Source organism: Marmota flaviventris, chromosome 8 (assembly GCF_047511675.1).
Source record: "Marmota flaviventris isolate mMarFla1 chromosome 8, mMarFla1.hap1, whole genome shotgun sequence".
NCBI classification, from domain to species: Eukaryota; Metazoa; Chordata; class Mammalia; order Rodentia; family Sciuridae; genus Marmota; species Marmota flaviventris.
Window position 1 is genome coordinate 66,436,096 of NC_092505.1, and position 144,179 is coordinate 66,580,274.

General features: G+C 37.6%; 2 protein-coding genes across 3 annotated transcripts; one reads left to right on the forward strand and one right to left on the reverse strand.

Annotated features, from left to right (window-relative positions):
- Window positions 1–10,342: 10,342 nt before the first annotated feature.
- On the reverse strand, window positions 10,343–100,883 carry Cd96 (CD96 molecule). 2 transcript variants are annotated; one of them, XM_027935964.3, is made up of 14 exons: window positions 100,735–100,883; window positions 98,091–98,447; window positions 80,059–80,183; window positions 70,189–70,393; window positions 66,648–66,703; window positions 53,170–53,260; window positions 50,735–50,923; window positions 45,146–45,241; window positions 26,957–27,025; window positions 26,180–26,251; window positions 16,889–16,954; window positions 16,024–16,119; window positions 14,602–14,725; window positions 10,343–12,713 (listed from the first exon to the last, which is right to left on the reverse strand). In XM_027935964.3, the coding sequence occupies exons 1-14, from the start codon at window positions 100,793–100,795 to the stop codon at window positions 12,605–12,607; spliced, it is 1,716 nt and encodes a 571-aa protein (XP_027791765.1). In that variant the 5' UTR covers window positions 100,796–100,883; the 3' UTR covers window positions 10,343–12,604. The 2 variants fall into 2 exon arrangements, with proteins under 2 accessions (XP_027791765.1, XP_027791766.1); XM_027935965.3 differs by lacking the exon at window positions 98,091–98,447.
- Zbed2 (zinc finger BED-type containing 2) lies at window positions 58,750–61,480 on the forward strand. Its single transcript, XM_071615761.1, is given in 4 exon segments — window positions 58,750–58,807; window positions 59,594–60,138; window positions 60,802–60,847; window positions 60,850–61,480. Coding segments are annotated over 4 exon segments (681 nt in total). The 3' UTR covers window positions 60,882–61,480.
- Window positions 100,884–144,179: the final 43,296 nt, after the last annotated feature.

Genomic DNA, 144,179 nt, shown 5'->3' on the forward strand with positions numbered 1-144,179 from the left:
ATATTCTATTTTTTCCTTCTGCTAGCTATAGATATCTTTTTGCCTTTATAAGGTTAATTAAGCCTTTTCTTCCACTCCTGTTTATTACCTTTCCTCACACAAATCTTTACCTCTTTTATTAGAACTGGTGCTATTTAAAAGCTTCTTAGACATAAATATGGAGCTGAGATTCTAAAATCATGCTGCTAGCAGCCAAAGCTAGAGATTGTGGTTTTTAGGGGTATCTTTCCAATAAAGTCTTCATGTTGGTCGCAGATTCTAACCTCTGGTGACAGCTTACAATTTTTTCGATCTTCTCCTGTATTTGGCACCCAGGATGAGATGGTCAGACCTTAGGAAGACCGTGTCAGAAAGCACTTAGTGAAAATCGAGGAGCCTGACTAGGTGCTTCTAGCTTCTTCACAGTGAGAGGACTGGTGTGTGCAGTTCTAGGCAGAGCTGCTCATCTCCTCCACCACAGCTGCCCTAGCCCTGGAGAAGAGTAAATGCAGAGTGATTGGAACGTGAGCACTGATCATGGCATTTATTTCTAGTTGCATAGTTTTTTGTTTTGTTTTGTTTTTGCAAATCCACTCAAATTCTGTTGCATACACACATGTATATCACTTGAATACAATTGATGCTTCACAGGTACTATGTTTGTCCTATAGCTTTTTAGTCCCTTGTGAAACATAACAGACCTGTATTTATTATACCCTTCAATATGAAAATGCCAGTGCTGGGAGAAAGGAACCAAGAAGTCTGTTAGGCATAAGAAAGTATTCTTGGTTCAAGGTAGAAGGTAGATTTGAGACCAAAGCTTGAACTAATGTCCATTTGTACAAACCTTAGACAACGTGGGTCAACAGAAGGTAGAAAATCAGAAATATGGGCCAAGTTTCTCTTGACATCCTAGGCATGACCATGTCTTAGAAGAGAGTAGATGACTAGAGACTATCTGCCCAGGACTTAACTCTCTGCCCTTGGCTTGATCAGGAGGAAAAGTCACCTGTAGGGCTCAGCCTGTCCTTTTAGCACCAGATGTAGAGTAGCAGAGCCAAATCAATTCACTCAACTCAGGTAGAAAAAAAAAAGGTGTCTGACCTAGGTTTATGATTTCATGGTTCCTCTGTGGCCTGATGTAATCTGTTTTTGCTCCTAGAGGTTTAGGTCATGGTTTCTCATTTGACTGGACTAGTCTTTGTCTACTTATTGCAGTCTTGGCTGACTCCTTGGGTTTAATTTTTTTCTCTGCACCTGTGATACCTGCCTGATTCTACCAATCGGAGCTAACTGAAACCTCATCTAGTGACATTTTCAATCTAACACATCTACCAAGCTACCCAGATTTAGGCCCTGATCCTTCCTTGCCTGACTGTCCTGCCATAATAACAACAACTAGAAGAAAAATATAGATTTATAGTGGATTATATCAGTGACATGAATGAGTCAAAAAACAAAACAAACAAACGAACGAAAAATCTCAGCCCACCATATCTGAGTAAGAGATACCACCCACCTTTAGCTAATTCTGTTTCACAAGGCATTTGGTTTCTCCTGTTTGATCATTCTCTATCACCTGTCATTCATTCACACAGTACTTGGTTGAGCACTAACTTCTCCAAGGCTTACCCTCATTCTGGGGATGCAGAGGTATACAAAACAGCTTCCTGCTTTAGAGAACATTTGAGTCCAAGAGAGGAGTTTAGGACTGCATTTCTTCAACTGTCAGTGACTTTGCAACTCTTGATTTAAATGTTATACCAAAGCAATAGCAGCAAACTAAAAACTGTCATCTCAGTAAAATATATCTGCAAATTATTTATTGACCAAAAAAAAAAAAAAGATCTGTATGGAGTGATAGATACAGTTTCTAGAAGTAAAATGGAAAGTTTTCCCTGAGTCTGCTGCCCTGTTTGGGGACTCCCAGTAGGAATGCTGACCTGGAGCCTGTACCCACTGCTGATGTTAGTGGGAATCTTGCTGCAGGGCTGATGTGAACTGTGAACTGTTTCCATAGTTGCTAAGGGGGCAACAGAAAACACTGCCCGGGGATTTGGGGGAGGACTAAAGTCTCTGGTAAAGTCTGGGCAGACACTGCTTAGACTCCTTTGATACGAAATGGTTTAATGGTGAGAGGATATGTTTGCCATGGAGTTCTGCGAAAATCAAAGAACTCTATTCATTTCCTTAAGAAAGAAAAATCGATTGAAGTTTTGGTGGATCCCAGCCAGTACCTAGGGCAGAACAAGATCCAAAAATGAAACAAAAACAGTGAACTTGCATGATGAAACCTCATTTATTTTCTACTGAACTTTCAGATTAAGCAATGCTCAGAAAAAAAAGAGAAGGAAAACTTTCCCCAAAGAAACAGATCTTTGCATTTTGTCATAGTTATTTAAGGGTTGAAAAACTAGGCTGGTTTTGAATCAAATTCAGCATGTTTTGTTAGTTTCTTGCTTGGGTAAATTTTATTTAAACTTTCTACTTGGAAATAATTTCAGACTTAAAAAAAGATTGCAAAAGTAAAAATAGTAAACACACATATACACAAACAAAAATCCCATACATTTTCTTTATTGAGATTTCATTTGGTTCCTTCTCTCTCCACGTATGCATGCATGCATGTATATGTTCATGTAAAGACATATTACACAAGCGCACATACATACACTGGCTGATCACATTGGGTAATTGGCCTTTCACACTAAATATATTTTCCAAGGAATATTTTCTTACCAACTACATCAGAGTTAGCAATACTTTTGTCTAGTCTTCAGCCTGTATTCCAATTTTGTCAGCAGATCTACCAATGTCTTACATTATTTTCCTTCCTTCTAGTACAAGACCCACTTTAAAATAAGGGATTGCAGTTAATTGTCATGAACCTTTAGCATCTTTCAATCTGAAATATTTTTATTCTTTGTCTTTTAGACACTGACATTTTTAAAAAATACAGTCCCCTCCTCATCTTTAGCAGGGTATTTTTATTTCATGTTTATTATGTTAACTCATCATTGGGTTTCATTTTTTAATTCTCTGTCCTAATACTGCATAACTGATGTGTTCTCTCCAGAATATTGAATAGAGAGAAACATGATGTCCTTCTGCCCCTCGTTGGTGTTGTTAGTATTAACCAATTGGTCAAGGTGGTGTCTAATTTCTTTACTATATAATAGTATTTCTCCCCTGCCATAACTAGTAAGCATTTTGTAGAGAGATGATTAGAAACCATGCAAATATCCTGTTCTTCATTGAATTTTTTTCCTTAATGATCCTAGAGTGATATAATATTTATTATGATGATTATAAAGATTTAGAAAGTTATCTTCCTTGTTTCCAGTCTTTTCTCAGTATGCTGGGATGGGTGAGGGTCTTTTTTTCCTCTCTATATACCTACATACATACATGTGGGCATGCATGTGTGTGTATTTACACACATACATACATACTGGCCAGGACTCAATTATTCCTAGTCTTTCATAGTGGTTTCAAATTCACTCTCATAATTAGTTATATTGGTTCTCAAATTATCCTAGAGCTATCCAATGGGAGTTCCTTCAAGTTTTTCCAGCATCTTTCTGACATAACCCTCACATTTTGAGACTATGTTCTTATTTTCTGATATGACAAGATAGTCCAAGCTCATTTGTATCTACTTTGCCCTTAATTACATATTTTTTCCTGAGAAATTCTAGGGCATTTCACCAGGAAATTATAGTAGAGACCAAGATTCAGAATGTGTTCATTGCTTCTGAAACATTCTTGCTTCTTAGTTCTTTAAAACAACACATCTTTGAACAATAGGCATATGTGCACACTTACAATACAACACACATGCACATGCAGGCACACACACAGAATTGTGAGCAAAACATCACCAGTGAGGGACAGGTGGACATCGTGGGCTCCAGAAGTGATACCTGAGAAGAACACTTTCATCCGTGTATACATGAGTATACACACACACACAGAGGAAGTAATGAGTTCACATGGACACCTCTAATTGGAATCTAACCCTGAACCCTGTGTTCTTTCTCATCTTCCAGAATTGTAGGCTCTTTCTCCTACAATGAAAACCACAACACACTTAGTCAACACTGTAATGTATGCAAAATGTTTTCAAGATTGCTTTGCTCATATCACTAAAAAACAAAACAAAACAAAATCCAGATTACACAGCTTTCCATGTCTGTTATAATTCTCCCATTTGCTCCCCACCTCCACCTTACATCAGACTGAGGATATTCAAATTTTGTGTTCACAGCTACCTGGATTAGATTTTTCTCTTTTTCTCTTTCACTGTGATTATGGTATTTATTTGAAATGCAAGTGGACTCATATGTTTCAGTTTTCGAGTTTTTCCCTGTTCTTTATTTGATTTTATTATTTGAATAGGTAGAACATTATACCCTTGTGTCAGACGGAACTATGCAGAGGGGTATATACAGTGAAAGTCACTCCTTCCCCCATCCCTTCGACCCCATCCCTACCTGTTACAGATAACCAATTCCACTGATTCTTGGTTTGTCATTCCTATTTCTTTTTGTAAAAACAGGCACATGTGTACAGATGCTTCTCAACTTATGATGGGGCTACCTCCTGATAAACCCATCATAAGTAGAAAATATTGCAAACAAAAATGCATTCACAGCATCTAACCTACCCAACATTCAGCTTGACAACACAAGACCCAGTAGTATCTGTCATTTAGCCTGGAGAGATCACAGAGCTGACTGAGTGCTTTACCTCAGCATTAGAACCAGTATCAGGAGAGAGTATCATGCTTTATTCTACTAGCTCAGGAAAAGATCAAAACTCAAAATCTAAGGTATGGTTTCTACTGAATACATATTGCTTTATGTCATCATAAAGGTGAAAAATCTAAGTTAAACCACCATAAGTAGAAAGCCATTTGTATGTAATTTTTTTTTCTTATTTTTCTTCTTTCTTACACACACAAAAAATATACAAAATGTTCTTTGCACTTTGCCTTTTTTTCTATGAATATCTTCTGGAAATCACTCATCAGTTGATAGGAATTTTATCCTTGGCTGTTTTTATAGTTACCCATCTGATCTGGTTTGGACCTTGAATAGCCCCCAGAAGCCCATGTATTAAAGGCTTGCCTTTCAGGGTGCTGCTATTGGGAGGTGGTGGAAGCTTTAAGAAGTAGGGCATAGGGAGGGTCTTTAGGTCACTGGAGAGGTGTTCTTGACATGGATTGTGCCACCCGGGCCCCCTTCATCTTTCTGTCTTTTGTTCCCTGTCCATGAGGTGAGCAGTTTTTCTCACCACCAGCTCCTACCATGATGTCCTGTGCCCCCAGAGATCCAAAAGTGACAGTGCTAAGAATCATGGACTGAAACCTCCAAAACTGTGAGTCAAAAGAAAACTTTTCCCTTTGTATGTTGATTATCTTAGTTATTTGCTGTAGGAACAAGAAACTGAGTAACACAACATTATTCAATTTTATGTATTTACCATGGTTTATTCAACCAACCCACTCTGCTTGGACATTTAGATAGTTTACAATAATTGCATTCACAAATCACAATGCCAAGTCACGCTTGTGCATATATAATATAATAGTTTTGGCAGTAGAGCTATAGGATAAAGTCTTAGAGAGAAGTTATTAGGTCAAAGGATAAGTTAATATATTTATTTTTTCTAGATATTGTCAAAAAACTCTCTCTCTAGTAGTCACATTATTTTGCATTATGGTTTGGATGTGAATCATCCCCCAAGACTCATGTGTTAAAGACTTGGTCCCTGATGCAGTAGTGTTCAGAGGTAGGGCCTTCAGAGTCACTAGATCATGTGCCCTAATCTCATCAGTGGATTTATCCATTGAGGATTTCATAGCTGAATGGATTACTGGGAGGTGGTGGAAAATACAGGAGGTGGGATCTAGTTAGAGGGAGCTTGTCCTTGGGGGTGTGCCCTTGGGGACTCTATGTCTTGTCCCAGCCCCTTCCTCTCTCTGCCCTATATAAATGATTATATAAGTGATTTTTCTATCATCAAATTCTTCTTGCATGACTGGTATAATCCTTAGGTAAGGTTTTGAATTCATATCACTATTTCAAATAGGGTTTCTACTATAGTGTCCTTGTCCCATGGGTAGTTTCCTCTCTGAAGTCTTCTAAAACATATTTGTCATACTCTGTCCCTGAAATAATACTCTTTTTAATTTCTCTTCATTGTGTATAATTTTATTTATTTATATCATACTGTAATATACATGTTGTTTAAATACCCTTATTTTCATGCTCTTGATTGTTTTCTTTGCTGTGAAGAAGGCTTTTAGTTTGATGCCATCCCATTTATTGTTTTTTTTAATTTTATTTCTTGTGGTTTAAGAGTCTTGTAAATTGGTAAAACCCCTCTGGAAAGCAGTCTGGTGACTCCTCAAAAAACTAGGAATGGAACCAGTATTTGATTCAATTATCCCACTCCTCCGCATATATCCAAAGGATTTAAAGTCAGCATACTACAGTGGTACAGCCACATCAATGGTTATAGCAGCACAATTCACAATAGCTAAGCTATGGAACCAACATAGGTGCCCTTCAGTAGATAAATGGATAAAGAAATTGTGGTCTATATACACATTGAATATTACTCATCCATAAATAAGAATGACTTAATGACCTTTTCAGGTAAATGGATGGATTTGAAGACTACCATGCTAAGTGAAATAAGCCAATCCCCCCCAAAACCAAAGGTTGAATATTTCCCCTGATATGTCAAAGCTAAACCACAATAAAGGGGGCAAAAAGAAGAAGAGAAGTTCATGGGGGTAGACAAAGGGAAATGAGAGGAAGGGAGAGGGGACAGGAATAGGAAAGACAATAGAATAAATCCAACATAATTTCCCTATGAACACATATAAAAATACCTAAGTGAATTCCACAATTGTGCCCACCATAAGAATGAGGTTCTAATTATATATATATATATATATATATATATATATATATATATATATATATATATATATATATAATATGTTCCACACTTACATAATTTCAGCAAAATTGATTCTATTGTCATTTATAACTAAGAAGAACCAATCAAAGAGAGAGAGAGAGGGAGAGCGAGGAAGAGAACAGAGTAGAGAGGTGAACTCTCATGCATTGTTCTCAGGCTATCAGGTCCACTATCAAATTGCTCTTTAGAATCCACATACCTATTGTTCCATCCTCTTCACCCTACCTTCCCAGCACTTTTACGTATTTTCTGGTAAAATCTGTATGGTATTATGCCGTACTCAGTTTTATTTGGTGGTATGCCTTCTTTGGACAATAAATGAGGAGTAGTCTGACATAACTCAGTACAAATATGCACAGGCTCCCGGCATTAGCAAGGCTGGCTGGTTATGGCTCCATCCCTGTCCTGTTCTTTATGGTTTGATATTGGGTTTATTATCCTCAGTGTTCTTCCCCATAATCATAATCTCTCAGAGCCTTTGAACAAACATGAAGTATCTGAGTGAGAACAGGTAAAGAATGTAATAGAGATTGAAGGGTTCAGAGATGCCCTCTTGTGGGAAAAATTAGATTCTGTTGTTCGTTTTCTTAGGTTAATTTGTAACCAACTAATGTCAAGACTCATCAAAGTTGCACCAGATGGGGTTAAAGATTAATTCCAAAACTGCCCCATGACCCCATTCTTGCCCAAGGTCACATTCTTCTGGATTCTGGTCTTTTCTTCTGGATGCAGCTGGGACCCTTGTTAATGATCATAGAATCTAAGAAGAAAGCTCCTTCTTTGAAGGAGCCAGGCAATAAACCTCACTGCTTCCACCATTTCACCATGTACTTTTGGCTAGAATAATGGCCCTTTTCTGCCAGTTAATGTATTTTTCTCCCATGGTGTTTGCTTTCGTTGTCTGTGCTGGACTTCCATCCTTAGCTAGTTGGCACAGTCAAGATTGCTATTGTTAAGAACTCAGTTACACTGCGTGTTTCAGCTCTCATCTCAGAACACAGTTTCTCTACTGAGCCTCTTTCTTTACTGGGGACTTCTGGGAAACATCTGGTGTTGGAAAGTTTCTCTAAACTTTCTTTTCAACTTCTGATTTTGATTACTTTCTTTTCTCTTTTCATTTCCTAGTTATTTTTTTTTTTTCATATTTTCTAGGCCATCCACCCCCAGGGATCAATTATTTCTACTTTTTTGTTTTGTTTCCTTTCACAATTTTTGGAATTTATTACCTGGATTTTTTTTAAAAAAATCAATATTTACTTTAATGCACACAAAACAGTTCTCGTCTGTAGGTACAAGGAGATAACCAAAGCAATTTCAAATTGATCACACCCCAGATGAGAGGCAGAACCTGGATCATTATTGTAATTTTATGACTTCCAATCATGACCTTGGGTAAGTCAATTACATAGAGGCTTTCACTGCTTATTTGTAAGATCTAGCTTGACCAAATGTTGTATAATTTTAAAGATGTATAAAACAAAATTAATTTAGTGAATCCAACTATATTTTCTTCAGTTAAAATTCTTGCTGTAATAAAGAAAAGCCGTTTTTTTTCCTTTCTTTTTCATTTTTCTTTTTTTAACTACAGCTCACCTTTATCCTTTAACATAGGTGTTTACACATGAGTAAAATATGCCTTCCTCTGGATCTATGTGTACAGGCTAACCATTGCCTCAATAATGCTTTATAGCAATCACAGAATGTCCATAATATAGTATATTTAACATATGTACCTATTGAGGTAGGTAGACTGGGGCTGGCTGATCTAGACTGATTTTGGCTTTTGAGTGGTCTGCCCTACTTTATGAGTCTCTCTCCTTTTGTGGGGGTACTAGTGTGTTCACCTGAAAATCTTCTCATGGCAATGGCAGAGAACTAGAGAGTAAGTCCACTCATAAAGCACCTTTTCAGACTTGGTTTAGTCATGCCCATGGTATTCCATTGCTCAAAATAAGTTTCACAGCCAAACCCAAAGTCAAGGTAGGCTCTTGGAGCAAGGGGGAAAATAAAATTGTTATTTATAAATAACAATGTGGTATAGCACTGTGTTTTGGAAATGAGTGATGGAAAGCTTACATATGGCTTCTCAGGGAAAACAAAGGTGGTAATAAAGACATGCAGACATTTGAGGGATTGGAGTCTAGTGTGATTGCTTCTCCTGTGGCATATTACTAAGTCTATTTCTAAAGAGAGGAGCTGCAGGTTTATGGCAGGCTATATACATTTATTTGCACACGATTTAAGGAGAGCTTGATTTGGTCATTTTGGTCAAATGAAGGATGTCAAGTTTGCAGTACTACCTAAACAGCATCAGAAGCCCCTCTGTTTTGCAGGTTTATGGAAGTTCCTCTGAACTGTGGACTGAGCATCCCTCCATGGAAAAGCAATTTATTACTTTATATGAATGGCAGATGAATTTATAAGTGCTGATCAGAACTTATTTATGAGACCAAATGACACCAAATATGGTACTTTGAAGAAGATCTAGGCCAGGAGTAGGGGCACATTTCTGTAGTGACTCAGGAGGCTGAGGCAGAAGGATCACACAAGTTTCTGGTTAAGGAACTTAGTGAGACTCTATCTCAAAATTAAAAAAAAAAAAATCAAAAGAAAGGACTGGAGATGTAGCTCCATGGTACAATGCCCCTGGATTCAATCCCCAGTGCAAAAAAAAAAAAAAAAAAAAAAAAAAAAAAAAATCTAATATAAAAACACTGTGAAGCCAGGTGCGTTGGCATTTTCCATCAGTGAAAATAAACAATGGAATTTCAGTCTGAAGACTAATCCCAACAGCTTGGGAGGCTGAGACAGGAGGATCATGAGTTCAAATCCAGCCTCAGCAAAAGAGAGGCATTAAGCAACTTAGTGAGATCCTGTCTCTAAACAAAATACAAAATAGGGCTGTGGATATAGCTCAATGGTTGAGTGCACCTGAGTTCAATCCCTGGAACCCCCTCAAAACAAGCAAACAAACAAAAAACCACTCTGAGACACTTGTCATATGACTGAAAAAATTACAGGGACCTATGCTGTAACATAAAACTCTCTCTTTAGTGAAACAATTCATATATCCCCAACTCTGCCACTTTTTATCCTGATACTTCTACTTATATTCATTCTACTTGTTCCCTAATGGAACAATAAAGTAAAATTACATGAACATTTACTCAAATTATTGATGACTAAGTTGTACTAAATAAAAATAACTATGCACATGAAGCAATGGCTATACTTATGAAGCAAATGTTTGTTACTTGAGAACAAATGGGGAATTGAGGATAGTTAATGCAAGCAAACATCAGTTTATTTTTCCATTAATTGAGATATATTAGTTATCCATTGCTAAGTAACAAATTACATCCAGACTTGGTCATGTTGAACAATAAGAATTTATTCTTTAATAGTTTCTATGAGTCAGAAATTTAAGGTGGAAAAATAAAACTTGGATGAATGGGTCTTCCTTTCATGAGTTCACAGACAAGAGATCATGTGAAATTGCAGTTTATCTGAAAATGTGAGAGGAGGATCAGCTTCCAAGGTGGCTCATTTCCATGGCTGGCATGTCCACGCTTGTTGTTGGTACGAGGTCCTAGTTCCTCCACAGATGGACCTCAATAGGGCTGCTTGCATGACATTATAGCATGGAAAGGGCTTCCTCCAGATCCAGTGATCCAAAGCGAGATCGAGGTGGGAACTACTATACACTTTATGACCTAACCTTGGAAGTCACGCTCTGGCCTTTCCTGCAGTACTTTGTTATACCAGAGCCAGGCTGGGCAATCGCTGTACAAGTGATTGTACAAGTGCATGACCTTCAGTGTGAATATCTCTTTCAATTGTGTACCCTTGATGCCCCACTTGCTTTATATGAATCCTGGTCCTGTTTTACACAAGTCAGTTGTATTCAGTGATCAGGGGACTGTACAGGGTATGGATAGCAAAGAGCAATAATCTCTGGAGGTCATCTTGGAGGTTGGCCAAGTATCTAAGATTCTAATCAATGAGCAGGGATGTCCCTGGGCTCAGCAGTCCTCAATTTTGGCTGAACATGTTTATCATCTAAGAGTGCGTGATGCCTGTACCCTGCTCTTCAGAGACACTAATTAATTGATTAGGAGTGGGATAGCCATGGTAGTAAAAAAAATACAAATTCTAAAAAAAAAAAAATAGCCAAATCATAAGTTATTTTCCTGTGCAGTCAGGGATAAGAATACTGCAAATGAACAAGAAAGGTTCCTTTTGGGTTGAAAGTCCACCTAGAATTTGCCTATCACTGTAACTGTCAACAACATCTGTTCTTTCCTCCTGGGGCAAGAAGTGGGGGAGGTTTTAGAGGGACAAGAGGGATCAGTAATTTATTCACTTGCAAACTATTGCTGAACACAGAGCACATCTGACTAATTAGATTTCTTTTCCACCACCTCTACCTTCTGCTTGAATTATTTTGAAAAAGATTGGTAGAAGTGGGCTTAATTGATAAGTGCTGGTCTGACTTGAGGCTGTTATCTATTTCAAGACAGATCAAAATACGAAGGTTGGATGAACAGGAAAGTCCCCAGATGAAAAAGAGAATAATGGGAATTAGATGAGTTAGATTAGGGCTTGTTGCCTGTTTACTTGTGCAACAGTTTGGTGGCAGTTTGATACAAACACACACAAAGGCAAACTGACAATGGAAACCACTTTTTTTTTTTTAAGGCTTTCTCTCAATTTATTTATGAATATCTTTTCTTTTTCCTTTTTCGGTATGGGGATTGAACCCAGGAACACTTTACCACTGAACTACATCCCTAGCTGTTTTCACTTTGGTTTTTTAATTTTTTAATTTATATATGACAGCGGAATGCATTACAATTATTATTACACATATAGAGCACAATTTTTCAAATCTCTGGTTGTATGTAAAGTATATTCACACCAACTTGTGTCTTCATATATGTACTTTGGATAATAATGACCATCACCATCATTTATAATCCCATGCCCCTTCCCTCTCTCTCCAACCTCTCTGCCCTATCCTGATCCATGTGGCAGGAGCCTGGGCAAAACATGATGAGAAGAAGGGTGAGACAGATTCTTGAGCAGGCTATTTTGTTTTCCTTCAGTGAAAATAAACAATGGAATTTCAGCCTGAAGAATAACTGCACCTCTTCATCCTTTGGAGTGCAGGAACTTTCATATTTTCTTCTTGAAATTTTCTTAGGGAATGCAACAAAAGTCAGAGATCATCATGCTCTTGGCAGAGAGTTTGGGATGTTGGAAGATTTCCAGAAGAAGAGAATCTGCTATGGGTATATGCTTGAAATCACTGTTGGCCTCTCAGAGTTAAAATTAAAAATGAAAATACTGTACTTACTTTTTAATGACAGTAGCCTGATGCATATCTCTTACATAAGCAAGAAAATCCCTACAACTTGCACTGGGTGTGAATGTGGCCTTATCCTTTCACTCTTGTCTAAATTTCAGGCATACGCCCAGGGCAAGTTGCTGGGAAAACAGAATATTTGCTTCTAACATCCATTTCAGCTGCAGCAGAGTTTTGGCTGGAGGGTGATTATATTAATGGAGAAGAGTATCTACCTTTTCAATAGGATCCCAGCAGAGTTCTGATGTATGGCAAAGTCTCAAAGGATTAGAGTGTCTCCATCTCATGACAAGGCAGGTCACTTCCAATGGGCTCTTGAATGCATGTGTACTTGATGGGAGGTGGTGGTGGCTTGAAAGGCGGGGGTCTTTCCATGCTAGGAACAAAACATTGTTCTTTCAATGCTAAGAATGTGAGGTGTTTTTTTTGTTTTTTGTTTTTTTTTTTTAATCAGAAGACCAATTGATTAAAAAAGAGATATCATCTTAGTTTTCTCAGAATTTTTGTTGGTTTAACCCTATGCTTGTGAATTCTATCAGGCACTTGAAAACCATGTTCATATCATTAATTAATATTTATATGGCATTTTATAGTTTGCAAGGCATGTTTTTTATCTTAACATCATTTATTTTGCATTAGGAATTAAGCTTTTTTTTTTTTCATTACTTTACTGATAAAACTGAGGCTTAACAGTTTTTAGAAATTTGCTCAACTGAGGTCTTAGAACTAGAACCCATTTTCCTCACAAAACTACCTCTTAATAGGGGAACATTTTCTCTTACATGGGTTAAACATTCCTCCAGAAACAAAATTTTAAAATTCAGGGACTTGAGACTGAAGTTGTCAAATAGCCCTTTTGCTGACCCCACCCCCATCCTGTATACACACTGGTATGAAATGTGCAGATCCTTTAGAGGTGGGAAGTAAAACTCTTCTGAATCCTTGAGTTGTTGTACTGGCTGGATAATGCTCAAGTCCCTTTTGCTTGAATCAGTGAACATTCTTAACATTGTCTTTGTACAAATCACTATTTTGTCCTTCAATTCATCTCTGTCTGAAATGCATCAAGCATCCAGGTTAATGTGGGACTTAGCTGTACAAATGCCCAAATGACAGGATGACAGGAAAAGGAAATACATGTGTGAGCATTTTATGTTCATGACTCAAACAACTTCCCAACCCTGGAAATCTATAGTATCTAAATTTGGGGGAAGACACACACACACACACACACACACACAGAGACAGAAAGAGAATGACATGCTTATCATTTAGATTTTCAAATTCCCATTTGATCATTTTAATATAAAGATCTTCTAATCCTTTTGGATGCTTTAACAGAGACTTAAATATATTAAAAAGTGGATGCAATTCTAAGAAACTTGTACTTTTGCTTTTGTTCAGAGGAATGATGGATTCCTGAAGGTCATGGAGTGGCCAAGATGTAGTCAGTCCTTAGATAAGAACCCAGAAATTCTAACCACTAGTATCATGTTTTATTTGCTGTGAAACACTCCCTACATTGGTTATAGACTTCAAGGTTGCTCTGAGAAAAGCAGAAAAGTGTATTGCACAACCGTGAATGTTCTATCCGATACACATACAAGCATGTGGAAGACCAGCCGTATGTCAGGGGCTCTCCTGTGACGTAGACTAACCCAGACTTATCCAAAATAGCAAAGTCAGAAAAGTAGGCTTAAACTTTCATGCCACTTCTGAGTGTGGTGTGGAGAAGAATTTTGGAAAATGTTTCAATAAGATGAAGAGGGGGAAACCCAAACATCTTTCTTTTCTCCTTAGGGAAAAAGAAAAATAGCAGTAAAAGCCCACTCTGATGAAAAGCAGCTGGAAATCTCTTAAAATTACCTTTCTCACTCAATTTCACACTTGAGCATCTGGGCCCAGCTGGGCCCAGGCGATTCAAAGATGCATGAAAATGAAAAAATAATGGAGATTAATAGAAAAATCAGTTTTAGTTTTGAGGTGAGGTGAGGCTCAGTTTTCATTTCATGCCCACTAACTTGCTTCATCTGATGAGTGTGACAGTCTGACCAGGCCAGCTCAGAGAAGGGTACCCAGTCAGGAGTGTGTGCTTAGTCCCTACTGTGCAGTGCTGGCAAAGCTACCTGGCCTCTCTGAGCTTCTGTGAGCCCATTAGCTCATTATGATATGAGCGGAATGCCACATAGTACAAACATCTTGTATGTGTAAATATTTTGTAATAAAAAATTTCCGATTCCTATATATTTTAGCATTATACTCACATTTCTTTTTGGTATTGACACCATTTTCTCACTCCAAGACCAAACAGTGCCATGCAGAAAAAGAGCAGAGCTGCTATAATCACGGGCCAGGACATTCCACCAGTGGGCTTATTAACTACAATGCCTGAAAAAAAGTGTCAAGAGAGATCTACTGTAATGCCAAACTTCAGCATTCAAGGAAAAAAGGATTACATTAGTTCTTCTATCTGGAAAACGTTTTCCTCTAAGGGCCACGGGGGTATTCACTGACTGTGATTATGCTCTGGCGGCATGCCTGTGCCATGTCACACAAAGATGATGAGTGAATAGTTAACTATGAATCCTGCCAGCAATTTTCTATGACTACCTAAGCATATAGATGTATCATGAACACATATCCTTCTTATTACAGATGGGGGCATACTTACACACTATTCTCTTCCTGATCTATTTCTTAAAAAAAATTCTTGGAATCCTTTTTAGAGCAGTGCAGAGAGATTTACCTGATTCTATTATATGATAGGTTAATTCCCCAATAGCTGTATTCAATTTAATTTTATTATTTACTCACTATTTATACATTTAATCAATTTATTATTCACAAATATAGCACAATTTAATAAAATTAATAAATATAATATGAATTTACTCATAAATGTATACATTATTAATTTATTAATTATTTTATTTAAGTCTCTTAATGTTAGATGGTCAAATTATTTCCATGCTTTTATATTTCTAAAAACAATAACATACAAGAAATGAAATTTCTTATACGTTATAGATAGATCTTTAGATACTTGAATTACATAGATCATTTGGCCAAAAAGTTATCTGAATTAGTTTTTCTTACTGTTTAAACTAGATGGTAAACTTCTTGCAGGTGGAGACAGATTTAAAATTTCTTTTATTTCCTAGCTTTTATAACTGCTTTTCATTTAGAAAATTCTCAAAAAAAAATAGTACAAAGACCTGGATTTAAGAAGTCAGTTACCAAGTCTTGCCTCTGTTTATACAGTTTGAATTGCAGTCATAGGACGCTATCATGTTAGCACATGTTATCAGTGTTGAAGGTTTTTTCCCCTCCATATAACATACATGCAGGGATTCAAGGTCGTCCTGATGCTTACTCTATCTACCGAAGCCCTGTCAAAGGAGGCACTGAGAAACTCGTGTAATCCTATAATGCTTAATGGTGTGGCACATTTCACAGGTGGCTAGAGACATCAGGGTGCAAACTGCTCCAGGAGCATGACTTGTCACAAATAAGTTTACTTATGTGTCTATGTACTATGTATCATCTTTAATAGATTATAAGCTTTAGGAGGACAATGTCATCACTGTATACCCAACACCTGGCATAATGCCTGGCAAGTTACTCAATACATATTTGCTTAGTGAACAAAATATAAAATTAAAAAATATAAATGGCAAATAACTCACTGGTGATATGGATGTGACTATTGTTAGTAGATCCATTGGCTGATGTGGGGGCTTCTGAAAATTCTCCAGTTGTGCTGGTGCTGGTGAAGACATCATCTAGGGATATAAAGAGAATATCTGAATTGATCCTCAGAGTCACCTCAACTTGATCAAATGGTATAAAATCATGATTGGGTTCATGTATTATTGGGAAATATCTCAATTTGGGTGGCCTGAATGTCCCTAAAATATTACATGTAAAGTTTTTAAAGAACCAATTTATAGCCAGGCTGGGATCCTAGGGTTTATCTAACAGATATCAAATGAATAAAATTCCTACTGGTTTAAAAAAAATAAGAAAATTCACACTTCAAATAACAAAACACTATCTGCTAAAGAGTCTCAAAAAAAATTTAAGAGGTATGGCAACAGAGCATTAAGTGGCATCAAGGGAAGATGAAGTCCTATCCCAATTTTCCCAGTGTTACAGATTCAGCTGATCAAAATACTGATTCTTCCCACCCCAATGTATTTAATAAGGTCAATAAAGATTCCTTTGCAACATTATATTAGACAAATCTATGTTATCTAATCATTCCATTGTCCAAGAAATATTAAAAAATTAAAAGCATTTTTTATGAATGTAAGTGGCCAAAAATGGTATTGCATAGATTTCATTTGGAAACAAAACAGATAAAAATCTAAGACTAGGTCTCTTTTGTCTTCTTTGAGTGGGAAAAATTTTGGTTCTATTCATTGTCATTGTCATTACCAACATGCACTTTTAAATACCTGAAATTGGCTTCTTACCAGTTTTTATTTCTCCTCCTGTGCTCAGATAAATCCAACTACCTTCCATGCTCCTAAATTTTTCCCATGTACTCACCATGAAGAGTTGAGCCTGCCCCTGAGGGGGATGAACTGTATGTTTCACTGGGTATCCATGAAACCGCTAAAGGAAGAAGATTTTGGAAGAGTCAATCTATATGAGTAATCAATCCATTCTCTTTTCTTAACCATTAATTGAAAAAAAATTATGAAAAAGTATACTGAAACTACTTAAAGCAATATCATTGGACAGTTCTGCAGCATGTTAGATTCAGCCAAAATAAAGTGAGTTGAGGGATTGATTGTGGTTCAGATGTCTCTAACTGGGAAGGTTTTGATCATGGCCACTGCTATGCTTTGAAGTCTCCAAAATTCAGATGTTGCCAATGTGACAGCATTAAGAGGAGGGGACTTTAAGAGGTGATTAAGCCAGGAGGGTTCCTCCCTTCACACATGGGATTAAGGCCCTTATAAAAGAAGTTTCACGCAGCATTCAGCCTTGCCATTCCACCTTCTGCCACATGAGGACACAACAAGAACATCCTCACCAGATGCTGATGCCTTGATCTTGTACTTCCTGGTCTCCAGAACTATGAGAAAATACATTGCTCTTCTTTACAAATTAGCCTGTGGTACTCTGTTATAGCCACACAAATAGACCAAAGTAGTTACTTAAAACAGGAAGAATGCAAGCAATACTAGCAGAAGTTTCTCCAGCTGCAGAGGATATATTCTCACATTCTCATGCTTACCCCATAGATGAGACAAAAGAATAGGAGATAATAAAAGCCCAGGAATGTTATGGTGGCCTTTACTAAAAAAAAAAAAAAAAAAAATAAGATGCCAATATGACTTCTCAGGCCTTGGTAGAACATGCATGAGGGAAGGAAGTAGCTTGGACTTATGGGCTGGCTAACATGTTTGCTCAACTCTGCAAACTGAATTGTGTCAGCAGTGAATGATCAGACCCCTGTGGTCACAGGCCTTGATTCTTAGCTGTGGGTTAGTACCTTTGAGGCCCCCAGAAGAAAACCTTTCCCTGGAGTGGACAGTAGCAAACTCAGCACACAGGGCTTTTGAAATGGATCTATCAACTCATTTTGTTTATTACTCTATCCTGGGAAAGAAAGATCTACTTCTTGGTACACACCTGGATTTGATAACAGGCCTCCAATATAATGTAAAATAAAATAACTACAGTAGTATACAGTTGCAATCAGTAGTAACATACTCATTTATTTAAAACACTAACATATATTCTGTTCCCAGTTAAGTGTGTTCTTCTATGTCAAGACCAAAATAAATAAACAAAATAAAAATAAAACATTTGAAAAACTTTACCCTACCCCACTTCTTGGTTTCTCTCTTTATGTCAAACAATAGCTGCAGCTAATGACCAAAGTATGTCAATGTTTTCAGGGATTGCTCACAGGACATCTGTCATACACGATTAAATTGAGTCTGAGTAGATCAAGGACATGCTCCTTTCTTCAATATAATTCTCTGAACTTGCTCCAAGTGCCCTTGACTATTTTGTGGTTCTAGCTAGAGCTCCAAGATCTATAGATGATAGTGAAATGAGAATTTTATAATGTTCATTTTAAGTAATGAAGCAATTAGTCAGGAAATTGACAAAGAACAAGAGCTAATTCAAATACAATTGTGCCCAGGCCTGGGTTTAGGCAAAATAATGAAGAAGGCAGTTCATTCTGGATACCCTTACAGATAACCTTTGACTCAACTTGGTGTCTCTTTAATTAACCTTCAAAGCTTGAGGTCTTTATTTAGTACCTCTTCAAAGTATGTTTGAAAGAAAGGATGTGATTAATTTATGCTAAAGTTAAAAAGAGCAAAATAAGTGCTATCCCTTTGAGGGACATAGCCATTTAAAACAAAAAAGATCTTCCCCTTCATGTTTATTATCTTTGGATCAATATAGAACATTTTGAAACAATTACTAACATGTAGATACCACATAGGTTTTTCAACAAATACAGAGTCCATTTTTTTTTTCTGGTCAGTCTTTCCCAGTCAACCTTTATTTTCCCTGAACAAAATAATCTAATGTAGTGCAATTTCAGGAGATGCTGATATCATCAGCATGAAGCAACCCAATTATAAAAATAGCCATACTTAAAACTGTGCAAAGTATTTGACCATTTCATAAAACTTCTTTTTAGACTTCTGCAAACTTTCCCAGCATAAAAGACTCCTCAATATGATATACAATAACATTGAACTACAAAATACCTTTGGAAAAGTAAAGAGCTATTTTTAAAATTTTGGTTTTAAGAGCTATTATTTTATATCTGATTAAAAAATATTTAGTGGAGACTGGGTATGGGGTGAGGGACATGAAGAAAAAAGAGATTCCATTTGATGGATTCAACATGTCTGAAAGTATTTAAGTAATGTAAAAGAGAAACTTCAAGACTAAAAATATATTATAAATAACAGTCTTCCAGCAAGATGAAGTGAGTAGTTCTTGTATTGATTGTTCCCACAGGAGATAGGTCTTCCTAAAGAATGGTTGTTTATAGAATTCTCTGTAAGAGTTGGCTACCTTCAATGATTCATCTCTCACTAAAACAATACTTTTCTGAAAATTCATTCACAACCATCATTTAGATACCTCTCACTATGTATTAAACATTGGTTACTCTATCTGCCATTCATACATCTTTTAGTTAGTGATTGTCTTTTAGTTGATTGAAATATTCCATGTTCCCGAAGGCACCATCATATTTGTTAACTACATGAGTTAATTACCCTTTAAGTCTTTTGAGCATTCATTTTCCTCCAAGTCAATGACTGAATATCACTTTGACACTTTGTATAGTAAACACCAGCTTGATCAATAACCTTGTTTTGTATATCATCAATATGACCCCAAAATGTGAACACAGGATTACTATATTGTTAGAGCTTCTCAAGTAATTCATGTAGCCTTCCTAGAATCTAATGTTAGAATCTTCAATTTCTTTATATTCAGCACTCAGTAAAGTTTGTTCAACAAGGATGGTGCTTCTAATCTATGGTAAGAGTCATATAAACTTCAATAGTATAGTATTTTTCTTTTAATTGAATAACTCTTGAATTCCACTTATGACCAGTTCACAGTTGTTAATAACATTTTGACTCATTAGTAATCCTTCCCCTTTGTAGGAGAATCTACTTGGAGTCCTATCAAAGCCCAATCCTGGCCGAAGCTTGGCAGTTCTTTAACAGATAATTTCTGCTACCCTCATAAGGTTCTTGATGTGAACTGAACATTTGTGGAATTCTGGCATCCTTTTTACATATGCAGTGGACTACTGATGAGACATTTCTTGGCTGTCCAATCTTCCTTAAGTCATTATTTATCTTAAGTCATTAACTTTGTTCCAGAACAATGGAAGAGGGAGCAAACAACATCCAGAGATGGAGGACCTGGGTACAGGGATTTGGTGGATGCTGGTCTTTTGTTCCACCTTCCTCTTCAAGGGGCATATGCACACAGACAACAGTACTCCTGCCACCAGTATACACATGCTGATGCTAGCCACTGTGACTACTCTTGTCATGACCACCCAGTCCACAGACAAGGCCCTCACACTCTTCCCAACCACAAACAGAAGATGACACTCACAGGCTTCAAAGTGTGGAGCTATGCCTCAGAAATGGAGAAATCTATGAACCCCCATGGGATTTTAGCAGAGGATAGAATTTTAAATCAGAAAAATAAATCTTTGAGACTGACATAAGAGGAATTAGATGAAAGAATTGGAGAATAGAGTCTTGGAAGTGAGCAAAATAGAATGTGAGTCAAGGCACATGAAATTTTGGAATTTGAGAACAAAAGTGATGATTGTAAAGAATTAATATCACAGGGAACATAAGAACTGTAAGAATTATCATGCAGCCTAAAAACAGAAGCCAGGCCCAGCTTTGCTCTATGCTCCTCTTACTGGTCTGCTCCTGCCACTGATATCAGTCTTTCAACTTTGGCCTTTCAACATCTTTCTGCCTAAGAAAAATACAAGATGTGCTATGAAATCATGAGGCTTAACTACCAAGAGCTGAAAAAGAACCAGACGGACCAGAGACAGAATAAGAAATACATTTGTAAGATTTAAAATGAAGGGAATATAAATTTTGAGGCATAAGGAATTCATAGTGGAAGAACAGAATAAAATCCCATTTTGAGACCAGTAAGAGGCGATCTCAAGGGTCCAGGGGTGTGTGTGTGTGTGTGTGTGTGTGTGTGTGTGTGTGTGTGTGTTGATGGTGAGCTTGAGCTTGTTGATTTTGGTAATGAGATGAGTTGGAGTGTTGGAGGCTTAAGGGGCCATGGAGGCTCACATCATTTCTTTGTTTGTCTAACTTAGATATTCAGACTGATTTCAAAGTAACTTTGAGCCCCATTGGACCAGGTGAGTGGCAAGGGAAATCCAAAAGAAAAAAAGTAATTAGGATTAAAATTTCTATTCCATTGCTTGATCACCTGAATCTGTCTTAAGATGAGTATGTGTTCTAAGGTATCTTTAACCTTGTACATTTCAGGTATTAAGATGGTAAGATTGAGTATTCCCATTTTATTGGTGGTTAAAGTAAAACATGCATTTTTTTTTTCTGCTTGTAGGAAACTTGGAAGTTGAACTAGGATTAGATTCCAGTATTCTTGAATCCCAATGTAGCCCTCTTCAGGTTGATAAATAGAATGGCAGCAAAAAAATAGATTATAATATATTCTGATAAATGTAGATAAATGTAATGTGCTCAGAACAGTGTAGTGACATTCAAATATGTATGGACACCACAAAATCCATGCAGGATCCAAATATCTCAGAAAGCATGTTCACAAACAGCAAAGTGCCTAGAAGCACTAATAGTGGGTTTATTTCGCCATAAATCTATCCATTATCATTCTTTTTTGCCTCTAAACATTTCATAAATCTATTGAAATAAACATACCAGGAGGGGGAAAATCCCATTGCCAATGCCTGTCATGAATCTTGCCAAATGCATCATCCAATATTGGATGTCACATTACAGTCTAATCTAACGAGTAGAAACATGTTTCAAAATCAAGTTTGGGAGTGAGCAATCAATTTTAACTTGTTGGATCCTAATGTGTTTTTTGAATTATTATAAATAGAGCAAGTTACTATAGGGGATTATTTTTTCTCTAAGTTTATGGATAAAAAAATGGTTACTAGTTAAGAAGCTCATCTTCTTGTCGAAGTGACACTGCGAGTCCACACCTCTGGAGACAAATCCTTTGATGGACTTTAGAGTTCCTTCCTGAATTTCACCATTGCCAGGGTCATTTTAATGATAAGAATGATAAAGAGATGTCTGAGGATAAATGAAGTTTCCAAATGGGAAAGGACAGAAAATGTGAAGGAGCATGGTAATTCATTTCATTATGAAACCTATTAAAAAGACTAAGAATATACTGTAAAAAATTATAAAATAAGACTCTGAAGCAACATTTTTTTTTTCAGTTTCCTAGTTTCTGGGGCAGAAAGTACCTTGGATGACCTTATTCTTCATACTGATGAAGAGAATAGCAAAGTTATCTCATTATTTTTTTTCTAGCACACATATTACAATAACAATTGAAAGAAAACAAAATGTTCAAAACTTCCAATTAAACAGATCATTTATTTTCACTGTGAATATGCCTATGTTTTCTTTCTCTTTGCCCATCTATATTCATCCTTTCAATCATTCAACAAATGTCTACTGAGCACTGATGGAATGCCTGTCATTGTGACAAATATTAGGATATGCAATGAACAGGAGATAAAAAGATTTAAATCTCTGTTCTTATGTACACTACATTCTAGCATAATTGCAATAAAAATCAAATGCATAAAATAAAGGAAAATATTAGACATTGATAAATAACATATTGATAGTTGAAATATGGGATAATTTATGTATGATCATAGCATAAATTTAACCTGGACTTCAGCTTTTTCCTATAACATTGTCTGATAAATTTTTTCCCCTCTCTCCATAATTTCTACCATCTACTGAACGCATTTTGATTCATTTATTTATTGATCATCTATAGTTAGTGTTCCAGGCTTTACTTTAGAAACCGAGTTTGTAGGTAAACAAAAAAAAAAAATATGGGTATTTCTTATACTATAACCTCAAAAATAAAGAATGACAAACAACTAATGTCAGTAAAGTTAGGATTTTCAGTATAGTTCATTACACACAACTCAAGTTAATATTAGCACCATGTAGCACATATGCAAATCTGTCAAGTGTCCCTGATGTTTTCATTGTCAATTTATATCTGATTGGTAAAGACTTTTTAGTTCATACCTTTGTCTATATGACAAGATACATTGTCTAGCTAAGCACATTATGGCTATTGTTTTGTCTGGCTTTATAATATTTCATCAAGCTAAGATTTCATTCTATTGATATTTTCCTATTATTGGTCATATTTTCCCTTACCATTCCCTCACTGCTATTCACATACACAGATTTGGATCTATTATAAATAACACCATGAATGTCTTCTTCCTGTCCCATTCCTTATATCAAAACAAAATGCTGTCCTGAATGTTGTGCTTATCATTCATTTATACAGTTTAAAATTTTTATCATATATTATGCCTAAGCCATACGGTCCCTGGTTATACTTACATTTTACATTTTATTTTTTAAAAACCAAACCATATATTGTTACCTGTTTTTTTACTTTTTTTGCCTCAACACACTATTATTAAGACTCACTCATGCTATAAAAAGAAAAAGAAATGGGGAGGGCCAGGGATCTCATGAAAATCAAAGAGAGCTCAGTAGGGGCCCAAGGGGTAAGAGGAGGGAAGTGGTGGGAAGTGCTGGGGAGTGATATTGGCCAAATTATATTGTTATATTGTGTGCATGTACGAATAGGTAACAATGAATCCCACATTCTGTACAACTATAACACATCAGTATAAAAATGTGGAAAGGGGAAAAAAAGAAAAAAGAAAGATTCACTCATGTTGTTATATATGGCTGTCATTCACTCATTTTTTATTGCTCTATAATATTTTATTATGTGAGTGTGTTATAACTGATTCATTTGTTCTAGTATGGTATTTAGATTATTTACAGCTTTTGCTATATTAACAGTGTTTTTTCCCAACATTTGTGTTCATATTGCCCATTTGCATGCACTAATCAGGGAGTGAGGTGTATGTTTAGAAATAGAATTATTGGATTGTAGGGCGTGCACATACTTAGTTTGAAAACATAATGCCAAAGTGGTGGAAAGTGATGGCACAGATTTTTATTCCCACCAGCAATACATGAAAAAATCATATTTATAAAATAGCAGTTGGCAATCCAGACTCCATTTTTTTTGTCAATGGATTATGTGTAAAATGTTTCGGTTGTTGTTGTTCCAGTTTTTATTTGTTTCTTAATTTCTAGAGAGGTTGAGCATTTAGGTGAATGTTTCTAGTCACTTGTGTTTCATGTTTGGGATAAAACTTTTTGTTCATTTTATATTAACTTTTGTCTTTTTGTTACTGATTTCTAAACATTGACATAAAGATTTGTGGCAAATATTTTCTCTCAGATTAGAGCTTGCTTTTTTTCTTTTTGTACTGGGGATTGAACCAAGGGAGTGCTTAACCACTGAGCCACATTCCCAGCCCTTTTTAATATTTTATTTAGAAAGGGTCTTGCTGAGTTGCTTAGGGCCTTGCTAAGTTGCTGAGGCTGGCTTTGAACTCATGATCCTCCTGCCTCAGCCTTCTGAGCTGCTTGGATTATAGGCATCCACTACCTCGTCCAGCTAGAGCTTAATTTTGCTTTTTAAAGTTTAAGATAACTTTTGATAAAGCTGGGCATAGTGGTGCACACTTATAATCTTAGCTACTTGGGAGACAGGGGCAGGAAGATTGCCAAATTAGAGGCCAGTTTGAGGCTAGCCTGGGCAACTAATAAGATTCTGTCTCAAAACAAAATTTTTAAAAAATGGTCTGTGTATGGAGCTCAGTGGCAAAGCACTTGCTACACCAGAAAGGCGCTGGTTTCAATCCTTAGTGCTAAAAAAAAGATACATTTTGATAAACCTGGGTTTCCTAACGCTATTCTAACTTTTCAGGCTTTTATGTGGTTAGTCCTTTGTGTCTCTTCATTAAGCCCTTCTGTACAGAAGAAGTTGGTCTTTATTTTATTACATATTTTAATGTTTTTCTTTGGACATAAATATATTTAACTCCACGCAGTTAATTTTTGTGTAGTGTGCATTTTAATGCCTTTTAGCGTCCTTTGGCTGGACAATGCCTTCTTTTCCACAGTTAATTTGCTTTGCCATCTTTGACACAACATCTAAATTCTGTTTATTTGTGAATCTCTTTCTGTGTTCTCCCTTCTGAATGCTGCCTTCTCGTTTCTTGTAGTTGGGCACTTAGTTCATAGATATCTATTATCTTATTAACATATTTTAAAAAAGAAATATGTTAAATTATAAAGGGTCCTTCACTGACTAATGATAAAAGTGTTTCATGAATTAAAGATTGTGATTAACCCAAATCTATGAGCCCAGGGTCCATCCAAGAGATAAACAAACAAAGCTACAAAGAGCAGTATTATACATGTTCCTTTGCTCTTCTTATTTCCTAAGAGCAAATTCCCAACAGTGAAATGACTGAGCCAGTGAATCTGAAAGACTTCTGAAGGTTTCAGATGTACAGCTTAAGTGCTCTCCAAGAGGACACACCCACCTACGTTCCATGTAAGTAAAATTCTGCACCTGAGGCATCTGTTGTCTTATCTTCTCTGCTCCAGTCACCTTTCTTTCCACTTCCCCACTATATGAACTTTGTCTTACACCACCAAGAAGCAGTCTATTTCCTTTGCAGGCAATACCCGCTAAAGTAGCTCCTGCAGACCTCCTGCTAGTTGGCTTGGTTAATGGTACCAAGGACTGGGCTCCCTCCTTTCATTTTAATTGGTGATGTGCATATTTTGAAGAGTTTGCTCTTTCTTCACGAACACACAGAGCTTGCTCTGTTGGCCTCACTGGTCATGTCTTTGCTCAGATGTCAACTTCCTCTGTAAGATCTCCCCTTTCATAAGGGACGCCTCCCCTCACCCAGTATCACTGCACAGCTTGGTCTTCTCCATATCATTTATTACTGTTTGCCTCTCCCCAACAGAACTTGGAGCTTAGCTCTGTTTTGTTCATTGGTATATTCCCAGCAGCTACAACAATGCTTTAAATATGGTAGATGCTTTGTAAATATTTACAAATATGATCATGAATAAAGCCTATAGTAGTTTTTAATATATGTGTCCGGTGAATGGAAGAGGTCTAGAGGATTCCCAGGGACTCATGGTTATACTCAACATTTTTTGGCGTCTATCCCGCTGGAGGTTGAGGAGGAGTTGAAGCCTTGGGTAGTCACACTGGAATTTCTGGCTGAAAGACAAAGTTATTTTCAGAAATCAACTTTTTAATAAAGCTGTAATCTAACTTTTCTTTGATGTGCTGAATTTTTAATCTATGGGACTTTGGGGAAATATAAAATTGAGAATGTGCCTCTCTATGCAGAAATACTAGCTGTTATTAAGTAGAAGCACTGTAGTTTATGTTTAATGCCAACTTGTTACTGATTTGCTTTCTTTTTCTGTTCCTGTCACCAACTGTGATCACTGGGGGTGTTGTGAAGGTTACTTTAATATTGCCTTAAAATCCTCATGGAATAAAAGCACAACACAATAACAAATTGTTAACTCTTATTTTTTTAACATTTACAGGAATTGTCGTATCAATTGACAGTCACTGCTGAGTAACTCAAAATCAGCCAAAATATCAACATCAAATGAAAAAGCCTTTTGCCAGGTGCAGTGGTACACACCTGTAATCCCAGCAGTTTGGGAGGCTGAGGCAGGAAGATTGTGAGTACAAAGCCAGTTTCAGCAATGGCAAGGCGCTAAGCAACTCAGTGGGACTCTGTCTCTAAATAAAATACAAAATAGGACTGGGGATGTGGTTCAGTGGTTGATCATCCCTGGGTTCAATCCCTGGTACAAAATATAAAGTATACAAACTCAGCACTATAGAAGTTTTAATGAATCGTGTGTATTGTCTGGGAGGGGTAGAAGACAACCTTGCTGTACTCACTTTGAGGGGTGGCACGTGGTGTCAATGTACTCCCATCCACGAGGATCACTGAAAATGTAGCTGGATATCCTATTTTGAAAACAAAATCCCCAAATTGTTACAGGTATTTGCATCCACATGTTTAACCATGCCAGTAGATTTAACAGGAGTATGTATGAAGTATTGAAATGGGAAAGAATCTTATTAGATACATAGTCTAATTGCCTCATTTTATAAATGATGAAACAGAATCCAAAAGAGTGGGTGCTTGTGGTTATATATACAATATTTAACATCATTTCTTTGCTATTGACCCAGTTATCCTAAGCACAAATATATTATGTTCAGACTTCAAAAATATATTGCTTCAGCCTGGGGATCTGGCAATAAAAATGAAGCTAAGGGGCTGGGGGTGTGGATCAGAGGAGAGTGCTTGCCTAGCCTGCATGAGGCACTAGGTTCAATCCTCAGCACCACATAAAGTAAAATAAAGACATTGTGTCCACCTATAACTAAAAAATAAATATTAAAAAAATGAAGCTAAGGTTCCTGTCCTCATGAAACTTCCTGTATAGTGAACTTTCATAATAAATATGAAACCATATTTAGTATGGGAAAATATCCCATACTAAATATGGTTTCATATTTATTTCAATTTTTGATTTGAAAATTCACCTCCATCTTTAAAATCTATCATTTTCATTCTATTCCTTCTTATTTCCCCTGAGAAATGAGAATGGTTCATATTTACTTTAAAATATCTCTGGAAATGAAGAAGCAAGGTAGATTAAAGAGAAAGAAAAGTACCCCACCACACCACATGCTGTTGAACTCATGTTTATGTCTGCTTAGAAGACAAGTTTTTAAATATGTTTTATATGTATTTCTCTTTTGTTCCAAAACATTAAGGTGGTTTACATAAATATGCATTATAAATAGATAAAACAGTAAATAAAAAGGAAAGACAACAGAAACATCGCTAGAAAAATATGTTGATCCCTGTTGAAACCTGACTGTGGAAAGTACATAAAATGTGATTCATTTCTTTGGATCGAGCAGGGGAGGATTACTGGGGATTGAATCCCAGGGCATTCCACCACTGAGCTACATTCCAGCCTTGTTCATTTTTTAAAAAAATTTGAGACAGGATCTTGCTAATTTGCTGAGGGTCTAAGTTTCAGAGATGGGCCTCAAACTTTCAATCCTCTCACTTCAGCCTCCCAAGTTGCTGGGTATAAAGGTGTGCACAACCACACCCAGCCAAATTGCAATTCTTTTTAAAAAATATTTAATTGATTTTATTTTTTAAATACATGACAGCAAAATGCATTACAATTCTTATTAAATATATAGAACAATTTTTCATATCTCTGTTTGTATATAAAGTATGTTCACACCAATTCATGTCTTCATACATGTACTTTGGATAATGATGTCTATCACATTCCACCATCATTGCTAATCCCCTGTCCCCTCCCTTTCCCTCACACCTCTCTGCCCTATCTAGAGTTCATCTATTCCTCCCATGCTCCCCTTCCCTACCCCATTATTGGTCAGTCACCTTATATCAGAGAAAACGTTCGGCATTTGTTTTTTTTGGGGATTGGCTAACTTCCTTTAGCAATTCTTTTTTTAAAAAATATATTTATTTATTTTAATTAGGTATATATGACAGCAGAATGTTGATTCATACAATTTCAGCACAACTTTTCGTTTCTCTGATTGTACACAATGTAGCATCATACCATATATGCAGTCATACATATACCTAGGGTAATAATGTCCACATTGCAATTCTTGATGTCTTTACTTTTGGTTGATGTACTCTCATATTTGGTCTGAATTTTCTAGTAGAAAATGCTAAGAAATAAAAGTGTGTGTTATATAATTGATGGACATCATAGAGTAGGTAAATTGTTCAGGAAAATAATTATTCTTTCTATTGTAATTAATAATTTCCCCTGTGTACTTATAAAAACGCTGCATAACATGTATAATATCTGTAATAATACCTTTACAGTGCCATTAGCATTCTAGCTTCTCAAGTTCCTCAATTTTGGGTAAGCATATGTTTTATAAGAACATAGGCAATGAAACCTCTGGAAACAATATGTGATAAATAAACTTACATTGCAGTCTTTGCATCTAAAAGTAATTCATAGCCAGAGATGATCACAATAATCACTTCTGCAATGCAGCCTGCCAGTGGACTTCAAAGAGAGATGTCCTGCACCATGGCTTCAGGAAGACAGTCAAACATGGGGAGATGTGTTAGGGATTGCCTCAGAAGATGCCACATGGGCAATTGAAATGGGCCAGTCAACATAAGGATGGGACAAAAAAATTTAGGCAAGATATGCATAGTGATTTGCATAACTTCATTTATCCATCAAATACTTACTGAATGACAATTTTGTACCAGCAGCACTGGGGAAAAAGTGAAGAGCAAGAGAAACTTTACCTGACTTCATGGAGTTTATATTTTAGTGAGAATAAAGGTGAATGCAGTAGACCACTGTCTGAACATCAAGCCTATTCCTCCTCCTGTTGACACAAACTATTTCCTACCCTACCATGCAGTTACAGGTTGCCATGCGCCAAGTCCTAATCAATGGAATGGGATGGAGTGATGGCTGTCATTTCAAGACCTGGCCTATGAAATCTGCAAACGATCCTTCTTGATCTTTCCTTGTGTATTATGCAGATATTATAAAGGTGACTGAGAAGTTACAAGTTAAGGGTGACAGAGCCATCAGCAGCCTGGGTTTCTGAATGACTGTGGAACTGAGCATGACCAAGCTGCTGGCTTGACCCCTCATTGGCTATTGCCTCAAGGATAAATGAACTCATATTAAGAATAAATGAACAAAGTGAAATGGCACTGCAGTCTGTTTCCCTTTTCGTACTAATAGTAAAAACAATTGCAGTACAAGGTGATAAGTACTATGATAGAGAAATTCAGTGCATTGTGGGAATACAGAGAAGCGGAACAACCATAATGTGGAGCTTTCTGGTGATGTAACACCCAGGCATGATGGATGACAGGAATTAGATAAGCTGGGATGGGGAAGGGAGAAGGACAGAATGCAAGAAGCAAGAAACAGTGGGAACAAGAGAGGTAACAGAACACTGAGGTTGTAAAAAATGTTGGAGGTACTCTGTATGAAGTAAAAGGATAAGTGAGGATGAGAGGGAAGAAGCAGCTCTATTCCTCACTCCGATAGAAGAAATTATATTCAGCTGGTCCTCACCAGATGCTCTAACCAGAGGGTAAGTCAAAGGTGGCCTCATTGAAGGCCAGATGGATGAAGAAAGTGGGTAGGTTTAAGGGGCATTTAAAATGTAGACTCTCTAGTGTGGTGGCACATGCCTGTAATCCCAGTGGCTCTGGAGACTGAGGCAGGAAGATCACAAGTTCAAAGTTATTGTCAGCAACTTAGCGAGGCCTAAACAACCTAGCAATAATAATAATAAAAAAAAAAGGTCTCAGATGTGGTTCAGTGGTTAAGCACCCCTGAGTTCAATCCCTGATACCAAAAATATAAATAAATAAATAAAAATGTAGACTCAATGGGACTTTGTGAATGATTGGGTAAAGGAAATAAGGGTGAGATACGTCAAAATGAATCTCAGTTCCCTAGCTTGGATAGCATTTCAGATCATGGTATCACTAGCTGGGAAAATAAGCAGAGGTGATGAAGTAGTACCCCTTCCTCCACAGAGAATCTTCACTAAGCTTCTCCAGAAATCTTCACCATAATTGATTTTAAGACTATCAGCAAAACAGCCTCTACAAAAGAGTTCAATGTGGGTAAGCTCCCTATTTTCCTGTTGCTTTATTTTACTTGGACACTAGCCTAGAAGAAATCAGCACTCTAGATGCTAAATGCCCCTTTACTAGTTTTTCACAAACATTTATCCAGTACAGTAGCTTGTAGAAGTGTGTTTGCAAACGCAAAATGTGATTTAAAAAAAAAAAAAAAGACAAATCCTTTAACCAGGCATCTGGCCTTGAGCTGGGGATTCACAGAGATGTCTACATAAGTGTAAGATAAGAAAAGTTACCAACTGGGCTCCATGCTAACATCTGGCAAGGGGAGGAAAGAAAGGGAAGAAGAAGCTTTCCCCTTCTCAGGCGCTGTCCTTGAAGGGTTAACTTACCCAGAACAGTGAAAGAAAAAGCTGCTTTTGGGTGAACTTCTGTACACTGTGTACTTCTCAGCACCTCCCATTACATGCTGGGTATAAAGTTCTGAAACTACCTGAACTCGGGGTTCAGGGGATTTGATGGATTACAGCGAAAGCTTTGTCCTCTGAGCCTGGCAAAAGCCAAATAAAAATCTGCTTCCTGTTCCTACTTGGTATCTTGCCTCATCTGTCCCCTGCAACAGAGAGACAGTTTTGGAAGTGGCCAGAGGGCACAAAGATGAATTCAATTTTGGATTGGTTGGTTTTGAGTGCATATGAAACATTCAATTCTAGCAGAAGTTTGACCTCGTGAGTTGGAATCTTAGGAGTGAAATATGCAAATCCACATTTGTGAAACATCAGCATGTAGGTGATCACTGACGTAGCTGAACACTATGGAGGGGGTTCTAGAAAGACATTCCATATAAGTGACTGGCAGAGGAAAGGATGTTCAAGAGAAGCCAGAGATGCAGGAAGAAAGCTAAAAATACATAATGTTATAGAAGCCAAAGTGACTGGGGGTTTCCAGATGCAGGATAAGCCAGTCTAATTTAACAAATATTTGTCAGTGAACTCTGATGCTCGAAATTGGGTCTGTGGAGTCAAAGAGAGATTTTCTCCTGCCACGAAGAGATTTTTCAGACAGTTCTTGGCTGCTAGGAATCATTGCATTAGACCCATCAATCTGCACAGAGCCTAAGAGACAGATATGCAAACCACTTGAAGGTTTACGTAAGCAATGTAGCTTTGCTATTCAAAGCGTGGATTCTAACCAGGCTCCCTGGTTTGAATCCTGGCCTGGTGGGTTGAATTTTAGTTAGAAATATGATTCTGGTAAAGTTATTAACCTTTTTCTCTTTCTCAAGATCCTCCCTTGTGAAATAGTAGCACTTTTCTAGTAGGGTGATGGTGATGATTTAAAGAGTCATGCTTTAAAAGTACTTAGAAGAGCACCTGGAATGAGACAAATGAGAAAAGGTGCATCTTGGAAGCAGATCATCTTCAGTTTAGTTCAGATGTGAAACCAGCATTAGGATAGCAGTGTATCTTAACAGTTGAAATCTCTTGAGCCTGTCCCTCAATTGTTCCATTTCCCCGGTGTTTCTGCAAGGAGGTTGGTTTAAGGTACTGAATGCCTCCTTGCTTAGGCTGTGCCAAGTCAACAGCCTCATTTCAAAAGTCTGTGCCAGAAAAGGGCTAATAGACAGGAGTGAAAAGAGTGACACTTTGCTGAGGCATTAGCTTTATGATGGGGTAGTAGCCTCTCACTGACAGAGTCACTTACAGTTCTTCTCTTTCACTTCACTGAGCCACCAGTACCAGATTCTTGTTCAGTAATTGCAACTTTAGGTCACATCCTCCCACCACTCACCAAAGGCTTGATTGATAGAATATGTGAACAAGACTACCTGCCGAAAAGCTATGTGATGTATTTGCAGATTAAACCCACTCTGCCTTAAACTGAGCACTGGAAACACCTTCCTGTTCACTACATAATTGTTTTTACAGCATAGGCAATGGTATTTTTTTCATCGCCCACACAGAATAACAGTCAATGGGCCAGATGCTGCAAGGGGTGGGCATTGCTCACCTGCTGTGAGAATGTTGCTGGGGCTGTGCTCAGCCTCACCCTCTAGAGGAAGATCTAGGTAGTCTCAGACTTAAAAGCAGCTATGCTTATGGAAGAAGGCTGATTTGCTATAAATTTAAGAAATATGGAGTGATTTTGAATTTCATTTCTCTCATCGAGATGGTTTCAGTTTTGTTCCTCTCTGCAGCAATTTCTTTAGTTACCTCTTTTTAAAATTTTGTATTGATATTGTATTTTTAAAGACACCCCCTATCCCTTTTAGGATAAGACAAGGTTTAAAAATACATGGAAGACAAAGAAGGACTAGCCATAAGTAATCTTTGGATACTGTGATGTGTGCTTTCTTTTTTCTTTTTCTTTTGGTACTAGGGATTGAACTCAGAGGCATTTAACCACTGAGCCACATTCCCAGCCCTATTTTATATTTTATTTAGAGGCAGAGTCTTCCTGAGTTGCTAAGCACCTTGCCATTGCTGAGACTGGCTTTGAACTTGCAATCCTTCTATCTCAGCCTCCCAAGCCGCTGGGATTATGGGAATGCACCACCATGCCCGGCCCATGATGTGCTCTTTCTAACCAGTGGACAAATATAATTCTTTCTTCCTCCCTCCTTTTCTCTCTCCCTCCTGTGCCCCATCCAGCACGGATCTCCAAAAGTATTTATTGAGAGACTTAGTGAATGAAAAAGGAATATTTTTATCAGTGGTGATGTGATCACAATGGTCATAGGAGGAAGAAGAAATAGAATGAGGAAACAAACATTAGAGAGCTTTGCATTTATTTGTGAACTACATTTCCATTCCTAGAAATTGCAGTCTAATATGTAACTAAAATATGAAACTATATCTCTTATCTGCCAGCAGTGACAGTTTCCAGCACCAGTCTCATTGGCCACACTGAGTGCTGGAATAGACTAGTGCCATGTGATTTGCCTCTGGCAAGAATCACTGGAATCCTGAGGAATTTCAACTGGGAATTTCATTTGTGTTAAAATGATTCAATGTTCTCTTCTGGAGGTCAGAAAACAATGTGACCTAAATCCTCTGAGAGGTTTATAGTGCAGCGTGGGGTGGGCTCATTGATTATTTCATGTAATGGGTTATTTAGGCACCACACTGGGAAGGAGCATGGGGACCACCACAGCTCAGGCATGTACACTACCTGTGTCTGTTTCCTGTGTCTGAACAGACTCTGATATCTGTGCCCTGACCTTTCCTCTAGCAGGTAAGGCTATGGAGTTGGTTGAGGGCTGAGAACATGTCAGCTGCTGAGAAGAAAAGAATCAATAATACCTAATCTCTATTCCCAGGGAGCACATGGTTATTTCAGTCTTATTGGTCTTCTGGTGAATGTTTTCTAGCCTTGGCCTGAGGATCTGTATTAATTTGCATAGGTTATTGGAAGAATGATCTTTTCCCTACTAGTCCCCATTCATCATGTAGAAATCAGAGCTGAAACCATTTAGGAAAAACTATCTGGTTTCCAGATAGATTAAGTCCATTCCCCTTCCTGCCATTTTTCCTACCATGGTTCAAGGTTAAGGTCCCTGCACAATCTGTGACCAGACCTCTATCAATCCACACATGGTCATTCATCCATTTGTTCAACCAACACTTGGAGCCAGTATTTTCCAGGCATTGGGCTTGGCACTGTGAATAATGGTCCCCTGCACTTTAAGTTCATGGAGGAGATAGACATCAATTAGAGAAGCAAATAAACACATTCGAATATGAGAACATGGGAATCCCTAAGGAATGTGGTGGCAGAATGGGGCCAGGGAGGGGCAGTGGAAGCACCTGGGCAGAGGGTACAGCAAGTGTGAGGCCCTGCAATTCTCACACACTGTGGGTTACTATCAGTACTGTCTGGCACATGCCCCTTCTAGGACTGGACATCTGCAAGCTCCCAGGAGTGGGTTTTTCTGTGTATTGAGCTGAACTGGGTGTGACTATAGGGTGATACCTGTCATTCTGCCCATCTACAACATCTGCAGAAACAGGAGAGCAGGGGTCACTCTGGCACACTGGTGACAACAACACTACTTATTTCTTAGGGTTTTCTGTTTGGTTTATTTTGTAAAAAAAGGAAAAAAAAACACATCATAAAACTGAACCTCTAAGAGATTATCTAACCATGTCTTGCTATTAAGTGGAACATTTTAAAAGAATTTTATTTGTATTCCTCTGAGCTAAATTTTTGCAAGTTTCATATTGGTCCTATTTCTCAGCATGCAAATGAGACAGCTTGCTTTGTGTCTGTTCAATTCAAGGCTAAGTTTATACTTCACAATAAAGGGAAGCCTCTTCAATATTCAGTAGATTCTACATTATGATGTACTATGTGGGCAAAAAATACACCAAACCCAGTGATCAAAAGTTGCTTGCTTTGTTTTTTGGTTGTTTATGTCTTCTTCAATGTGAATGTTTATTGCCATTAAATCTTGTAAGTAACAAGGCATATACCATAATGACCCTTGTTTCCAAGAAAGAAGGGGTTTAGAAATAAACACTACTTCACATAAAATGTCTTGTTTATACGAGTTCAGAAACTTCCATGAGGTTATGTGAGGTTTGAGACCTTTCTAGTCTGTCTCTATTTTAACCCTTTAAAACATTTCTCACTAAAATTAACAACCATTTCTCCATATGTCACCAGAAATTCAATTAAGTCAGAAGACAGCTCCACTCATTCTGAGTTAAATAGAGAAGACAGGAGTATGTTCTCCAAGAGCTAATTCTGGGTTGTGCCCTGCTATATCTCAAGCAGAGTCAAGCTTCCTGATCCATATCCTCCCCACATGCACATCTTCCCAGTAACCAGCCACCTAATACTGGACTAAGTAGAAGTAAGGAAATGCTGAAAAATCTCATGGTTGACTAACTCTTTAGAAATTCTGAAGTGTTCTCTAAGCAACTTGGATTTTAAGAATAATTTTTTATGAAACTATTTTGTGCCAAATAAGTGATAGGTGAGCAGTTATTATAAGGGATAAGTGGAGGATAGGGATAAATTTTTGAAAAAAAACATTTTCTTTGGTTATTGTCCCCTCCAAGTTATTAAGACATACAAACAAAGATCTCCATTTACTTTGAGATTAGTTATATTTGCCAGACTCTTCTTTAGATTGTGACATTCCTTCTCAGACTAGACCCAGTGGGTCTGAGCTTCCTAGTTGCTCACTCTGCATTTTCACATTTAACACAACAATTATGTGGACTAGATAATATTGCTTCCATTCTCTAAAATTAAGAAGCCATATTAGAGGGGGTAATGGCCCCAGGTAACAGAGGTTGTAGGAGGCAGAGACAATACTGATGCTAAATATTACACTCATTCCACTGTGGTAGTCTTGGAAAGCAGAGTCGGCCTCGCCTCAGCAGGCATCATCAGAACCCCAGCTTAGCCAGAGAAGGCTCACTCATGGTTCCTGGGTACGACACCCAGAACAGAGGGTTTCTGATGCCTCGGTTCCTGCCTTTTCCTCCTCATCATCACTGGCTTCTGTCATAAGACCACCAGCCTTCAAGCCTGGACTACATGCAGTTTTCTTAGGGGGCCTTCCTCCACTCTTGCCATATCCTTCCTTTGTTAATATCTTCCTCTTTCTTACTTAATGAGATCCTTCATTCAAACACATTTATTGAGTTATCAGTACTTATGGATAACCAAGTGTTATCAGTAGAGAGTGACTCCTGCTCTCCTGTTGCTGCAGATGTTGCAGAATGACAGGTGTCACCCTATAGTCACACCCTGTTCACCTCAATACAAAGAAAACACCACTCCTAGGAGCTTGTAGAGGTCCAGTCCTAGAAGGGGCAGGTCCCAGACAATACTGTTCCAGGTCATTGAGGTACATTCATAGACAAATCAGAAAAAAAAAAAAAATCTTGCTCTCATTGGATTTACCTTCTCATGGGAGGGACAAAATAAGAAAGTTATTCAGCAAGTAAATTATAAAGAATGTTAAAAGGTGCTTTGAAGAAAAATACAAACAGGGATAGGGAAAGTGAGAATAGGGAATGGATGCAATTTTAAATAGAGTGGCCATGGAAGGCCTCCCTCAGAAGGTGACATTTGAACAAAACTTTGGGGGAAGAATTTTCTAGGTTTAGGGAGCAAATGAAAAGACCCTAAGGTGGGAGCAACTTGGCATGTTGGAAGAATAGTAGCAAGGAGACTGATTTGGCTGCAGCGAAGTGAGTCCAGGGGAAACTTCCACTATATCATGTTTGCTTCATTTTCACTTAAATTTCTTTTCATTCTGCATTTTAATGGATAATACTGAACAGAATTTTCAAATGGAATTCCCTGCATCTTCATTTCAGATGTGGTCTCAAAGGTTAAAAACCACAGAACAGGGCAAGTTCAGCTCCACGTTGAAAGCAGAGCTCTAGCCACCACCAAGGCCATGGTGAGACAGGTTGCAGTGCATTCTCTCTGGTCCACCATCAACCTCAAAGCTGTATAAGGGGTGGAAGCAGGTTGGGTGAGGATGTTATCAGAGTCCTGTGCATCTGGCTTCCACCATCAGAGAGGGAAGAGGAATCTGCTCCCTTACTCAAGACCACGTAGAATGCAATTTCAAAAGAAACACTCAGAGCTCTTGGCCTGTGTGTCCTGGGTTTTTTTGGACAGAGGGCATTGGTCTCTGACTCAGATAGCAGAGGTTATGTTAGGAGTACATGGCTAGCAGCTCTGATGGACAAAGAGAAGAGACAGGGCCACCCTAGGGAAGAGCACTTCTCCCAAACATGAGGAAAAGACACATATTTTTGCAGACAATATAGAAGGCCACGAAAAGACTCTCCTGCAGGAAGAACAGCTATAGGAACAAAGAAGTTCCCAAGAGGAACAGCAGGGGGCAGTAGAGAGTTCCAAGGCTGCAGAAAAGAAGCAGAAGACTAGAAGAGATGTGTGGCCTGTACCAAAAACACAACAGCCATTACCACAGTGACAGTCAAGAATTTTTGAGAAATCTGCCAAAGTGTTTGTTACTGTGAAGATGATCGCTTTCCTTCAGAGTCACCTACATCTGATTATAGCCAGCCTGTCAAGGGAGGTCTTTTCTCACTTACCTCACTGCTCTTCTCCCTGTCCCATCTGGTCCTCACCCCCCAAAGTGGCCCAAGCCAATAACCAAGAGTGGAGAGGAGATTGGAGGCAGGCCAGGGCATCATTAAGATGTCCCCACCTTGCCTAGACAGAAAACACACAACCTGGCACATGCCAGCCTTCTGAAGCTGAGGCACACCCACACTTGGGAGTGGGGAGAGGAGGGAAGTTCTGGTCTGAATTAACTTTTGCAAGTTTTGACACTGCATTTGACGAGACTTTTTAATTATTGACATAAGTCTGTTCTTGTAGCTGAAATGGGCCAGACGACATTTATTATATAAAAATCACCCAAAAAGCCAAGTAATCTGTCTGAAATTTCCTTCAGAGGCCAAAAAGAAATTATTCAAGAGAGCTCATTTGGACAGGGAGTGATGGAGAAAAATAAAATTAGTTTTGCTCTCTAGTCCAGCTTATGTAATCAACCAAGTACAAAGATAAAAGTGATTTATAAGTTCAGTTTGAGTGACCTGATGAATTAGTCTCAATTATCTATGGCTCTGTCAGATTCCTATGTAAAACTGAAACTCGAAATCTAATTATTTTCAAATAGCTTCTTTGCTTGGCCTTCTACTTTATCACTGCAGCACTGATCAGCATCACATAGCCTGAGACCTCCTACCTAGTCTCCATGATACACATGAATTACTATCCAGTGGTTCCCCTGTTGCACAAAGGGCCTTTACATGCAGTGGTGGCATTAACTAAGGAATTGCACTTAGAGATGCAGGCCAGTAACTACACTGAAGCAAATGCATATCAGCCTCATCAATTGTGGTGGTCAGGATGAGGTGGGTGCTGACCACAGCCCAGGGTGAAGGAGACCCGTGATATGAAGTTCTAATCTCAGCACAAAACCGTTTATATGTGGGAAGCTGATTAGGTGGGACACATACTGACCAAATAGGTAAGAGGAACACATATTGGCGGATTATTGGTCTATGAGGGGTTTCAAGACTCCCCTCATGGAGATGACAGTAAGCAGGAAGTGGTGCATTTGCAGATACTCAGTAATTATTGAATAAACTGAAAAAGTGATCACCCGATAGCTTCTCCCAGAGGTACCTCACTCCCAATGGGGAAAACAGTCTAAGTAAACCAGTCATTAAGAAGTTTCCCCTTGATTTAAGAGTGACTGGTATAAAAAAAAATGAGAAGCTTTGTAACAAACAGTGATGTGCACTCAGGTGAAGCGTGGTGAGAGACATAAAGAGCAAAATCTCCTAGGATTGAATAGAGAGCTGGAAATTTTTTGTACACAAAATTTCCCTGGTTGTGTACAAATTCTGTAGATCTGCATCTACATTAAAAATCACACAAGCATTAATAGGGGAATGGTGAGTGAGGGGAGGAGGGTTTCTTTCCTCTGATTTATTTCCAGCTGAAGAAATGTTAGCTCCACACTCAGAGGCTGCATTTCTTGGGAAACATTGTCCTAGAGAAGGCCAAGATCAATATAGGCATAGCTGTCAAGTTTGACCAATTTAGAGGAGCTAGGACAGCTTCAAACAAGAGGGGCTACACTCACTGTCTAAAGACATTTATTGAGTGCCCTCTGTGTACTCCCAGAGGCAGAGACCTGAAGCTGAGTGTCTAGGTTCCATGCTGAACTCGTCCACTATTTATATGACTTTGGGTAATTTATTTGACCTCATTTGTAAGGTAGGGATAATAGTTATGTTGTTGAGAGGGTTAAAAGAGACAATATATTTATTAGTTTAGAACAATTCCAGGCACATTGGAGGACTTCAGCAAATATTCATATTATTGCTTAACACTTTAACATAGTCATGGCCGTGGGTAAGATTTTTAAGATAATTTCTAAGAAATAAATGGAAGACACTTTTCTGATAGTATTCTAAAACCCTTTTTATTTGTTGCCATATTTAGGCAGACAATCCTGGTGAGTCTTCTGTGGAAGTATTCTCTGTTTCTATACATACCTGTTCTAGCTGAAACTATCATTAATTTAAGTTGATTTTGATCAAGATCATTCGGCCTTCTTGCTCCCTGCTCTTACACTCTTACTTCTCATATACACACCTTCTGTTTTCCTTTTTCCCCTCATACTGAAAAAACGTCATGTGATGTTCTGATCACAGCCCAAATCCACAGTCCATTAAGCTCACCTTCACCTGGCTCCACCTCACCTAGTCCACCTTACAGCCCTCTCCCCAAGCACCATCAGCACTACTGCTGCTTGTCTTCTCATGTCCTACATTCATTTAATTTTATGTCTTTGCTTAAAATGATAATTTGAAGAGATGCTTGTTATCTGTATTCCATCGGAGTCCATATCGCCTTCCAGACCCCCCAATGCAGACTTCCCTGATTGCACTTCCCTGCCCAGCACGCTGCTACCCCTACAACCCCAACACTGATGCTGGGGATAGAGGGGACTGTGAGGACCAGATAAGTTATTGAATAAAAGCTTTAGTGTCCAAATCTGTCTCATCAGGTCTGAGGGTCATGTAAAGACACAAAAATAGAATACAGAGCGAAAGGATCTGTGACTTGATGGGCAGAGAAATGGAAAGCAAGGTGAGAGTCCTCTGGGACTGTAAGCTCTGTGCAGTAAGGGACCTGCCTGTTTTTTTTTTTATTATTTTTAAAATTTTTTTTAAAGAGAGAGAGAGAGAGAGAGAGAGAGAGAGAGAATTTTAATATATATTTTTTAGTTATCAGCGGACACAGTATCTTTGTTTGTATGTGGCGCTGAGGATCGAACCTGGGCCGCACGCATGACAGGCGAGCGCGCTTCGGCTTGAGCCACATCCCCAGCCCCTGCCTGTCTTGTTTACCGCTGTAACCCAGCACCTTAAAAATCCCTGGTTGTAGGCACTCCATATTTATTTATTGGATGAATAAAGGTCTTGAATGATTACCACATCAGGGTTGGCATTCGTGTGTCCTATGGTCTTAGGTAAGTTGACTAGTAGACAATTAATAGCCGTATATTGAAAGGGACAAGGATATCTCCTCAGGCCAAGGAAAGTGATTTTGTCCCACTCTGAATTTACCTGGTATCTCAGATTGCTCCATGTGGGCTTCTCTCACTCACCACTGAGCTTGTCAGCCTCTCATCTTTTCCTAGAACAGAACTGAGAATGCGTCTGGGACTCAACAAACACTAATTAGCTCTGGTTGAATTGAGCTAAGTTTCCCTGGGTGATTCTTACAGTTTGTAATGAGTTATAAAGTTCTCCTCCTGTAGTTAAAAAATATTGCTTCCATGACCTTCTATATTTGTTCAAAAAAAAATCCATTCACTGAGTAAAAAAGAATAAGAATTCTATGCTTGCAGCCAGATTCATAAGCTTGGTAATTATGACTGAATTATATTATAGTTCATCGCATCTTAGAATTTGGAGTGAATCTGTCGCCTCTTGAAGTTGATTTTCCACGACATGCTCCATCTTGCTTCCTTTCCTAAAAGAACATGCAAAGATGACTCCTAACAGCTTCGCAGGCAGCGAGTCATCAAGCTGTCGTGTGATTTCACGTTACCCTCCAGGTTGCCAAGATTAAATACAGATTTTTTCAAAAGTAATTCAGTGATTATTCCAAGAAGATAAGTTTTATCTAGATATAATCAGCTACTAATGTAACTTGTTTTTTTTTTCTTTGACATATAAAAATCAGGCAGAATCATTCCAAACATAATTTGTTGCCACCTCCTTGACAGAGGTTTAGATTTGATCTTGTAAAGTGAAAGATAGCTGACCTAATTACACTTGAGCCTGGATGTAAGGGTTTCTCAACCTTGGCATTACTGACATTTTGGCCCCGATAACTTTGTTACGAGGGCTGTCCTATCCTGTATGATGTTTAACAAATCCTTGGCCTCTACCCACTAGATGCTAGTAATACCTTCCATGCTCATCGTGGGAACCAAAAATGTCTCTTGACACTGCCAAAATTCTTCTGAGGACGGGCAAAATTGCCCTGGTTGAAAACTCCTGATCCTAAACATTATCAGGTCCATGGGGGTAGTAACTTACTTTCAAAAGGTTTAACTCTCCAGAAACTTTCCAGTTGCATCATATTAGTAGATTGGGTAGCATTTTCCCCTGTTTTTTTTCTTTTAACCACTATATTTATATTTTGTGCTTTATTCCCTTTCTAATACTGGACCTGTATTAAATTGTGAGCTCCTTAAGCACAACTGTGCTTTTCCTTGTCTTCACAGAAGTAAGCATGGTGTTTTGTCTGCTGTAAGTACTTAACATGTGCTGACCAACCCCATAGAAAATTCAACTGGAAGAAATTCATGCCTGCATTCAACTAGCAGAATGTAAATACTATTAGGGGATATTTTTGTGTGCCTGCATATTTTATTCACTGCTGTATCCTCAGCACCTACCTAGAAAACTACCTGATATATAGGAGGTGCTCAATGAGTATTTGGTAAATGAATTAGATCATGTTATGAATCTGGAGTGTCCAACAAAGGCTCTTGTGTTGAAGGTTTGGCATGGACAACTAAGGTCTATTTCTTTAAGTAATCCAATAAGAGATAGCAAAACCTAGATGATATTTGGGAAGATTGTGCATCCCATACTCAGCCAACGAAGAACCAGTGAAAGGACCTTGTGTTCTAGGGGATGAAATGTTGATTATAACTGCTCTGGATTGTGCCTGCTCCCCCAGACACTCAATCTTGCAAGATTGTCATTCAAAAGTCTTTTTATTATAACTTGTGTTTCTGAGCTTATCTTTGGCTTTGGGCAGGTGAGTGTGTTTCTCAGGCTGGCTATCATGATCTGAGCTGCTTCCTTTGCTATGCCCTTCAGCCATGATGCTTTGCTTCACTTCACACCCAAAGCAATGAAGGTAGATAATCATGGACTGGAACCTCTGAAACTAGAGCCAAGATAAACTTTTCCTTCTTTCAGTTGTTTATGGCAAGTATTTTGGTCACAGTAATGAAAAAACATATTGCTTTCTAAAAATAATGTTTAATGAGTTTCCATTCCATTTCCTAAAGGATAATATTTAGAATCCTTGGCTGGGGTTCAAAGTTCTCTTTATTCTGCATTTTCCAATCTTCATCCTTGCTTCCTTGATACACAGTCCCACTTCTTTGACCCAAGCTTATCTACTGCTATTTACTCAAATGACCATGAATGTTTTTGTCAATGCACAAGAGCTAACTTCATTTTCACTGTTTAAATGTTCTTTCAAGCTCTTCATCAAGTCAAGTAAATACAATACACACTGCAAAGGTCAATTTACTTAATTTCTTTTAGGGAACATTTTCTGACACAAACCCACAAGGATCTTTCCTAATGTAAAATCTGACACTTTCTGATCTGCACCTCTCCATGTTTTAATTTTATAAGGTATGCCACCTTTCACTGTACTACAAACAAATATGCAAAATAAACAGAGTCCCTGTCTTTATGATGGCAGAGGAAAAAAAGTGGTATATAATGTGATAAGGACTACCTTGAGTCAGAAGACTTTGGTGAATCTTAACTCTGTTGAATAGGTATTGAACATATATGTTCCCAAAGTCTTAATGTTCGTATCTGAAAATTGGGAAAGAATGATTGCTCTTTCCATTGTTCATAAGAGTGAAAAATCAAACAACACTGCATTTAATGTGCAAACATTTCAAATGACACCAAATCACCATTTAATTTGTCCTCAAACCCTTTAATACTCCTTCAAGACAGGAAACCCAAATCTCCTCTCCTGATTAGAGGCTGGACTTGGTGACTTTCTTATAATGAACAAAATAAGACAAAAGTGATGGGAGACTAAGTCAAAGAAAGGCATCATAGCTTTTGTCTTAGTCACTCGGTTTCTTGAATTACTTGATCTTGGGGAAGTCAGCTGCCTTACAGGATATAGTCCTAGGGAGAGGCCCCTGTGGTGAAGACAACATGCTAAAGCAAAGCTTTAGCTCCATCAATTTCCTAAGATGACGGATGCCCCAGCAAACAGCTTGATGATACCTCAGAAAGGATCCCAATGTAGTTTTATCCAGCTAAACTACTCTTGGGTTCTTTTGGTACTGGGGATTGAATGCAGAGGCACTTAACCACTGAGCAACACCCTCAGCCCATTTTTTAATATTTTATTTAGAGACAGGGACTTTCTGAGTTGCTTAGGGCTTGGGTAAGTTGCTGAGGCTGGCTTCAAACACACAATCCTCCTGCCTCAGCCTCCCAAGCTGTGGGGATTACAGCGAGTGCCACAGCACCCAGCTACTTCTGGGTTCTTGAACTCCAGAAACCATGTGAGACATGTTTTATAATTTAGTAAGTGTTCAGGCAATTTTTCATGAAGCAATGGATAGTTATACAGGATACTGTAGAGATTTAAGGTATTATTAAATATGCTAATATGTGCTGAATGAAGAATGCCAAAATCTATCACAATTTATCACTAAATGATGAGCTGGAAAAGAGAAGATTCAAAAATTAAAAGGAAGGAGGAGAAGGGGGAAGAAAAAAATTAAAATTATAAAACAGTAAGAACAAGAAATAATCCTCTAGACCTAAAGCAGGCATCCCTCGCCTGCTATCTACTTCATTTTCTGAGTGGTTTCTTCCTCTCACAGTGACTGCTGGCTAGATGCAACAGGCTACTGGCTAAAGGAATTGTTCATTCCTACAGTCTGCTTTTATTTTGTCCATTTTCAGTTCTCATTTTCAGCTAAAATTGATAGTTTTAATTAAATAAGAAATGAAAGCCATATATCCTCTCTCTATAGAATACAACTTCTTCTTTTTTTGTGTGGGAGAAAGTCACCATGGTTCTTTGTTAAGCACAAGGGCCTTGGACATGGGAATTTATGATTTGTTTGCATCAATGCCAACCTTTGGGAGTCACTGTCATTCTTTTGCCATAGCAACACAGACCCAGTGGCCTATATCATTAATGACACCACAGATGGGACAGCTGAATCCATGGTCTTCACCAGTCAGCTTGGGAAATCAATTTGAACCCAAACAAATTTAAATTTAAAATGGGGCCACCATTTGTGACCGTTTTTTTTAAACTCCCCAATGAGAACACAGTTGTGGAGAAGGACTGTCAATTTATTAACCTGTTTAGCAATAAACACTGAATTTAAATTCTTCACTGAATATTTATTGGTCCGGGTTTTTTCAAAGACTCCAAGTGAAGGACTTTGCAAACTGTTAACTCTTCAAAACCTTGAGAACAGTACTTAACATGTTTGTCTAAAACGTCATAGCAGAAAAGGGCATAAATCATGCATTTTTACTGAATTCTTTTTTCTTTAACCATCTTCTTGATTAACTGTTTAATAGCTCATGGAAAGTAAAGCAGCATGAACACATTCTTACTGGTAGGAGATACACTGTTGGCTGGAGATGGCGGGGTGCTCAGAGGAGAGTCTGTGACACTGGGTGGAGGCTCCGTGGTTGGGGCATTCACAGAACCTGTAAGGATCAGACATTCAAAATGAACAAAATATTGTAACAGTTGCTAAGAATATTTTCCTTTATTTGTTAATTACCTAACAAGTCAATCTGAAGAGCGGGTTATGGGCAAGGCAGAGAGATGTGACAGGGAATAAGAAAGGCACAGGACTCTCCTTAAAGAGAGTACAGCCTAGAGAAGAGGTGGCCAACTCTGTGTTGAATGCCGTGACAGTGGTGACAGTGCAGGGACAACGTGCCATGGGAATGCAGTTCGGGGCACTGATCAAGAAAGAGAGGTCTGGGAAAGCTTCCTAGAGAAAGGGGACGTTCAACCAAGACATGAGAAAACAATTAATATTTTGAAATATTTTAATATTTCGTAAACCCAGAGTTTATAAAATCCATAGACTCACATTTTTTTAACCAGTAGTACAAATAATGATACTTAATTGGATGTAACATCAGTGAATTTAAGATGTATGGTATTATTTTTCTAAAATTATAGCTTTTGTCATAACATTTTTGGCTACAACTCTTTTTTCTCTCTCTCTGTGTGTGTGTGTATGTGTGTGTATGTGTGTGTATAAATACAGGCTAGTATATGTTGTTTCACTTATATTTTACCTTCATTTAAATTCTTTCACCTTCCATTGTTCTTTAATATAATCCTACTTGAGGTATGAAACAATTTGAAAATGCTGGGAGGATCTGTTGACTTCAGGAACATATAGCTTAAAAGCAGCTAGATAAGTTTTGAGGCTGGAGTATTTTTGTTATTTTTCTAGGAACAATATCATTGGATATACTGTCACACCTGATGAGTTATGCCAATTTTCTGGATATTTAGTTACATATTATACAATTGGTTCTATCCTGCAATTTGCTCTAAGGGTCAGTGTGTGTGTGTGTGTGTGTGTGTATTTATTTATTTATTTATATATATATATTTACATGTATCTATGTTTTGTTCTTATGATTCTTAGTGTTTTTATTACTGTAGGCTATGGGCAAGGTTCACAGTTGGCTCTGGCTGTTACAAGTAAGTTTATGCTATTAATCTGAGGAGGCAGGGTTACATGTAGAATGTATTAGGTTAACAAAATGAGCATACTGTTTCTCTATGCTATCCAAAATAAGTTGGAACTTTGAGCACGCCATCTTGGGTAAATTGCTGAGGCTGGTTTCAAACTTTTATCATAATTTGGCCCCTCGTTACACTACCAACATTATTTCCTGACATCAGCTTTTACCTATTCTCTCTTAAATCACACATGGTTTCCAACAGGCAAATATTTCAACCTAGTTTCTCCAACACAAGACCCTCTTTCTGGTCTTTGTTCATGCTGTTTCCTGACATTTTTCTTTTACTTCCAAACTTCCCTGAATGTACCTCCTCAAATTCTGGGAAGCCCTCATCACTCTGTTTCATTGGTATGCCCCTCAAGAGAAATAATTGTTTTGTTCCTCACTGTGTTTATGGATCCTGGCAAATGCAAATGATAATACATATGAATACATTCTTAACACTGGAAGACAAAAGACCAGTTTTAAGTTGTATCTGACTGCTGATAGACCGTAAGCATCATCTTCCAAAAATAATATCTTAATAAGATGGAACATGGGTCTGGAAAATAAATACCTCAATGATTTTCACTGTAGATTGGTTGGAGCAGAGGTTGGTAAACGATGCCCACAGTCAATTCCGCCACTGACTTTGTTTGTAAACAAAGTTTTATGGGAACACAGTGGTGTCCTTTGGTTTACATGTTGTCTACATCTGCTTCTGTGCTATGGTGACAGAGTTCAGTAGTCATGATGGAGACCACAAACCTAATGTATTTACTATATGACAGAATGTTGGCTCCCTGAATGGAAAGTGTTGATAGGTTATGCCCAATCCCAGACTTCCACAATGGGAAACATTTATGTTTCATTGCTGGAAGATTTCTGTTTTAGGACACTATTCTGCTATATTTGATTACTAAGTCTTTGGAAATTGAAGGGTTCAGGCTCTCTCTACATTAGGAAGACATTAGTACAAGATTTGCATTTTGAGAAGAACTCTTTGCCCTGGGACAAAGATGGTGCATAGCTTTCAAGATGAAACCTGAGGCCAAAAAACTTCTCTCTGGTTTCAGATTGGACTGTGAAGTAGAATCTCTGCTATGGTCAAAACAAAAATTCAGGGGGTGAAAAGGGAATAATTACAATCTACCAGGGGAAGTGACTTTCCAAAACTCAAGTGCAGAATTTAGCAGAAACACCTCACCCAGCTTTCAGATCATCCCATTTATCACAGTACTGGTACTGAGCCGCTGGCCTAAAGCAACCTGATCTTTTCCTGAGTGGTCTACCCTGGAAAAGGCTGGGCATGGCTCTCAGAATCATTTTGTGGATGTCCCACAAGGGCAGATGGACTGATTCTGGGGCACTACTAGGTGGCTTATCTGGTCCAACTAGAAATTAATCAAACTCCAGGGCTTGCTAGATCCTTTTGCTCAAAATGTAGTCCATTTGACCAGTTGAATGGGCTTCTCTTAGGCTCTTGTTGGAAAAGTAGAATTTCACCTGCTACCCAGACCTACTGAATCAGAACCTGAATTTTAACAAGATCCCTGGTGATTTATACACATACTGAAATACTCTGTTGATACTCTCAGGACCCCAGGTTCAGTGTTGGGTATAAGGCTGGCTGCAAAATAGGGAGTCAGAAAACAAGAATATCTGGCAACTTCCATCTCGATAATCAGTGTTCCTCTCATCCCACTATGGAGCTATTCCTTTTAACTCCAAATACATCAATATTCCACATTCCAAAATACACATACACAGTTTTACACACACACACACACACACACACACACACACACACACATAGTTGTCCACCCTCAACTCTCTATTTCAAAGGTCTTGATTTCAATAGTCACAGTTGGAAATCATTTAATAGACAAATCTCTATCAAAGTTTATGACAGCCAGGATATTAACAACCCCAGGAGGAATTTGTGCTTCACTTTTGAATTAAAACATTAAAACAAAACAAAATCTCTCCCCTTCACCTTGCCACCCCCCAAAAAAAAACCTCTTTGTGTGTGTGTGTGTGTGTGTGGTACTAGGTATTAAAACCAGTATCTTCTGCATGCTAGGCAAACGCTCTACCATTAAGCCATAATCCTAGCCTTTTATAATTTTATTTTGAGACAGGGTCTCTCTAATTGCTGAAGCTGGCCTCAAACTTGTGATTCTCTTGTTTCAGCCTCCTAAGTACCTGGAATTATAGGTGTGTGCCACTGTACCTGGACCAATTGTATTAATATGAAAAAAAATAAAATAGACTACAGTGCTACAATTTTAGATATTCTGATAGGTGTCACGGCAGGATATCTTTGGAAAAGTTACTGTTAAATCATGGGAATTCTGCAGGTCTTGTGCACAAATAGTTACCTGAAGAGCCACTGATCGCTTCACCTGGACCCCTTCTCCTTTATGACTTCTCTAGAGTAAGCACCATTGAGCACTTGAACTTCCTGGGATACTGGGTGTGTGTGGGGAAGGGAGCACCTCCGCTTCCAACATTATGACCCTCTCTGAAATCAAAAGGGAGAAAAATTCCTTCCCTTCTCTCCCTAAATCCCTTTCTTCCTCTAATAGTCTCAGAATTTCTTTCCAGCACTGAGATGATAGATTTTTCTTCTGTGTTTTCATCTCGGTATCTTGTCAACAAAAATAGCTTGGTAAAGCAATGACTCTTGCAGAAGTCAATTGCAGAGTTCATAAAGCTTCCAGAGAGTATGTTTGGAAGTAAGTGATGGCACTGCTCTGCAGAGCCTCAAGTGCACCTTCTAACACTTTCAAAATGATTGTGTTACCATGGGACCAGAATGGGAGCTAGAATTTTGGGAAACTGAATTCTTCAAGGTTTATTGTCTTTAATATTTGATCATGGAGGCTGAAGATCCATTTGACAATTTAAAATTAACCTCCTGTTTAGAGTCTAGAATTACACTAGATTGATGGTTCCCTTATAAAATTAGAATTATGGCGTGTTTGGGGTTATCAGAATTAGTGTTCCTTCTTATTACCTTAAAAGTGTTCATAATTTTTGATCTTGAAATCAAGCACAGTTTTCACATTACAAAATATTGATTTTTGTTTTTCAAGCATAGGAATAGGTTTCTCTTTAGGAATTTGAGGTTTTACACTCTTTTAGTTCAAGTCCTTAGATGCTGCCAAAGCTACTGGCAAATGTAAGTGACAAACAACTAACTTCATACTGTTCCAAAGCTGAAGCCATGTCCAGCCTTCTGGAAAAGAGGCATCCTTATTCCCAAGGGAGTTAGGAAGAGCCAAGAAAGGCTATGTTCATGTAAATCCATCAAAACTTCTGAATGATTGACGAAAAGATCATTGACCACTTTGTTCATACTTATACCTATACACAGGGAGGGCTCTGGGGACTATGTTACCTTCCCAGCATCAGAGGATGCCTGCTTCTAGGTAGTGAGGATGGATTTGGTGGAGATGTACGTTATTCTTCATCCCAAGATCCCAGTAATAACCATTATATTCACAAAGGAACTTAGCAGGACCCGAGATACAAAACGTGTCCTTGAGACAAAGAAAAACCCTTTCCCTCATAAGTTATACTGTGTTTTTATGATTATGTCAGAGACTACATTATTTCTGAAAATAGGATAATGATTAAAAAGGTTCATTTTCCTACATAGTGGAAATAATGATTTGCAAATCTGTTTAGTTTTATAAGATTATTATTAAATACACATATCTTTCAGATGCCATTAGAAATGTTTTATAGGCATATCTATTGTCACTGCATTTGTTGAGACATTTGTTCTCATCTTTTATGTAGTAAAATATTCATTATTTGATCTGGCTCAGAGTAGTAAATACTCTGGTTAGTTAAATTTTGTAATAACTAGAATGATGGTATATATCAATATTCAGGTCATAAAATCTTCTACATCCCAGATACTGTGCTTCAAACTAGGGCACTAAAATCATTAGGCTATAGTCCTTTTCCTAATGGTATTTATATTGCAAATATGGTTTACCCCTTTCTAAGTATTCAAATTATATATGCTGTAAACAATTGGATATTTTTTATGAATTAGAAGAAATTTTAGGATCATTTTAATCTCTATTAATCCTCAGTATTTATATTAATCTTTGTTATGTGGCAAATAAACAAAAATGCTAATTAAGAGTTATGATTGATAGAATTTGAACAAAAATTACTGTATTCAACAGAAATTCTTTATGGAAACAGGAATCATCTACTTTCCTTTCATTTGAAGAAATTCTTGTAATATTATTTTCAAATTTTATTTGTGAAAATGTTTGATAATTTGAAAGTAAAGCATTAGGGAGAGGGTTTTCTGAGATCAAAGTATTATGGAAATGGTGAGTACTTTTTTTTGTTCTGATTAGACATGTTCTGAATTTTTGGCAGTCTTGTCCAGCCCTTACTGACTTTATTAAATAAACAACTCACCTAAGGAAAAAGTGATCTTTTCTGATGAAGTATTCCACATTTTATTTCCAGGGACTGGAGACAGAGCCATACACCAAATGGTCAGGTTACTTGATTGGGTTGGTTCACTACCATGCATCCTTGTTAAAATAGACTTGAGTTCCAGAAATCCATTTTTGCCTTTTCTCTCTTCATTGGTAATGTTTATTCCTACAAAATAGATTCAAACATGGTTATCACTAACATTTTTTTTTCATCAGCCATATAATGATACCAAGACATGGCCTTATCATTTGATGTTGTTTTTTGTTTGCTTTATTTTTTGAGATGGCATCTCACTATGTTGCCCAGGCTGACATCTAACTCCTTGGCTTAAGCAGTTCTCCCAGTTAGGCCTCCCAAGTAGCTAGGATTATATGCTTGAGCCACCACACCCACCTAATTTATGGTGATGCAGGGGCTTAATGTAGTCAAACTGTAGCTTCTATGAAGTGATGCTCAATTTCAGCAGCCCTGGAATTAACCTGAAGTGTTTGCTTGCGCTTCTACAAAGTGTTGATCTGATCTGCGGTCAAGGTATGAAATGCATTGATTAGTAGTGTTGCTTTGTTTGTGACTATGGGTCCAGGGTTTAGGGGCAGATTTTCCTAGCTCAGCAGCACTGTTTACTATAATGATGACATTGATGATTTTCACTTGGACTGGGTTAGACTCTGGGAGGGTTCTTTTGTAGAGTCTGGTTATGTAGCAAGAATATACCTACATGATGTGTAAAATTAAAAAATAACTTCATCCACGACTCTACTTTGAGCTTCTTACTTCAGTGCTGTTCTACACCATTCTTTGGTGGTTCCTGCTCTGAGAAAGTGCTTCCAGCTGTGGCCCTTTCAGAGAAAGTACAGAGTAGGTCACATCTGAGTTCCAGGGACTCTTTGTAACTGTAGCAGATAACACATATTCTAATTGAGTTTCTATGTGTATCCTTTCCCTGAAATAAGCTGTAGATTTATAAGTATTTGCATTTTGCATCTTGCAAAGTCTTTAAAAATTGGATGCTGTTTGCCTCTATCAGTACAACTTCCAAACAGCACATATGGCCACAGGGAATTAATGTAAAATTGTCTATCACCATAGGTCAGATCTTTCTGGACTCTCACAGTATTTTTGAAAATTTTTTTTTATTTTAGGGGATACCAGGGATTGAACTCAGGGGCACTTAACCACTGAGCCACATCCACAACCCTTTTTTGTATTTTATTTAGAGACAGGGTCTCACTGAGTTGCTTAGTACCTGGATTTTGCTGAGGCTGGCTTTGAACTCACCATCCTCCTCCCTCAGCCTCCAGAGCTTCTGGGATTACAGGCCTGCACCACTGCACCCAGTTTTCACAGTTTCTTTACATTAAAACTTCTTAATGCTAGTTTTGCAGTTATTTCTTAACAAAGCAATAGTTAAATGCCATTGTGTACTGATAGAATTCTGACCACACCATTGAGCCTCCTGGTTCAGAGTAATGGGCACATCAAATCTGGGTGCTTTACCTATGCAGGGTTTATTTGATAGAACATATTTACAATAATCTTTAACAGATATTTTTAAGATTGCATCATATTATTGTTGTGGATGAATTGCCTAAAGCAAACTAATTAACACAACCAATAAACTATGCTAAGGGATCAATCTAATCATCCACATAAGCTTTTAATTTTAAAAGTTAAAAATAATCATGCAGCAAGAGTTTTGTGATTGAGTTATTGTTAAAAATATGTTAAGCTTAAAGGGAAAACGACCCAGAGGAAGGCCTGTTGTCCAGGCAGGGGATGTCTGAGATTGTTTTGACAGTGGCTGTCATGGTTACCACTTATGAAAAATACAGTTTTGTGCTGAGCTTGTCTCAGTGTGTGTTTCTGCCCCAGGAACTTTTAACCCTCCTGGTGAACATGTTCTTTGTTAAGGATCCAGTTCCTTTATATATACTTCCTCCAGAGTCCACAGCCCCAAACTTTGCCCCAGATCCTCACAAAATAAGTAGAAATTATTTAATTGATTTAAAGCAGTAGTGCTAAGTAAATTGAACATCTTGTATTGAAATAAGAAAGAAATGGAAGAACAGGTAGCAATGTTACAAAAGCCGAGAACTTATTAGTAATAACTACATGTTGAAGTAAGTGTTTTTGCCCTCATGTAAGACATTTGCTTTCACTAACACTTAAATAAAACAGTGCTTGTATGTGGTTTGATGGAGCCAATTGTGTTTCCTTCATTCTGGGAAATGTTACCTTCCACCCCATGGGAGAGTCAGATGCAGCATCAGAAAATGGCATCTGATGGGTAAGACAATGATTTTCCTTTAGTGAAAATTATTTTTAAATGCCAAGATAACTTGGGCAATGAAAATTTCTGATGTTTTATTTCTTTCTTTTTAAAACCCATTTCCATTGATTTCCTTCTTTACCTTCTTCTTCACCTTGAAGAAACCTTCCATCTATAAACCATGTGAGGCTTGCTTTGGGAAACACATTCTTTAGTGAGCAGGTAAATGTTTTCTAGGACAGACATAAAGAAGATTATTTGCAAATTCAGAAGAAATTGGTACTCCTTACACATTCACCAATGTTCACACAAGACAATTTGGCAAAACACGATTTTCTCTCTTTTTAACTGGGCAACCTATTTCTGAGATAGATTGTATTAAAATGTTTACTATACATATTGCTGTACTTTATTGCCTACAGAGATGTTATACATTTAGGGCTAGGACACTAGGTCAATTTAAGAATCTAGGACTACACTAATGTTACCTGTCTAGTTTATGGGTTTTGGAAAAGGGAAATCATAACTTTGTGTAGGCAGAGTAATCTAGTACTAAATAAAAACTACAGAATAGAAGAAATAAAGGTATATCAGGCAAAGGCCAGAAAAGAAAATTGTTAGATTAAAATGGAGGAGAGATGCACACATTCTGTTTTCCAAACAATGTAAAAGATTATTTGTAGCAACAACTACAGAAACCATTAATATAATTATACCACTTTTGACTTGTAAAGAATTTTTCTAATTATTGTTATTTTTTACTTTTTGTCTTGATTCTTTGCCTTATTATTGCCATTTGAAAGATGGGAAAAATCAAGTCATCAAGAGGCTAAAGGAAGTGGAAAACAGTTAATGGGCACTATTGAAGAACTATGTCACCTCAATATCAGTCCAAGGTGTTTCCTGGTAAAACATGTCATATCCAAATAAGAAAAAAAGGGGAAGAACAGATAGTTATGTTACAAAAACATGGAGCTTAGATGCTAGGTTAGTTGACTTTATTTTTGACACTGTTCTTTGTGGATAATACTTTTTCTATATCTCGGTGAAAATATTCAGTGATGTTTATTGAATCCCTATTGTTTTATCTGATTCCATAAAAAATTATAATTCCACTTATAATTAAACTTGAAGGATATGGAAACAACAACCCCAGGGAGAAAAGGTGGACAGTGGGTCCCAGGGAGAGAAGGAAAATAATGAACTCTGAACTTTTACAATTTCCTGTTCTACAACTATTTTCCTGACTGCCCAACTGACACATTCTGCTATGATTAAGTCTCTAATGATTAAGTCACACTGCACATTCTACTATGATTAACTCTCACTAAACTCTATAAAAATGAGACCTCTACTATAACCAGTTGCCATTTTCTCCCCTGAAAATGTGCCATTCTGCTGCTTAATAAAGAAAGACTTGCTGATCCATAAAGGTCTGTCCCCATTTCGGTTATTTTTGCTTTCAAACCTGTTTGCTAAACAAGAGATGTGTATATTTTATATATGCCTGGCCCAGGTTCTTAGTGCCCAAATATTCACAATTGAAAAATATAATAGTTAACCAGTAAAGAACAATTAACTGCTGGGTGATGTTTGCTGTGCCACTCTATAAACTGGTGACTCCCAAAGAATTGGAAACTACAGAGCTGAGAAACTCTAATGAAGGGTGTTAGGGAACATTTTCCTGATGGGATTCCATTGAGGTGCAGCTTACCATCCCTCAGTACATCACTATCGAATCCCCAGGAAACAAGCAAACTTTCAAAGGGGGTTACGTATCACCTAGACGACAGTGTCTGGCAACTCATTCAACACGTGTTTTTTCAAGGCAATGGGGACAGTTATGTATGTGGCAGTTATGTAGAAAATATGAAATTTTATCTTCTAAAAAGTAAAACCAGATCTCTGAAAATACACTCATTATTAACTAAAGAGAATTCAGTTCATTTCATCCAATAAAATGCCAAAAATGGATTTTTATTTCCAGTTAGTCCGTAAAGGAGTAGAGAAACATAGGGAATGAAATTCTAAAAAAAAAAATGTTGTAAAGGTTTATATTAGGTTCAATGTGTTAACCATTCTCATGATTCATTTCTTCCATCTTCAGTTAACCCACAAAAAGATGATGATACAGTAATATCAGGAACAAGTGGGGGTTTCATTATTTTACAAAGGCAGTGGGCTCACTGAACAGATCTCTTATCAACTTCCAAAAACAGATGAAAAGATCTGACTCTTACAGGGGCTTGGGTTGTGGCTCAGTGGTAGAGCACTTGCCTTTCACATGTGAGGCACTGGATTTGATCCTCAGCACCACATACAAATAAATAAATGAAATAAAGATATTGTGTCCATCTACAACTAAAAATTTTTTTTTGCTTTGATTCATGTTTCTGAAACTACTGAGATTTCAAATATTCTATATGACCTCCAGACTCTGTGTTCCAAGATTTGGTTTAGGTTCTTGTTCTAAAACTCTTCCTGATCTCTGAAACTGAAAAGTCAGAGACCAAAGTGGTTCAACAGAGGCCAAATGCCCTAGGAAATTTCAAATATATGTGTTTGTAGAGCAAGCAGAACTGTCTTTAGTAGGGAACTTCCATTTGTCTTCAACGAGTAAGAACATGCTAAATCTGAAAATATATGAAGTAAATATGCATAAGAATGTACATGCACACACATACTCATACACACATGTGTTCTGTGGCTGAGAAGTAAAAATCCCTTCACTAACTTATTATGTACCTATTGCATTGAGAGATGAGTCATATAATTTTTCAATGCATGATTCTAACTATATATGGAATAAGTGAGCACTAGTACAAAGAATTATGTAGCAAATTCCCACCAAGTATTTGGACAGTTATACAGGAGTACAGAAAAGAGTGAAATCTGTGAATTACTTAGAAAACAAAGTCACATTTTTGTGGACAGGGAAAGTATGGGCCTGGATTCTATTGGTGGTCTTTGTTGTAAAGTAGTGGGGAGTTCCCCCACATAGACAGGTAGAGTGGGTTCCCTAGTAGAACATCTTGAGGACCATATGTGAGTCAGGGATGTTGCCCCAGAAGCCAGGAGGAGCTGGTATATGATTAGAGGATGATGAGATTGAGATGCAAAAAAAAAAAAAAAAACTGAGTTCACATCTGACTGTAAGATTGATCATTTCCATAGCCATGCTTGTAGTTCAAAGGGAAATTAGCTCCACCTCCTCCATGTTGTATTTAACCCCGGCTCTGTGGTCTTTCACTAGAAAACACCTCCACTTCCTTGAGTGTGCACCCCTCATTAATTATTTAAGGAATGTTTATTTAAAACTAATAATATAAAGTTGATTTAACTGAAACGTCCCTAAATTCTCTACCATCCTCCTCAAGACTGACCAGGCCAAGAAAGGAATAACTCAGATGTCTTCATGATTTGTAGGGTCATCATGAGCTTGTGACTACTTGTAAAATCAACAGATTGCCAACCACCAGATTTTACAACTTCCCCTTCGAGGCTACCATCAATCACTTCCTACCTTAAATTACCCTTCTGAAGATGAAAGGAACCTGAAATGCAAGCTGAGTTAGGATGTCCTTTAGGACACCAGTTCACCATCTTCATGAATTGGCTGGTTTATGGAATCAACCTTCTTCCTTGCTCTGTTATGGTCTGATTTAAAAATGCTGATCTGAGTTAATCAATAATTAATGTTATAGATTATAGATTAAAAAACATAGATCAATAAAATAGGAAGTATAGCCATAGTGATTCCATCTTTATGGTTCCCATGTGAAACTATCATATTAACTGTTTCTGAGAAATGAAAATGAAAGCTGTCTTCTGCTGCAAGTTATTTTTCTGAACCGTGTACCCCACAAAATGTGCTCAACCCAGGATACGGTGGTCTTGTGGTATTCATGGCTTTGAAGTAGACTTTCACCCCTGCTAAACACCTGCTTGAACCCAGGATGTGGTTGTTTGAGTTGTTTTGCTAACTGATTTTTCAGCTTCTGGAGTCTGCTTGCTTGCTACCTGGAAAATTCTATAAGATGTGGTTTTCTTCCTTAAATATTGGAACTACAGATAGCTTGGCACGCTTCTGTCAGAAGGCCATTTGGGCATGGCAGAAGTGTCCCTGGTAATATAATAGAGCTCCCTAATTTGTTTTAAATTTGTACTTCGAGTGTTTTCTGAGTGTCTTCATGCAACACAACAACTGGTTCTTGATTCACTAAGCATCTTTCAAGCAGTGAGTAAAAGGACTTGGATTTGTAACATTTCCTCATTTCCACAGATTAAATACTGTGACTATTTAAATTAACCCCATTTACCTTGCCAACGTTTGGACAGCACCTTTCCCAAAGATCTTTTCATCAGATCATTTTGAAAACATTTAGCTTTTTATTATACAAAGAGATTATTTTTGTCTCTTAAAGTTTTCCTATTTGTTTACCAATTCTTCATTTCAATTTGGAATCTTTCTTCCACCCCTTTTTCCCCACTGGAAATTTAACTTGTAGTCCTTACATGTTTTGGGCTATGCTTTTTCTATCTTTTTTTCTACAATGCAAATTTTATTTTATTTTTTTATGGACATCCTAAACATATTCTTATCTCCTCTTGGTAGATCTTCCTTCCCAAATTTAAAATAAATGTGTGTGTGTGTGTGTGTGTATGTATACACACACACACACACACACACACATATATATATATATATATATATATATATATATATATATATATATATACTTAAATGTGTATTTTTGCCTAAGTGGTGGTGACTATTCCTTTATTTCTGAGAGTAGAAGCCAGAAGCATTGTAGTTTTTCCAAGTCTAGTTACATAATACAATAAAAAACATTCCAAACTCTATTTCCCAACTTGCCATACTTCTTTGAATTTTAGGGTTTTTTTTTTTTTTTTCACTTAATCTTCCCTGTTCAGCAGGTTCTTTAACTTTTCTACTGACTGCATTTATAACAGCCATAGGTGTCAAACCCAAAGTCAAAACTCATGATCTGAAAATTGGACAAAATATTTGGAATCACAGGTTCTTGAGATATGTGGGTTTTGGCCCAAATTTCACCCTCACTCTTTTGCCTTAAATCTATTTCTTTGCTTGAGAGGTCACATAATCTCCTCATGGGGAAATTGAACTAAAAGTTGTAGGTGCTTGACAATCTGTTTTGCTGCATGGCATTTGCTGGATACAGCTTTTGTGGTGGTAGAGGGGAGGAGAAAGGTTTGCCTTTGTGTCTAATTGCTGCAGAGAAACCTTATGAACAGAGACACACCCACTTGAAAACAGAACTCTCCTGGAAGTGGGAGGAAACCAGAATTGGAGGTGTCTTCCTCCTGGGGTTAAGAGCCAGCTAACAACCACCCAGGTGTTCTGGAACACATTCACTGGGCACCAGAGAGATCAGGAGCAAGTTCAGAGCCTTCCTGGTTTGTAAGTACCCACTGTGTCTTGGGGTGGGGGGGGGATTTCCTAACTCTTCAGGGTTGTAAAGCTTGATGAAAAAAACAAAAAATAAAAAACCCCTCTAATTTAAGAAATAACACATGAGAGAGAAATCAAACTGTTTTTTTCAAAATGCAATATTATTGTGTTTAAAATGCAAGGTAATTTCCATGTATTTATTTATCTCTAAAATGTGGTAGATAAGCCAAGCATCTGGAGGAAGGTGCTTCAGGAAGGTTTTATTAGCTGTTGACTTGGAAGGTGATCATGGTAGGGAAAGGGGAGTATGGTGAGCTGCCTGCTGAGGAAAACCAGGCAACACCAGGTTTGTGAGGATGTGCCCCACCCTTTCTCTGTGTGCCAGCCCCTCTTGCTAAAAGCAGGGAGGCCTGCTGGTAAGATTTCTTAGAATCTCAGCCTCAGAGGAACCTCTCTAGGGACAACTGACCTCACATTGGGAACTTGTTTATGCAGATCCTGGCAGGCCTTGCAGCATCTGGACTGCTTACTGAAACAGCTTAGAAAGGGAGTCTCTCTCTTTCATGATCATCTGTGTTTGCTTTTCCCTACCAAAGAAGAGCCAGTGAGGCCCCAGCCCTCGAAGTCCTGAACAGCCTGAATCCTGAGGCTATTCCTCTTCCAAAACACATTCTGTAACTAACAAGGAACACAGAAACAGCATGGAGAAGAATAAAGAGAAAAACTTAAAAATTTCAATATGCAAAAACGCCTGTTTTGATGGGTGATGTGGTGAACACTGAGTTCACTTAAAAGCATTATATTGGTTGGGCAGTGAATATCTTTGTTACAGGAAATAATATGTTTTGTCTTCCTGGCCTATTCAAGGAGGGATCAGCAAGTATTTGGGGCGTGGAAGAAATGTACTCATAGACCCTTTTGCCTGAATCTGACTCAAATTTTCCAGTGAAGCAGAAAGGAGGAAATATCACATCCCCAGGTGTGCCTAGCCTTTGACCATTATTGTGAGTCCCCAAGAGTTACCCTAGTCCCTTCCCCAATACGCATTCCAGCTTATAGCTTGACTAAAGACGTTTTGTACATGTCTAGGCACATCTGAAGACAGTGGAAGGAGACACGATGAGTTGAGAAGCGGTGGAAGAGGAGGCAACCAGGATTCAGGTAAAAGGAGACTTGGAGATGAAGAAGGAGGAGGAGATCTGTGAGGCCGGAGAGCTTGGTCCGTTTGTGAGTACTGTGCCCACCCTGATACCCCACAACAAGGGGATCCGGATTTCTGAAGCATGGGAGTATTTCCACCTGGCCCCTGCTTGTGCTGCTCACCATCCCAACCAGTATGCCACCTGCTGCCTGTGTGGCAGGCAGGTGAGCTGTGGTTCTGGGGTTAATGTGGGCACCACCGCTCTTTGGAAGCATCTGAAAAGCATGCACAGGGAGGAGCTGGAGAAGAGTGGCCACTGCCAGGCGGGGCAGCGCCAGGACCCACGGCCCCCAGGGCCCCAGCTCCCCGTGTGCATCGAGGGAGACTGGGGCAGGTTCCTGGAGCAGGCCAGCACCCTGGCTTTGTGGGGCAGCCAGAGGGAAAAGGAGGTGCTTAGGAGGGAGAGGGCTGTGGAGAGACGTGAGCACGCCTTGGAGGAGGTGGAAAGGGCGATCCTGGAGATGAAGCTGTTGTGGTATGACCTAATCAATATAAAATATAGACAAACAATTTAAAGATGTCTGTAGCATGATAATAAGTATGTGTAAAAACCTATAGGTTAACTATAGTCATAAAGAAGCATTAATATAGGTTAAGTTACAGGACAGAGATAGCTGCATAAGACAAGTATAAGGTTAAGAACTGTTATAGGATTGCGTAAGTAAAGCATAACCGAAGTGACTCTATTTTACTGCTTCTGTAAAAAAAAAAAAAAGTAAAATACCGTTACAAGGACTGTTTCTGAGAAATAGAAACAAAAAAGCTGTCTTCTTGAAAAAGTTATTTTTCTGTACTTTGTACCCCACAAAATGTGCTCCCTGCAAGATATGGTGGTCTCAGTGATCTTTATGGCTTTGAAGTAGATTCTCGCCCCCTGCTCAAACCCAAGATGTGGTTGTCCGACTCTGCTCTGCTAACTGCTTTTTATCCAGCTCTGTAGTCTGCTTGCTTGCTACCAGGAAAATTCCATGAGATATAATCTTCCCCCTTAAATATTCAAGCCACAGGCCAGTCGGGTGCTATTCTCCCACAGAGGTTGAGTCTCTCAGGGGAATCAGTCCCTGGCTAGGTAATAAAGCTCTCTTTTGTTTGAATTCAGACTTTGAGTGGTTTCTGAGCATCTCCCTATAACACAGTGCAAGGTGAAGGCTGAGAAGGAGGCAGGCCAACGTGGAGAGAAGGACCTGCGATGGCTGCACATCCTTTCCATTTTCTTTAAATCGTGTTTAGGGGAATCTCTTTTGAAAATTCTGACTTCTCCATTTTAGTTCCAGCTCAAACATGAAGCGTGGTTTAGTGGCATTTCTGTTTTTAAGAAAAACAGTACATAGTGTGATTCATCTCAACAGGTCTGAGTGGACCAAATGCCTATCTATAGGGTTCCTAGTGTTTGCTGACCCTTGGCAAAAACCTCAAAATGTATTAACTAAAGATAAAAGTAGTTTTGCGACCATGTACTTGTGAGTTGTTTCAGGGCAGGATGTAGTAGACTGTCAGTATTGTTTAGTAAAAATAACTGGATTTATGCCCTGCACTTGTTTTCAGTGGAGCAAAGTTGGGACAGTTGAGGCTGGGCAGGGAGCTGGAAAGTCCACCTGAGCAGCTCACCTCAGAGACGGTAGGAGAGCAAAACCAGACTCCCTGGAAGGGGGCTGTTTGCACACATCCTGTTGGTGACTTTACAGCTGATTCTGTGTGATCCCCAGTGGAAGGACAAAGGCTCCAGCCCAAGCCCTCTGGACACTTGCAGTGCATCTCTTTCTCCAGTGGTTATGTGTTTTGTCATCTGCTTAGATTAAAGCTGCTTCATTAGTATTACCTGTCAGCTTCCTGTGAGTTTTTTCCCAACAATTTGACACTTCAACTAATTAATCTGTAATTAGCACAGAGAAAAGCAAACACTTTTCAATTCAATTGGTTGAAGCATAATAAAGAATATAAAAGTTTACTCCCAAATATTTTTAAAAAATAATCTAAAGTCATATTAAGACCTATTAATGGAGGAGGGGTTACTGAAGAAGAGACAAAAGAACCTCAGAATGAAGATGGAGTAAGAAAGGAGACATAAAGAACAGCCATAAGAAAAGAAAAGGGACCCAGAAGAAATGTGAAGATGGGAAAGACAGACCTTACTGCATAAAGAGAAAAGAAATCACAATTGTCTCGTCCAGGGAAGGACAGAGAATATTTTCTTAAATCCTAAGGTCAATTTTAGTAAGTTGCTTTTGTTCTGTGCCCACAGATCAGTCATTCATTCAATAAGTAGGTTTTAGATTTTATTTGTATCTCTGAAATACTAACTACAGGGCAATCTATTGTTCTCTGATTTTTAAAATGACTATCCATCTTTGAATGTTCAGAGATACTTTTAAAAAAGGGAGCCTGACAGTCCATTGGGAGAGAAAAATCTCCTGCATTCTTAAGGATATTAAATGTTAACTGAATAAAATCAAACTGGAGACCACTCTGGGCTTTGTGCTGGAGTTGACTTTTGTTTTGGAAAATTCCTCTAGCACTTTTTCTTCTTTTTCTTTTAAATATGTGAGAGTGGAGACTGAGAGAACCAGGGAAGACAAGACAAGATGAAAACAGGGTCCCACTATCTCACTGATACACCAACCTCCTTGAAAGCTAATGAGATGCTGGTATAAAACTGGACTCTTCTTCCTCCAGTCCTCACCTACAAGGCTCACTCTTCCTGCTTTCTAGACTTGTTGGGAGGCTAGCAGTGAGACCTGTCTCCCCTGTGAGCTCTTTGTGGAACAAACAGAAGTCCAAACACCAGCCTTGAGAAAAACCCAGGCTATACTGCAGTCCTACAATTCTCTTTCTAGAAAACTGCTGTGATTAAGGATTTCACTGCCCATGTGCTTTCCCCATGAGGGCACAGTGCCCCTTTTAAGGCCCTCCTCTTCTGTGCTCAAAGTTTAGGTGCTCACCAAGGCAAATGGTGATGGCTTCTGGGAGTCATGACCCTGACATTTGAAGTCAGAGCATTTTTAGTGCCACAAAATATGCCCAACAAAAAGAGGCTGTCATACTTAATCTCTTAAAAACAAAATCCAAAATCATACATTTGGAATGAGATTTAAGAAAATCAAGGAATCTACAGGGGTTCAAGCTTTGCAAAACCAAATAAATACAAAATGCTACCATAGCTGGTCTGTTAATGTCTTCATCTAACCACAGCACAGTTTTTAAATTTGTGGTGTTGATAAGCAAGTGGCATGAGGTTAAGGGGATACCATATACTGGGTGCATTGTGTTGACCCCTACAAAAGCAATTTACCTGAAGCCCTACCCAGCTTAGGTCAATGGGCTCTGTTATATTCCTCAGCAAACAACCTGTTATCTGTAGGAGGAATGCAGCCCTAAAATGCTGATAAGAAGAACACAAGTTACCCTGTATGTGTGTGTAGGGAGGGGTGGTGGTGGCGCTTTTATGACCCTTACACAGAATAGATCCCAAAACTCAGGGAGATATGATAATTAGAACTGGTCAGCATGGTCCAAAGTGACCCTGAGTTGCCTTGGACCTTAATTGTGCACAGTGGAGACTTAAAAGTGTGCTGTAATCCTGCTATCAGTCAAAAGGACAAGGGGTGAATCTAGGAAAATTCCTGAGGACCCAAAAAGACTGGAGGGCAAGAGGAGTGTGTCTTTCTTCTCTCTGAGAAGAGTCACTCTCTTCTTTGAGAGAGTCCTCTTTTCCCTTTTCTTATCCCTTCTGAAAAACTCATGTCTGCTACTCTGAATGACATGTCTGAAATCTTCCTGGCATGATCACAAGAACTAGTGAGAAAGGATCCCTGTGGCTGCCTCAGAATCTATTGTAGATTCTTTTCCTCTTTAGGCAACGTAACTTCAGACTGTTTTTGTTTCCTATGTTTCATTTTAGATAGCTTTCTTTTAGATGTTTTCCCCTAAATTTTGTCAAGCAAAATAAATGTAGGGAGTGACAAGGACAGGACCTAGGGAGATGACTGGATTAGAGCATAAAGCAAGAGATGCATTGTGGTTTTGGAAAGCCTGAACTGTTAAATAAAGTGGGGTTTTATGTGTCTCTCTTGTGTCTTCTTATGCTCCATCAGCAGCTGTGTGCTGTGGGGCTCTTTGGCCCAGCATCTTTTGCTCTAATGCAAAAATCTGCTACATGGGGTTTGCGGGGGCTGAGGTTTGGGTAAGAGATTCCCTTCTCATTGCAGCTGCAGGAGCATAGCTGTGTGTTGTGTGGGAGTCCTGGTGAAAGAGTGGCCTCAGGAATGCACCAGGACAACCTGTCCTCAGGTGTGACACTTTCCTGGGATGTTGCTGGCATGTCCCTGTCTGAGAAAGTGTCTTTGTTAGGCTAATTTTGTGTCTTATTTATTTTAAAAGAAAAATTAAATTATTCATAAACTTTATAAGGTTAACTAAAACCATTGGAACTCAGCTCATAACTGATCAAATCCCCAGCCTAGTCCGAAACTGGTCAGCATGGTTCAAAATGACCTTGAAGTTTCCTAGATTCACCCCTTGTCCTTTTGACTGATAGCAGGATGACAGCATACTTTTAAGTCTCCACTGTGCACAAATGTTGCTTGAGCAATGAAGATGTAGGACAGACTACACATCTTCATGCGTGTGGATGTGATTAATTTCCAGAGAATGTAAAAGTTAGGAGATTACCAATACTGAATACTTTTGCTCTCCAGATGTAGATGCTTTGCATACGTTCTTTGGTTTGATCCTTCTATCACCCTTGTGAGGTTGGACTCATTGCCCCATTCACTGATGAGGAAGCTAAGGAACCCAGGTCTCAGGGACCCAAGTTAATAAGTAATAAAAGAGAATTCAGGCTTAGTTCTACCAGATCCCACGATCTATGTTCTGTTTTATTATTATTATTATCATCCCACACCATATCCTACATTCAGTCACATAATGGATTTATGAATCAATATTTACAAATGCAGAGGAAGGAATTGGTGAAAGTGTGGGTGAATGATAATAGGCAAAGACATATCCCTGAGACATCTATGTGCCATGTACTCCAGAACTGTGCATGAGTTTAATTATACTAAGAACCCTATGAAGTATTTCTTATTATTTCAATTTAGAGATTAGTAAGCTGAGGCTCATGGAGGTTATCTAGTAGGTGATTGAATTAGGACTTGACCTTAGTGCTATTTGACCCCAGAACATGATCTCCTCTTATCAGCCTCCCTAGAGGTGGACAGCTCTGCCCCTAGCTAGATGTTAGGCTTTCCAGGCCCTAATTTCTCAACTGTGAAATGATAGATGCTCTACCTATATCAGAGCACATGGAAAGCATCACGAGATAAAAGTATGTGAAAGGGCTTTGAAGAGTTAATAAGTTATTAAGGACACAGCAGTGATTATAAGAATATTAGCGTGAGGAATTACTAATGTTTGGCAAGACCTTAAAAGAGCCACAGACAAGCCATGTCCTGCAGCTGGTTATACGGAGTTGGAGAGAGATTATTCACTAATTCCCCAGGAAAGAAATTTCTCTAGTTTTCCCAGATTTAAGTGAAGCAATGGTATAGAAGAGGAAATTTTATAACTTGTGGCCTGTAAGCCACAGTCATTTTTTTATAATGGATTCTTGGACCCAATTTATGGTTTTATATCTTGAGCTTATATTACCTGTAAACATTGACACCAAGAATCTATAACAGATCCTTATAAGAAAGATACCTACCAAAATCTGTAATCATTAGATTATTTGCTGTATTTAAACTATTGAAATGAAGTCCACTAATAAATTTGGGAATTAATTAAAGCAGAAAATGATTAAACCCTTTTCAATATACTCAGGATTACAGAAGAAGTTATTTCAGAGGTTAATACATGAAATTGGCGAGAGACTTAGATGCTTAGGTAATACATTATGTATGGTCATCCGAAAACATCCTACAGAGTCAGTTATGATTTGTATGTAGCTGTCAAATTAAATGACTGATATTCAGCAGGACCACAAATCATGTTATTTAATGTTCTCAGGATGAGAAAAAATTAGAATATCAGTAGAATTTTCTCTCACACCATGTAACAGCAGATGTTTGAGAATTAATAAGAGCACTTATTTTACCTGGGGATTTGAAAAGCATGGTTGAAATCATAAGGTCACAAGACAGCTACTTAAAGCAGATATTACTAATAACAGTGAAAACAACAATTTTTACTGAACGTTTATTATATGACACAAATTATACTAAGAATTTTTCACATTAATTTTATATTTTAATTTTATAATGTTCTTAAAAAATAATAGTGAGCAGATACCATTATGAGTTACTTCATATGAATGGTGAAACTGACTAAAAGATGTGAATTAATCTGATCAAGGATACAACCAATAGCTGGGAAGTGGGTCCAGATCCCAGTGACTGGAGACTGGGAGCTACCCAGTCTTTCCTTTTTCTCCTGCCCTTCTTATTTCTAAAGAAGTAGCTATGATTTGGAGGAGGTACAGGAGACACATTTCTTCTTGTGACTGAAATAAAAGCAGTGGGAAAGCTGGTACAGAAAAATGGATTGCAACAAATTAAATGTCAGCTGAGTGAAATTCTCACTCTTAAACCAGGGTCACACTGCTCCCTCCTCTCTCTTTTTTTCCTTTTTTGGTGGTGCTGGGGATTGAACCCAGGGCTTGTGCATGCGAGGTAAGTACTCTACCAACTGAGCAATATCTCCATCCCTCCCTCAGTTTTTATTAAGGAGAAGTTTAAACAATTGGGACAATTTTCCAGGAAATTTAAGGACTAAAGAAAAGAGGTCACACCTTCTGAGAGCCCCAACTCAAAGTAAGGATCCCCATTCAGTTTGCAGAATCAGCTCAGCTTCCCTTTGTGCCCATCAGCAGTTACTTGGTTAAGGGCCCAGGAGTAAGGTCCTCTGAGGGAACGTTCCTGGCAGCTGTGCAACCCAAACACCTTGGCATGTAATACTATAGATTTTCAAAGGCTTTAATGTGACTCACCTCTCCCAGGACATTCATGGTGCTGTTTTCCACAATCATGGGGATTTCTGGTTTAGCTTAAAAGCAAATAAAACACAGTTAGCGGCACTGAATGAAATCCTACCTGGCCACCAGTGTGTGTATGTGTGTGTTGTGAGAAAGATTTGTCATCCATGAAACAATTATTAAACACCTACTGTGTGGCTGGCAAGATACTAGTGTCTAGGAAATAGACACATTATTTACATTTTTATGAAAAATATAGAAATTAGAATACACTGAGATAAGTGCAATGATTGAGAACATGTAGAACTTGAAGAAAACTTTTAAGAAAATCTTTTTTTTTTTTTTTTTTTTGGTGCTGGGAATTGAACCCAGGGCTTCGTGAATGTGAGGCAAGCATTCTTATCAACTGAGTTATATCCCCAGCTCCTAAGAAAAGCTTCTAACCCAGCCTTGGTGGTTAAGAGTTTTTTGGAAGATGCACCTTGTAACTGATACTTGAGTGATGATCAGTGTTGGATCACGTGAGACTGGGAATGTGCAGGAGTGGAAGCATAGCCAGTGGGGGAGAGAGAAGAATTCTACAAGTCCAAAGGCCAAGGGGTAAAGGGTAGAGTATCATTTTCAGGACCAAGAAGGGAGCCAGAAAAGCACTTGATACTTGTTTTGTTGCTTGGCACTAGGACATATCTGACATTAGTTAGTGATTCTTCTGTCCTGCTAGGTTGTAAGTGGCTCAAAGCCAGAGCATTTTATCTGTCTCTTCATCTCCAGTACTTTGCACCCAGCACAGAGTAAACACTTTTTTAACATCAGGTTTAACTGAAGTGACTTCAAGTAAGTTCTTCAGTCTAGCAGACAGAGCTTTCTGTGAACCTAAGATCCTAAGACCTGCTACCTCAGATGCTGTGGGCTTGGCTTTTACCTGCACACACTTGGCTCTTGCTGGTCACACCTATGACTCTCTGCCTAAGGATTCATTGGGATTGTGAGAGCACACTCAGTACAACAAAAGGGAAAATTGGAAGGAAGGAGTGAGTGGTGATAGCAGATGGGAAGTTGGTGGATAAATACCTCAATTTTCTTGCTCTCATGTGAGATAATCATTGTGTTCATGCTATTGCCCAGAGTTCCCAGTGAGACCTGGCCTACTAAATCCACAATGGTAACTGGCTGAATCATGCATCATGCACATTTTATTATTTTACTTTTCTTCCTAGACTCACTTCCCTATGCCTCCTATTTCCCAACATGACCTCTCAAATAAATTAATTTATTTCAAATCCTGTCTCCATGTTTTCTTTCATGGGAACCCACACCAAGACACACCCTTAAACTCTCTTGGAAGGGAAGATATTTCTGACCTCTTGCCAGCAGAGAAAAAACATGTAGAATGAATGGCCTGAAAAAGAACAATTACTAAAAGATGCAGGGGATTCTCTCTGAGGTGCAGGAAATGAAGTTTTCAGCTAAGAAGTGGGCAAGAGCCAACTTGTGATGATGGAAAGTGACTCCCGGCCAAGGGACTTCAAGCAAAGGGGGAAGGAAAGGAGTTGGCCAGCTTCTGGCCTTTGGTCTATTGAGAATGCAAAGTTGGAAGATGAGGCACCATTTGGGAAGAAGAAATGAGTAATTTAGGGCATGATGAATGGGTGGCGATACATTAAGTATTTATTTCAAGGTTTTCATGTTTTGTGTTTAGCTTATTCAATACGGGGAATCACCAAAGGATGGAGAGTAGGTTTTCAATAAGATTTATGATATAACTCTGGGCTTGGATTACTATAATACATATGCAAGGGATACCCACAAATAGATCAAAGGCTGGATAAGACTGTCCATACACAGCCTAGCCAGCCCACTTACTAAATGGAAATCCATTAAGCAGGAAAGATGCTCATATTTCTAAGCATCTCCTGACAGCAGTTCAAAGAAGAAGCAAGAGAAAAGTAGAGACAGAAAAAGTGGAACCAGATAGGGTGATAGAGTAAGATGTTAAGGAATGAAACTATTCAAGACCAACATGAAAGTATTTTAACGCAACAAAGAGATATAGTACATGGTTTAAATGTTGACAAGGTAATTCGAATATGTTATGGTACAAAAAAAAAAAATATTTGTTAAATGGGGACACAGCTTGCCTAACTTAAAATTGGTGTTCTTCTCACATCCTGGATGGCTGCCTTCATTGTCTTGCCAACAGTCAGGCCAGATGAGGCTGTTTTGTGTTTGTGCTAAAGCAGTCACACCCTGGTATGTGAACAAATAGTGAGAATGATAGATAAGAGAGATGAGCAGTTTGTTTCCAACTCTTCCCTGGGCACTGCTTAGGCTTCTTAAGGAGGCTGATCATGAGGTGGTAGCTGCCTAGCCCACCCAGGTGGAAACCTGGGGAGAGAGGGAAGGGAGCGGCAGGAGGAAAGAGAGGGAACTTCTTTAAGCCAGGAATTTAATCAAACTAAATAAGTCTTGGCTGCTGCTGCTCCCGTCTTTGCAGACTGTTTTGTGCTTTCTTCAAAAATGCTCTTTTATTTTTGATATCCCATAATAATATGGTAAGATTCTAAATAAAAACAAGTGTATGCAGAGAACTGAGCAATAGTCTAACAGTCAATGCCCTTCGGTTTTATAAACTCATTTTCTCTTTGTTTACTTCATGTTTGAAAACAACTAATTGTCCATCCACATCACTGCTTTTCTTGCTGTCTTTCTTTAAGAATGACTTTTTAAACAAACACAGGATTGGGGCTGGGGTTGTAGCTCAGTGGTAGAGTGCTTGCCTAGCCTGAGTGAGGCACTGGGTTGGATTGTCAGCACCACATATAAATAAATAAATAAATAAATAAATAAATAAACAAACAAACAAAGGTTATCAATGGATAACTAAAAAATATTTTTTAAAAAACCACAGGTCTTGATTACAAAACTGAAAAAAATATACAGAGCCAAGTGCCTCTGTTTTTTTTTTAATATTTCCTTGCAGCACAGGACAAATTAGAATGTTCACATTTTTCTGTTAAAACTGCACCCTGCAGAGTCTCTGCATTTTGAGTGAGGCCACAGTAGATTTCATAGCTCAACTGTCTTCTCCTGAGAACTCAGGGTCAGAGAGCTAAGCCTGAAGGATCATTTACTGGAAGCACTGACCCTGGCAGGATGGGGTGGGGAATGCTCCTGCTGAGTTTGTCCAGAGCTTTGTTTAGTACCTTCTTTTTCTCATGGTGGCCTTATATGCAGCAAGCAACTGGGATAATTAGACAACTAAGCAATTGGAGATGTCCAGTATCCTTAGGAAACATTAAGATGTTAAATCAGGTATTAATCAGCAGAAAACTGACCCATATATGGTTTTCTGTATTTTATTCTATTCACTGAATACTTATTTTTTAGCCTTCTTACCCTTGTTCCCACCCCCAGCAAGAATGGTAAAGATCAAGGCAAACAGAGCTTCAGAGGTCACCCCTGGAATGGCTGCAATCCAACATAAGAGGGAACTTCCTATTTAGGGGAAGAGTGATGCAGGGTGGCAGCAAGTAGTCCAGACAGCACAAACCCTTACCAAAAACCTTGACTGTGGTGGAACTCCTCAAGATTTTGCCAGGCCTGAGTCGAACTTGGCAAGAGAACTTCTGACCATCGTCATGGATTTGGACCGGGGAGAGGCAGAGTCTGTGGTCAGCACAGAGCTTCACTCTGTCTTTAAAAGACGTGGAACTGCTGATGTGGTGATCTTGGATGAGAGTTTCCTGAGCTCCATTACCTTCCTGGTGAGAAAAAAGATTACCAGTTATTGTGTTGGCTCCAAATTAGGGGTTTCACAAGAATTAATTAATTTATTTGCTGTAAAATAGATAGGAAAAAATGAAGAATTAAAAATGTCAGGTATTTAATAGGTTATAAGAGAAAATACTATTACACTTAACTTTCAATTGAAACTACTGTCGCCCTCTCCTAACGTGAATTGAGACTGCTTTTCTAGTGAGAACTTCCCCTTCACAACCTTCCATAAACTGCACAGATTTGAGGAGGTAAAAAGAGGGAGCTCATAACAGATTCTAATTCTTATATATGAAGCTTGGAAATATTAATGCAAAAATGTGCTGTGATGACTCTTATCAATTTTGCTTATTAAGTCAAACATGAATTGGGTGATTACAATCACCCTCTCTTTCCAAAGTTCCTTTAGGAAAGGCATCATTTAACTTAGATCCAGGACTAGAACCAGGAAAAGAGAAAAAACAGGGCACAGAATTAAGGAGGAACTCACTTGCAAGACCCTGAGACCAGGACCAGTGAGGGGTACCTCCTTAAATTCATTCTTTAGCCACTCTTCACTTATTTTCCTCATCCCAGTCATGGTCCTAGTCCAGTTGCCCTTATTTCTCTACTTGTGCTAGCTTTGAAGAGGATACAGGAAGAGCGGTTATATAGATAGGAGAGGTCAGAGTCTTTTTGGAGTACTTGATTCCTCTATTCCATATCCTGTCTTGGATCTGTGAAGAAAAACTCCCATTACGGTTTCCCTACACAGAATTTCTTTGAACAAGCTTCCAGAGGGTATCACAGGTTTGGCCAATGTCAGTAAATGGGCCTACTAATTGTCCTGTCTCTTGAGGGGAACAAGGAGAGAGGAAGGATTAAGTGCTCAGACCTCATTAGTGTAATTCAGCCTCCTCAAGCAGCTTTGAAATCTCTGAAGCACAAGCTCCTTCTCTAGAGATTCTAATTCAATTTGCATGGTCTCAGGCTGGGGCATATTTTTAGGATGCTCAGGGGAGTTGGGGCTGAGAACCACTGGCCTAACTCTAAACAACACATGAATCCTAGTTAACAGGGGAAATGGAAGGAGGAAAAATGGAGAGAGGTCAATAGGAATGCATTTGATGGGGAAATGCTGCAAAGATCTCTGACTTGGAACCTCTAGTTTAAAAATGATATAGAAACTGGGTGTGGTGGTCTGTGCCTGTAGTTCCAGCTACTTGTAAGTCTGAGGCAGGAGGGTCACCTGAGCAAAAGAGGCCCTGTTTCAGATTTTTAAAAAAGGAGGGAGGGAGGGAGGGAGGAGAGAGAGAGAGAGAGAGAGAGAGAGAGAGAGAGAGAGAGAGAGAGAGAGAGAAGAAATAATGTAAGCCAAATGAGCGAGTAAATTAAAGAATGGGCAGACATCTTAGTTTTTATGTGGGTCCAGAATATATCTAGTAGAACCTCTTATATAAGACAGTTCTTTAGCTGAATTTGGCTAGGGTCTTTATCAACCTTGCATTGCCTGCAAAGACTCACACCCTGCTAAAGCCCACCCCTAAAGCAAATGCTCATACCTTTGGATCTACATAAAGAAGGTCCTACAAGACTGTGCTGCTGTCTTTCTAATGAAGAAAGCCACCAGAAGATCAAAGGGAGCAAGAGTGTAGCCCTGCCAACAAAGGAGAACAAAGGTATTTCCTTCCGCATGACTGATCTGGAGCCAATAGTTAAGGAAGCCGGCTCCCTCTGCAGGCCTTCAGTTTGAGACATGTTTTTACAACCTGTCTATGCATAGGACCAGTTTTGTAAGGATTTTAGTTTAAAATGTTCTTGGTTATTTAATATATGACTTGTCATTTGAAACATTTCTGTCTGTCACTCTGTTGGAGGAAGAAGGGTTGTGACAGGCTGAGGTTGAAGACCGGTGAGAGAAACTACTTTTGCCTTTATTATGTAGCAGGGTGTTTATTATGTTCCAGTGATTTAATTTATAGAGAAGATATGAAAAGTAAATAAAACCCAACATATCCAAAGGTTTTGTTTCCTATTGTTCCCCCCCCCCCGCCCCCACCCGGGAAGCTGACTGTTGCAGAGAAAGAATTTGTTCCTTCACTGGAAAAGATGGAGTTCAGTTGCAAAGAGCATTCTGTAACCTACAACATAAGGAAATCCTGAGAGATTCTAAAATTTTTAGATATAAAGGGACCATGGCAAGAACCTGCATGTGAGTGGCCACCTTCACATAGTGAATAGGAAGAGGAGTGGAAAAAAATACTGAGGCAAATAATGAAATGCATAAAGCTGGGAAACAAAGAAATAATACTACTATGCTATGACCACTGCTAAAATTTTATATTCTCATTAGTTAGAGCTTGAATTTATTTAGTACTTACTGTGTCTAGGCACCATGCAAAGCTTTTCCCTAATTTTATTTGTACTTTTTAAATAACCTGGAATAAATTGAGGTTATGTAACTTAATTAAATAACACATAGGTTACTTAAGCCATAGCATTTCAAAGCAGGGATGCTTAGAACCAGGGACAAATAAGCTGCAAAGAAACATGTATTAGTAAAATCTAAATCATAAAAATAATTAAAAAAACAACCTTTTCTATCTAGAAAGAGAAATTTTTAAAAAAAATTCCAGAAAACCAGACTCCTTTATATAAGTTGTAGATTATAGGAGTGGGGTGGTTTGCTGATTGAAAGAGGCCTTCTTTAATCACCTTTGGTGTTAGGCATTACATAGCATCCCTCAACCTCTTCCTGATAATGTTCTCAGGTCACCTGGTCTGTAGGAAACAGGCTGGTAGGGCTTCTAGTAGGGAGTCTTTACATCTACCTGTTTTTTTCTTTTCTTTTTCCATTCTTCAAGGAAAATTTTGCCCACTTTAAAAAATATTAATAAATATTTCTAAAAATTTATGGGTTTATCCCTTGGCAGATCTTTACATTTTAGGTGGCAATACAGATTTCACTCCTTAATGCACAGAATACACCTATTCTAGTCCTGCCACTTAATAGATTATAAATAATACAAGCTCACTGCTCTCTAGTTTCACCTGTGATCAATTATGATTTCATGAACATGCAGCCCAGGTCTGGCTATATGGAGGAATTTTGGAGAGTCAGTGCTATAGTTTGAATGCTCATGCCAAAAGTTAATCCCCAATGCACTAGTGTTAAGAGGTGACTCCTAATGAAAGGTAAGGAGGTCTCTGTCCTCACAAATGAGTTATTGTTGCTACATCAAGGGCTTGCAGTGGGCTGTGGGTGTAGTTCAGTAGTAGAAAGCTTACCTATCAGGCAAAAGCATTTCGGTTTGACCACCAAAACTGCAGGATGGGGAGGAGGAAAAAGAAAAGGGCTTGAGGGAGCAGGTTCTCTGTCTTCTACTCTTCTGCCATGTGAGGATGCAATTTTCTTCTTTCCAGGAGAATGCAGCCATTCAAGGTGCCATCTTGGAAACAGAGACCAGTTCCTAACCAATGGCACTTTTAGACATCCTAGTCTTCAGAACTCTGAGAGGATAAATTCTGGTTCTTTATAAATTAACCTATCTCGGGTTTTCTGTTATAGTTGAAGAAAAAAATTAAGACAATCGTAAAGTCCTGCATTGCTCAATCTGTTATCCTACCACTGTCAACTCTTATACACCTGTCATTGGGGGACATGATGGCCATGAAGACCCAGATACCACAGGCAGATGGGAAAATACTATTCCTTGATCAATCTACATACAGCAAGATCTCAAAATAAATAAGCGTGACTTTAAAAATTTTTGATATTTATTCAGCATGAATTTTCCCTGATTTTTCATTTAGAAACATTATATTAAAATATTTATCTTGATTAACTAGGTTAAAATTTTAATTATTTATTTTAAAAATATACTTTTAGTGATCCCTTAAATTTTGGCATCAAAGTTGAACGCCTTACTCATCTTACCCTAAATCTAGTCCTTAGGTTATACAACGAGTAAGTGGTGAGCCAGGGCTTAAAGACAACTATTCCCCTCCAAAAGTCATGCTTTTAATGACTTTGATATATAAGGCCTCACAAAAGTGTAGAGCGAATTCTTTGCCTTTTCTGCTTGTAGTGAGAAGATGAATAAATTCACAAGAAACAGACAACAAAAATCATGACCCAAAGAAGGAGAATGAATACATGTTATGGTTTAGACATTAAGCATCCCCCAAAAGCTCATGTGTGAGACAACAGATAGGTTTAGAGGTGAAATGATTAAGTTATAACAGCCTTAACCCAATCTGTTCATTAATCTCCTAATGGGGATTAACCAGGTGGTGACTATAGGCAGGTAGGGTGTGGCTGGAGGAGATGGATCATTGAGGGGCATTACTTGGGAGTATATATTTATGAGCTGAGCTTAGTCTCTCTCTTGGCTTCCTGGCACCATATCCCCAGCTACTTTTCTCCTCCCCATCATTCTGCCATGATGTTCTGCCTCACCTAAAGCCCCAAAGAATGGAGCTGGCTATCTATGGATTGAGACCTCTGAAACGGTGAGACCCCAAATAAACTTTATTTCCTCTAATTGTTCTTGTCACAGTATTTTAGTCACAGCACCAAAAAAGCTGACTAAAACAACACATAACTAAATTATGTACAGGAATTTGAAAAAATAATTAGCACAACGAGGACGGGTAAGTGTCATATTGAGTCATGGAAAGCTTATGTTTCTTAAAGATCTGACAAATCCCAAAATCATTCACTGAGGCTTTTCAAATTTTGTTCTAGGATCAGAATTTTTAGTCCAGAAGTGGATGTTGGTACTATTTAATTTGGTGATGCTATCTGGTCTTGGGGCTGGCCTGAGCTGCCTGGAGCCAGCTTCCTGTTGGAGCCAGCTGTGTTGACCACAGCATATGGCAGGCGCTGGGTGCTCAGAGCTCACTCCATAACTGCTGTTAAGACTCCATTGATTGCTGCTTCTTTATCTCCAATCTCTTTCCTGTCTTCACATTTCCTCCATTTATTGCCCATCCTGTCAGTGCTGACAAAAGGCTGCCTGCAAAATTCTCCACGTCTATTTTCCAGAGCACCAGAAAGATATTTTTTAATCATCTTATTGGTTGTTAACACTTTGTAGTTTGGCTGACACACTGTATTTTGGTTGTGGCAAAGACAAACAGGGTCAGCTGCCATCAGCTAATGAGTTTTGTTTTGTTTCTAAATAGCGAGGCTTCCCATAGCATGAGAAACCATTGTCTATAATTTCATTTTGCTTTTTGTTTAATTAAAAATTAAAGAGGAACATGATGAAAAGATGCATTTGCAGTTAAAATTATAAATATATGTAAGCATCTAGGATTTAGTTATGTGCCTTTATTGCTAATATTGAACTCATTGGATTTCAAACAACCTGTCTTTATTTTCATGATTTCAAAGAAATTTCAAGATTTCAAAGAAATACACTGACTTTGGGTACACATATGCCCTCAACACCTTCCCCATGTGTACCACCAACCTGTTGGTAACAGGTCCCAGGATTTTGGGTCAGTATATGCCTATCTTTTGCCACTCAACTGTTCTTTAATTATCCAGCTCAAACATGACCTTTTCTAACAAGATTTCACAGGTTCTTCTAGGCAGAATCAAACTCTCTTCCCCCGATACAGATATGTTTTACATTTTATTAAAAGTATGTGTCATGGTAGAGAATATGTCCAATATAATTTTGTTATCCCTGAAGGATCTAACATTCAAAATAGGTTCACATATGTTTACTGGATTAAATTAAAATTTATACTGTGGGAAATCAGGATGACAGTTTGGAATGAAAATGGAATATTATAGTGTATTGAGAAACTCTGAGAATCAGCCTGAAGAATTTCCCTTGTGCCCAGTACAGAAAGTGGGAAAGATATCTACCAACTGCAACCCATCTAAACATGCATATTCTATATTTTCTTATAGATCACCCCACCATTCACATAGGTCCCCAGTTTCCACTGAAGCCTCACCCTTTTGGGTTTAATCAAGTAACTAAAGCATCCCATGATAGTTTAGTGTTAGATACACTATGATGCCTGTTTATTTCAGTGTAGTCACCATCCTGAAATTTTAGCTTTCCAAAATGCAAAGAAGTTGCTCCATTTAGCACAGACCTAGCAGGGGATCAGGTACATATAGCAAATAGGTTTTCTTAATGATGTTGAGAATTCGAATAATAACTTGTCCCATGAGGGTCATAATTGAGTTAATTAGATTTTATAAAATTCAATGTGCAAGAAGACACAACTCTTTTCTTCTAGTGACCTACATAATTTGAATTTGTAGAATTGTTCCAGGATTTAACAAAGCATGTGCGGACAGCTTCCCAGAGCAATACTGTGTTCAGAGCAGCAGATTTCTGCCCTCCTGACCTCATCTTCATCATTTCTACTTTTGACCCTTAATTCAAAGCCATATTCTTTTGTTTATAAGAACCATTAGCTTATCAATATGATCATTATTTCTAGTTTAGGAAGAGATCAAAGATCTAAAGTATGGATTAGAGGGACTATTTGTGCTCTCGGAAGACATACAACAGTTATGACACAAGAGCTGCAGGTTTTCCCTAATATAAGGACACTGGGTGTTTTCATATCAGACTTGCTAAATCCCACAATCATCCACAGTTGGGACACTGATGTCAATCAGAGGAGCAAATAGATTCTGACATTTAAAAAGGGAATGCACAGTAGGAATTTAATCAGCACATTAGCCGGCCCAATGTTTTCTTTGAAAAAAAAAAAAAAAGGTTTCTTTCAAAAAGCCTCTTCTAGTTGTCTATGCAGTCTTTAAAGTGACAGCGTGTTTAGGATTCACCTACTCACTATGTGACCTTCTGTGCACTTTCTCTGGCCCTCATTTATTCTAAATGTCCTGACAGGATTCAAAGATAATGTCTATATAGTCTTGTCAATGATCTAGTTTTTGATTCTGAATGACTTGCCACTGATTAACGAACCAAATAGCATGAATTCTATCCATTTAATATGAGGACAATGAATACAGCTGTAGGGAAAGAGGACTGATAGTTATGTCTTGTATATTTGTTAGGCACCTTTGCTCTGGGCACTAGATGTCAAGGATTTTTGAAGTGAGCCATGCAGCTTTCACCCTGGAGAAACTGAGTCACAGGAAAGTGACAGGCTGATAGAAACCATTGTGTTTGCTTTAGGAAAACAGGCTACACATCCATGAGATATGTCCAGAACCCTACAGTTCAACTTACTGGCCAGCAAAAATCTCTATGGTACAATTTAAACAGACCCCATTGAGAGCAAATTTGTGATAATTAGGTGAGGAATGTTTTGCTGTACTGGTGGAAAATATTAATAATGTAAGCAAGGTACAAACAATGAATTTCCATTACTATCATGTTCGGTGTAGCAGGTGTCTATCCTCATGAGATCATCTCCACCTTTAATCTTTTCCTAACAACTGCATGGTGACATGTTTATAAAGAACAATTCACTGCTACTGATAATAAGGCATAAAGTCTGGGTAGCCTCACCTTTAGGAAATCAAATCCTGTAAAGTAGAAAACTTGGTTTTTGACAGATGACAAAGGTATTATAAATTTTAGGATTTTATGGGAAAATTATTTTAGAATATATTTTTATTGTCAGATTACTGACTATCCAAGCTATTTGGATAGGGCAAACTATTGGTAGTTAGTACTTTGAGATCTTTGTGCTGAACAAGTTCATTAATTTGGATTTAGTAGGTCTTTAGAGAAATCTTTTTATACAGAGGGCCTTGTTTCCAAGGAAGTTCACAAAAATGTAGGTAACTTGTACTGTGAATAATCAATCATGTGAATCATAGTATTTTTCAAAAACTGTGCCAGCTTCTACTGTCATGGAAACCTATGTGTTTTATAGAATTTTTAAATTATGTTTTCATTTTGATGATGATCTAAAAAATTAATGTTAAGTCAGTAAACTTTAATAAAGCTTAACATTCTGTATCATCTAAATGAATATCTCATTATATGACTCTTTTCTTTTTTTTTTTGGTATCAGAGATTGGATCCAAGGGTGCTTAACCACTAAGCCACATCGCCAACCCTTTTTTATTTTTTGAGACAGGATCTCACTAGATTGCTTACAGCCTCACTAAGTTGCTGAGGCTGGCTTTTAACTCACCTTCCTGTTGCCTCAGCCTTCTGAGCTTCAGGGATCATAGATAGGTGTGTGCCACCTTATCCAGCATTATATGAGTCTTGATATCATGGTTTATGTCATCTTTATAAGTGTGTTATTTCCTTGTTATTTGATTAGCAGTTGCATATTGGTTAATAACTGGCTACTAACCAAGTATTGGTTGTATTAATTTGGTTAGCTTAAAGTTAGAATGGCTGATTCTTTCATATTTATTACTATCATCATGCTGATTTTGTTTACTTATTTTAAGATAAAACTATGATAATTTCCATTTGAAACTAGAATTTTAGTTTCAAAATTGCATTGTAATTTTTAAAACAAAATGTCATGGTGTTGCAGAATAATATTGCAAACTAGTGATAAAATAACAAAAGCAGACAAAATGTATAAACAGCACATTCATGGGAAGGGTCAGGACCAATTGAATTATGGATCTTTAAGGATAAATATCTGTATACAGGAATTTTTAATATTTCAAGTAGAGAAAAATAGTGGGAGAATTTAGACATCACACAGGATATAATAAGCACCCTAACAAATAACTAACCATGACTACCAATATGATAACTTGGTAAATTTTTAATTGATGATTTCAAAATAATTTTTTAAAATATCAGTTTATGTTTTAGGATATTCTAGTAAATGGCTTCATCAAAATCACAGACTGGTACTTATTTTTACTCTACACACTTTTTTTTAGTGTGAAGCAATTTATTAAATAATTTTTATTTGATACATACAATATTATTAAATTATTCAGGGAGTGGAATGAGAGAGTACAAGGTCACTAAATCATTGAGTATCTTTTCCCCAAAAAAATTATAGAAAAAAGGGGTGAAAGAGTAAAAATGAGTTAACTGTTCACTCATCTTCCAGTTTTGCCAGTCTACACACTATTTTTTTTAATTGGAAAAGTACTCATAAAAATAAAGATTTTTTGTTTTAAATTAGAAGACTTGGTAATTAGAAGACTTGTAGGACCCTGTGACATTTATAGAGCTGACCACTAACAATTTTGGACACGTGGCCTGTTTCTCTCAGGTACACATTCTACTTACATTTTATAAGCGTTAGATTTTGTGTTCCCTGATCTGAAGCAATGCTGTATGTTTTCCAGGACATGGTACTACAGGTTCTGGGGAAAGGGAATCTATATCTCTACATATGTTATTTGTAAAATAAATATTTGTGAGTAGCAGCTCCTGCTGGTTGTGGCTCCTCTTCAGGGCACCGTAACACTCTGTTCTCTCTGTAACCATGGTCTGGTATACGGTTTGAAATAGAAATTAACATTTAGAAGTAAATTTCTAAATCCGCTGCATTCATAGACCAGGCGCTCGCCTAGTTAGAGGAAGTCTTAGCGTCCTTCCCTCCCTTTGCCAGCCCTCCCCAACCGCTGGCATAATGAATGTCTTTCATCCAGTATTTCTCTATTATTACTTGCTATTCATTTTACTTCATTAATATTTAAACATCACTGTAGTTATTCACTGAAAAGGGCAACACTTACCACCAACCAGGTAAAGGTGAACTCAGGCGAAATTTCCGAGGAGTTATTTTGAAAGCATGGTATTTCCAGAGTCTGATTTATCTCTATTTCTATTGTGTGATTGCTGCTCCATTCATTCTGTGTAACTGCAACAAAACACAAGGTGGAAAACACGTGGATCTTTGGCATATAAAGTGCTTTTTACTGACGACACAAAAACAGTCTTAGCATTGAGATTCATCTACCTCTGGGTACACCTGTGCAGTGAAGAGGCAGCCACCGTGGTCTTCACTGCATAAAGTGGTAAGACTGAGGAATGAGAAGCACAGAGTTGCTTATCTGCCCCAAATTACTATGGATTCTGTTAGGGTAGTTTCACTGAGAAACTCCTAATTTGATGTGCTCTTCTGCCTTAGCCCCAAATTGGTGCATTAGTCTTCAGGTTACATTTCCTTAATTAGATAGAATATAAAAACTTTATAACCTAGCTTCAAATTCATATTGTAATTTCTTTTTGAAAATGTTAATAGACATTATTTTTAGAGCAGTTTCAGGTTCAGAGCAAACTTGAGCAGAAAGTACAGAGAGTTCCCATGTACCTTTACCTTGCTGCCACACACCTGCAGCCTCCTCCTGATCAGCAGGGTTCCACAGTGGTACATGTGTTATTAATGAATGTACAAGGATACATCGTTATCACTCAAAGTCCAGAGTTTACATTAGGGCTCACTCTTGGTGTTGTATATTCTATGGATTTTAACAAGTATATAATGACATGTATCTTCCATTTTAGTATCATACAGGGTGGTTTCACTATCTTAAGAATCCTTTGTGCTCTGCCTATTCATCCTTCTCTGTTCCCTAATCCCTGGAAACTACTGATATTTGTACTATCTTTATATCCAACTATCTTTTTAGAGTCTATAAATATTCCTTCAACAATCGGATGATACAGAAAAGTATATAAGAAAACTCTGAGAGGGTTTGTCATGAATTATTTTCATTTTAGAAGGTATTATGAGACACATATTTATTCTATAGTCTCTCCTTTCAGGAAAGTTTTATACACAAGCATGTACCCTTATGATTAAGACAGAATAACATCAAAGAATAATTTACAAATGAGAATAAATTATTATCCTAATAACCTAAAAGTCTTACACTTTTATATCTATATAAGCCTTATTTGATGATTTAGCTGCCTAATATAAATTTTTAGAAGTATAATTGATAGGTAAATGAGTATGAGCATACTCAAGTTCACCAAGTGTATATTGAAAAAGTGAATATTTCTCAATTTAAGAACATTATATTATAACATTATATTATTCCATATAAAACTTCCAAGAATTATTCCATAATTCTTGGAAGTTTATCTCATTCTAGTCAGAATGGCAATTATCAAGAATACAAGTAACAACAAATGTTGGCAAGGATGTGGGAAAAATGTACATTCATACATTGCTGGTAGAACTGCTAATTGGTGCAACCATTATGAAAAGCAGTATGGAGAGTCCTCAGAAAACTTGAAATGGAATCTGCATTTGACTCAGATATCCCACTCCTTGATTTATACCCTAAGGACTTAAAATCAGCATACTATAGTGAAGCAGCCACATCAATGTTTATAGCAGCTCAATTCATAATAGCCAAGCTATGGAACCAACCTAGGTGTCCCTCAACGGATGAAATAGATAAAGAAAATGTGGTATATGTACACAATGAAATATTACTCATCCTTAAAGAAGAATGAAATCATGAAATCTGCTTGTAAATGGATGGTGCTGGAGAATATCATGCTAAGCAAAATAAGCCAATCCCCAAAACCCAAAGGCTGAATGTTCTGTCTGATATGCAGATACAAATTCAGAATAAGGTGGGGGGCTAGGGAAAATAGTGGTATTTTGTATTAGGCAGAGGGGAGTGAAGAGAAGGGAGGGGATGTGGGGGTAGGAAGGATAGTAGAATGAATCAGACATTGATACCTTTTGTGCATACATGATTATATGACTAGCGTGACTCTACATCATGTACAACAAGAAGAATGAGAAGTTACTCCGTTTATGTATGATGTGTCAAAAAGGAATTCTAATTAGTATAACTACTTAGAACAAATAAAAAAATCTATGTCCTAAAAAAGAATATTATATCTAGCCTTTAGATCTTTGCTATATTTCAATCTTTCACCAAGCCAGCTATTCTCTTTACCAATATTTCTTTACTCTGTTTGTTAATTGAAACTAGGTCTTTGTGATAATTATGCATATCTTCCCTACAGTATTCTAAAACAGTTTTTTTTAATTCCTGAAGTTTAAGAGATAGAATCAGTACTCTATTCTCCATAGCTAATTCTAAATGTAATAATTCCTTGACATCTAATGGGGATTGGATTCAGTTTTAGAGTTCCCAGGGGACACCAAAACTTATGGATGCTCAAGTCCCTTATATAAAATGTGTGGGTTTTTTTTGCAAATAATCTATGTGCATCCTACCATACACTTTAAATCATCTCTAGATTACTTACAGTACCTAATACAACATAAATAATGTGTAAATAGTTGGTATAGGATACTTTTAGAGAATAATGACAAGAGGAAAGATATCTATACATAATATGGATGCAATTTTTTTTTCTGAATACTTTTTGACCAGTGGTTGGTTTAAAATAAAGATGCAAAACCCATGGACTCTAATTCCATAATTTTTAAAAAAGACCCCTCTCCCTTATTGTTCAAAGAATTTATATATATTAGTATTTCCAGATGAAATTATTTGTATATGACATCACTATTTTTGACATATTTCATACCACCATTATTACTGTTAAATTTTATCCTTGAAATTATTGTAATTGTTTTGCCTAAACTTATTTTAAACAGGTACCAATATAGACACTGTGAAGTCCATGAGACATACTCAATATGTTAATTATTTTTAATTTAAATTTTTCAAATAACTAAGTATTAAATTTTTGAACTTTGGATTCTGAAAATTGGACAATACACACAGCATAACCTTTTATATATAATTGAAAACCCCCCTAAAAACAGAAAAAGTAAACTTAAGTCACACAGAAAATATCTACAAGAAACTAAATAACAACATATCCCCCTTTAATGGGTGGGGACAAAGCACTAGACCAGAATGGTACTAGCAACTTTGCAGAAAGAAACAGGAAAATCAACTATGCCTCTGAAGGACTTTGGAACTAGATAACCATGCCCCCAATCTCCAAGTAACAGATAATCCCTGGAAAGAGAATCAGACTAATGTGAAAATCATAGTAGAAAAGGAGAAGGGAATTTGGAGGCTCCCCATCATCAGTGTCTTCAAGGGAAACAGGAAAAGGGTTCCCAGTGCTGGAGCAAATGAGGCTTCTCAGGATGCAACTTGTGCTGACAAGACATCCTTAGGAGTTGAATCAAACTTAAATCCATCAGGGCTGGGGTTGTGGGCTTAGAGGAAGAGCACTTGCCTAGCATGTGTGAGGCACTGAGTTCAATCCTCAGCACCACATAAAAGTAAAATAAAGATATTGTGTTCACCTACAACTAAAAAATAAAGTTTAACAAAAATTAAATGGATCAGATCCAATAGAAGAGATCAAAGGGGCCATTTAGATTAAAGTGTGAGGGGTATAAGCAAAGGAAGTACAGTCAGAAAGTCCAGTGGCATAGTATTTGTCTTGAAAATATCAGAAAAGGAGGCTCTAAACACACAGAAGATCCTAGAAAAGCTAGCTTGGCCTACATTTCCATGATAATAGTGAAAATGCACTTAACTTAAACATGAACAATAGAAAGGAATGAAGTAGAATCATCTATAAAGCTACTGTAAGATACCAGAAGCAGTGATAATCCTAACTGTAATCCCAGTTACTTGGGAGGCTGAGCCAGGAGGATTGCAAATTTGTAGATGGCCTGGTAATTTAGGTAGACCTTATCCCAAAATAAAAAGGGCAGGTAAAGTAGCTCAGTGGTAGAGTGCCACAATCAATCCATCAATAGATCTCCTATAAGAAATAAAAAAAAAAAGGTAGAGAACAAAATAACATTCAGAAAACAATGAGAACATATTAGCAGACAAGATCACAAAATAAAGTTATAGCCTTGTCATTCAAAATGAACTAAAATTTAAAAACTGATATGTGCTATGCAAAATCTTTGGAAAGGTCAATCAGTGAGTCCACTGGAAAAAGAATATTTGCAACAGATGGCCGTGTTAGTCAGCTTTCCATTGCTGTGACAAAATAACTGAGAAAAACAACATAGAGGAGGGAAGAGTTATTTTGGATCACTGTTTCAGTTCATAGTCCCTTCACCCCATCTTTGTCGACTTGTGGGGAGGCAGAACTTCATGGCAGGGAAGGTGTGGTGGAGCAAAGTCACTCATCTCATAGAAGCCAGGACCAGAGAAAATAAGCAAGGAAGAGGCCAGGGACTAGATATATCCTTCCATGGTACACCTTCAGTGATCTACTTCTTCCAACTAGGCCCACCTCCTCTAGATTCCACTACCTCCTAATAGTCCATTGAGTTATGAAACTATCAACGGATTAACCCTTTGATGAGATCTGAGCTCTCATTACCCATTACTTTCCTAAAGTCCCATCTCGGAGCATTGCACTGGGGAACCAATCCTTCAAAACAAGTGTCTTTGTCGGACATTCCAGACCTAAACCACAATAATAGATGAAACAACTCAGAAAATGATTGGAAATAGTAATTTTTAAAAATCACTCCAGAAAGGAAGATAAAAGTAGAGAAAAATAAAAACCATAAACACAAAAGTTAATGCACTAGTATAAATGAAAAGATAGAATAAGGGAAATGTCTAAATTAATTAATGATAACTAATTTTTAAAGAAATGAAAAAGATTTGAAGAAAATTTTATGCAAAGATAAATCATATGTATATAGAAGGCACTGAAGGAAAAAATTAAAGCACAGAACAACAAATGATTTCAAAAAATTTTAAATAAGAAATGCCTAAAAAATACATATTAAAAGATTTTATCTCAAAAGTAAGAAACAGAATAAAAAACATTAACCATATTCTTTTGAAAGAATTGAATGACGTCAACTACGGGGAAAAAATTGGATAGTTGTTAGTTTTTGACTAACAATTCTATGTCAGAAAATAATAAAGTAACATTTAATACACTTAAGGAAAGAAAATGTGAGTCAAAGATTTTAAATTTGGCAAAATTAACCTCTTAATGTATTGACTACAGAAAAATGTGAGGATCATACAAGACTCAGGGAAATATTGCTTCTTTGGGTACTTCCTAAGGATTCTTTAATAGAATACACTTTCCATTGAAGAGGCTTTACATAAAGGCTGGTGATAAGTGTTGATCATGCATTTATGTTTAACACTAAGAAAAAATGTTATAAGAAGGGTTGCTTTGGCTATTCTAGATCTCTTATTTTTCCAAATGAATTTAATGACTGCTTTTTCTATTTCTATGAAGAACATTATTGGAATTTTAAATAGGAACTGCATTAAATCTGTATAGCACCTTTCATAGTAAGGCCATTTTGACAATATTAATTCTGCCTATCCAAGAACATGGGTGATATTTCCATTTTCTTCTTCAATTTCTTTCTTTAGTGTTCTGTGGTTCTCATTGTAGAGGTCTTTCACCTATTTTGTTAGGTTGATTTCCAAGTATTTTATTTTATTTATTTTTTTGAGGCTATTATGAATGGGGTAGTTTTCCTTATTTCTCTTTCAGATGATATGTCATTTATATAGTGGTGCCAGGAAAATGGAAATCTATATGCAGCAGAATGAATTGAACCCCTATCTCTCATCCCGCACAAAACTCAATTCAAAGTGGATCAAGGACCTAGGTATTAGAACAGAGACCCTGTGCTTACTAGAAGAAAATGTAGGCCCAACTCTCTATTATGTTGGTGTAAGAACTGACTTCCTCAATAAGACTCCTAAAGTGCAAGAAGTAAAATCAAGAATCAGTAAATGGGATGGTATAAAACTAAAATGCTTCTTCACAGCAAAGGAAACAATCAAGAACATGAACAGAGCATATGGAATGAGAGAAAATCTTTACTACCTGCACCTCAAATAAAGCATTAATCTCCAGAATATACAAAGAACTGAAAAAACTTAACACCAAAAAATAAAATAACCCAATCAATAAATGGGCAAAGGAACTGAACAGGCACTTCACAGAAGAAGACATATGAATGGCTAACAAATATGTGAAAAAATGTTCAACCTCTCTAGCAATTAGACAAACACAAATTAAAACTTTACTGCGATTCTGTCTCACTTCAGTCAGAATGGCAATTATCAAGAATACAAGCAACAAATGTTGGTGAGGATGTGGGGAAAAAGGTACACTCAGACATTACTGTGGGACTGCAAATTGGTGCAACCACTGTGGAAAGCAGTATGAAGATTCTTCTTTTTGTTGTTATTAGTTACACGTGACAGTACAATGATCTTGACATATCATACATTTGAATCAAATGGGGTATAATTTCTCATTATTCTGAGTGCACAGGTTGCAGAATCACATTGGTTATACAGACATGTATATACATACAGCAATACTAGTGTCTATTTTATTCTGCTGTCCTTCCTATCCCCCTCCCCCTCCCCTCCCCTCCCATTACTTCTCTCTGCCCAATCTAATGTGACACACTTCTTTTTTTTCTTTCCTCACATCGTCATACATGCATTCTGTATAACAATGAGGGTCTCCTTCCATCTTCCGTGCAATTCCCCTTCTCCCTCCCTTTCCCTCCCACCTCTCTTCCATATTTAGTGGTAATCTTCTTCTCATGCTCTTCCTCCCTATCCCATTTTGAGTCACTCCCTTATATCAGAGAAGACATTCAGCATATGTTTTTTAGGGATTGGCTAACTTCACTTAGCATAATCTGCTGTAATGCCATCCATTTCCCTGCAAATGCCATGATCTTGTTATTTTTTAGTGCTGAATAATATTCCATTGTGTATCAATGTCATATTTTTTTTTTATCCATTCATCTATTGAAGGACATCTAGGTTGTTTCCATAGTCTAGCTATTGTGAATTGTGCTGCTATAAACATTGATGTGTCTGTGTCCCTGTAGTATGCTGTTTTTAAGTCCTTTGGGTATAGTCCGAGAAGGGGAATAGCTGTTCCATTCCCAGCTTTCCAAGGAAACTGCAGTATGAAGATTCTTCAGAAAACTTGGAATGGAACCATCACTTGACACAGCTATCCCACTCCTAGGTCTATAGCCAAAGGACTAAAAATCATCATACTCCAGTGACATGGCCACATCAATATTTACAGCGGTTCAATTCACAATAGCCAAGCTATGGAACCAACTTAGTTTTTCTTCAACAGATGAATGGATAAAGAAAATGTGGGATATATACACATTTATACTTTTTATATACACATTTATACTTGGCCATAAAGAAGAATGAAATTATGGCATTTGATGGTAAATGGATAGAAGTAGAGAACATCATGATAAGTGAAAAAAGCCAATATCAAAAAACCAAAGGCCAAATGTTCTCTCTGATATGTGAATACTAACCCATAACAAGGAAGGGCAGGGAAGGGAAGAATAGAAGCCCATTGGATTGGACAAAGGAGAATGAAGGGAAAGGAGGGGGAGGGCAATAGGGAGGAAAGAAGAATTAATCAGACATAACTTTCATATCCTTATATTTGGATTCATGACTGGGGTAACTCTGCATCATGTACAACCACCAGAACAGGATCTCAATTAGAATAAATTATACTTTATGTATGTATAAATGTCAAAATACATTCTACTGTCAAGTACATCTAAAAAGAATAAAAATATTATATGGAGGGGAATAGTAATTAACACGTTTTAAAATAAAGATATGATGTAAGTATCAAAATGAAGAGGGCATTTTTGGTAATGGGGGAATAAAGAGGTTAGTGAGAATAAGTACAAAACTGGGCAAAGGTGTTGAAGCAACCTTTTCACAGTTCTGAAATTGACCAAAGACAACATCAAATTCAGATGAATTTCTTCTTGAAAAAATTGTAGGGATTTGATAAAAACAGTAGGACTCTTCAGTCTTCTAGTCAATGGCTCCTTTATTTACTTCCACAGATTGGTCATTGAGAAATACAGTTTGACCAGCGTGGGACTGTGTGGAAATCCAGGTTTTCTTCCAAAAGGGGCAGACTCCTCTCCAGAGGTACAACCAAAGAGCCCTGGCCAGATGCCAGTGACTCTTTCTGGACTTCACAGCCTCCAGAACTGTGAGATGATCAATTTCTGTTCTTTATAAACCACTCAGTCCCTGCACAAAATGAACTATGCAGTAGCAAACCAGGTAGCTATTTAGCAGGGAGATCCTGTAAATTAGATAGTGATAGGTTGGCTGAAATAAGTTCTTCACACATTCTGAAAGACTGGAAAAACACCTACCTGAGTAGGGAAGACCTGAGAGAGCCTAGCAAAATGGAGAAGTCAGAGGAGAAGGGATAAATGAGTGCAAATTTAAAGTACCCTGCAACGCCCCCCCACCCCCCACCGCCCCAATCTATGTGCAGAGGATAGAAGCCTAATGGGCTTAAAATGTTGGAGAACAAATTTTGCCAAAATCATTAGTGGATAACAAAGGTGCTTTGGCAATGAAGGGAGAACTCCTCAGAGCCCAAAGTAAAAAAATTAGAATTAGTATAAAAAGCTAAGCAGAGATGTCAGTGGCCACACACTGAAAAGGAGACTGATACACAGTTCAATGCACGTAAGTTACTAAAATTGAAAAAACAAAACAAAAACTAGTATCTCTCTCTCTCTCTCTAATATTGTAAATATATTGTATGCATACTCAACATGTATTATATAATACATATATTGTATGTATTGTGTATATATAGTATATATAAATATGTTATTATATATAATTCTATATTATATGTATTATATATTACATATAATTTTATTTATATATGTGTGTTATTATATAGCTCTGTCTGTGTGTATATGTATGTATATATATACCCACAATTTCCAGTTTTCAACCAAAAATTTATTAGACATGAAATAAATAGGAAATTGTGACCCATACTCAGGAAAAAAGCAGCAAATTACAACTGAATCAGTGTTCCCAGACATTGGATTTAACAGACTTCAAAACACTTATTCTAAGTATGTTCAAAGAATTAAAGAAGGACTAAAGAAAAATATAATGACTATGACTCAATAAATAGGTCATCTTAGGGAAGAAACAGAAAGCTATAAAATGAACCAAATATTCTAGAGTTGGAAAAGTCAATAACAAAAATGAAAAATTCCCTAGAGGTGCTCAATAGCAAATCTGAAGAAGAATCAGTGTATGTGAAAACTGACTGATATAAATGATCTAGTATGAAGAATAGGGAGGAAAACGAAGGAAAACGAATAGTTTCAAAGTAATATAGGACATTACCAATTAGACTAACATATATATAACAGAGGGAGGGGAGGGGAGGGGGGATAGTAGAGGATAGGAAAGGCAGCAGAACACAACAGACACTAGTATGGCAATATGTAAATCAATGGATGTGTAACTGATGTGATTCTGCAATCTGTATATGGGGTAAAAATGGGAGCTCATAACCCACTTGAATCAAAGTGTGAAATATGATATATCAAGAACTATGTAATGTTTTGAACAGCCAACAATAAAAAATTTAAAAAAAAAAAAAAGAAAAAAGAGGTGAAAGAGTGAGGGAAAAGAACAAATTCTTGAGGAAAAAAAACCCAAAAGTTTCACACATTTTATTACTTTAAAAAAGCTTCCCCACTGTTAATCTTCACAATCAAAATCTCATCAAACCTGAATAGGATATACACAAAGAGACACCTACCTAGACACATCACAATCATACTGTGGAAAGCCAAAGACAAAAAAAAAAAAAAATTATTAAAGCAGCAATTAAGCAAGTAAAACAAAGTGAAATAAAAATAAACAGAAAATAGCAACTCATCCCATGTAGGAGACCAATAATATAATTAATGTCCTACACCTAATCAGAAACAATAGAGATCAGAAGACATTCAAAATACTAAAAGAAGGTCTGGGGATATAGCTCAGTTGGTAGAGTGCTTGCCTCTCATGCACAAAGCCCCAACACCACAAACACCCGCCCCCCAATACTAAAAGAAAACACAGCCCACCAAGAATTCTACACTCAGTGAAATTATTCATCAAATTAAAAAAACCTGAGATAATCCATTTTAAGCAGATATGCTCTACATGAATACCATGGTTTGAATATCCCTTCTGAAACTCATGTTGAAACTTAATTCCCCAATTCATATGTTGATGGTACATGGATGTGTGGTCTTTTAGAGGCAACTGAAATTAGATTTGATCATCAGAGTGTGATCCTAATGATAGGTTTTGGTGGCTTTGTAAAAAGAGGAAGAGAAACCTGAGCTGACATGTGTTTGCTCTGTCTCACCATGTGTTACCCTCTGCCATGTTATGATGCAACAAGAAGGCCTTCACCAGATCCCAGAGACTGGTGCAATGATCTTGAACTTCTCAGCCTCTAGAACCATGAGCCAAATAACCCCCTTTAAAAAAAAATAAATTGTCTAGTCTGAGGTATCCAGTTATAGCAACAGAACACAGACTAAGACAACAAATACTCAACTAAGTTGTTCAGGCTGAAAGGAAATGATACCGAATAGTGACTCCAGTTTATGAGATGAAATGGAGAGAATAGGAAGTGGGAAATATGTGAGTAAATATAAAAGACTATTCACAAATACATTTCTTTTTTCTTAATTTGTTTAAAGTTCATGAAATTCTATTTGTAGCACTCTACTATTTGGATTATTATACATAATATAATATGTAAGTGCAGTTTACTGTTACATGTTATATGTAATATGCTTTGAAAAAATTACGTAATTCCTTTATCCCCAATTTATCCTCCAATCCCAAAGTTCTAAAACTATGGCCTGTGGGATAAATCTGACTTTTTGCCTGGTTTTGTAAATAAAGGTTTATTGTAACCATCAGGCCCACTCATTTCCATATTGTCTAGAGATGCTTTCATAAGACAATGGTAGACCTGAGTAGTTGTGGAAGAGACTGTATGGACCCAAAGCCTAAGACACTTAACATGGGGTTTTTCAGAGAAAAAGATTATTGACTCTAACTCTAATCTCCCAATCATCCTCCATTATTCTTTGAAAATGTTGTCATCACAACTGCAATATTTTTTTTAGCTCAAACCCTGATACAATCCTGGATGATTTCAGTTGTATCTTGATGACTTACCCATACCTGACTTCTTAGTTGTCCCATCATAATCTCCATAATGGTCTCCATCCCATTTCAGCCACCTATTCTTATAATCACATCTTGGATTATGTCACCACACATAACTGCTCTCTCTTTCTACAAAATCACGCATTCAAACCTACAAACATTTTCCCCCACCCTACCTCCAATTTGTGCAACTAGAGTTATCTCCACTGTTCTCTGACCTCCTGGGATCTTTTAATAAGTTGATCTCCCTATTGTCTCCCAATCATCAACTATATTTTTTCTTTGCTCTCCTCACTATCCAGCTAAGATTCATAGTTCATCACTTCAGTGATATTCTTGTTAATATCCCAGATCTCATGCCTCTTTTTGTTAGTAATCTAAAAAGGCTGACCGAAATATGCATTTTGTGTGTGTGTGTGTGTGTGTGTGTGTGTGTGTGCTGGGGATTGAACTCAGGACCTCACACACACACTGGGTAAGTACTGTGTCCAATGTACAATTAGCTACACCCCAGCCCCCATCTATGCACCTTTTTGTTGTTGTTGTTGTTACTGGGGATTAATCCCCAGGATGCTGAACCATTGAACCACATCCCTGGCCCTTTTTGTATTTCATTTTAAGACAGGGTCTCACTAAGTTGCTGAGACTGGCTTTGAACTCTTGATCCTTGGCCTTCCAAGTTGCTGGGATTATAGACCAGAGCCCCTATGCCTGGCCAACTATGTACTTTTAAATGCCCAGTTCCAAGAAGCCAGGTACTGCTGGAGAAAGTCACAGTGCAAATTGTTCCACTACAGTTTCAATACCATACTCCAATTGTTTTTCCACTGTTTTGACTAAAAGATCCAACCAGAACAATTGCAGAGGAGGAAAAGATTATTTGAGGGCTCACAGTTTCAGAGGTCTTAGTCCATAGAAGGCTGGGTCCATTCCTTGGGGCTTGAGGTGAGGCAGAACATCATGGCAGAGGAGTGTGGCAGAGGGAAGCAGCTCACACAATAATCAGAAATCAGTGTGGTGGGGGAGGACTCCCCTTGCCAGATACAAAATATATACCCCATAGCCACACCCTCAGTGAACCACTTCCTCCAGCCATACCCCACGTGCCTCCAGTCACCTCTCAATTAATTAATCAGGGATTAATTCACTGATTAGGCTAAGGCTATAACCCAATCATTTCTCCTCCAAACCTTCATGCATTGTCTCACACATGAACTTTTGGGGGACACCTCACAACCACACCACAACACCAATGAATTGTTCAATATTGATTGAAAAATGCAAATGTAGTTACCAAGTGAACTCATTTTCCCTCTATTCATATTAACTATCTCAAACTCTCTCCAATTTCTTTTTGTGAAATCCCTTCCTCTCTCTAACTGAAGATTCTTTTGTTTCCTATAATTAGAGAAAATAAGACAACACCTCCCTCGTCATTTGCACAATTCTTATTTTCCTTTCCTTCTGTTATAATTTTTAAAGACTAGTTTTTTTTTTTTCTGTTTCAGAATAGTCCTACTACCTATGCTGTAGGTCTCATTGCCTCCCTCTTCTCAGACACCTCAGGTTTTTTACTTTATCTTCTCTATGGTGTAAACTTCTTTTCAATTGGATCCTGCCCACTGGCTTTGACATAGAATCAAGTGTCTTGCATTAATTCAAACCATCACCATCACAGCACCAACAAGGTCCCTCATTTGAACATGCATACTCCTTCTATCACTGCTGACCAGTTTCTTAAAAGTCATGTCAATATTTGCTTTCCATATTTTCTTGTCTCTTACTCACTTCTCTTCTCCCTCCAGTCTGAATTCTTTCTGTTCCATAATGCCACCCATCACAGTTCCTATTAGGTGATTAATACCTTTCATGATCCTAAATACAGTCTAATGTCCATTTATCTTCTCAGAAACACTAGAGACGATAGTTACTGCTTTTGTGCAATTACCTTCCTAGGTTTCTGAGACCCGATTCTCTGATTTTATTCCTTCTTCCTAGTTATTCTTCTCCAGCATTTGAAGACTCACCTTTTTCCACTTATTACCATGGACTGTTGAAATCCCACATTGCTTTTTTTACTTGAGTTTTCTCTTCCCAGATGATTTCTTTCTCTGTCAGAACATTAGTTAACATTCATACTCAGATGACTCACCACTTGTGCCTTCAACCTAAGCCTCTCTGCCAGATCACAAGATGTATATCCAGCTGCTTACCTGCCATCACCTGTACCTCAACTTCACACCTAGTTCAACATGTACAAATTTAAACTCAAAATTAATCTTGACACAATCTGAGTATATATATATATCAGCATTCCCTAATGCAATGACCAATTCGCTCATTGTGAATCCTTGCCTCTTCTTTTTATTTCTCATTCCATATATGCAATTCACCACCAAATCCTGTAGGGTGAATCTTCTAAACATATTCTTAATAAGGACATTCCTCTCCATCTGTCTCATTGCCACTGTACTCAATGTTAGCAGCATTCTTCCTGGAGATTTCTGCTATTGTCTTTTCATTTGGTCATAAATACACTCTTTTGTGTATTTGACTACAAATACACATTATCAAATTTCAAGGAAAAAAAGAAATTAAATAAAACAATAGCCTTTCAATTAGTTCCCACTTTTCTTGGAATAAAGACAAATATCCTCACCTGGACCAATCAGGCTCTCCAGTTTCATGTTCAGTTGCCTCCCCCACCATTCCCTTTGCTCCAGCCATAATTTTTTTTAAAAATCCCCCACAGCTGACATAACCCCTTACTACCACAGTCTTTGCACAGACTATTCTGTTTACTACCATAAAGTTCTGTGTTCTCCACCTTCACCTGGTTAGCCAATTTCTCCAGGAAATCTTCCTGATCTTCTGTTATACCCTCTCATACACCGCCTGCATCCTCACTATGAGAATACTCCTCACTGTTGCAATTTGACATTTGTTCACTTATTTGATTGATGTCTTTCTTTTCCTATTGGACTTTGTGATTCTTAAAGACAGGGTCATCCTAGTTCTTTTGCTAATGCTACTGCTTCCAATAACAGCATTAACAATCCCTAAAATATTTCATCATAATTATGTAAATTAGAGTCGCTTTTTATTCTTATAATTCACCTAATTACTACACATTTTCAAATATTTCTGTGTTAGATTTTTGCAACTGTGACCAAAATACTGACAGGAACATCTTTGAGGGGGAAAGATTTATGTGGGCTCATAGTTTCAGGGGATTTAACCAAGGTCGGCCAGTTCTGAGGCAGAAATATTATGGTGGAAGAAGGCGGCTCAACTCATGGCATCCTGGAAGGGGAGAGAGAAGTAGAAAGAGAGAGGGAGAGAGAGAGAAGAAGAAGAAGGAGAAGGAGGAGGAGGAGGAGGAGGAGGAGGAGGAGGAGGAGGAGGAGGAGACAATGACGAAGATGACTATGACCAGAGGACTACGCAGCAGAGAGGAGGAGGGAGGAAGGGGGGAGGGGAAAGGGGAAGGTGCTGGGTGAAGAAAAATCCTTTAAGAGTTCACCCCCAGTAACCTATTTCCTCTAACTAGATCCAACCACCTAGTAGTCCATCCAGCTATCAATTGCTTAATCCATCAACTGGATTAATCCACTGGTGAGGTCAGAGTCCTGGTGATCCATCATTGCCTAAAAGCCCCATGTCTGGATTTTGCTGCATTGGGAAGCATGATTTCAACACATAAACTTCTGTGGACATTCCACATCCAAACCACAAAAGCATCAAAATCTTACATTCTGTAGTACTCTAGGATCCAATAGCATTCAAATTCAGGAAATGGCGATTACAACTATCCAAGACTTAACTCAGAGTACTGTGTCTCTTGGAATAACTCAAAACTTCTAACCTAGGAAGAAACCCTGTCAAATGAAAATGAAAAAAAAAAAAAAAAAAGGCCACACTGTTTATTTCCATACCCATTTGTAGTCTCAGCCAACTGAGGCACACTTAGGGAAAAAATATTGTGAAAAGAGAAGGGAAGCCCTTCCCAGCTAACCCTTCAGGGGACATGAGAACTGGATGTAGGTGCACACAGCTTTGTGAGCAGACAAGGAAGGATGACTCAGATGAGGGGAGGAAGGAAATAGGAAGAGGTAATTAATCCAATCACCTCTGGTGCCTCAACATTTTCATATCTAGATTCTTCTACACCACTTCAATTTGCATTTGTTTATGCACTTCAAAAGAGTTTGCACTTCATGAGCACCCTGCTTTCCCAACTAGCTTATAGACATGCATATCTCAGAGGAGATTAGGAAGAAAATGGTACAAGTGAGAGGAGGAGAGGAAGGAGAACATAAAAGAATAAAGGGGGAGGATGATGGCAAATGGGTGGCGACTGCCGCCTGTGTTAGGTGCCTTTTTAAGGATAGCTCCATATGAAGCTTGTCGCTCTATGGTGAAAGTTTTTTTTTTTTCCCCTTATAGTTTGATTTTTTTTCTATTTTTAATTTTTGGTACCCAAATACACCATATCAGAATCATTTCTGCAACACTGAGGCCACTGCTTTTCATTTAATCCAGTGGATCAACAGCAAAGTTACAGTAAGATTGGAAATTTTCCAATCACAGAGTGTGTAGATACAGCTCTGACTCTCCAATGACTTGCAATCTTTGGTAGCTCTAAGTTTAACTCTCTGGGTTGCCCTTTATATTTAAAAATATGCTTTCCTTAAAGGCAATACCTCCTTCCTTTCTGGATACTACCTTTTCCTCATTGCTGTCTTCACTTAGGTTATCCCATATCCTATTTTATATAGAGTACACCTATCCTTGTTACTATTTCTCAAAGGAGTACAGATCAGGAACTCAAATATGCAATAGTATAGTCTACTGGGATAGGCAAAAGATGCACAGTCCAAGTCCGAAGCCAAGGTCAATGTGTACTCTTGCTAATGTGTGATGAATGTCCTATTGGAATCCAAGTAGACCAGTATAAAATGAGAAGAAGGCTCCATTCTAATTAGAATTAAGAAAAAAAATTCACTCAGAATTATTATTTCTCTTAATAAAATCTACCATTTACCAAACTCTCACTTCTAGGCAGCAACTGTGATAAAATCTTTTCATAGATTATTTTACTTAATCTTAAAACAATGGTATCCATGAATGAGGAACTATAATTGCCTGTACTTGTGATGTAAGAAAACAAAAAACTGAGAGACATGAAATAACTTGGCAATGATGATCTGAATAGTAAGTGACACAGCCAATGTTCAAATATAGTCTCCTGACTTCAATGTGTGTGTAGATAAATGTTGATCTGTACAGGACTTCTGTTTTTCTCTATTTCAACCCCACTCAACCACCCACCTGGGTCCTAATTAAACTGAGGTTTTGCTTTGTTTTTTTTTCTCTCAGAAAACAGCAAGAGAACAGGGCATTGTAAGGCAGTAGTTAGTGGAAGCCTGGCCTACAGGTGATCTCTTTCAATATCATGGTCTTGGAGCAGCTAAGAGACAAGGGACAGAGAGGAGATGATAGAGCCTTAACAGTTACTTGTCCTGGCTGGAAAGCCCCATGCCTCCTTCAGCATGGTCTGCATGAGTTAATTTTATAGATATTTTTTCTTATATTACCAGGTTATTTTATTCCCGAGTTTAAAGCCTTACATTTCCAGGACATTTTCCATTTGTTGGCTTTTATTTTCATTCTTTTCCATTAGTAGAAATGGAAATCATTTATTTTAGGACTAGGTAATTTAGGGCCAGGTGTTATCATAATTTTCCAAATAGGCTCAGAAAATCTACATGACAGACCCTCAGTCAAATTCATTTCTAGCCAGAAAGGAGGTAGAACTTAAACCTAGGATTTCCATTTCCAAATGCAGACCCCTGAAGCATGTATGATGTGAATGAATGCTTTAGGTCCAGTAGCATCCTTAGGCCCTATGCCTGTCCGATAGTAAATATATCAAAAGTCATTTTTACAAATTCTCTTCTAAACTGAGTCTACTTTCTTTGTCTTCCATCCCAGTGACTGGCCCCACCGTGTGGGTATGCATGCTACTCATGTTGCCTTTGTCTTTTATCCACTCTATGACCTAGTCATATCTGTTCTATGCCCAATACATAAAATGTGTAATTTTATTTATATCTACCAACAACCACTATCTGAGACTAGGATGGTCTCCTAACTTGTTCCCATTTTTTCACTTTTGTCCCCTTTTATATCATTCTCATACCGAAGCTAGCATCATCTTTTGATAATACAAATACAATCAAGCCATAAATTCATACCACCCTTTCATTAATACTTCAAAGTACTTCCATGAACAAAACCTTGAACATGGCTAACAAAGTCCAACATGATCTGGTATTTACATTATCTTCAGCCTCATCCATTAATCTCTGCACTGTAGTCTCTCCGGCATTGTACCATGTCCTCCAACAATACTAAGCCCTTCACACAGTTGTTTCCTTTCTCAGGATCACTCATAACTCTTGCCCTTCTTAAACTGTTAATGCCTACTCCTTCTTCAGACTTCAGCTCAGGGGCAAATTCCCTGGCCTCTATCACAGACTCTTCCAAAGAACTGTTGCAGCTCTTATTATTAACACATCGCTGTTGCAATTTTACCTTCATTTATGGAATTATTTGATCCATTTCTGTCTTCCTTGCCAGCCAGTACCTCTTTCTGCTCAACGTTTGCACACTCAGCACTATGCCTAGCATGTGGTTGGGTACACAATGCCTGTTTGTTGAATGAACGCGAGCTGAATATAAGCATAAGCTTCCTTCCCTCTACCAGTTACACTTACCAGGTGCCTGAATGAGAAGGTTATAGGTTTTAGTCCAAATGCCTTCTGGAAAGAGAGTAAAGCTACACTCATACTTTCCACTGAGTGAGGAAGATACATTTCTTAAGAGCAGAGTCCATATCGTTATGTTCTCCGGAATTTGTCTGAAATCCACTACTGACTTGCAGGAATGCTTGTGGGGATAGTGGATGCCATATTGGGGATGATGAAGGGCAATGAGGTCCATCTGATCGCTGACCTTTGACCACTGTGTCTGTACCAACAAGCCTTTCAGCTGTATTTGGCAAGTCATGTTGACATCAGAGCCAGGAACAGCATAAACATCTTCTCCTGCATTAAGTCCCTTTTCCCATACTCCTGAAAAGAAGACATGAGCCATCAGTTTGCATGATTCACATGGAGTGACTCTTAATTAAAACCCCAGCAACTTCAGTAAGGTTGGGCAATAGTTCAGGAATTTTCTCCCTGGCTAACTGTGTGTGTTAGTTTTTCATCAATGTGATCAAAATTCTGGACAAGAGTAACCTAGAGGAGTTAAAGTTTATTTTGGCTCATGGTTTCAGAGCATCTGTCCATGGTCAACTGACTCCATTGCTTTGGGCTCTAGGCGAAGCTAAAGTCGTGGCAGAAGCACATGAAGGAAAGCTCATGGCAGCCAGAAAGCAGAGAGGGAGAGAGAAGCTAGGGTCAAAATATAATTCCCAAGGGCACTCCCCCAGAGACCCACCCCCTCAAGCCATGCCATGTCAATACTCAGTAACAACATTCAAATTATTAATTCATCAAATGGGTGAATCCACTGATTATCTTACAGCTCTCATAATCTAATCATTTCACCTCTGAACATTTCTGCATCGCCAGCTTTTTAGGGGACATCTCATATCTAAACCATAATACTGTCTTAGAGACAGAAAACAGCTAGAGAGAGAGAAGCATAGAACTCAATGCGAATTAAGAGTCATTTACTTAAGAAACCATTGATTTATGACTATTTCTTTGTTAGTTTGTCCCAAAACGAATTTAAGTTCTCTGATGACTTGTCGATAAAATTAAGCCTATCTAAAAACTAAAGTGCATCAGCAAATTTAGTGTACAAGTATTCTTACATTTATTAAAATTGACCTTTTGTGGTTATAGCCACATATAACACAGAGGTGAAGCTCTACAAAACTGCAAAAATAACTAATATATGTATAGCATTTAAAAATATGCATCTACAACAGACATTTACGGACTAAATCTGTTTAATGCTTTCACATTATAAGGGTGATATGATTAACCCCTTTTTTAAGGAGGAAATGGAAGCACTGAGAGATTAAGTGGTTTTCTCAAAGCCACACACACTAGAAAAAGAACATGAATTCGGTTGGTCTTCTTATAACCTTCATAACCCCCAAACTGCTTCCCAAATTCAATCTGACTGGGTAGGCTAAGAAATTTGATTTTCCATATATGAGGATGGAAAAGACCTTCATCTTCATGTAGTTAGGTCTCCTGAAGAGAGATGGGGAGGAGACACCTCAGACTCCACACAGCATAATGTCTAATCAATTCCCTGAAATGCTAGTCATGAAAGAAGATTTTCTCTCCCATCAGTAAACTGACCAAATGGTACAGGGTACTTAAAGTTGATTAATATTGGGTCTTTGATTTGACTTGTCTTCAGAAACATTTGCCTCAGTTTTAAAATTAGCTTGGTATATTGTCACAGAAATAATATATTATTATGACAAGTCCCACTGAAGCTCACAAAGGAAATGATAAAACGATGACAAGCAGCTGAGAAGAAACAAGACTCTCAAAGAAAATTGACAAACAGGAATTATTACACTTTTGTGGATACAAAAATTTGGGTAGACAGAGATTAGTACTGTTCAATGTAACTCCTTATGAATAGCATTTAATAGGAGTATGCATCCATCCAATCTGCAGCATTATATTCCAAAGCATCCTTTGATTTAGAAACTCTTAAAATATTCATAGCTATACCTAAAAAGCACAGTTAATTTGTAAGACACTCAGAGTAACTATAATACCCTCACATTGTGGAATGCAAAACCAATCTTCCTTTCCTCCACTTTTGAATTGGCTTGTTAGTTTCTGGCTGTCACTGTCCTAAGGACTCTGCTTTGTTTCCCAGGGCCATATCTATATGACTCAGTAAAATTCAACATGTGTCCATGTCCAACTCCAAAGATCTTAGTCTTATACCTAAAAGAAAAGAGGTACTTGAGAGATTAAAAAGTAATTGAGCAAAGGTCTCTGAGCATGGATCAGTTCGTGACTTGTCTCTTTTCTTCTTTTTTAGCTTTCTGGCATTGTTCTATCACTTAGAGAGCATTTCGTTTCCAAGAAGTACAATTTCCCAATTACTCCAGCAATCCTCTTAAGAGGGAAATGGGAGAAATTGAGCCACAGCAGTGGCACCACAAACCACCCGTTCCCTTCATGTTTTCAGTGTTCATGAGGAATCCTTTCTAGACTCTGCATCTCCCTGATAACTGCCACTTAAATACATAACTGAAAACTTCAGTAACGATTTGCCCTTTGATGATCAATTTCAGCAACAGTCACAAGGCATTTTAAATGAACAGAAGCCCCTAAAGCAGCCGATCTGACAAGAAAGGACAAGCAGAAGTCTTACCCCTGACAAACTGTATCTGGATGATGGAGTAGACAGCACAGTATGTCCATTTCTTCTCCATTGTCTCCTGAAGAGCTTACACCAGCATTTCCTTAACGATCACAGAATCAATTGATGTCTTTAGCTAAGCACACTCCAGCCACCCTGTTCGTGCTCATAAACCCCAAATCTACCACAGGCCTGAGTCTGTTTATCACTTGGCAAAACTCCAGGAAATGAAACGTAGACAGGAAAGTAGTGTGGTTCAGGGCCAGGTTTAACCTTCAACAGAACAATGCTGAAATTGTTCTCTGAAATCACCTTCTTCAGACTTTTCATATCCAAAGATTGTCTCCTTTAGGATCCCTGTCAGTCAAGCTGCTTCTAAAATCCAAACAAAGGAAACCATGCAGAGCAGTTCCCAATGCTCTTTTTATACATTTCTTTTCAAGAACACAAAGCCATTTAAAAAAAATGTGAGCTTGGTGTCTTTCATGATAGGTTTTCTGCTTTATCTTAAGGTATATTTTCTTTCTAGAATTGCTCCAGGGTGAAAGTGCAAAGAATTAACATGTTTAATTTTAATAAAATCTGAAAAGTAACAGGGTTTTGTGTCAGCTATAAAAATTTTACTTTTCCTCTTTTTGCAGGGGAATCCACATTTCCTGGGAGGAGAGAAGTGAGGCCTCCTTTTCCACCCCTTTTCTGGAATATGCTTCAGGTGCCATAGGGAAGCTAACCACTATGGTTGGAAGCCTTTATTGTTGATGGCAGAAGAGCTTATTTGTGCCTAAACTAGAATCCACACAGAGCAAGACTGTTACAATCAGAATCCACAGGCAGAGACTCTATCACTTCAACCAGCTACCAGGCCTGTTCCATCCCCCCAATTACTTCCATTTACAAAGGATCCCAGTGGGGTTGCAGGGAAGTGACCCCTTGGTAAAATTCTTTGCTTATTCACGAAAGAACATGAAGGCTAGTCCTTGCCAGTTACTGTTGTATTTGTTTAATATCTTGGGATCAAATTGGCTGTCTTCACTTTCCAACATTAAGCCCAAGGAGTGGGCTGACATGGACAGTGTAAGTTTAATGAACAGAGAAAAACAGTACAAATTATGCATCTCTGTCTAGCCATATGATTGGTGCAATGTTTGGTGACCCCAATCTCATTACTGGAATATAGGCACCACCTAGCAAGACTTAAAACAGATTAGATGGCTTATTATGTTTCTCAAATAGAGGTCAAATGGAGATAGTTTTGGCCAGACTGTCACCGTGTATATATAATCTTTGACAAAGGCTTGTGGGGAATATGGATGATGCTGACATGAAGAATCACCCTGATCATTCAGATGTTAGACTTTAGGTAGGAGAAGAGAATTTGCATGTCAAAAATCAATGGCGGCAATCTTCTTGGATGTCCCAGCTGTCAATGTTGCCACTGCCAATACTTGCCCCGACAAATGTCCTACTCATTATTACTCAGCTAATATTACCCACAAAAACCAGGAGACAGAATTATTTATTTTTAGGGATACCCTAACTTGTGTTCTCAATACCTCCCATCTTCCTACAAGATTCTGATCAATGGGGATATTGGGTTAGGCTGTGCTCACAGTGATTTTTTCCAAGGAGGGTTAGAGAGTTCAGAGTCTTTGAATGAAGAGCAAGAAAAAAACATAACTCCTCTGGGTGCCATTATCTCTTCCTTTTTTTCCTCTGGAAAAAAACAAGAACTCAAAGTGAACATAGCAGCAAAAACAGGCCAGGAGGTGCACTAGAAGATCCTAATCTTTAAATTGGTATTTCTATTAGATTAGAACATGTGAAGACCTGGAGAAGGGATTCTGTTACCTCACTCAATTTGCAACAGTAAGCGGGAGTTTACCTAACTAGAAACCCAATAAAAATCCAAATTTAATGAATTCTCTCAGGACACCTTCTTTGCAGTATTTAAAAATTTTCTCTTATTGCATTACAGTGAAGCACCTCTTCAAAAGAAAAAAGACCAAAAAATTTTTTTAAATACTCATAAAAGGGAAATTGTCATTTATTTTCCATAGCTACAGACTCCCTTTTAATAGAATCCTGGCCTCTCATTAATGTAGGGTTACTGGACATACTCTTTCAGAAGCTACTGAGCAAATCTGCTCTCTCTAACTGTTTTCAATCTCCTGATTCTGGTTGTTATGTCTAGAAATTTTTCTAGCCTGAATACATCAGATTTGGCTAATTTTCCTTTGGGATCCACCTAGCCTCTGAAAGAAGAACTATTTCAGATGCCCACAGAATCTTAATTGACTGGTATTTTACAGCTGCAAGACCCATGTGGCGGCCCCTCCATAGCTGTTCACATGCAGCAGGTGGCAGCAACGCCCTGCAGACTAGCCCCACTACCCCAGGTGAAGGAAAGCGCCCCCACTGCTTTTTAATCCTGGCAAAACTTCCTAAGGGCCCTTTCAGCATGGGACAGGCATTCTCTATACTTAAAAATAACTCTTTTATGGAAGTCATGTCAATCTTTTCTATTATCCTCCCTACTCACCAAATCCCAATTGTACAGCATTTCTTCTGCCTTATATTATAGTCTACTGCATATAAAAAGAAAAAAGAGCAGCCAGTTTCATACACAAAAAGAAATCTTGAACTTCTTGAACTTCAGAGGCAAATTCAATTATTTACAAAGGAAAGCGAGAACACACATCATTTCTGCTAGAGGCAAGACATGATTGTGTGTTTTGGACAAACTTTTTAAATGTTCTATCTAAACACACTCAATGAGAAAAGGACATTTTCAGAAATAAGAAGTTGAATGATAGTTAAACTTATTTTTGCGGTTTCCATAGTGGTTAACTTAGATATTACTGACGTGGCTTGGATTTTATTCTTTAACTACTTACATAAAAAAATGAAAATATGGAATGTTATACATGTTTTCCAGAATGCTTAGAAAGCACAATACTTGAGGTTTCAGATGTTTTAAAAATATTTTTGAGTGTCAGCTTTTAAGGGATTATTGAAAAGGCAGAGCTCTAGGTGATTCCAACATACAAATGATAAAAGATGGCCGGCCCTTGCTCCTAAGGCACTTGTCATTGAGCTGGGGGGAGAGTATCTATGTGCTGAAGTCAAGTAGCAAAAAGCACCACCCAAGTGAATAGATGGCACAAGACTTTAGAAGAGGAGATATCATAAGGATGGAGTGGGCCAAGAACATCTGAAGTTTCAAATCTGAATTTGACCTTATTATATAAGTCAGCCTGGTAGAAACCACAAGCTAAGTCATTACAGGCAGAGGAAACTGGAAGAGCCAACACTCGGGAGGGTTAAAGTTCAAGGCTGATTCAGTGTGTAGGTTATTCTGGTGGAGTGGAAGCTGTATATAAAAAGTCCAAGAGGCAAACTTAGATTATGGAGGTTTTTTGTTTCTTGTTGGAGAGTTACTATAGAGTTTTCAGCATCAGAGTAACTAACGTAACATTGCTTTAGCACAAAGAAACATTTTAAAAGGATGAACTGGGTAAACATGTGTAAGTTGAATGAAAGAAAAGAATAGAGGAAGGCAGAAGATCTGTTAGGAGTTTTATGTTTCCCTAGGCAGTTGAGAAAGAAAGCCCATTGATTGGCAGTCATTATGGTAAAGTGTCATGGCAGGATGGGAACAAGGATGTAGGGCATTGTTTTAGTTAGCTTCTTCACTGTGACCAAGAGACCTAACAAGAACAATTTTAGAGGAGGAAAAGTTTATTTGGTGCTTAAAAGTTTCAGGCCGTAGACAGGTAGCTAGCTCCTTTGCTCTGTGACCAAGATGAAGCAGAACCCTCCTGGCAGAAGGGTGTGGAGGAGGAAAGCAGCTCATAACAAGGAACCAGAGGAGAGAGAGAGAGAGAGAGAGAGAGAGAGAGAGAGAGAGAGAGAGAGATGCAGACAAAATATGTATCCCAAAGGTTCACCCCCTAATAACCCATCTGTTCCAGCCACACTCTACCTGCCTACCCAATTAATCCTTATCAGGGGATCAATGCAACGATTAGGCTAAGGTTATCATAACCCAGTCATTCCTTTTGAACACTTTCTTGCATTGTTTCCCACATGAGCTTTTGTGGGACACTTCATATGTAAATCATCACAGGTATGGTGTACACCTTGATATGGAATGGAAATCTGCTTTCCAGTTCACACCTCAGAATTAGACGAAGAAAAACCAACAAGTTGGACTCCTGCTGGAAGAATCGTCCTTCTTGGGTAGCAATTGTCAATTGACTTTGGATGGAAGTGAAAGATAATCTATTATAATCAACCTAGAGTTTTGATTTTCCTTTTGATGTTCACTCAATTTTTATAAGTTCTGTGAATTGCTATGTAATGAAAAAATAATAATTTTGTGAGACTTAGCAGAGTAATCTGTTTTATTACTACTATTTCTGCCAGGCTTAATTCCATCCACAAAAGACTAATTTTAGTTTAATGCATGTTTTCAGTTACTTCAATATCTGCTCATTACAAGAAAACATTTTAAAGGGATAACAAAGAAAATAAAAATCAGTCAGAATTCTAACTACTTAAAGACTATCACAAATTATATGAGGTATATTTTTCTAGACTTTTATGTCATCATGTATATATGTAGAAAACTGATTTTTACCGCATGTACATTAACCTGAACTTTGTTCCTTTATAGCATATTATAGACACTTTACATGTTATAAAATAAAGATTTACTTCTTCCTTTAAAATAATCACATGATATTTTATTATATGGATATATAGAAACTATTTATAAGTAAGATAAATATAAAATTTCATCCTGTTCTACTTTGAGAAATAGAATTGTAAAATCCAGTTGAACAATTATAGTGAGTAATCTCTGAATGTTTCTTGAGGGAAAAGAGCTATAGATAGTGCTAGAGAGTGCCCAAGAGAGCAAAGGGGAGGAGAGAAAGAGATTTTGATTTAGTCAAAGTCCTGGTAATCTAATGCTTACTTAACACTAACTTAATAATGTTGAATTTTTCAGAAATATACTTAAGAAAACATTAATATTTCCAGATTAAGATAATACAGCCAGGATTAAAAGAAACATTAAAAATTGTATATTCTACCTGGTTTCCAAGCACTGATATTTATTTAGAATGTCTCTTCATATCCAATGGAGAAAGAACACTTTGGAAAACTGAGACATGTTTCAGTTTATTTTATGGGTTACATAGTATGAAGCAAAATCACACACTGTGGTCCTTTCGTAGACTGCTACAACAATATTCTTAACTACATTACATATTCACAACTTTAATCCACATAGACTATGATTCTATACCATATATATATATGAAATGTAAGCTTTTTGAGATTTGCCTCTTTTGTGAGAGAGTCAAAAACAGGCATGAACGTGTTTGCAGAGAGATTGTCTATTTCCTGCCATGACCTATAGCATACTGAAGTGAGAAGTGTATCATTGAGAATAGACAGAACCTGTCATTTTACAGATGAAGAAACTAAGACCCTGAAAGGTAAGAGCGTCTTGCTCATGATGGCAGAGTTCCTTATGAAGAATTCTGTACTACTGCTCAGTCTCCTCTTACAGGATGAGGCAATTTATTGAGCTACATAACATTCAACAATCACAACCAACCATTCTCCAAATTAAATGCAAATGGCCTCTAGTATCTTTTTTTACACCTTTATTTTATTTACTTATTTTTATGTGGTGCTGAGGATCGAACCCAGTGTCTCACATGTGCTAAGTAAGCACTACACCACTAAGCCAAAACCCCAGCGCCCCCTCTGCCCCCCACCGACCTCCAGTATCTTGATAAGTAAGAAACAATCTAGAAAGCATATGTGCTTTGTATTTCTATGACATTTGTCTCAACTAGTCTGAACCTCTGTTTCACTAAGGAAACAATAGTAACTTATACATACATTTATATATGTTAACATATATAATATATATTTATTATATGTATAAACATATATACAATAAATATGCTATATATTTTGGGAAATCCCTGTTTGTCTATTTGTCTGATCTCTTGCTTCCTTTTAAATTTTGTTGCCTGGAGGAATTATGACCAACTTTTAGTGGAACCAGGCATGCTATTTTTTTTTAATTAAAAGTATTGAATTAGCCCTATCTCATGTTATATAACTTGGCACCAATTTTATTTTTATTTTCCCTGTTATTTGTTATGTATTATTTCCTTCAGTTTTTCTCAGAAAAGACAAGGTAGGAATCCAACTTATTCTTACGAATGGTTCTCTTCTCTTCTTGACTCTTCTCTATTCCCATTTACCACCACTGCTGGCTTAATGGAAAGTTGCTGTATTTACCCGGCACCTTGTTGGAATTCTAGAGGAGCTAGGCAATGATGGAAATCCGGGTACAGAGGCCTCTTAAGCAAGCCGAAGATTCTCAAAGTTGTGTTTTACTTTTTTTAAAAAAACAAAATCATGCCTGTTGCTTCTGAGAGAGTAGAATCTACATGGCATTAGGAATACCTGTATCAGTTTCATGCTTTAACCAAATTATAGAACCAGGGAACTTTAGGAGAATCAATTCCCTTATTTTATCAATGAGAAATCTATTGCTCAGTGAAGGGAAATGATCCTGAGGGCAGAGTTATTTATACCAAAAAAAAATAAGAAGAAGAAGAAGAAAAAAGAAAAAGAACCTGAGGTGTTTGGCCATTAACCAATCTCCCTCCCCAGTGGAGCCATTCACTGGTATTCACAATTCAAATGTGTAACTTGGTGAAATAAAATGTCAAAGAACATGTATCAGGACCCTGAAAGTTACATGTTGGATGTGCAAACCTCAAATGTCAACTCTACAAAATTTCAAGATGTGCCTCCTTTGTCACATTTTTAAAGCATATCCAGTTAAGGAGGACCTGGCTGCCTAATGGACCCTGGCCACCTCTCCTTGCTCTCCGTGGACCTGCACCCTCTTTGCTCTCTGTCAGTTGTCCCTGTTCATCCAATCCCAGGACCTTTGCACTTTCTCTACTTGGAATGCTCATTTACAGACTTACGTGTTCTGGGGTCTTTCAAATGTCATCATTTCCTGATTGCTGACTGTCTAAAGGAGCCCTGTCATGAGTCTTGGTGACACCAACAACTCCATTTTCTTCCCGGTGCTTATCATTAAAAGAAGGTAAGTTTCTTGTGTTCTTATTGCTACAGTGTCACTTTCCTTTAGGATGTAAGCTTGTAAAGAATAGAAGCTTTGTGTAAAATTCACCTCTTTTGCCTTTTTATTCTTACTCTCAACCCACAAAGACAGGGAAAAAAAAAAACCACGTTTTACTCTTGCACATTCAACATTTCACACATTTCCCCACACACCAAGCAATTCTTCAGTTCCTCAGTGGACAATCACTGGGTGTCTTGTAATTTAATGCAGTTCTACACTGTTCTCCTGGAGACAGCATCAGATCCCACAATACTGCACCTCCCCTTCAGAAGCCATTCATAAGCCCCAGGTTGTGACCTGTGTTTCTAAGCAACTGGCTTTAAATTGGAGTTCCCGTGAACATCTTTTCATGCAAGAGTGGCTCATAGAATTCAGGTAATTAGTTTACTTGTATTTACTCATTTATTATAAAGGATAATAACATGGATACAGATGAAGAGCCAGATGGAGGAGATGCATAGGGCAACATAACTGGGAAGGAGCTCAGAGCTTTCATACCCTCTCTAGGAATGTTACCCTCTAGGAACCTGGAGGTTAGCAATCCAGAATTTCCATGAACCCGGCCCTTTGGGGTTTTAATGGAGACTTTTATTAAATATACACAATTGATTGAATCATTGGCTTCATTTCACTCCTTCAGTTCTACACATGCACTCAAGAGCTAATACCCTGTTGTGCAATCTTTGACCCATGGGGAGCAGGATTTTCCGTTTCTGTGACCCAGATGGAGATTCTAGGGTGCATTCTACATGGCTCCTTAAGGAAGTGCCCAGAGGATCAAGACACAGTTGGCCCTAGTGTAAGCTGCTTGATGTGCCCTAGCATAAGCTGCTTTGCTCCCCCTCCTTCCCTGTTTTGCTCTTTTCAGTCCCTTACACCTGTTTCTAGGGACTATATCTCAAAGTAACCATAGGAAAGCCCTGATCTCGGCTGTGCTGTTACAGGGAATGCATGCTAGGGCTGTTTTCTTACTGCTTTATCTCCAATTCCCAGAATGGTATTAGGCACATAATAGGTATTATCTGAATAATTGGTGGTGAAACTCTAACATTGTTTCCCATTAATTGAATCATACTGATTGTACAAGGTTTGTAAAATTGAAATAAAACAGAAAGAGTTCTAAAAATAAGACAAGTCCTTCATTCCACTGCTCATATGAATGAATACAGGTACCCTTCTACATGTCAGTCTTTAGGATTGCATAGAGGAGAGACAAAGATAAAGAACCTCTCTTCTCCTGATATTATTTTAGCATTATCAAGAAGAAAACTGCCCATGGTAAATATGAGCAGTTTAAGGACCCTCATTGGATCTTCCACTAACTATGACCTTCAGTTCTCCTGTAGATATATAAGACTAAGGGAATTAACAGCTCATGGAAGAGCAGATAATATGTACCTGTACACAGTGAATATAAATTTTAAGGTATTTTATAACTGGTTTTCCAAATACTAAAATCAACTGCAGAAAATAAGAACCCCTGTTGCATGAGCCATGGAATTCAATACCAATTAAAATAGAAATAAGGACAACAAACCTATCTCTACCAATAACAAGATACTTTTCTCAGAAAACAGAGTTTGAGGGCCTAATGATATACTATCGGAAAATGCCCATTGTAAAATCTAGATCTCTTACATCTAGGTACATGATATTAACATAAGACTAAACAGAATATGAATTTTGTGATCATTAGTGGCTTAGAATTTACTGAAGTTATCACTTCTTGGAAGCCAAATTATCCCAGGATTGACATGCCAATCTAGTCCTAGAAGGAAACAGAAGGCATACTCAAAAGGGATAGTTGTGCTGAGTTTAATGTGAGCTTATTGATAAAGATGTTGGGTTTAGGAGAAACAACCAGGGATGGCATAGTTCTTAAGGGGTATCCACCCTGAGAAGCTGTCTCCTCCCTAGGACTTAGGGACCTGGGAGAGGGCCACCAGAGACAATAGCTGCAAGGAGAAAGCCCCCTGTCAGGAGATATAGAAGTAACTGACAAGCCCTGAAAACCCCTCAGAGAGGCAGTCGGCGTCATAAATATCTTGATGTCACTCTCCTTTTTACTAAGGTTTTAAAATTCCTTATGTAAAGATTAAATGGTTGTATGAGCTTTCTAGGGTTCCATTATAACTACCACCAAATTTGGTGACTTTACATGGAGATTTACTTTCCCACAATTATGGACATAAGAAGTCCCAAATCAATGTGTTGGCAGGACAATTCTGTCTTGCACTCTCTCTCTCTCTCTCTCTCTCTCTGAACACTCCAGAAGTCAATCTGTTCCCAGGCTCTAAGGGTTTCTGGGTACAATCAGTATGACTCCAGTCTCTACTTCAGCCTTCAATGGCCTCCTCCTCTCCCTGTGTCCTCTCTTCTGTCTCTAATCAGGATATTAGTTATTGGATTTGGGGCCCTCCTTGTTTTTCTAGGGTGATCCCATCTGAATATTCTTTACTTATTTATACTTTCAAACATCCTTTTTCCAAATTAGATTCGATTTCCAGGTATTGGGACTTGCGTATATCTTTGAAAGACCACCATTCAACCCACTAAAAATATGAAGAAAGGTCATTTTAATAAACAAGGCATGCTTTCAGCCTGAGAAAACCGAAGCCTTGTAGTGGATTCTGTGGGGTGTTGCCCAGCCCCCTGCATCAGGCCCAGCTCCCTGCCTCAGGCCGGAAGTGTTCATTTCTGTGGCTCTTCTGCAGCTGCAGCAGCCTTGAGTTGCCCTTTGATGTCCCATAGCTGAGTCATTCTTCAAGAATTTCCTTCATCTGAAGAGAACTGCCTTCCAAAATTTGATTCCTCCCTGCAAGCAGCCTGCAAGTAGTAGGTGCATGAGGACAGGAGAACAAGGGCCTGATTCTTTGCCTCAATTTTGGATAATTTTGCAGGACTTTCCTAGCTCCTAAGTTACTTTGTGGGGATGGGACTAGTTCTTTGTTACAACCTCATGACAATTAAATTTTTCCTTCTGTGCCATCCTACACTCCCTTGAAAGAATGCTTCCCAAGAACAGCCTCTAGGATGCCCCCCTTGTCTCACCCCAAGACCTGCCTTGGCCTGAGACAAATGGAGATATTCTGAGTAACTCAAGGGGAGGCTTTAGGAGAACTGCTCTCTCAGTGGACTGGGAGAAAAGTAAAAGAAGTCCTTAACCTTTATTGTAGGGGTCCTCTGCCCTATTATTGCCCTTGTCATTAGGAACATGAGATGAAAAACAGAAATATGAGAAGGATGAAAAACTTTTCAAAATAGAGTTAATATTTTTCAAAAGTTGGACAGAAGTTAAGTAGATGATGAGAAGATACTATTAGTCAGAGTTTTAAACCCAAATCTTATCTTATAAAATATTAATATGTTTTTAAATATAGTTTTAATTGACATATAGTACCCGTTTGTATTTATGGTGTTCAGTGGGACATTTACGTATATGTATACAATGTATAGGGATCAAGTTAGGTAATTGGCATAGCTATCACCTTAGGCATATATCATTTCTTTGTGTTGGGAACATTCAAAATCTCCTCTGCAAGCTCTTTTGAAATATTTAACTAGTTACTCTCATCCATAGTTGTCCTAATGTGCTTTAGAACACGAGCAGTTATTTTCCTTAATCCAAATTCACCCCTGTTCCAGTTAACCATCCTCTCTCCACCCACATCAGGAATATATTTTTAAATAGAAAATGAAAGTAAAAGTCCCTGGATATTGAAGGCAGAACATAAGAAAAACAAAACCATGCCAGCAACAGCAACAAAAGTAAATGCGGATAAAGAAAAAGGAGAAAGGGCTAAAAGCAAAGAAGTAATGAGTTCGTAACGACCTTGAGATGAACCTCGTTTCCCAGTCCTGTGTTGTGACAGTGAAGACCTGCAGGGTGGGGTCCTGCTCCTCTCTGTTGACACCATCCACAGTCAGCCTTTCACAATGGCTGGTTTCCCAGTGCTGACCACTGAGGAGGGGAGGCCAAGCTACGTCCTGCTCTCAAGAGAAGTATTTGGCAGAATTGCATCAGAAAATTTTCAACCAGAGATCATTTTAAATGTTAAACTCTTAAGCTATTTATGAAAACTACACATACCCCTGTGTATAGATATCAAGAAAAAGACTTGTACTGTATTCATTTGGCTGTTAATGTAGAGTGGAACAATGTGGTGTAGAACACAGGCTCTAAGCTGAATCAGAGCTGCTTCAGTCAATTCTTGGCTCTGCTGTTTTATGATCTAACCTTAAACAAGATGCTTAACCTCTCTGAGCCACTGTGCTCTTCCTTCTGTACATTGAGGCACATGAAATTATTGAAGACACAGAAAGTACCAGAAACTAACCTAAGTCAGTTGCAAAACCCACTACTACCAACATGAAATACATGGGACTTTTTATTGTTTTCCTAATGTGTGTGTGTGTGTGTGTGTGTGTGTGTGTGTGTGTGTTTGCAGAAGATGTTAGTTCATAATTATTGCTTGATTCTTTCTTCAATGAAAGCAAATAAGCATCTGCTGTTGTCGCCTATGTCAACTGTATATATATATATATATATATATATATAGAGAGAGAGAGAGAGAGAGAGAGAGAGAGATGGTTGGTGCCATCCATTATTTACTAAAGTTCTCAGCTCTGTTTTGGATCCCTAAACACAGACAGTGATATATGGAGCAAAAAGTAGTCAAAGAGACTGATTTTCAGAAAAGGGTTTGAGTTTGGGACATGAACAATTTAGGAAATCACTATCTGCCCTAAGAAAGACATTGAGGAAATGGGAAAAGTGAGAGACAACATTTCAAAGGCATCTTTCTAAGCAATGTTTTGCCTAAGGCACGGTGTGGAGCCTAGAGTTTGAAGTGAAACAAGCTAGTTCAAAATCCGGGCCACACCGAGCTATTAGTTGAATGACCTTGGTCCAGTAACTTGTTTGAGATTTAATTTTCTTACATATGTTGCTGACAACATTCAATGAGATCACGTGTGGAGAGCAATAAGTGCAGAGCCTGGCCTGTGGTGTAGCTAATGATACCACAAGGATGCTCATAAAAGTAAGAAGCAAAGAGCAGGAGCAAAGAGAAGGAAGAGGGCTTCTCGACATACCTCTTTCCCAGATCAGTGCTATCAGACAGAGAGCTCATTTAACTTTTCTGGGCTTGCACTTCCTCATTAATAAAATAGTAAACTGCTAAAGATGACATAAATGAAAATAGCTTTCTAGTTCATTGATTCAAGACAGGTTTCATGGTCATCACTAAATAACTTGGCCTGCCATGAAGATCTAAAATACAAGATTTCCATGAAATATACAGAAGATGATAGGCTATGTAAATCATAGGAAATTACAATAAATTATATGGGTGAGTATCTTAGTTCTGGCAGATGCAGCCTGTAATCCCTGACTGTGTTTTTTCCTCCTGAATGAAGACCTTTTCTCTGATCCTTAAAAATCAATGCTACAGTACATTAATCATAGCCTGCTGTAGTGATTGGATTAAAGAAAAGATCTTGCTAGGGCTTACATAAAAACCTGAAGTAAACAGTCACCCAATGTACAGACCTACTGGTTTGGACACGGGGACACTATAAAGACATTTAAAATTGAATTAATAAATCCATCTGCTTTAAAAGAACCTGTAGAAACTTGAAATGCCAGATTCTCTCTCTCTCTCTCTCTCTCTCTCTCTTTCTCTCTAATTTTTTTTTGTCCTCTTAGCCATTTTGCTCAATCAAATTTGTCTTATCAAAACTGTAGATTCCTTGGGAGTTATAGGCAAGTTAGCCAATATACCTGTCCTAATGGCTGCCTGGAATGGGATTGGTTTGGGACTCTAATGTGGATCATAAGAATGTGTACGTTTCCATCAACTTCACTTCCTTCACTTGTGAATCTAAATTAGCCCCAGATCTTTCTTCAACAATCAAATCATTTTGGCTAAACTCAAGAAAGTCTTTGAAGCTTCCACTGTGATAGAAAGCAGGTATAACTAAGAACTGAGTTTTTCTAATTTAGAATGTTTGGCATAAACGTTCATGGAGTGATGAGTCAATATGTACTCAGAGGTTGCCAGAATGTTCTGATTGATCATGTTTCACTTTCCTCACAAAGCAGGTGACAAAATGGGAATAAACCAAAATGAATCTATTCTTATTAGATTGGGCCCACAGTCTCATATTGGGTTTAGATATTGGATTTCCTGCCAGCTTCCTGTATTGTCTGCTTATTGCTTTCAAGGGGAGCCAGCAGTGGCCTGGGATAACTGTGTCTGTGGCATGAGACATCGTAAATGGATGACACAATTTCCCTGGGCTTTGCTGCCAGTGGAGTTCCCTAAGCAAGTTAGTGTTTATGTGGCAGTGATGCTTGAGGGCTTGAGGGAGACCAGACAGGAATGGTCCTTACCTAGAATGATGATAACATAAAAGAAAGTGGGAACACCAAGATGAATATTCTTATGGGTGATATTTACTCAGGGACAGTATTGTCTTTCTGAGTGAAGAACTGTTTCCTTTTGGCTGAGAGAAAAACTCAAGGATTCATTTTGCAGTGATTTCATCTCTCATTTCCTCTTAGATTGTTACTGAGTACACTTGCCTTTTACATTTCCCTTATTCTCAATTGTGGGATATTCCTCTTTCCCACATCAAATTTGATATATAACCCCCCCTACCACCACCACCACTACACACACACACAAGTCTAAATGTTGTAGAGTGGTCTTTTAATATTTTCTGACATAAACTTGCACTGTTTGCAGTGTGAAACAATAAAGCAACTTTCTCTCATTTGAATTATCCTTGAGGCTTAGTCTGGCTTTTCTTCTTATAACTGTAAGTTTAATGAGAGGTCTTGAAATTTGCTGATGGAGTGAAGATTAAGAATATTCTCTGTTACTTGAAACAAAGAATGCAATGTCTGACACAGGTACTGAGAGAAGTTCAGAGAGTCTCAAAAAAAAAAAAAAAAAAAAAAAAAAAAAAAAGAACAAAAGCTTGAAATCAGGCAAGATTTGTTAAAACCAAAGTTCCCGGGACTAGAAGATTGGGTGGGGAAAAGGTAACAGGGCAACCCGCCACTTAACCATTCAGTGAAGAGGAAGAGGCACATCATTCCAGAAAGAAAGCAAAGTTCACAGGAAAGTAACTGGAAGATTCAGAGTGTTGAGAGCCAGAGCACAGATGGAATGATCAGACTAGACACAAGACAAGTGTTTCCTCGATGACAGGGAGGTTATAAGACAAATTATAGTAAAATTGGAATGTGGAGAGTGAGAAATTTTAAAAAAGAGTTCTGACATGAGCCCCCAATCTGGTCTGTGAGTAGAAAAGAAGATGGATTATTTAGGGACATGGGTGAAGGAGGAGACCTGAGGAAAGTGTTAAGAGGGAGCTTTGGGTTAGTAACTGACAGGATGCTGATAAGAGGTCCAAATATATAAAAGACAGACAAGGTGCCCGAGCATCAGTGAGAATGTGGGCATAGTGGTGGGAAGGCTCCAGAGAGGAATCAACCGTTCTTGGTGTCAGGATGCAGGAGAAGAGAACGCTTTCTGGAGGTGGCGAGCGAACCTGTAGGCTGAGGGATGGAGGGAAACAGATTTCCTGACTGTGGAGTATACAGGGAGAAGGAAAACTGAAAAATTGGCTAAAGACTGGGAAGAATAGGAGGACCAGAGCAGGCAAGAGAGTTAAGCAAAGGGTGGGTAGCAGTTCTTCCTTGATGCTTGGGTATTGTTTCCCATACCCTTAATTAAAAATTTCAGCTTCAACTTCACTAGTAGGTTAAATATATGTGAGTAGCATTCAATTTAAAATTCAGCTACTTCTCATCCCAACAGGACATCATTGTCCTAACTAACCCCAACATATATGAGAAATGAACTTATAAAAGGGGAAATGTATATGCTACAGTCTTCCTAAGTGGAGTGAACAGGAGGAAAAAGAGCAGTCCTGAAAGCCTAAAACAGTAAACTAGAAACCACAGGTCTTATATTCAGGGTCCAGAGAACAAGGGAGCAGAATACCAAAGAATAACTTGGTCTGAGCTATTTCTTTGCCATGTTGTGTTTTACAAAGTTATCTGACATTTCAGGTAAAGAAATGATCAGGAAATTCTGTCTCACCCCTGACCCAGGATCATGCCAGAGTTCAATTAGGAACTAAGAACCTGTGGGAGGGAAATCAACTACTTAGAGTAAGGCAATCCTCCTCACCCAAGTAAAAATGGTGCCAGCTCTCAATTGCCTCTTTGTCTTTGGACAGCTGCCAAGTTTCATCTCAGGAGGTCTTTATTTTCTTTCAAGAGACCGAAAATCAATCACTTAATTCTTGGTGAGGTTAAGGTAGAAGATTAGAATGGATTAGAGTTGATTATAAACACAATCTCTCTTGTCATGCTTCCTGGGGACCCACAGAGCCTGTCAGACCCCTCATTAAAACAATTACTCTCACAACCAGTGATATGATACCTGCTTTATTGACCAGACCTGAGTCCACACCGAAACCAAACCAGAGAAATTAAGAGAACAAATCTAGGTATTAATATTAGATCCATACATTCCAAACTAGAAGAAATGAAAACAATGATGGTGGTGGATGGTGAAAGGGAACTGAAAGTTAAGGAAATGGCCAAGGACAGACCCAAAGCTAGAAAACACTGCTGATGCCTCTGCACACCACAAGAAAAGGCTTGGCCTTGGCCTTGACCTTGACCTTTGCACACTGCCTGACTGCCTCCTCTGCCACAGATTTCACTAGGCATTTCTATTACCCAAAAGGATGGCTTAAGTGGTTCACAGATTTGCTGTTGAAGTATTGGCCAGATGCCAAGTGTGAGTTACACAAACAAAACTTGACAAACTAAAGTTTGATCCCTAACTCTACCAGTTAGTTCTGTGAACTTCAGGCAAGTTATTTTACTCTTCAAGTCTTCTGTCTTATCAAATTTCCAGGGTCTTTTTAATTGGAACAAGAACTTTCTTGTTTTTTTTTTTTTAATATATAATTTTATTTTTGGTACGTAGGGGCACTTAACTACTAAGACACATTCCCAGTCATTTTATTTTTTTATTTTGAGACAAGGTCTTGATAAGTTGTTTTGGGCCTCACTAAGTTGTTGAGGCTGGCTTTGAATTTGCAACCCTCCTGCCTCAGCCTCCTAGACTGCTGGGATTACAGGCATGTGCCACCATTCCCAGGTTGCCTAGCTTTTTTACGAATTAAATTGACTCACAAAAGTAGACACACTCAACACAATGCTTGGTACTGTGGGCACCAAATAAATATTTGACTATTTTCTCCTTCCCCATTTTAATTCATGAAGAATGACTTGTAAAAGCTGTCTGGAAGTCACATTTCTAACACTCCAGACATAGGCAGAGACACCTGTGTAAATCATTTTATAACAATTGTATGATCAGTCATACAGTATTCTAGTGAAAAGAGATCTGACTTTGAAAATCTCCTTGCTCACTTCCTTCATTTTGTAGATAAGGAAATTGAATTACAGAGGTTAAATGAAACACCCAAAGTCACACAGATGCATTGTGGCCCTGTCAGGACTTGAAAGTAGCTCTCTTGCCTTGAGTCCAGAGATCCCCTCCCTTATCATGAGGGTGCCATTGCTGCTGTACCTATTAAGGGCATCTGGAAAGTCTGAAAGCCTGGGGACTTTTGTGAGTTTACAGTGAGCCTATTGGTTTGAGAAAGTGGCTGAACCTGGCATGTACTCAAAATCACAACAAAGAAAAGAACACTCAATGCGATTGACAGATAAATGCTTCCAGGAATGTATGGAGGAGCAGAAAGCTTAGCTAACCCAGTTCCGGCCTCACACGCTTACCCACGTGGCCCATAGTGGTCTGACTGACTGTCCTAAATAGCTCTCCCGGATGGTGGCAAATGAGAGTCTAGACATAACGGATGGGATCAAAATAGACTTGGGGAACTTCCAAGTATCACATACGCCACCTTTGTTGCAGGCATTTCTTCTTCAGATTGGGCTCACAGCCCAAATCTTTAAAATAGATAATGTCATGTGGTGCACTCAGGGAATACTTGCCCAGACCCATTGATGGGGTTTTGTTTGAGGTCATGTGGAACAATGGTTCCCAGAGGCCAGTCTGAAAGATCTTGCTATGCTGGCTTACTGTACATCTAGGAAGTTCTCTGTGTTTTAAGAGAGTGCTTTAGAGACTCCCTGATAGGCTCTGAAGATCCTCTTTCAATCAGCCTGTGGTGAGGCTTAAACATCTCTATATTTCCAAAATATCTCAAATGCTTTGATTCCCAACCAACACACTATCTCAAGGAGGGAAGGGTCAGGGGAGGATAGAAGGGACTGGTACAAATGGTGTCAACCCTCCATATGGCATGGATGTTGGGATGTGGAAGAAAGTGGTTAAGTGTCCTCACCTGTTTTTCTCTTCCACAATCTATTCCTCCCTCCACAGTCAAACTGAATTGCCCTTCCATCAGAATCCAAGCATATACCTTGAGTACATCTCTCTTTAGTTTTTTTATTCTGCCTGGTATGGGTACCTGTCTATCCTCTTTACTAGGAGTGGGCATCTTGAGTCAAGAACAGGAGACTGCACATATTGTTCAGTGACCCTTATGTCTAGTACTGTGCCTGCTGTGGTAGGAATACAACGAACACTAGAAACACAAACATAGGTTCCTTATTGTCAAACTGGCAGCATCTCTGCTTTGGCGTTAAGAGGATGTTGACGTGCCTGGGGAGAAAGAAGCTCATGTCACAGAGAACTCAGATTTTGTTTTGTTTTTTGAAAGAACTGCTAGACTCAATTCTTGAGCTCAATTTCCATGAGATAAAAATCCTAACCTGAAGAGCAATATAAACACTCACAGTGTCACTTCAGGAGATGAGCCATGTGGCCCCTGGGCCTTCTAAATGGCTTTGGTGAATCTCAGAGTGATTCAGCCAGTGGCTGTTAAACAAACACAGATGCTAATCTGGGAAGCAAAAATGAGGGTAAAAGCTGTGAGCCCATAAGTCTTCAATAAATCAGCCCCTAAATCAATTGGGATACTTTGGGAAGCATGTAATCTTTTGAAGCAGATTCATCTTCAACTGCTTTAAATTAATTTTGGGACTTATAACACTGGGGTGTGGGAATGAGGGAGCAATGAAAGTGTCAACTTATCCTGGCACCCAAAGAACTCAATGCATGAGTAGGAGTTACAGACCATGATACATGAGATGATCCCAATTTTTGTTGAAAATGAGGAAAGAGGGGGTCTCAGTCAAGGATAAATTCTGTTCCCTCTTAGTTGTTGCTCAACAAGACTGCACAACTCTAGCATACCTAGGAGTGGGTCTACTAGAAGATTATGGGGCTAAGAAGTAGTCTTGGGGAAAATTCATACTGGGGAAGGAGAGAGAAAAATTAGGCTTGAATTTGTAGTGAAGCCTCAGCTGTAGGAGGCCGTGGAGATTCTCTACATCTTGTTGTCTCTCCATCATATTTTTCTCCTGACCTAGTCCTTACAAATTCCCGTCTTGGCCTGTGGGAGTGGGGGAGATGAATATGGTAGGGATAGGATGCTGTTCAGAATATAACTCGTGAAATATGTAAGTAGCGCATATGAAGTTGTACCTAGTCCAGACCAAAATATAAGATTTGACTTCTTTTATCTCTAAAGCATTATGCAAGTAGAGAGACTTGTAGTTCATAGCTACTCTAATGAAAACCTTCTGTTCTCTCCAAATTTTTAACATTCTCATAAGTCCTTCAGTCTTTCATAATAACAGAATTATCCCATCTGTTTCAGTCTGCTTTTTCACTGCTGGGACAGAAAGACCCAACCAGAACAAATGTAGAGAAGGAAAGGTTTATTAAGGGGCTCAGGTTTCAGAGCCGTCCATAAGAGGATAGCTCCACTCCTCGGGGATCAAGGAAAGACAGGACATCATGGCAGAAGAGTGTGGCAGAGGGAAGTGGCTTACATGACAATTAGTCAACACAGAGATACTCCACTTGCCAGACGCAAATATATACCCCAAAGCCATGCCCTCAATGAACTACTTCCTCCAGCCACACCAAGCCTTCAGTTACCACTCAGTTAATCCCTATCAGGTGATTAATTCACTGATTGGGGTAAGGCTCTCGTAACCCAATCATTTCTTCTCTGAACCTTCTTGCATTTTCTCACACATGAGCTTTTGGGGAATACCTCACATCCAAACCATAACACCATCTATGTAGTTTTGTCTTCACCATTCTGTTCTTTCAGGTCCCCTCTGCTCCACTCAGAATAGACATAACATACATTATGCATGCATAGTCTGCGTTATCCTGGAAGACCCCATGCCTCCTTCTCCTTCATTCAGAAAAGTGAGTCTTTTTCCTTAATTGCTTTACTCAAATGAATCCATCCACTTAAACTTTGTCCACTAGCTCTTTTGATGAGAGGGTAACAAAGAAGCTAAATGGTGGTGGTGGGGAGGAACAAAGGAACAAAGCTATGAACACTATATGTTAATAATTTTATCACAGCCGTTTCAATAAGAACTCTATACAGCATGGGACCCAAACATCCTTTTCAGATATCTCAGTAAAGAGAAGAACACAAGACCGAGAAAAGGGATATTTACAGTTTTCACAGAGCCTCATACAACTTTGGAAAAGGTTTCTTTACTAAAACAGCCCCGATGCAAGTGACAATAGTGAACGTATGTGGCAGGGGAACATTGAGATGAGAGTGGTATATTTTTGCAGAGGCACCTGACAGCGGTCTCTGAGAGAAGCAATGCCAGAGAGAAGCAGAGGTCATGCTGAGGGGCAGCATCAGTGCCTTGTGGAGGTCATGGTGATATACATGAAAACGTGACAGAGAGAATCTCTGTGGGCTCTGCCAGCTGAAGCAGGACTCCTTCATATGGTCCACACGTGCTGGAGGCCTGGGAAAGTGACATACAGGAATGGATGTGGAACAGAAATACAAGAAAATGGCTTGCTCTCTGTGACCAATAAAAGAGTTACTTGAAATATATGAGGTTGAGATTCCCTAAAGAGCTAGGTGATCAGTGTGGGAGCTGGTGATACTCTAAAGTGAACTGCAGGAAGAGCCCATATATAGCATTTTATTAAAAGTCAGTATGTGTAACCCAGTCAATAAATGGACTAAGGAAATGAACAGACACTTTTCAGAAGAAGATATACAATCGATCAATAAATCTATGAAAAAATGTTCAACTTCACTAGTAATTAGAGGAATGCTAATCAAAACTACTCAAAGATTCCATCTCACTCCAATCAGAATGGCAATTATCAAGAATACAAGCACCAATTGTTGGTGAGGATGTGGAAAAAAGTTACACTCATACATTGCTGGTGGTACTGCAAATCGGTACAGCCAATATAGAAAGAAGTATGGAGATTCCTTAGAAAACTTGAAATGGAACCACCATTTGACCGAGCTATCCCACTCCTCAGTCTATACCCAAAGGACTTAAAATCGGCATACTATAGTGATGATGCCACATGAATGTTTATAGTAGTTCAATTCACAATAGCTAAGTTGTGGAAACACCCTAGATGCCCTTTAATAAAAGAATGGAAACAGTGATACACACAGTGGAATATTATTTAGTCTTAAAGAAGAATGAAATTATAGCTTTTAAGGGTAAATGGACAGAGTTGGAGAATATCATGCTAAAGCAGAGTAAGCCAATATCCAAAAAACCAAAGGCCAAATGTTTTTTTCTGGTAAGTGGATGCTGATTCATAATTGGGGGATGGAGGGCAAGGGAAGAATGGAGGACCTTTGGATTGAGCAGTGGGGAGGGAGAGGAGAAGAGGGTGTGTATGTGGGGGGAAGGAAGGTGGACATTATTACCTATGTATGGGTATGATTGTATGAATAGTGTGACTCTACATCATGTACAACAGAGAAATGAAAAGTTGTGCTCCATTTGTGTAAAAAATTAAATTAAATTAATTAAATAAAAACTATATAATCACAAATAGGCATCTAGCATTAGCCAATAGTTCTTTGGCTAAAGATGGATGAACATACGGAGTAATGAATGTATACTTGTATATTCTAATACTCTATAACATCTATAAATTACCTAATAACCTAGACTTAGCCTTTGGAAAGATAGTTTCTCAGTCTTCATTCTTTGAGTATTGTTGACATCGTAGAACAAAAAGGAAGCATATTGTAACATAAATCACTAAGTCTTTATTTGCAATTCATCATGTGCCCTCAGATGTGTCTCTTCATTTCTCCCCAGCTCAATTTTCTTCTTCATATAACCAGAGAATTGGATTATATTGTTCCTTAAATCTATTTTAGCTCTAAATTTTAGTGTTTCTGCTTTTGTTCTGTTACTCTAAACAGGGTAGAGCAATGGGTTTCCAATTTCTCCAGGCTGTGGTGTTATTAATTCTTAACCTATGGACTAACCCTAACATATAAACAAAACAAAGGCAGAAATTCTGTTGATGAAATTTTGGTGTCAGTTGGATTTTACAATTCCTCCGTACTCTCCTGAACATTTCTGGCCCTGTGAATCTTCCACGCCAAATCTTGAATGCAGCCTGAGACCGGGGTGCCAGTGAGTCTGGTTAGGGTAGGAGTCGACTCAGAAGAACATCAGAGTTTCAGAGAAGTACCTGATAGGAGAGAGGAGAGGACCAAATCCACACACACACACACACACACACACACACACACACACACACACAAACCCAATTTTATTTTCTCTATGATTTCAGGAACAAATTGTGTAAAACATTTATGTCAACTTCACACTCCTTAAAAGATGAGGACTCCAGGCAGAGCATCCCTGGAGGAGTTTTGGACAGACAACCTTAAATCAGACTCAGGGAAACAAAACAGCATTTTAAATCATATCATGTAGCTTGGTGCAATGTCACATCAATAACAAGTGCCTGTGGCCACGTTTTTAAGTGGTGGCTTGGAGTTTATCCCTTGTGCCCTCTTCCGTCCCTTTCAAAATAATTGGCAAATAAGGTTGAGTGAGAAGTGTCTTCTATGTTTTTTTCCCACACTTCTTCCATTCAATTCAGACATTGAAATGATGATATTTTGTTTTGGTCACCTTTTGTTAGGATCCTAAATGCAATCTGTCATGTCCTCTAAAAATATTAACAATTCCTTTTGACCTAGTAGAAGACAGTGAGTTTTCCATTGACTCCCTGATGGGGGTAAGTGATAGTCCATATCACTTTTCAGCTATTTTAGGTAAAACCTGTTCTTGACATAACTCTGATGGATGGTAGCAAAAGACACAATGGACACAAGGAAAGAGGAGTCAATGAGAAAAAGTAGTCATGATAGTTCTCCCACCTCCCTCTCCACATACCTCCCCACAAGAGAGGTATGTCAGAGAGAACTTCACCATGAAATTTATAATTATTCTTTTATTTAGCACAGCTCAAGGCTGTTTTATCAAGGGCTGTTCAGGGAAACTTGTTGAAACAGACATTGAAAGCAAAAGACAAAGAACATTTAAAAAGCTCCACATATCTAGGGTGATTTCATTTCCTGCAAATGAATTACCATCCATTTATTCCTTAATTATCTTTAGTTTATCCCATCTTCTCTCTAATACACTATAAGGCTGTATTAATTATATTTCAAATAAAATTTGAAATAAAATACGAATTTCTCCTTATTGAAAAATAAAAACTCAAAAGATTTCTGTGAATAACATTTTTGTTTGTTCATCCCAAATCAATTCTTCTGATTTATTAAGAATTTATGAGGTTCCTCTTTCCTAAGTACTGTTAAATGCTAGACAGAAAACATGAGTAAGACATTAAAATCACAGCATGAGTATAGATAGAGAAGTTTCTAAATCAACTTGTTCTTAACAGGAAACTAAAAGTCAAATTGAGATTTTTAGTTAGGGACTTATAAGCAGGAAATACAGGGAGAAAAAAAATCAGCTAATTCTTAGTTTCCTATTTTAGCTCAGATACTTATCTTCATGCTCCCCCATTCACTCCTAGCTCATCTGAATTGGAGATGAAATGCTATTGTAGCAGAACAGAGTTTCTCTTGTCATAATAATAGCAGACACAAATAGCAATTTGAATACAAACAGCTCACCAGTCTTTTTTCTCTTGACCTAAAGTTGTATAAGATCTCAACCTGCAATTTGAAATAAAACAAATTATGTAATATGGGAATTAGGAGGAAAGATGGCAGAAGAGAGGCCTTTTCCAGCCACCCTATGGCATAGGATTTGGGAGGTAAGAGTACAGCCTTCCAGTCACAGGGGGGAACACAGGAAATTCAAGAAGTTCATTATTGGACAATAAAACAATCGTAGAGCAAAGAAAGTGAGGTATTTGAACACTGGACAAGAAAGAGGACTTTAGAGCCAGGCTGGTGGCATAGGCAGCTTCATTTTACCAGAGAGGGGTGGGTGACACAGACAGAAAGAGAAACACAGCAAATGCATATGGTACAGGAAAACCTGTGGAACAGAGAGGTAGTCTGATCCTAACTGAGCCAGAGGTTATGCTGTGAGCTGGTGTTTGAATCCTGCATGTTTCCCGACTGGTGAATAGACAGCTGAGGCAGGAAGTCATTTTGAAGTGGCCACATTGCAGCTTTCTGCTGTAGGAGACTGGGGTGTCTTGAAAGTAGTGCCAGACTGCCTGAAAACACTTGCCCTGGGGCCTAGAGAGTCCCTGGTGGGGCATGATGGTAATCGTGCAGAAGATAGTGCCCAGGAGAATTCACCTTAGGGATTCACAGGGGAACATGGGGTGCCAGTGAAGGAGTGAAGCTCATGGGACCTGTGTGTGTGTGTGTGTGTGTATGTGTGGTGGTTGTGTTCTTGTTGAGCTGATTCATTCATGAATGTCTATGTAACTATCCACATAGAGAGAAAGACACATTTTAATTTTCACCTGTTTGTTATTTTGCCTTGTTTTGTCTTTAGAGAGTTAGGGTTATTTGTTTGGGTTGGATATTTTGTCTGTTTTTCCTTTTAATTCTGTTTATCTTTTTTCCCCTTCCCCCCCTCTATAATAGCCAAATTCTCTTGTTCTCTCTTTATTAAATTTGCCTCTTTCAGTTATTTTTTTCCTCCTCACTTGCTGCTTTCTTCTGCTTTCTGCCTGTCCACATTTTGAATACCTTTTATTTTCTTTTATCATCCTGCCCTGTTTTCTTTTTCCTTAATGAACTGTAAGTGTATTATCTTTTGGGATTATATTGTTATAAATTTCTTCCTACTCCATTCATGTTATTAGTGATGGTTATTAGTACTGTGGATGGCATTGTTGACCCCTGCTCTTGACTTTGATGCCAGATCTAGTCTGAAGCAGTTTATTGTTGCTGTTGGTAATTTCTGACCCTGAAACTTCTCTTTTTGTGGCCATTAGTGTTGTAGATGTCATAGTAGGCAGTGGCATTTTTTTTACTTGGGAGTCAACAAAAGATATGAAAGATCTATACAATGAAAACTACAGAACCCTAAAGAAAGAAATCAAAGAAGACCTTGGAATATGGAAAGATCTACCTTGCTCTGGGATAGGCAAAATTAATATTATAAAAATGACCATACTACCAAAAGCACTATACAGATTTAATACAATTCAGATAAAACCCCCAATGGCATTCCTCATAAAAATAAAAAAAGCAATCATGAAATTCATCTGGAAAAAGAAAAGACACAGAATAGCTAAAGCAATCCTTAGCAGGAAGAGTGAAGCAGGTGGCATCACTATACCAGACCTTGAACTATACTACAGAGCAATAGTAACAAAAATAGCATGATATTGGCACCAAAACAGACTGGTAGACCAATGGTACAGAATAGAGGACACAGAGACTAACCCACAAAATTACAATTATATTAGACAAAGGTGCCAAAAACATGCACTGTAGAAAGATAGCCTCAACAAATGGTTCTGGGAAAACTGGAAATCCATATGCAACAAAATGAAATTAAACCCCTATCTCTCACCATTCACAAAACTCAACTCAAAGTGGATCAAGGACCCAGGAATTAAACCAGAGACCCTGTGTCTAATAGAAGAAAAAATAAGCCCTAATCTTCATCATGTAGGATTAGGCCCCAACTTTCTTAATATGACTCCTATAGCACAAGAATTAAAAGTAAGAATCAATAAATGGGATGGACTCAAACTAAAAACTTTCTTCTCAGCAAAAGAAACAATCTGTGAGGTGAATAGAGAACTTACATCTTGGGAGCAAATTTTTACTCCTCACATATCAGATAGAACACTAATCTCTAGGGTATATAAAGAACTCAAAAAGCTAAACACCAAAAAAAAAAAAAAAAAAAAACCCAATCAATAAATGGGCCAAGGACATGAATAGAAACTTCTCAACAAATGAAAAAAAATTCATCATCTCTAGCAATTAGAGAAATGCAAATAAAAACTTCTCTAAGATGCCATCTCACTCCAGTCAGAATGGCAGCTATTATAAAGACAAACAATAATAAGTGTTGACGAGGATGTGGGGGAAAATGTACACTCATACATTGCTGGTGGGACTGCAAATTGCTGCAGCCAGTATGGAAAGCAGTATGGAGATTCCTTGGAAAACTTAGAATGGAACCACCATTTGACCCAGCTATTCCTCTCCTTGGACTATATTCAAAGGACTTAAAAACAGCATACTACAGGGACACAGCCACATCTATGTTTATAGCTGCACAATTCACAATAGCTAAACTGTGGGGCCAACCTAGATGCCCTTCAATAGATAAATGGATTAAAACAATGTGGCATATATACATAATGGAATATTACTCAGCAATAAAAGAGAATAAAATCATGACATTTGAAGGTAAATGGATGCAGGTGGAGAAGATAATGCTAAGTGAAGTTAGCCAAATCCACAAAACAAATGGCGAATGTTTTCTCTGATATAAGGAGGCTGACTCATAGCTGGGTAGGGAGAGGAAGCATGGGAGGAATTGACGAACTCTAGATAGGGCAAAGGGGTGGGAGAAGAAGGGAGAAGGCAGGGCGTTAGCAATGATCTTGGAATTTGATGGTCATCATTATCCAAAGTACATATATGAAGACACAAATTGGTGTGAACATACTTTATATACAGATATGAAAAATTGTGCTCTATATGTGTAGTAAGAATTGTGATACATTCCACTGTCATGTATTTAAAAAATAAAGACAATTAAAAAAAAGAAACCAGTATCAGTCTAATGCTAAACCTTTTGAAAAAGACACATCAATAAAATTACAGACCAATATCCCTGATGAACACAGACACAAAACATATTTTATAAAATAGTAGAAAGCCACATTCAAAAAAAACATTAAGAAGATAGTGTATCATGTTTAAATATGTTTCATCACAGGGACCCAAGATTGTTTCAACATATGCAAATCAATAAATTCACCATATAGAATTCAGAACATAAAACATATGATCATTTAAATAGATGAACAAAAATGCTTTTGACAAAATACAACACCTTTTCATATTAAAAATGCTGGAAACTAGAGATTAAAGAAATTTACCTTGACATTGTAAAGGCTATTGATGACAAACTCAAAGCCAACATCATATTGAATGGAGAAAGCATTTCCTCAATCATCAGAAAGAAGACCAGAATGTCCACTCTTATTACTCTATTGTTTTTAGAGCCATACACTGTTATTATTATTTTAATTATATATATATGACAGCAGAATGGACTCCTAAAGAGAATGCAATAAAATAAAGAATTAATAAATGGGATGGACTCAAAAAGCTTCTTCTCGGCAAACAAAATGATCAATGAGGTGAATAGAGTACATTTTGGGAGCAAATTTTTGCTACATACATTATCAGAGAGAGAACTAATCTCCAGTATATAGGAAGAACTCAAAAAACGTTACACTCTTATTACTCTTATTCAAAATAGTTCTTGAGACTCTAGCCAGAACCATTAGATAAGAGAAAGGAATTAAAGGGATACGAATAGGGAAAGAAGCCAACTATATCTGTTTTTTGATGAATTGATCCTTTACTTAAAGGCCCAAATATTACACTTGGGAATTTATAAATTTGAAAAAAAATTAGCAAAGTTGCAAGATACAAGATCAACATATAAAAGTTAATACCTTTCCTTATATCCAATAACAAATTTTATGAGAAATAAATCAAGAAAACAGTTTCATACTTTGCATGAGCATTATCTGTCCTGATGCCTAGTTTTTCATTGTTGTTTTGTTTTCCTGTAGAGAATGAATTGTTTCATAAAACATCATCAACAACAGCAGTTTTATTGAGGTACAATTTGCATGCTATAAAACTCCTGCATTTTAAGTGTATAATTAAATTATGTTTGAGTAATTAATTGAGTTGTATAATCTCCAGCACAATTGTTTCAGAACATCTTCAATTCCTCATAAGGACCCTCCATGCTCATTTGAAGTTGAACCCATTCACATTCATACCTTCAGGCAAATCACTAGTATAATTTTTGTCTCTATATTGCCTATTCTTGATATTTATATAAATGAATCAAATAATATTTGGTCTCTTGTGACTGACTTTTTTCATTTAGCATAATATTTTCAATGTTCATCCATGTTGTAGAGTGTATCTATTTTTCATTGATTTTTTAACTGCCCAATAATATTCTAATATATGCATATACACATTTGCTTATTCATTAATCAGTTGGTGGACATGTAGGGTGTTTCCTCTTTGAGGCTATTATGAATATTCACAAGGTAGATGTGTTTCTATTTCCATTTGGTTGATATTTAGCAGTGAAACTCCTGAGATATATGGTAAATTTATGTTTAAATTTTTAAGAAACTACCAAATTATTTCCCAAAGATTCTTTAACACTTTAGATTATCAGCAGTGTATGGGGGTTTCCATTATCCCACATAAATGCCAACATTTGTTTATTTCTGCCTTTTTAATTAGAGTCATGCTCTGTTTGTGAAGTATTACCTCATTGTGATCCAGTACTTGATTCTGTAAACAAAGTTTTATTGGAACACAACAAGACGAATTTGTTTAAGTTTTGCCTGTGGTTGCTTTCATTCTACAATGGCATACTTGAGTAGCTGTAATAAAGAACACATTGTCTACAGAGCTTAACATTTAACATTTGGCCTTCTCCAGAAAGTTTGCTGATTCCTGGAAATAGGACAAGAAAATTGACAAACTTCTAACTAGACCAATGAAGAACAAAAAAAGAGAAAATACATGAATAATCATTGTAAGGAGTAAAAAGGAGGTTATCAAATCAGCACCGAAAAGATCATAACATGAAATTGATAAATATCCTTAAATATGAACTTCCCAAAGTTGGTACAATAAGAAAGTTTGAAAAGCCCTATATATAATTTTAAAAATTAAATGTATTTAAAGAACATTTACATATTGAAAATTTCAGACCCAAGCCGTTTTATTAATGAGTCTTTTCAAATCTTCAAGAAAGAAACAACATGAATCTCATAAAGTTTTGCAGAACTTCTAAATTTATGTGTAACAATAAATGAGAGATAATAGGAGAACACTAAACAAAGCAATAAGGCATGACTAGCCCTATCAGAAATTAAAGCATATCCCCAAATCCTCTGTAATTAAAACAGATGGTACTCACATATGGCTAGCCAACCAGAACTATTGGAATAGAACACAGAATCCAGAAATAGATTCAAACACATCTGAAAACAGTATAGGAATAGGTGGCATCTGAATTCACTTAAAGATGAACTATTTAATAAACTGTGAGAACAACTGAACAACCCTTTTGAAAACAGATGAAAAATGACTCCATACCTCAAATCACACAGCAAGATAAGCCTCAAATGGTTCACATCTCTGAAATAAACCATTTACACTTCTAATATAGTAGATTTATGAGTTACTTTTTAATTTGGGTGTGATTAAAACTTTCTCAATATGATTGGAAAACTAAATATGAGATACAATAAGATTCAAGTTTATGAATTTAATTACATAAAATTATTATTAAAGCCTCAAAATAAAGCTAAAATGCAAACGATAAACATTTAAGAATACCTCAGATAAAAACTGATAGATTAATTAAAAAAATGAAAATTTAGGGAACTTCTGGTTTCTGATCTAAAGTGTTAAGAATTTGGAAGCTACTACTTAATTCTCAGAATAAGGAAGAAACAAACAAACTAAAAATCAATAATTTTTCATAGATTCCTTGTAGATATAAAGTCACAAAATGAACCATGTCCCTAAAAAGTGGAAGGACAAATGGAAGAATAGATAGATAATCACAATTTACTGGAATCTAAGGTCATTGCTTGACCCTGTTAGAATCAATTAAATGTACTTGATTAACTTCTGGACACTGCATGGAAGTAGCATGAAAGACAAAAATTTCAGAGGGTACAAAATATCAGGTCCTCAACATAAAGTTTAGAGAAAAGTTTCCTCATGCTACTGGCAAAGGAAGAAGATAAGTTACCATTATCAAATAATTTCAATTCTGTAAATGTTTTTTTTTAAATACATTTAATTTTTAAAATTACATATAGGGATTTTCAAACTTTCTTATTGTACCAGCTTTGGGAAGTTCATATTTAAGGATATTCATCAATTTCATGTTATGATCTTTTCAATGCTTATTTGATAACCTCCTTTTCACTCCTTACAGTGATCTCTTTTGAACAATGGTCTGCCCTCAAGGAAAACTATTTTATCAGAGCCTAAAGTAATTGCGTTTCCCAAGAAGCTCAAATGACCTGGGGACAAGAAATACACAATTCCTGCCTTGTGTTAGTCAGCTTCTCAGTTGCTGTGACAATAATATCTGCTAAGAACAACTTAGAGGAAGAAAACCTTATTTTAGGCTCATGGTTTTAATAAAGATCGTACACCATAATCAACTGACTCCTTTGCTCTGGGCCTGAGGTGAGGCAAGACATCATGGTTGAGAGGTATTGCAGCTGGAAATCAAAGTAAGAGAAAAAGGAGCCAGGGACAAGATATAGTCCAAGACCAAACCCACAGTGATCTTCTTTCTCCAGCCATGCTCCATCTGCTTACAGTTACCATCCAGTAGTTCATTGAAATTATTAATCTATAATATGGGTTAATCCATTGATGAGGTTAGGACTTTAATAATTATATATTTTCATCTCTAAACATTGTTACATTGTTTTATACATGAATTCCTAGAGGTCATTTTTAGATGTAAAGCATAACAAGTTTCCTATCACTTTCTGGTCTCATCTTAGAGGGAGAAAGTGGAGTTCTGAGAAGCCGTTGTGAAGGCCTAGACCATGGGCAAAACTTACCAAAGTTTAGACCTAATTATGAGATTACAGAATGCTTCATCTTCCTCATATAATACATTGTATCACTAGGTCTCCTACATAATAATGAAATTACAGCTCAAAGAGCTGCAAACCTCACATCTTGTCTGATAAAGAGTCTAGAAAAGTTCAGGAAAAGAAAAGACAAAAATGAAGACAGTAGAGAAAATTTTAGTTACTGGCACCTATGATTACAACAGAGAGTAAACACAGTCTAAACTTCTGAAACAAACATAGATCTTCATACTATTTCTAGCAGTTACTCTCTCCTATGCATCATATCCAGCTTTCAAAAAAGCTTTACAAGGAATGCTAAAAGACAAAATAGAGTCTAGAGAGACAAAATGAATTTCAGAATAAGGCTCAAATATGGCAGAGATTTTAGAATTATCAGACTAGAAAACTAAAATAACTATGATATTCTTAGAGCTTAATGGAAAAAGTACAAAACATGCAAGAACACATAGGTAATGGAAGTAGATATGTGGAAAGTATAAGAAAGAAGCAAAAGGAAATGCTAAAAATTAAAACACAGCAAAAAGACTTGATCTGCTCATTAGAGGATGAACAAAGTGGAGAAAAAATATGAAATTTAAAATATATCAAATGGAAAAGTACAAAGAAAAAAGAATGAGAAGAAATGAAATAGAATTTCCAATAATTATTTGGCAATTACAAAAATGTAGACAGAATAAACTACAAAGTAAATATATAAAAATTACTATAAAAATTTAAAAAAATGCAATGGAGAAAGGAATTTTTATTTATAGTATTAAATTATAAATATTTTCATGTTTAAGTTGTTGCTATGAAATAAGTTTATCTCTTGTTATGTTTGTGTTTTCTAATTACTTCTATATCTGAAGGATCTTTATTTGCACATTAACTTTGTATTTTCCTTATTATTTTATTTATTTTAATTTTTATCACTGGTTCCTTTGAGCTATATAGTTATTTAATAACTGAAAAGATGTTGTTTTGCTTCTTTTTCAAATTTTCATGTCTCATAATTTTTCTTGCCTAATTGTACTAATACCTATAACATGTTGTTATAGAAGAAAGGCAGAGTGGGTATCTTTTTCCTTTTTTTTTTCTTTTGGTACCAGGAATTGAACTCAGGGGCACTTAACCACTGAGCTACATACCCAGCCCATTTTCTAATACTTTATTTTGAGACAGGGTCTCACTAAGTTGCTTAGGGCCTTGCTAAGTTGCTAGGGCTAGCTTTTTTACTTGCAATCCTCCTGCCTCAGCCTCCCAAGCTGCTGGGATCACAGGCATGTGCCACCACACCTGGATCTTTAATTTATTTACAACTTCAATTGGACCATCTCTAGTTTCCCTATGGTTCTATAACTATTTTTGTCTGAGTTATAAATATTCACTATTAACAAATCTTTTTGAGTGTTTATTTTTGAATAGGAATGCGTGTTAAATTTTGTCACAAGCCATTTTAGATCTATAGAAATATATCATTTCTCCTTAGATATTAGTGAGCGGTATGAATAGATTTCCTAATAGTCATGTCCACTAAATGATGGAGAACTGTATTCTAAGTATTGTGTCAGTGGGTGATTTCATCACTATGTGAACCTCTTCGACTATATATTTACACAATCCCCAATGGAATGTAGGTTGATCACTCATGGTGGCTTCTTGATGCAATCAAGAGACACCCTAAATTTGATAACATATATGAGGCACCTGCTGGCATAACACAGGAAGCTGTTTTACTGTAAACTTTTTCCTGAGTATAAATAACAATGAAAGTATAGTATTTTCAAGTATTATGGGCTGCACATAATCATATGTACTGTAGTATAACTGGCAATACAGTAAGTTTCTTCACACTAGCATCACCACAAACACAAGAATAAAATGGGTTGTACCATGACATGATGATCAAAATGTTATGTATGCTATGTATAACACACACACACACACACACACACACACACACACACACACACACGCACACACTTACATATTGGTTTTGGTAGTATTGATAATCTCCTTATACCAACATTTTTCTCATTCCTTAATTCTTTATTTTATATTTTTCTTACTAAAGATATCTTTAAATAGATTTCTCAGGCACAGAGAATAGGTCATATATTTTTTGAAACTTTTCATATCTAAAAGATTTTTTTCTGTTGCCTTCACAAATAAATGAAAACATTTTCTGACTCAAAATTTTGGATCACAACATTATTTACTATTTTGTATTTGTAAGGTGTTCAGTGTCAAAGAAGTTTAAATTTTGTCTGGTTATATTCTTTTATAAATAAGTTGATATTTGTTTTTGTTTTGTTGCCTTACCTTTAAATATTAATGTCATATTCACTTTGTTTAAAATCATTTAGTAGATTTCCTTTTTATTCTCTCTTCGTGAACATTTAAAACAGCATTGAAGTCTTAGAGCTTTAGTAGAATTTCTCTGTGATATAACCTGGAAACTGGTGCATTTTTTTAAAAGATTGGCTCTTTATTTTCTATTATTTAGATCAGTGTTGGCTATTTATAATTTACTAGAAAATAATTAATTTCATCTAAGTCCTAAAATCATGCTTGCAGTTATTATAATTATTTTAAAACTGTCTCCAATTTCAAATTTTCTTAATTTATTTATTTATCCAATACATATGGCTGTATAGTTCCTTCACATCCTTCAGGATCCTTCCAATCTAATACCATTGCACTTCTATGGGGATTAGTCGCCACTCCTAAGCCTCAAAGCGTTTGAGTGGCTTGTTGTAATGGCCAATGTTTTGGCCATTCTTGAAGAGATATGACGCTAAGGTCAGCACCTGTGTCCAGTAGCCCATTAAATTCATGTCCTTGAATATTTAGTTTTAGCATTGGGCGAGAATCTAAATTTAAAGACAGCATAGCCCAATCTACACCTGTGGAGCCTAATTCCCTGGAACCTCTTTCTACACTATGACTAAAAAATTTATCATGTAGGCTGAGTATTATTAACAACTGTGCTATTCTATCTCCTGGTGAAATTACTGATATACCTCTTGGAGAACTAGCTATAATTTTTATTTCACCTACATAATCGGGATCAATTACCCCAGGACTTATCATAAGTCCTTTTAGAGTAGAAGAACTGCGTCCCAATAATAAGCCTACTGTTCCTTGGGGAAGAGGTCCTTTTACTCCTGGGGGAATGATTTGAACTCCCATCTCTGCAGTTAGTACTGCTCTGGCAGAGGCACAGATGTCCAACCTTGTACTCCCTCGGGTTTGTCTGATGAGGGATTTAATGGACAATGTATCCTGGGCACTACCCTGATGGTGTTGCTGGGTTCCTCTACTGCCCCGTATATTTGTGGTTGTGGGCCCCGGAGCATTGGGCCCCCCAGTACGTTTTTTGGCAATGGAGCCTGATGCCTTTCTCCATGATATTGTGGGTAAATACCTGGTCCTTGTCCGTTTTTTGTTAAGGGAGTACCCTCTATGGTGGTTTGAGAACAGCATTCATTAGCCCAATGTCTCCCTCTACGGCATCGTGGGCAAATACCCGGTATTCTATTCCTTTGATACCTAGTTTTGCTAAACCCTTTTCCTATGGGGCAGTTCCTTTTAAAATGTCCTGTTTGTTCACAATTGTAGAATGTTTTTGGCCTGGCATCTAAAGCCTATTATACTGCAGCTGCCAAGACTTGTCCTTGTTCATTAATGTCTCTACATAATTTAATATATGTGTTTAAATCTTCATGTTTCCATGGTCTAATAACCTCTCTGCAGCAACAATTTGCTTGGTCATAAGCCAGTTGTTTTATTAATGGCATTGCTTGTTTTGTATCCCCAAAAATTCTGGCAGCTGTTTGAATAAGCCTATCTACAAATTCAGCATAAGGTTCATTAGCTCTCTGTATTACCTTAGATAGCTGACCTTGTAAATCTCCATGTCCTTGTAAAGTCTTCCATGCCCTAACTGCGTCTGCAGCAATTTGTGCATACATAGCAGGATCATATTCAATTTGTTGCCGTTGACCCTCAAAAGGTCCTTTTCCTAACAACATATCCAGATTTCTTTGAGGTAACTGGCTGCTGCATTTTGCCTAGCTGTCTCCGTGCAAAATTCCTCATTGGCAACCTTCCATAACAAATATTGTCCTCCATTTAGCACAGATTTACACATGCTAGACCAATCTGCTGGCGTCATGTCCAAGTTAGTAATGGATTTGACCATGCTTACCATGAAGGGTGCTTGGGGACCATAGGTTGTTATAGCCTCCTTTAACTGCTTCACTGTTTTGAAATCTAAAGCACGGTGAATTTGCTGCCCTCCCACCTGTTCAAGTACAGGGCATGCTAATCTTTGAGGTCCTGTCTCAGGATCCCATTTATCAACTACGGGGGTTGAGGGCCACTCAGCTGTCTCCATAGGTGGAGTTATTGGTTGAATTACGCCCTCTGGTGATAGAACGGAGTTAGTAGCAGCCTCCTGTTGCAGCTTTTTTCCTAATAGCTGTTTCTCCTCTAAGCTTTTTTCCTTTAAATTTTCTTCCTCTATCTGACTAGCTGGAGAGACCTTCTCTTTTGCTTGATCTAACATGTTTTCTACCATAGTCTGGACCTGTAACAATTTACTTAACACTCTTTCAGTTTATTTTTTACTAATTTCTAATCTACTATAAAGATAACGCAACCCAATAAGATAACACAAAACAAAACCAAAACTGAATGAAACAAAAACGGAATAAAAAATCGTTGTATCAATTTTCTCTTCCTCAGGGCTGAAAAACTTCAAACCTTGAGCCAACCATTTTTCCCAGTTTGCCTGAGAAAGTTCTAGGGATAGGCAGCTTGAAACAAAAACAAAATAAATCAAAACAAGAACACATTGTTTTTTGAAATGGTCACCCATTCTCTCGCCTTCCCTCAGGGGCAAGCAATTTCACTTACCTCCAAGCTTCAGGTGTTCCCCATACGGGTCACCAAATGCCGCAGTCTGGCTGGGCACAAAATCACGAGCCACTCACAGCCTTGTAGATTCAAACAGCAATTCTTTATTCCCGAACTCTCACCGGCACTCTACATGCATGTTCTGGGAAAAATCCACACCTCCACCGGGCTCTGCATCCAAAATACTCTCTGAATCCCGTGAGAACTGAACGGGAACTCAAGGAGCGGGTGCCTGAGGCAGCAGGATACGCCCTATTCCTAGCAGGATCCACCTTAAACCTGGAACTGCCCTATTCCCAGCAGGGATCCACCCTAAACCCAGATCCACCCTAAACCCAGATCCGCCCTAATCCCTGAGCAAGGTCACCTTTCAAGCAATGTCACTGCAAATGACCTGGGTCCAAGGCAAGCCCATTTCCACCATGGAGAGTCCTCCCTCTAAGCAACATTGGGTAGGCTGACAAGGAAATTGCCATGCGTCATTCCTACTTGGCTATGGCTCTTAGCAGCTATTTTTGTTATTATCAGAGGATCAACTCTTGAATTTATTTCACCACTTTCTTATTTCTAATTCATGCTCTTCTTGTTCCTTACTTGGGATTAGTTTTTTGCTTTTTTTATTTTTAGCAATGACTGTTACTAATTTATTGATTGTATTCTTAATTTCTACACTGCCAAGGTTTATGCTCTGTATTCAGTTTTGTAACTATTTTTCCTGAATTTCCTTTAGGTTTAGATTTATAGAACAAATGAATTAAATACTCATCGCTAGATTTTCTGCTGTAAAATCTGCATTTACATCTTGGTTATCCAAGGGTTTCTTTGTGACTTCAAGAATTCTCAAAAAAAGACTCAAGCTCAGACCTTGAAAGTTCAAAAGTATTTGTTGCCCTTATATTTCAATGACAGTTTAGCTAGGAATAAGATCCTTGGCTCAAATTTTCTTCCTGTAAGGATCTTATAACAACTGTTGGAGTTAATAGTTGCTGGGAGAAAGTGTAAAATAACTTTCTTTCCTAGAAGATAATGGACTTTAAATGTTCAAAGTTTTCTTGTATCTTTGAAGATGATAATTTTACCAGAATATATTTCCTTAGAGCTGATAAGTGTGTAAATATTTTTTCTATAGCAGTATTGTCCCTTTATAGTCTATAGATTAGAAGATTGTTTAGAAATTGGAAAAGTCACACATATATTTTTTTTTCTGTCCTGTTCAGAGGAAAAGTGGCACAAGGTGAACAACAATTATACTTATGTTGAATTTTCTTTGTTTTCCATACAGATAACATTTTTCCTAATATATTTTATTTGTGCTTATTTTATTTTGCTCCTTTTCCTCAAGTCTATAACTTATATCCTTGTTATAATTTTAAATTTTGTTTCTAATATATTCTTTACTGTTTTAATTAGTTTTGATTTTACTGAGTGAAAATTCAAATACTATCTTCTTTTTTGCCTTATCATGTCTTCTCTCTTATCTTGGAGAACAATTATCTGATGTCAGTTAAGGTTTGGGGAGTATATTTGCCCAAAATTTCTACTTGCTCCCTCAAAAATTTTTAGAATGAGTATATTTTCTCTGTCAGTTCTGTTCATATTTCTTTCTTTTGATAATGTATAGCAACTTTGTAATCATCCTGGGTTAATACTTTTTATTTATTACTATTCATATTTGAGTAATGTTAAGATTTCCTGGAACTTTGATTTAATTTGAAGTTTTCAATGGATTAAGAACAAATACTATGTTTCAAGCTTATGAAAATTCTCCTTATGACCAAGCATTGTGTATGTGTGTGTGTGTGTGTGTGTGTGTGTGTGTGTGTTATTTTTGTCCTAACAAAATAACAACAAAAAAATGTTATTTTCCCTAACAACTGAGCATCTTGGCAGTGTGGTTCCCAATGTGCAGTCTCTCATTCTTTGCATTATTATTATTTTTTAAAATTTTTTTAGTTGTAGGTGGACACAATACCTTTATTTTACCCATTTATATGTGGTGCTGAGGATCAAACCCAGGGCCTCACACATGCTAGGTGAGCACTCTACCACTGAGTTACAACCCTAACCCATTCTTTGCATTGTTGAAAAGTATCTTCCAGCAAGTGTGGTTTCCCTGTGCTATTTCTTACGTATCCTTGACTTTTTATTGCTCAAGATATTGAGGCAAAATAAGTCCAGAGAAGTAACTGCTACCAGACAATACTCTCATTCCCATTAATCCAAACCAGAAATCATTAGTTAGGGGTACCATTTAGTTTGGAGATCTAGGCTCTGATAGGTTTGTCTGACTGACATTTATAGACACAAGCATATGTTCTACATTTCTTCTGTAAAGCTGTTAGACCTTTATTCTGTAGCTCTTTCTTTTGAAAAATGAGGATAGTATTCTTGTTACTCATTTTATTTGGGTTTTTCATACTATTGAGAAATGGAAACGAGAATTTTGAAAATTGAAAGCAGAGACTTCTTGATTTTTTCATTAGTTTATTATAGAAAATCATATCAAGAGCTTCTTCCTTGTGAATTTTCACAATACTCTTTATTCCCACATTTGTATGGGCCTGATGTTGCTCTTTTTATCTGCCTGCTGACAGGGGAGAGATTAATTGAATTTTAGAATTTCCCCTGAAAAAAGAGTGGTGATATGTTCTAGTTCTCCACCAGCATCCCCTCAAAATCTGGAAAATTATTTTTGTAAATATATATGTTTAGTCCTTATCATAATTGATTATTGTAAGGAGGCCCTGTTTGATTTTTATTGTTCTGTCAGATTCTCCCACTAAACAAGGGAGTATCATTCAACTTAAGAATTTTTTAAAAATGGAATTACATGAAAAATTAGAGTTACCATCCTGCATTTCTAATCCTCTCATCTCTGCATGAGTTTAGGGGACAAGATATCCTACATATTAATGAGGCTGTTCTGATGCTTATGTACTTTGCTCTGTGCCATGTTCTATGAATTACCATTTTTAAATGATTGCAATAAAAGGAGTTTAATAAGGACAACTTAGAGGGAAAAAGACTTTGGATCTGTTTGGCTATAAAATTATTTCTTTATGAGTTGGATAATAGCTACCCATTTTTCTAGTCCATTTTTGCTGTTTTAGAGTTAACCACTCAGGATAAGGTGACATAAAGTTTTTTTAAACTTTACTGGGTTCATCTATCTTGTTCTGATTCAGAGAGTAGAGCATGTCTCTTGCAGTTCAAGAATGTACTTCTTGAATTTGTCCTTACAGCTAATGAAATTAGTTGAAATTCCACCCAGGTTTGGCATATGGTCCTCCCTTATCTTGGGTTACAGTCTTATTGCCAGATTTTTAAAAAGCACCTTTTTTTAATTTTTAAGAATATTTTAATAAGAAGTTGGGAGAGCTACCATAAACATGTCAAGCCTGCCGTTGTATTAACTTTCATATTCACCCAGTGAAGTCACACCTTAAGCCTTAAGAGTAAGGACTCATATGTAAGCTCCAGGGCTCTATTAAGTTTTTAATAAGCATTTTTGTTATTCACAATGAGACAAAATAAAAGTCAAACTTTTAAAATTTTTACCTTAATTTGCTAATTATGAACCTTATATTAGCTTAGTTTTTCATACAATAAGTACAGTAAGTGATAAAATTAGCATGTACATGTTACTTCTTTTATACTTTATATTTTTTCACTTATACAAATCTTACCCTAGTTGAAACTCAAGGAAGTTGTAACCCTGTTCACTATAGATTGTCTCCTTTTAGTTCAATATAACCCATTGTTCAGAACATATGGTGAAATATTCATCTTGGTCATATTACTAAACAGCCAATTAATTTTAATGTGTCCAACACTACCAAGAGCAGGGGTTAATAGAACCCCCAACTCATATAATGTATTCCAGGAATTATTTACTTTATTCATTAGTCTTTGCTATTTTTACTCTTAATATTTACTTTACTTACCAGTATCATGCCTGTCTATTGTTAAGTGACAATTAATATTTCAGGGTCTACAGTAGACTGTCAGAGACATTCTGTAACCTCATCGAAGATGTCATGCCTATCCCAGTTGTAAATCCTCCTCCATAACTTCCTTAAGGTAAGAGCTATCTTTTTTTTTTCTTATCTCCTTTCACAGTGACTACTGGGCACAGAGGATCACTGTAAATCTCAGCCTAGAAGCATGCTTTAATGGATATATTGTGGACTTTAGATTCAGAGGACCTTAACTTGAGTTCTTACCCCTGACCTTTATGAGCTGTTTGACTTTACATGCACTTACTCTTTCTCTTATGCTCAGAAGGTGTAAACTGAATAGACTTTTTGAGTAAATTTGGTAAACATAAATATAGTGTAAAGCAGTAAGCTCCATTGACTGTGTATAGCTGTTCTTCAGATAGATAATATCCATCTATCACCAAAGCTAGATCAACTGGGCAGTTGACCAGAGCACTAAAATGTCACACAGAACGTAGAAAGTTTATTTTTTCTCTATAGGGAGAGATGGGAAAGGGGTCTGTTGTGTTTGGAAGCAGCATTTTGATAAGCCACTTAGAGTGGAGAGACAGACCATCAAAGGACATGCTCAAATATCAACAAGTGGTACCTAAACTGTTCTAAGGAGGTCAAGCAAACTAAATCCAACTTTGTTTTGCTGAGTACAGAATCCAGAGCTACCAACAGGGCCTTCTTTTCCTGTCCTTTTTCCATGCACCTGAGTCACGAATATAAAATAAATGCTGAACCATGGTTCAGAAAACATAGGTGTTAAGGGTTATTACATTAGAAGCTGAAGCACAGGATGTGAACCCATATTCATTGTGCTATTCCTCGACACAATGATGGAGATGTTGCAGTAAATGAGAATCAAACGTTTTCAGTGCTGGATTATTTAACACTCCAACACCCTGTATTATTTATTCTGACATCTTCGTGGTTCAGCTTCTAAAATACACATCAAACTCTGTTATTCAGGTTTCATATGAAGATGCAGCTTTTTTTAAAAAAAAAATTTATTTTTTAGTTGTCAATGAATCTTTATTTTATTTATTTATATATGGTACTGGGAATTGAACACCAGTGCCTCACACATGCTAAGCAAGTGCTCAATCACTAAGCCACAATGCCAGACCAAGATGCAGCTCTTGAAATATCTATGAGGTGCTTCCTGATCAATTATACATGAAGGCAGTTTCCACAGCCCTTAGGTACGAGGGTCAGCTGCCTGTGTTTGCGGACCTGGACAGCACCTAGGAATTACCCATCTCTCTTTGGTTACATAGAATGCTGATTATTTTGCCCTCTGTGACACCACAGCACCTATAGATAAGAAGAACAAACCACTGTAGATGCCACAGCTTGGGTGTAAGCATTGTTTTTTTTTTACAATCCAAGAGATAATTTATAAAACCTGACAATATTATTTTAGATTCTCTGAAAGTTGTTTTGATTCTCTGGGACTCAGAGCAAGCCCTTTTTAGAGCAGAAACTATTTGTTTATACAGTCAGGCTTTGAGGATGATTTATTATATATTCATCTGAGAAAACTGCAACTCAGGCAATTCAAGACTTTTAACTTTTAAAAACCTCCAACAGCAATGGGATATGTTTCCAGACAAAAGCAATGTCACTTGATGAACAATCTACTTGTTATTTATCTCTCTGCTTTCAGGAGACAATGCTAAGTCAGCCAAGGACATCTTCGAAAGGCTACAATTATTAATAGAAATCAAATGGTGTACCATACAGAATGCACTTTCTTCAGTTATGTTCTAAAATGAGATGGAAAATGGTTCAATAACCCTGGAGCTGATATCTGATTTGAAATATTTTTTTAGCATATAATTTAATTTAATCTTGGTCTTGTATAAAATTTATAAATTTTCATGAAGATTAAAACATAGATGCTGGTTTTCATTTGTTTAATGAAAGATGATCCTTTTGGCATGGCTTCTGGTTTGATAAGCTCCTCAAGACGTTGACCTTTATTTGTCCATGTTGAGAGTGTTGAGAGTGTATGGGAGAAAGTGGAAGGATGAATTCATAACCATCATGTAAGCTAACTGCAATTCCACAACTCTCTCCCTTGGGTCACTATGATGTTCATTCTAGTCTTTAAGATAAAATCTATATTCCTTAATATGTTATACACACCCATCATGACCAGAAGAACTGCTCACTTCTTAAATTTTAACCACTGACCATCCCTTCACACACGCCCCTCCAAGATACCCATGTTTGCATAAGCACATACCAAATTGCAGTTCCTCAGGAATATTTTGTTTTGCCTTGTTCTGTACCTTTGCCAGGCCATTCCCACTGTCCAAAATAGGCCTTTTACCCTTTATTCACAATCTGTTCCAGTGCCACTTGCAAAGTGTGGCCCTCCTCTGTGCTACCTTACTACTCTGTTATCTCCATCATAACACTCATCATCCTGCTTATAGTTATTGATTTACTCATCTGTATCCTCCACCAAAGTGGAAATCCTTATTGGGGTAGAGCCATTCAATTTTCTTCCTGTATCATGAAATCTAACACAGTATCTGGGCTGTGGGAAACATTCAGTATCTGTCTGATGAGTAAATGAATGAATCAGTCAACTTATTCATCAATGAAGAGGGACTAAGTAAAGTCAGTATCTAGTCCTAATACATCCTCTGATCCATAAGATGGAGTGAGAATAGAAAAAAATAGTAAAATCAGAACCTGTAGCACAGTATGGAATATGTGCACACTGAATGCACATATTGAAATATCACACTGGACTCCATTAACATATAAAGTTAATGTGTATTAATGAGATAAAATTCAAAAAGATAAATTCAGTGTATCTTATAGACTACAGCATGGACCCAGGTTTTCAACAACACTCAAGATTTTCAGAGGGTCAGTCATGCCTAATTTAAACTATATTGACTGTATCTATTCTTAGCATTACATTTAATTGTCATTGATGAAATCTCCATTGCAGTATGTTCTCCTAAGTGTATGTGGAAGACATTAAAAGCCAGGGTTGTAGTTGGTTCTCTGGAATCATTTTGGAGAATTTGTCCAAATTCAGAGTATAGTTACACTATGTTTATGGTATTACTATGTAATCTTATCTGGATTTTTGCATTATTTATACCAAATTAAAATAACCTAGCCCATGGCCCTATCTCCCTGAACCTACAGAATAACCCAGTGTATGGCATCTCTAGTTCTAGAAACCTTAGATGATAGATAGTAAGTTCACATTGAAATTGTATTTGTTATTGAGTGATAAGTAATGGCTGGGTTTTAAAAAGTGGTTAATTGATAGCCCATTTAAGATTGGCAATAGCCTAAATTTGTATTGAAATTCAACCATTTATGATGTATTTTGCCCAATGAAACTTTTCTCACCTTCAGTTTCCTTATCTAAAATATGAGCCCAGATAGAAAGTTAGGGAAATAGTAAGATTTATTTCCAAGCCTAGAGAAAGGTTAAAGAGAATTTTCCAGGATAAGAGTGTGAAAAGTATAAAGAACTAGATAGCTGACTTGAAGTCCTTGGAGGAAGTGGAGTGTCTGTATACCCACGAGCATTTTAAAAAGTTCCAAGAGCAGAGGCAGATCAGAAAATGGAAGTCAGAGGCAAGGGTCAGATACTAAGCCAGGCCTTAGCTGTCAGGAGGGTACAGAGTCAGGATCATATGGAAGCAAGGGATGGCTGGGGACAAAGTGGTAGTGATTGCGACTTGCTGCAGATCAGCTCAGGTGATAAAAATGCATTAACTCATATAGGGCGATGGTGAGTGTAGGCTATTAAAAGCTATGTAATCTGAAGCATTTAGAACACTGTAAAGCCCTAACAGATATTACTATTTTTATCTTATGGTGCAGTAAAGATGAGATGAAACAACTGCAAAAAAAAAAAAAAACTTTGTCAAGATAACCCCATCAGGGAATGACCCAACAGCTGTCCTTCCCTTACATAGCGGAACACGCACTTGGCATTCACAGAAAACTTGCCTTTGCTTCTCCTCATGTGTCTGACATTCTATCAAACTCAGGGCATTCACCTTCTGCTTTGATCTCTGGGTGCTTTTAGTGAAT

What these genes read in the sequence shown, in the direction of transcription:
- Cd96 (XM_027935964.3), bottom strand. Translation starts at nt 100,795, where the DNA reads ATGGAGAAGAAATGGACATACTGTGCTGTCTACTCCATCATCCAGATA. An exon ending in CAACAGTGTATCTCCTACCA is followed by an intron (nt 27,026 to 45,145) that starts GTAAGAATGTGT and finishes TTTTCAAAATAG; the next exon opens with GATATCCAGCTACATTTTCA. An exon ending in CGGGATAGACGCCAAAAAAT is followed by an intron (nt 16,955 to 26,179) that starts GTTGAGTATAAC and finishes TTCTTCCTTTAG; the next exon opens with CGGTTTCATGGATACCCAGT.